The sequence below is a fragment of the Lycorma delicatula genome, chromosome 1, assembly GCF_047948215.1.
Source record: "Lycorma delicatula isolate Av1 chromosome 1, ASM4794821v1, whole genome shotgun sequence".
NCBI classification, from domain to species: domain Eukaryota; kingdom Metazoa; phylum Arthropoda; class Insecta; order Hemiptera; family Fulgoridae; genus Lycorma; species Lycorma delicatula.
The window spans coordinates 252,016,468-252,160,646 of record NC_134455.1 but is presented as its reverse complement, the minus strand read 5'-3'; the positions used below and the strand labels follow the sequence as shown (position 1 = coordinate 252,160,646).

The 144,179-nt window shown below is 31.1% G+C and overlaps 4 protein-coding genes across 7 annotated transcripts; all 4 read right to left on the bottom strand.

Annotated features, from left to right (window-relative positions):
- Positions 1-24,839: 24,839 nt before the first annotated feature.
- On the bottom strand, positions 24,840-89,084 carry LOC142330396 (facilitated trehalose transporter Tret1-like). 4 transcript variants are annotated; one of them, XM_075375623.1, is made up of 8 exons: positions 88,952-89,084; positions 40,576-40,709; positions 38,118-38,256; positions 33,986-34,371; positions 31,423-31,630; positions 27,049-27,242; positions 26,329-26,582; positions 24,840-25,537 (listed from the first exon to the last, which is right to left on the bottom strand). In XM_075375623.1, the coding sequence occupies exons 2-8, from the start codon at positions 40,687-40,689 to the stop codon at positions 25,294-25,296; spliced, it is 1,539 nt and encodes a 512-aa protein (XP_075231738.1). In that variant the 5' UTR covers positions 40,690-40,709; positions 88,952-89,084; the 3' UTR covers positions 24,840-25,293. The 4 variants fall into 4 exon arrangements, with proteins under 4 accessions (XP_075231738.1, XP_075231760.1, XP_075231752.1 ...); XM_075375645.1 differs by having other exon boundaries at positions 31,429-31,630; XM_075375637.1 differs by lacking the exon at positions 88,952-89,084 and adding an exon at positions 81,664-81,784.
- On the bottom strand, positions 58,038-61,603 carry LOC142317802 (uncharacterized). Its single transcript, XM_075354351.1, has 2 exons — positions 61,559-61,603; positions 58,038-58,955 (listed from the first exon to the last, which is right to left on the bottom strand). The coding sequence occupies exons 1-2, from the start codon at positions 61,601-61,603 to the stop codon at positions 58,203-58,205; spliced, it is 798 nt and encodes a 265-aa protein (XP_075210466.1). The 3' UTR covers positions 58,038-58,202.
- A 21,425-nt stretch (positions 89,085-110,509) lies between the features above and the next one.
- Positions 110,510-116,959, bottom strand: LOC142330418 (uncharacterized). The gene is made up of 2 exons (XM_075375657.1): positions 116,215-116,959; positions 110,510-112,633 (listed from the first exon to the last, which is right to left on the bottom strand). The coding sequence occupies exons 1-2, from the start codon at positions 116,641-116,643 to the stop codon at positions 111,860-111,862; spliced, it is 1,203 nt and encodes a 400-aa protein (XP_075231772.1). The 5' UTR covers positions 116,644-116,959; the 3' UTR covers positions 110,510-111,859.
- Positions 116,960-131,179: 14,220 nt separating this feature from the next.
- Positions 131,180-142,845, bottom strand: LOC142330386 (uncharacterized). Its single transcript, XM_075375614.1, has 2 exons — positions 142,338-142,845; positions 131,180-132,546 (listed from the first exon to the last, which is right to left on the bottom strand). Exons 1-2 carry the CDS (start codon positions 142,764-142,766, stop codon positions 131,773-131,775), a joined length of 1,203 nt encoding a protein of 400 aa, XP_075231729.1. The 5' UTR covers positions 142,767-142,845; the 3' UTR covers positions 131,180-131,772.
- Between the last annotated feature and the right edge of the window lie 1,334 nt (positions 142,846-144,179).

Below are 144,179 nucleotides of genomic sequence, written 5' to 3'. Positions count from 1 at the left end.
GTGTATACAAAGAAGCATGTGTCTTCAATAAATTTTAGACTTTGTTGGGAGAGTAACAAAATGGTTTACATAGAGGTAAATCGTGCATTGTTAATGTAACTACACTTATTCAAATGATTGATAAAAAGAGAGTGTTTGATTTGGAATCACAAATTGCATTTGTTGACTACGGAAAAGATTTTGATGGCAGAAGCTTCAGGAAATTACGATAGAAAGAGGTTATCCGCTGCATCTAATAAAAGTTATTAAAGGTCTATTGTTTTTCTAAAAACAAATGATGGCTTTAATAGTAGTGGACTGGTGGTACTAAGTTCAAAAAACCCATACCAGTAACATTTTTAAGGTTTCGGCGAGAGTTTGCCCACAATTAAAAACATCAAAAATCGAAAATCAAAATTCATCAATTTATTTATTTATACTTCTTCAAAAAGACATTGTCCGAATCAAAATAGTACAGGTATGTATGAAAGACAAGATAATTGTTATATATTTTTTCTCAAACACAAAAATACACACAGTTAAATATTTCCTTCCTGCTCTACTACTGTTGTAAATAAATGATAGAACTTTTTTAATGTAAAAAAATACAAAATCATTGAGAAATAATTGGAGATAAACATTTTTTTTATATTCTTGTATATATACTTAACAAAAATCATATAATAAAAAATTTGTCAAATTTTCTCAAATATTTTGATTGAAAATGCAAAAACTCTTGCCAGCCCAATCTCATACTTTAAACTAGATATATCCTAATATTTCATAATCAATAAGTGAGTGTTCTACTTCTTGACTAGCTTTTGAAAGATAATAAAATTCTCAATGCAAATCATATGAGTGATCATTCTCTAGTTGTAAATTCATGAGTGTAAAATGATTTAATTATTGAAAATAATTAATTAATTAGCTAAAATATATTAACGTTTGTAATTTTCTTTGTTTTAAAAATTAATTTAATTCTAGAAAAAATGTTATACAATTTAAAAATAGCAAAACAAAATGTAAATTTCATTCACAATATTGAAATATGTTTTAATTTGTTTTTTTATTCAATTAGTTAATTTTTCCTAAGCTAATTAAAACACAATTACAGGCAGTACTGGTAGTTATGATAAAGTATCATAAGGTGCATTAGAAATGATTTCGTCATTTTGAATTTTCAAAATATCAAGGAAGCATTTTATTATAGGTAAATTACATATGATTAATATTGTGTGACTTTTTAACCATTAGGAACATATGATAAATATATCAATAAAAAACTATGATTGATAATTAGTTCACATAATAAGTTGTGTATATTCACTTAAAATTGTCACAACGACCCATACTGCCCCTAATGTTGATCTTTAATCAACACTTGATCTGTCCATTAAGTGATCTTTTTACTGAAATCAGAAATTGATTAATGTTATTTACATAATTTTTTCGCCGTAACGGACAAAGTTGAACTTATTGTTGAGATTGTATTGGATTTGCGTAGAACAATAAAAAAATAAGGTTAAGAGTAAAATATAGAAGTTTTGCTCAAATTCGTTCTTAAAAGTATGAAATCAGGCCTACAATTTCAGTAATAATGTGAAAACGGTTCAGCATTATTAAAAAAAAATGTTTAATAGTGTTGAGAAAAAATTATGAAAAAATACAAGTTTCAAAACGGTAGTTGAATATTAATTCTAAATAAATCTAAAGCAATGAATAAATAATATATATGTTTGTATAAACATATATATGTAATGTGTGTGTGTGTGTATTACATATATATATATATATATATATATATTCATTATATGTACAATTTTTCGAAATATCATGATCCGAGCGCCAACAAATAGTTATAATTGTAGATAAAATTTTACCAGTTTATTTCTGTTTTATTTATTACTTTTTTAATAAAAATGTTATAATCTCTTGTAAACTAGTAATTTTATTTTTTTAATGAAGAAATGGGAGACTTAAAAAACGGTTTAATCTCCAGTACTTTCATTTACATAAGAGTATTTACTGTTAAAACAAGCTGTAGTATACTTTCTTTTAAATTTTTTTATTTCAAGTATGTATTACAAGTATTTATGCGCTACCTACCAAATATTGCTATCTAGCGGCGCGATTCGTAAACGAGTTATGAGAAAAAAATTAGGTTTAGAATAAAAATTTCACATTTTAAAATTAAAAAAATTGAAATTACGAAGATTATCACATATTTATAAAAAAAGAAAAATCCTACATTCAATAAGAAAATCTATTTCTGCGATGATGAATAGCTTTATTTCATCAAAATTATTTTTTTTTAAATTTTGAAATGTCGATTTGCGAGTTGGTTAGAGTATATAAGGTCTTTCTTTCGGAGTTGATAACTCTTGCCGGCGTCATTATACCGAACGACTTGCTAAGTAAAGAAAGAATGTAATTTACGACTTCACTTTTTAATTTTTACATTGACAACGTTATGAGGCAATGGAAAAGTAATGTTTGATTATGGTATAATGCTCAACCATTTTAAATGCATTTCACTTTGTAGATGATCAGTTTATTATACAGCCCTCAGAAGAAGCTTAACAGAAATCTTTATATGAATTCAATAACATGTGTAGTCAATATAATTTTAAGATATCATTGAATAAAACATAGGTTATGACCATCTGGGGGCAAGGATCCAGTAAGATCAAATATAGTTTTGGAAAACAAACTGACTGAACAGGTTTCACATTTTAATTATTTAGGATGTAATAGCTTTACATTATATACAGATACAGAAAATAAAATTCAAAGTTTTCAAAATACATATGGGACAATAAGAAGATTCCTTCACAATAAAGTTAGAACAGATATAATGTTGAAATTATACAAAGTAATGGCTGTCCTGATAATGTATGGAAGTGAGGTATGAGTTGGACTAAGTCAAAAATTCAGGCTGTGGAGATTCGATTTAATAAGAAGAGATTTGGATATATTTTATCAAAATGAATGAACTGTGCTTTACAAGGAGAATTGGCTTCAGCATATATCTACATTGAATAATGATAGATGGGTTAAGCACGTCATTAATTATAAAGTAAGAGGAAAGAAAAGTGTAGAGAGAATGCTAAAGAGATGGTTATGATTTCTGCTTAAAGTTGGAACAGGTTTAATGCCTATCCAGGATTGCAAGAAGGGGAAGAAGATAATTCATTTTTATAGGTATTATCTTAATGAAAAAAGGATATTGATAAAAAATAAATTTATTACTTTTACTTTTAAAATTACAGTTCCTTTTTCATGTAAAATTTCATTTTATTTTGCGTATTTACAGTATCAAAATATTGTTTAGATCAGTATAACGTGTAATATTTTTTTATAAAATTGTTTATATTGTGTATAAAAATAACAACTTTTTGGTTAAATTTTTTTATTATCAATATTACACAGTTCAGTAAATAATTATACTTATGTATTATGAAATATCAATAAATTGGATAATAAAATCAATGACAACATATACAAATGCATTTGCTTGATGAGTACTGTTCAACATTTAACAAATTTTAAAGTACAGTGGTTTAGAGTTATAAGCATTAAGTAAATGTTAAAAAATAAAATTAAAACACTAAATTGTAATGGATGAAAACATTAATTAAATGAAAAATAGGCTATAATATGAAGATTTTACTTGAGATTATACTCCAATACATAATTATAATGCAAAATTACAAAAATATTTTTATTTACAGTTTAGACAGTAGCAACTCACATGTTACTTGCATAAATGTTTGCCACATTTAGAACAGATAATTTTCATTTTATTGTCATTTTTTGAAAGAAAAAGCTTGCACCACGCATGTTTTATCTTTTTAATTTTCCTGTCACAAGTTCCTGGGAGAGGCAAATTTTATCTTGTTCTTGCGCTACTTTCACAATGTTTAGTGAATTCAATGTTCTATGCATGTATTTTCTTGATTTTATATATGATATAATTATTCCCAATTCTTGTAAATTAAACTTTCTTTTAGTTAGTGAATCTTTATCCAGTCTGGATTGATTGATGTTCTAAGAACATATGTAATGTATGGATATGTCAAACATGAAAAAAATTGTCAATGACCACCAGTTAGTTTTGTATTTGAAGGGTGTGTGCCTACAAGTTGGCCAAGCATAACTACATCTTTAGTAGTGTTATAAACTAAAATGATTTGTGGTTTTTTGCCAGATCTCACATTTATCTCTACTCCAGTATGTAAAGTACTCATCAGTACAAAATTTTTGTTCTCTTTTTTGGAATATAGTTCACTACTGCTGTGTTATTAGCATATATGAAAAATAGCTGTGAATATCCTTAATTATCATCTGCACCAGCAATTCTTTCCTGTTTTTTCTTAGAAACATAACTATTTTATGTGTTAGAAGAAGCTGCCTAGATTGTAAGATGTAAAAAAGTTATTTATTATAACATTGTGCCTTCTGCGAACACTTATTCACACAACTCTAATTAGCTGATCCTTCTCTGGCTGGCCACCTGGTTCTTTTCCCGTATAAACCTGCAATTTCAGTGCATAAGGCCCCATATCTTTATACCATACTTTGCAAGTTTGCAGGGAAAATATTGTTTGAAAGGGCAATGGCCAAGAAAACCAACTAATTGTTCATCAATTTTTACATTTTCATCAGGATAATATAATTTTGCTAGAACTTCTACCCACTTTTCCCAGGCTCATGCACAGAAGCTAATTTAACTGTATGCCTTTGTTCTTGATGTGTCGATTTATTATCAAAACCCAAAACTCAAGATATTAAAATATTTGAAGTAACATAGTTGCTCAGAATATGGGATGATCAGTGTCTGGATCCCATAAGTTTTTTGTTGATTCTCTATGAGAACCCTCGCCAGTAACAACAATAGACAATATGTCTGAAATGAGATGTGTAAATTTTCCATTTTTGTCCATAAACATCAAACTCCTCAATGTTAGTCATTTTGATCACTTCCTTTTTGACAGAATTAAAAATAATATGAAACAAACTCACCAAGTATGTTTTCCTGGAAGATGCATATTTTATGACACCAGGTGCATTTTTGATAATGTTTTAGGAAGCTTGTTTGAAATGAGATGTGTAAATTTTCCATTTTTGTCCATAAACATCAAACTCCTCAATGTTTGTCATTTTGATCACTTCCTTTTTGACAGAATTAAAAATAATATGAAACAAACTCACCAAGTATGTTTTCCTGGAAGATGCATATTTTATGACACCAGGTGCATTTTTGATAATGTTTTAGGAAGCTTGTTTCCAAGTTGTTGTGAAGACGCTACCTTCCACTGAATCTCTCCATTCTTAGAAAGTATACTTGTGCTTGCAACAGAATTTCTTTGCCTTGCTCCACTATTCTCTCAGAGTCATCACTTTTACTATCACTCATGACACTTGTATGATTTTCAATCTCTGACACCTCTTCTTCACTGACAGAAACTGCTGTGTTTTCTTGAACTTTGCTCTGTCCTATTTAATTTTCCCACATTCATTTGTATTATATAAAACAATGAAATCACACTAAATAGACTGAATTGTTTGCAGCTATATTTATAATGGAGTGTCTTGTGTGCAAGAGACATGTCCAGACATGACAGAAGTTCATTTGAGACTTGCATAATTACAAAAGTCATAAAAGTTTTAAACATGTTCACTTAAATAATGCTTGTTTTCTTTTTTACGAATCATTTGTTTTATTTGAATAGTGTTTCATAATTAATAATAATGATTTAATACAAGCAAGTAATTCCAAGCAAACAGGGGTATTATACTATAAACACAACCACATATCCCCAACCAACCTCATCCTCACTGGGTAAAACTATGTAATATAATGTAAAATATGGATCAGGTCATATTGACCTGAACAGTTCAGTAGTACAAAACTAGAAGATAGGATATTAATAAAATTAATAATAAAAACAATCATGTGGCTGAATCTTTAAAAAAAAGTAATAAGTCCTAAAAACAAAGTAAATTCTTCAGCAGAAAAAAAATGATAGAAGGATAAAAATTCTTTTGGGTCCTTTCACCCAAACAAACAGCAGTATTAAATATTGTATATGTTTTATAAAAATTTATGAATATCAAATCTTATTAACTGATTCTCTGCCCTAAAGGTTGGGAGCTTAGCTACAGGCATCAGGGCATGTCCACAGGTCGCAGATAGGAAAGAGGCTATTAGTAAAATGTTCAGCTGAGAAGAAGGGGGTAACTTTACATGCAGTTGTGGACAGATAGTGGCATTGTCTGAGGCTTGGTGAGGTACTGTTCAAGGGAGATCGGCAGTGCACCTATATAGTAACAGACAATAGAAAGAGCAGACATGGTGTATATCAGGCCCCAGTAAAAAAATTGACAAATCCCTGATGTGCAGCAGTGAAAACTGAGTCTACAGAAGACATTAGAAACAGCAATGAGCAATAATACAAAACTTTCTAGGAGTTACACTCCAGGTAATAATAGATCATGGTCCCAACTGGATCCCATTAAACCACAATTTCAACAGTTGCATGATGGGAAAAATACAGTGGATGACTACTCTAGGGGGTAACCAGAAATGGGAATCCACTGTCACTAGAAACAGTAGTGCTTAGGCAAAGTTCCAAACACCATGTTCAAAGATATTGGAGCCTTTTAGTTACCCTATATACAAAATAAAATCCAAATAAAAAAAATAACATTAACAAACTTACTTCTGAAAATTGGTAAACTCAAGCAACTCATCACTACATTAAACTCCCATTAGTAGCATTTTATGAGACCAAATACCAAAATGAAAAAGACTTTGGATTGGAAACGTTTAGAATATACAAAGTAAACAAAGCTTTGGTTTGTATTTAATTAACTGCTTTCACAGTAAGTCAAAACATAATAAAATCAAAGGCAGAATTAAGATCAACATCAAACAGACTGTCACTCTTATCACTTAAATGTGCAAACACAATATACATCCTAATGAATGCTCATAAGTGAAACTCATAAAAAGTAGTTCTGGGGACTTTCTAAAACTAAAATTTAACAAATCTCCCAAACTTTAAAGTTCTACTAGGAGAGTTCTAGGCCAAAACTGGCAGAGAAAAAATTGGAGATACATAAGTTGGAAAAGATACAGCACAAACAAACCAACAGGAATGGAGAAAGATTGATCTCTCTCTGAAAAACAAAAATCTCAAAAAAAATAACGATGACATTTTAAATTACTCCTCAAGATGAAGATATGGAGATGTTTTTGTGAGAATCTTGTCAAGTTTGAAATTGATCATGTTGTTATTAACTAACAAAGATCGGAATAATAATGAACATTAAAATCAAGAAAGGTCTTACTTTTAACTCAGACCATTACCTGATCAGTCAAGAAGATCAAATTCCTCCCACAAATAAAACACAGAGATACCTAACTCATAATTCTAAAAATAGTCAGCCAAAAACTCCTTGGTAATAAAAAAAGTTTCAAACAAGGCTCATAGATCTTAAAACTGTCAAGAGTTAAATAAAGAAATGAGAGGCCAGGAGATTCCCAACACACACTAAAAAATCTAAGCACAGGTGGTAGAATAATCAATGCATTGAAGTACTTTGCTAAAGAATACAAGCATTGAAAAACTAGTATGTAAACAAGCCAGCAGAATATAAACAAAAATTCTGTGTATAAAGACAGTACACAGAAATTGAATGTGAGAAAACACAATCTGCATTAAAGAAATGCTAAAATGTGTAAACAGCCTTCTAGATCAAATAAATTTAGAATTTCAGAGCTGCTCCAGAGAATACTATAAACTGTTCAAACAGAAATTAACCAAACACATCCCTCTGACAAGAAATTGGGGATATGGATACCAAAACCACAGAAAACTGTGGGATTTTAGCCAGGTGCAGTGAAAACCTACTCAACTGTGAATAACACAAAGAAAGAGGTCATTGAAGTACACTGAAGTCAATAAAAACTATCACAAACCTAACTCAGGTATACCAATCCTAGAAGAGACTGAAAGTGCAATCAAAGAAGTCAAAAACAACATAACACATGCAGAAAACTCAATAGTGACAAATATGGAAAGCTGCAGACAATACTGAAATAAAAGAACTGTACAGAGAAATCACGAGGATGTGGGGAACATAACTCATGTAATTGATAGCTAGTCCTAACTCAGTAATTTCATAACAAATATGATAAAAAGATGTCAATAACTACAGAGAAATTTCTCTATTACCAATAATATATAAGATCCTGTTGAAATTGATTCTAAAGTGATTAGAGAAACAACTAGACCCAAGAAGAGGTGAATGTCAAGGCAGCTTTAGGAAGGGTAAACAAGAATTAATCTGTTATAAATTTTATGTACACCATTTCAAAATGTATTTCCTGTCTATATATAGTAGGGAATATAATTCCTGGGATACATAAAATAATTTTAAAATATCTTTTGGAAAAAAACGTTTTAATTCCAAAAATGAAAATATTTAACTATTGTAACATGAATAAAGATAAATGAATTCGTAATATTATTCTGCTTTGAATTATAATTTACAAAAATTGTATTTTTTTAACTATTTGACAAAGTATGAAATACATTTTGATTTGCTGGTGTCTCAGAATAATTTCAAAAGCGGAACTATTTATTTGATTTCACTTTATGTTTTATTTCAGTTAGATTTATACTTTCTTTTTCCTGTTTAGCCTCCGGTAACTACCATTTAGATAATTCTTCAGAGGATGAATGAGGATGATATGTATGAGTGTAAATGAAGTGTAGTCTTGTACATTCTCAGTTCGACCATTCCTGAGATGTGTGGTTAATTGAAACCCAACCACCAAAGAACACTGGTATTCAAATCGTATTCACAATCTAGTATTCAAATCCGTGTAAAAATAACTGGCTTTACTAGGACTTGAACGCTGTAACTCTCGACTTCCAAATCAGCTGATTTGGGAAGACGCGTTAACCACTAGACTAACCCGGTGGGTTGAGTTAGATTTATTAAGTGCACAATTGAAACTTATCAAACTTTGTATTCTTTTCTGTTATTTAGACTGAGTAAATTCTTATCTACATTCAACAAATATATAATCTAATATAATCATTAATAATCTAAATATATAATCATTTTTAATTTGATCATTAAAAAAATTGCTCTATTAAAAAAAATGTTATAAAAAAGTTTGTATTCCAAGAAAGATGGTGGTGATTTGCGATTTGTGAACCGTATTCAAATGTATTTTCAATGTGATGTTTTGCAACCCTTAAAACACCTCAGAGTAGAATCCTAATCAACTATGTTTACTCCTTTTTTACTTCCTTGTATGAAGTAAAGGAAGTATTGTGATCGCAAAAAATTTCGGTTTCCAGATTTCAACAGAAATATCCATTTTGTCCATCCATGAATCCATTTTAACTAGTTTTGGCATGACGTTTGTATAAACGTATGTATCTCGCATAACTCAAAAACAATTAGCCGTAGAATGTTGAAATTTTGGATTTAGGACTGTTATAACATCAAGTTATGCACCTCCCCTTTTGATAACAAACAACTGCACCAAGAGTGTCCAAAAAAGCCCAAAATCCAAAAAAATTTGAATTTTGGACTTTTTCTTATCTGAAGTAATAAATCCTCATTGAGAGCTTTTCAACGATATATCATAAGTGATACTTATTTTCTTGGTTCCAGAGTTAGAGCCAAATAAAATTTTAATTAATGAAATAAGTGGATCTTACAAGGAAAAGGCACATTGATTCAAACCAGACTTTATCTCCTTTTTTTAATTTTCGATTTTTTTTTTTTAATTTAAATTTATTGATTTAATAATAATTATTTACCTCAAGAGGGTTTTACATTAAATAATTCAATAATAACAAAAAAAATATCAGATGTTATTACCGAAATAAAATTTTATGTACTTTCCATTTTTTAAAAATGTGTATATGTAATTTAATAGATTTGATAGGCGTGCAAGGAAGACATGTGGGTCCCCATCAGATTGTTCTGAAAAGATATTGGTTCTACTTACATATGTCACAGTTTGTCTTTTGTCTATCCTGTCTTATCTTTTTGGATTAACAAGTCTAACAACTCCAATGCTATTAGAGAACTCAAGGTTTAAAAATGTTCCTTTCTTGCCTACTAAGTATTACAATTTCATTGGAATCTATCCTGATTAATCCTCTCACTGTAGTATTTGTAATGGCATGATCTATTGTAGTACAAAGAATCTATGACCTATCGTTTTATTTTCTTTGTCATTATTAATCTGACTTCTTCATTCACATTGTCTGACTACGACTAAATTAATTGTTCTGTAATCATTTGATAAAATTCCTGCATTTGCTTCCTCCCTGTATCACTAATTCCTTCTAAATCTAACTTTACCGAACAATAATATTAATAGCTACTACTCCATTATTATGGGCATATTCCGATTTCTTGCATAAAATACTAAACATCTGTAGTATAACTGTCTCTTGTATGTATTTGATTAAAAAAATGAATCATATGTCAGTAAAAGAATTATGCTAACAGAACTGACTTTGTTCACAAATAAAACACAGTCATTTTCTACGTATGTTTATATTAATCAGTAAGTCTACGGGTACAACATTAAAATAAAAAAGATGACTACTATTCAAATTTATCTCCCCTATTGGCAGCAAACAAGTGGAAGCAATTGTACAAAAAAAAAAATGGTAGCTGTTCTATTAAAATACAATATGTTAACACCTCTGATAAAGAAATCTTTCTTCTAAGCCAGCATTTAATTAACGTTTTAATGTAAAAAGCAAAATACGTACCTGAAAAGTTTTTGAAATTTTTTAAGCCAAATTTGGGACTTGTTTCTTTTTCATTCTGAAAAGAAATTAAGACAAATATATAATGAAATCATTAATATTGAGCTTTAACACTTTACTATGTAAAAATCATCAGAAGTAAACATATACAATTCAAGATTACGTTCTACAAGTAAAACTAAAATTAAAAAAGTAGTTAAATCTGGTCCAGAAAATAATTTGTTCTCGGTTCTTATCAAAATATTTTCCTAAAAATTATAATTTACAGACCAGACAAACGGTAAAGCAGAATTATCACCAAATCTATACGACTACAATTTTAAAATAAATATTTTTTCTTGAAAGTAAGACAAATTTTTAATACTTTCTAAAGAAAAAGTTTTATTATTAATTATGTTTATCATTAAGTAAAATAGAATTAAAAGAATGTGTTTATAAAATAAATTTTAATAATAATTTTATTTTAGTTTTGGAGCAAAAAATTAAAAACCCAACTTATTTGTAATTACTGAATTCAGTTTGTTTATGGAAACAAAATTTTCAATATCCAGTATTATTTAACCAATATGGAATCACATTGGTTACCAAACCGATTAAACATCCCTTTCATATAATATACAGTATAACGGTCTACAATAAATTAGTGTAGTATAGTGTATTTAAAGCAATGGTTCCAAACTTTTCCGAGTCGCGGCGCCATTTTTCAATAGGTAAAAGTATAACTACTTGTAAGTAAGAGAAAAAAATAAATGAAACTCGTGTATGTTCATTATTTAACTTTTTTTTTTTACTTTAACATTAAATTAATAATTAATGTGATAAATAAACCAGCAAATCATTGCACATTTTCTCAAATTGTGGAATTAAACTGGACACGACCAGTTCATTTCCTTTTCCACGTTGATTTTTGCTCTATACTTGCTTTATAATACAGCGACCGTCAAAAACCTAGCTTCGCACAAATACGACGTCGAAAATGGAATTAAAATCCGCTGAGCCTTATCACTTAGAAGGAGATATTCATCTGTTATTGAAATCCAAAAATTTGTCAATTGCTTGCTGCCAAATTTTGCTTTCAAACTGTTATCGCAAGATAATTCGATAAGATTGTCTTCTTCCGCAGAAGTAAATTCAGACGAAACACTACTGTTAAATGGATCTTGAATCCATGCAAACCTATCAAAATTTTCATTCTGAAAGTATTTCTCAAACCAGATAATTAGCTGTGATAAATGCCCTTCAGATATGGTTTTTATATCTTGAGAAAGATCAAGTTAATTTGACGTTAAAAATTACTAAAATATTAAAAAAACACTCTTTGCCTGCACCTTCATTCAATTTTCTTCTCTATAGTTTGACATTTTTATAAAAGCTTATATTTTTTCCTTTGACTTCAATAGGTGCATATTTTTTCCCTGCAGAGAGGTTAAGGGAATTCAGCTTTTCAAAACTGTTGCATAAATATGCCAGTTTTGTTAAAATTTGACTCAGCAAAATTTTCTGCATCTTTGCATTCTTTCTCTTTAAGGAAAATAAAATTTTTTGCCGCAATTCAAAGGTACGTGTTAAAACATTATCACGTGTACTGCTGTACTACAAAAAAACGAGTTTTCAGCTCCCATATCCTTACGTAGTTTTTTAAAAACCTTGCATTCAATGGACGAGATTTTATAAAAATTTACCACATTCTAACACCTGATTCAATACAGGACTCAGATGTTTTGACGCAAGCGCTTCTCTAAAAATAATGCAATGGGTGATTTGATTCGAATAAGTGCCTAAATGCCCGTAATCCTCCACAGCAGCCAGTCGTGGAGCAAGCTCCATCAGTACAGACAACAACACACTTAGGCCACTTCAAATTATTTTCAGGTATGAATGTATCAAGAATCTCGAACAGGTTCCGAGCCTTCGCTCCTGCAATGATATTGTTACAAAACAGAAGGTCTTCTTTAACATTATTACCATCTATAAACCGTACATAGCATATAAAATGAGCATCCTTATTATTATCCGTAACCTCAACTAGCTGCAATCCAAATTCCACTTCTTTAATTTTTTCAATTAATTGTCATTGATATCCTCCCCCATATGTTGTATTCTCCGATTGTGTTATTGGACAAAGGCACTTTTAAAAGAAACTTTCCAGCAGACTCCAACCATGATGTTCACCATATCAGCAGTTGGTAGAATAAGTTCTTTTGCGATGGTATGAAACTTCTTCCACTCTGCTGCCAAAACTTTCATACACACTAGACACTGTGGTCTCTTTTCAACATTAAGTTCTGTTGACGTAAAACCAAACTCTAAATGACCATCATATTTACGATATTTTCGTTTCTTCACAGTCATGCCACTGGTTGAAACTTTTTCTATCTTCACTATTGTGTTTATTACTATTCAAAAATCGGTCCATCATTAAAGATACAAGAACAAAAAATCGCAAAACTATTTATCAAAGAAAAGAAGAAGTAACATTAACTATACTACATGAACTAATTTATATCACTGTTTATTTATATGAAGCGCTGATTTTAATTTCACTAGACAGATTATAAACCGACTGAGTGAATCGCGCCGGCAACGCTTGCTTATATGCTTTCCGCAAGATCTTTAAGAACAGCCCAAATCTGTCGCGAAGGGTCTACGCACCTCGACGCGACGGGTCTAGCGCCATCATATGGCGCGATTGAGAAGGCGCAGCGTTGTCGGTTCGCGTTAGGCTGAAGTAAAGTAGTTAGGCCAAAATATAAACCCACCGGGTTGGTCTAGTGGCTAACGCGTCTTCCCAAATCAGCTGATTTGGAAGTCGAGAGTTACAGCGTTCAATTCCTAGTAAAGCGAGTTATTTTTACACGGATTTGAATACTAGATCGTGGATACCGGTGTTCTTTGGTGGTTGGGTTTCAATTAGCCACACATCTCAGGAATGGTCGAACTGGGAATGTACAACAAGACTTACACTTCATTTGCACTCATACATATCATCCTCATTCATCCTCTGAAGAATTATCTAAACGGTAGTTACCGGAGGCTAAACAGGAAAAGAAAGTTAGGCTAAAATATAAATGTCCATTGTTCAATTACTTATGAAGCTTTTATAATATTTCGCGGCGTCCCTGAGAAGAAGCCGCGGCTTCCCGGGGCAGCCGCGGCGCACAGTTTGGGAATCACTGATTTAAAGTATTAAAACTATAAATGTGAATTAATATTTTATTTATTCTGTCTGTGATTTTACAACATAACTATTAATGTTTGTATAAATTTCAAAAATATATCATGAAAATTGTTGTTTCCTAGATAACAGAGTTTTGAATGCTTCACAAAATTAAAACAATTTATCTCCATAAATACATTTTAGTTTACTTAACTCTCTAGACCATAAGCAACTGTTCCAAAATAAATTAATAAGCCAAAATTGTTGTGTTCAAAGATTTTACATTGATAATGTATTTTAATTAACGTTTTACTAGCAAAAGTTACTTATTAATAAAGGTAATAAAACAAAATAAAAATGTATGTTCCATTTTTCAAATTATGTCTGAAACGAAAAGATGTTTAGGAAAAGTATTTTTAAAAAACCTGCCGTTTTCTTGACGGAATAAATAAAAAATGTTAACTTCTAGAAATATTTTATGATAAAGTATATTACGAAGTTCAAAATTAAAAAAAAACTGGTACAGATTGTAAAAGAAATTTACATCTACTTCTTGTAAAAAGCTTACAACCAGTGTGATTAATAGATGCTAATGTGTCTGAAAATATTATTGAGTTGTAATAACTATGTATGAAATAACGATAGTAAATTAAATTTAGTTTGGTTTGTCATTTCATAAAGTTTAGTTAAAAATAATTTTCATTACTGCTATAATAAATAAAAACATTGTAAAAATAACTGGATGGCATTTAATAAATATCACGTTTATTAATCGATTATCAAAACCAAAAACAAAGGTATTGAAACAGAGAAAAAATATAAAGTAATGTTAGTGCCATCAGTAAATAAAAAGTTAGTTACAGCAATAAGCTAATTATGCATTTCATGCATAATATTAATAGTAAAATACCTAACTATTATTACATTTATCTAACTTACTAATAGTGGAAAAAGTGTTAATTCTGAGTCATAAGATTCAGTTGAAAAATACAAGAAATTAAGAAACTGGAGCAAAGTGAAGATGAAAACTATCATTGTTAACTGAGATTCCAACATAGATTTATTTATTTAAAGCTGACATTTGTAATAAAATAGTTAAATCACTAATACCATAGTAACCTAAATTAGTAAATTGTAAACCTGGTACATAATTTTTTTCTGAGTTTGTTAAATTTAATTAGTTTGGCTAGTACTGGATGAAAATTTACTGATTTATTAATTTTTTCACTGTAGGCTCAGTTATAGTTACGATAATTTTATAGCTTAATAATATTAAACACCTTTCTCATGAGTTTTGGTAATGAAGAATGGTTACAAAAACAACTTTAAAAACAGATAAACATTAATTAATCAGAAATCACTGAAGTATATAAAAACTTTATTTTTAACAGTTTGTAGGACCTGCTTGTGCATTTCTACACAAATCACCTCTCCAATATCAAATATTTTACTTTTCATAAAACACCTCTCCTGTTTTGCTTGTCTCATAAAGATCTTTAAACAAGATATCACATAACTATAAATCCCATTTAAAATTTTTAAATCGCCCCAATCCCTCCACCCTTCACTGAAGACAGGATACTCTAAATTGAGGTTTACTGAGTTATCCTTCCTTATCAGAAAATATTTCCAAAGAGAGATTCAGGATATTTCAAATAACAAAAACATTAAAAGGAAGCATAAAATCATAGTTCTAGCTATCTGAAATAAACTCATTGTTGGCTGCCATTTTGGATTAGTGGATCAGAATTTAGTTTTTTCTTGTCTCATCGAACTCTTTAAAATGATATCAAATGACCACTGGTCTCATTTAAAATTTTTGAATTGCCTATTGCCACTCGCCACCCAAACATCAAAAAGAGTGAAATATACATTCATCAAAGTAGCCTCTCAGTAAAAGGAAGAATGCTGCAAACTACATCCAGTTGTTTCAATTATTAAAAAAATTAGAAGGGGTGCAAGTTACTTTTCAGCCACCTGGTATATATTTATATGTATATGTATGTATAGGGAATGTACAGGATACATATTTATCTCCTGTGTGCGCAGTTATTCTTATAGTAAAAAAAAAACGTGTACTTTTAATTTTTAGGTAGTTTTTTTTAGAATGTTTAATTTTAATTTAATTTTAAAAAATGGGTAGGGCTGCAAAAGTGATTCTTTAAAATAATAAAGGCCATTACCAAAGGGAAACAGAAAATGTACAGTCATAAAATTTTACAGCAGGTCAATATTTCCAAAAATAAGCATCCCATAAAAAGGGTTAATTCTTATGTTGCTCTTTCCTGAATAACTTTGTTTTGTTACTCTTACATATTTACCGCTCTTACCTTACTAATGTACTACATAGGATTGTCTATATCTGTGAATAGTTACCAATTCAGATATTAAGATATCTGAAGCACTGACTAGAATGTTTTCTCCAGATTTTTATTCTCTGATTGATGACCAAGGGATGCCTCCACATAGCTCCTCAAGGTAACTTAAACCTTTAGACTCCACCTGTTTATTGCAGTGCTGGTTGAGGAGTAATATCTGTTGTTGCAGAGCAAGCCTTTAGCCTTCTGCAGTGAGTTTTCCAATAACTACCAAGCCAAACTGGTAGTGCATCCTAACCTTCATTCCTCTTGCCTGTTCAATTCCTGTTGGAAGACTACATCCTATTTAATGACCGTCTAGCAGTTTTTACAAAGAATAAAATCATTCTTGGTGTAGTAAATTTGAAATGACTTCATACAACATTATTGACACATTCTTTTCTAACACAACTTTAATCGAGACTGGTTGTTGTTATAGGTCAAGATACTATCTATAAATTTTTTATCACTTTTAATCAGCAGACATCTAAGTCTTGTTCAATGCACTTTCTTATACCAACAATAAAAATTTTTTATTGGTTCATTACAGTAAAATTCACCCTAAGACTGCTGCCGATGATTCTGCATCAAGTACGGCACAACTCAGTATTCGATTTATGTAGCAGAATAGAGTAATTTAGTTTTTTCATTCTGTAATGAACAGATATGGGCGGGTCTTAATTAAAAAATTGCATTCAGCCAGTAGGCGGATTATGCTACAATCACAATCTAACAAAAAACAAAATAAGCTGTGAAACACTTATTCTATGATAAAAACAGAGTACTGAGACTTCCTGCTCAAGAGTAACACTTATTCTGTGATAAAAACAGAGTACTGAGACTTCCTGCTCAAGAGTCTACATATAAGGAGGGTGACCAATGGTCACTGATGAAGAAACTCACCAGGCTTTTGATTGTCACAGTTGATGATTGCCTGTGCCGAAGGTAAGTAATGCAGGTTCATTAGCATCCAGGTTAGTTAAAAACCTTCACTGAGCAAGTAACATTGAACACTCAACAGAAAATTCTCATTCTGATAGCTACAGAGGCCAGCCTAAATGAATTAATGATAGACTATTGCAGTATGTCAATAAAACCAATGAAATTCTTAATAATGTTACTAATGGATACTATAAAGATTGTGCTGGAACTGATGAATTGATCAAAGAACTTGCTGATGCACTTAAAATGATGCAAAAGTAAAATTTCTAATTTAATAATAGTAAAATCAAGGGATACACGATCTTAAAATGAAGCAATCGACAAGGGCGTCGGTTAGGTGAAAATTTAATTATCCTCTTCTACTAAAATAATTACTGATTTAGTCATGCTAGCATTATAAATTAATGAAACAAGGCAAAGGGTGAAACAGCTGAAGGCAAAATATCCCTCTGTCCCAATGACAGTAAACGTAAGCGCAATGATGTGCTTATTGTGAGCTTTCAACAATATATGCTATGATATTTCACAATAACATGTAGTTAATAAGTAGGACGACATTTAATCCAAAACCTAATAAGAATCCGACCACTACAAAGCTTAGCAGCCTGTCACCATAGGCTATGTCAGTAAACAACAAAAATTAATTCGTATTTTATTGCAGCACTTTTCAATAATGTTTACTTTGCTTTTATTTGGTGATTTAAAAAAAAACATTCTTTAATTTCAAATTTAAAGAAAAATGTCTGTGCTACATATAACATAAAATTATACACAATTTTATCATTAAAATAATGTGTAATTTGATACAAAAAAATGAAAAACAAACAATAATATTGCATCTTAAGTATGACATTACATGAGACATCATTTGATGTCTCAGAACAGTATTGGATTGTGAAACTGAGACATCAAATGATGTCTCGTAGTAATAATGAATTACTAGCTAAGACATCATTTGATGTCTCATGGCAGTCAACCTGTTAATTAGACAAATGATAAAATATGTGTGTATGAAATCATACATATGGCAAGATGGTGCACCATTTTCAAGCAAGTCAAGTACAATATGCCAGTTACAGTTAAGCTGGCAAAAAAGAAAGCACCATAAATTTTGTGACAGATTACAGCACAAAATACATTTACCTTAGACAAGTACCACACATATTTGATTGTGTAATGTGAATTCCACTCAACCCATACCTGAACATCATGTTGACTCACTTACTGCTGATATGTAAGATTGCTTAGTCACTGCACACAATTTTATTAAGATAATTATCTTCAGTCTCAATTTTGTTTAACATGTTTAGACAAAACTCAGTTTGTTTTTTTTTTATCACCTTCATTCGAAGCTTGTATAAGTTGTAATATGTATAGTTTAATCAGTCGATTACACAATACTCTCCATACTGTAACCCTAGGAATAAAATTCTAACCTGGCAGGTCTTATTGATTTACCTAGACTATGAATGAATATCTACTGCACTTATTCGACTGCCACTTCAGAAACTGATGGTCACCCTGACCTGGCATCCTATGTGATACACCAACCCGTTTCAATGAACCAATTGTACTGCACAATAACAGACTGTCTTTGAGGTGGTTGCTTGCGATATTTAGTCATGAACTGTCTCCGACTGACAGTAGCTGATTTGGATTCATGAAACCATAAACAACATCGAGTACGCTCTGCACCGGTACACAAGTCCATGATGACTGATGAAATTACTCATTCCCATGTGCAACCCAGTGAGAAACTTTGGAGCTAACAGTGTTGGGCAGGAATGAAACGTGAAGATATACTGCATTCAGTAATGTACTAAACAATTCTGTAAGTTATTTACCTTTTTCATTATTAAAGGTTATTTTTATGCAACTAATTTAAAAGTGCTCTTTATATTGAATTAATACAATTTTTTAACTTACTGAAATTTTATTCATGTTCCAAATATTTTATTGTTGTTACTTTTTTTTTTTAATTTGGCATTTTTTTAATTATATTACTAAGAAACTTACTAAGAAAAATCTTAAGGCATAATGTGTCCCAAACCCTGGGCTTGAACTTTTGATAAATTGTACTTTATCTATTAATGATTATTATAAACATAATGATTAAACCATAATTTTAATTTTCAACTAAAAAATGTATGTTTTTCCAATTTTTCATGACCATAATTAAATTAGAAAACTTATTTTGGTTCTTATTTAATCAATACTTCACAACCTTTTTTCATCCATTGGTTATGTTAAAATATATTTATTCATGAATATTATTTCATTTTATGTATACTGTGGTTGCACCAAGGATCACATGAGTGGAAGTATGAAGGAAAATATTATTAGAAAGGAATGGATAATATTTTTCAGGAATGGCTTAGTATTTTAAAATAAAATAGTTATTTAAGAAAATTTTAAAGTAGATTTAGGTCCTGAGAAATTTTCAATCAGTCTATTGCAGTTTATTCTATACTTCATAAACTTTTATTTTTGAAAACATCATTGAGATTGAGATATTAAGTAGATTAGATTAACTCAAGTATAGACACAATACACAAAAAAAAAAAATGTAATTTGTTACTGAAAACTCAAACATTTAACAAATCTGTTTTAAGGGGATTGAAGAATCTGATTGAATAAAAACTGGTTTTAACAAGTTTTATAACTTGTGTACATATGTACCTGTGTACTTTTTCCTTCTCACAAATTCTCTTGGCAGCAAACCTTCATCGAGACAGCTTGTTCTGTTAAACATACAAAATCACCAGAACCCCCACACATTCCTGAAGCTGCTGTGAAACTACTTAGAGAAAACTTGGCATATAGTTTGAGCAAATTAACATGAGTGCATCACGTGATACTTGCATGCCAGAAATGATTGCTTGGCGCGTGTTACATAAACAATTGTACTTGACACCATAATAAACTAACCATGTTTCAGCACATTACAGAAGACAACAAGGTTGCTTGGCTGCAGTTTTGTGTGGAAATGATGGATAGAATTGTAGACAACTATACATTTTTTGAAAATGTAATTTTTAGTGATGAATCCACATTTCATATCAGCAGGAAGATGAACATCCTTAACTGTTGAATATGGAGTAACGAAAACCCTCATGGAACTTTGCAATACATCCATGATAATCCAAAAGTCAATATACTTTATCCTAAGCAAACAAAGAATGTACGACCTGTACTTCTTTCTGGAGGCAACTATAAATGGTATTGTTTATCTGGACATGCTTCAAAATTTTCTAAATCCTCAGTTAGATGTTGATGACCACGATGGACCTCATTACTATTACCAAGACGGGGCACCATCTCACTACTACCTAGAATTCCAACATTTTCTTGATACTTTTTATCCAGGTCATTGGTCATGAAGGTCCAATTGCATGGCCACCTTGCTCCCCAGATTTGACCTTGCTAGACTTTTGCTTGTAGGGTTTCATATAAATCAGGTTTATGTACCACCTTTGCATGCTACTTTATTGAGCAAAGGCATTGAATTAATACTACAGCTACAGAGGTAATGCCCAACTTGCTGACTACGATCCAGAATGAAATTGACTTCAGGTGGGATGTATGTTGCATTGCAAATGGAAGCCATATTGAACCAAAGTGAATGTTGGATAACAAACTTGATATGCACAAATTTGAACCATGGTAGTGATTCAAAAAGCATTGCAAATGCTTGCATTAAAACCTATTAACTTGCATTAAAAACCTCCAACAGATACTCTTCTTTTATAGGAAGCCTCAGGTATATCTCAAATTAAACTCCAACTATCACTTAACTTCAACTATCACTTAATATATTAAAAAATTTATTTGCCTTTGAAACTGTTTTCCAACACTGAAATATCTTTGTGAAAATGTTCACAATTTACTGCCACAAGGTTTAGCAGAAGAAATCCAGATGTGAATACAGGAAATGGACATTTAGTGACATATTACAACCCAGAGCTTTGTATGAATCTATCAGTTTATCTACAATGTCTTGGTAATTTTGCAATTTATGGATTCCCAAAAAAATGTTCAAAATATTTTTAAAAACTGTTCAAACAGTGAGTTCTACATTAATCAACACAGATTTAGGTATTTCATTTCTAATCATTTCTTTTATTGGTGGGCCTTCTTTAAATTTTGCTTCACTTACTTTTAAAAATCTCTGCTGTATGTTCAAAAATCCTCAACTCTCCTTCATAGCTTTTACAAAAATTTGTATTAATCCCAGTTTGACATGAAGGGGAAGTAAAAATATTTTTTCTCCTTTAACTAGAAATTCATGAATAATGTTTTCTACCAGGAATTAAGTTTTTTTCATTTCTTCCACTGTTTCACTACATATTGCTGATCCCTAGCTTGGCCATTAGCAAATAAAACAACAGTATTTTATATATCCTAACTACATGCCTAATAAAAGAGCTAATACTTTTAACTCCACACATGTACTAACTACGTTTTCTATAATTTACAATTTAATAACAGTTTTCATAACATAAGTTTCTTTCATATTAATTCCTTACCAGATAGGTACAGAAGGATATTTATTGAAGCAGGACTCTTTTTAAGCTACACTTGGAGGAATCAATGAAAAGGTGCCACACTTTCTGGTTCATGAACTTGCCCTAATTATAATATACTCTCATCAATATTTATACTGTAAACTAAGTAAATTCATTCAGCAAAGTTCTGAGAAAAATCTTTCTTTATGCTTTGATAGCCTGAGATTTTTGTATCTTTTTTAAAGTAAATTTCGACTTTGTATTTGATTTTTTGATAAGTTTAAAACTCTTACCAAGTCATTTAGTTCACCTTGTAATATACAATGTGACTCACTGGAATGTAATTTAAAATCTGAATCATAATTTTATTCTTCCCTTAATGTTACTTTTTCATCACTGTATTTTTTCATGAAACAAGTTTTCAGGAATTTGGAAACTGGAATGGATTCACTGTGAGGTTCAAGTCTAAGCATAGATGGCAATGAAGGCTAGAGTGCAGTGTGTTTAGACTTAATAGAAATTGCGGACACATATTATATGAGGAACCCATGTCTTATTTTGATCCCTGATTTTACAAAGTACAATTTGTAAGCCTTTGCTGTAATGTTTTTCTTATGTAATCTTATACTGAACACATTACACGTGAAAAAAAATCTGTCTGAATCATTTACATTCTTATGAGGCACTATAAGATCTTCATTGCTCACTCACTTAAAAACAGTTATCACACTGAAGGGATTATACTATTAAAACTAGTAGGCTAACAGAGCTAACAAGCTTTATGTTGTTTTGAATTGTAGAGACATGATGAATCTTGTTCATGTATGCTTTAATAGAAACGTATGATGATGTGATATGAGATGTTTGTTCTGACTTAAGTTATAGTTTCATGGTTAACAACTGATTAATAGAATTAACAATATATACAGAGCACATAAGCATTCTATTTGAGAATACTCAAATAGAAAATGTACGGTTATAATCATGTACCATATAATATCAACAATTTTCAAAAGCCAAATTTTGGAATTTTTCAAAAACATAGCTGATGGAAAAATTCTGATATCAGTTTCATTTTCACCATTAAAGAACAGATTGGTTTAATGTATCAGATATTAAGAAACAAAAATTGTGTTTATTAGAGTTATTGGTCAACAAAAGAAATATTCTACTATTTCTTACTTTGTTTTTATATTGATTTGAATGCTATGCTGTGGATACCAGTGTTCTTTGGAGGTTGGGTTTCAATTAACCACACATCGACCTGAGTCTGTTCTAGACTACATGTTTACTGATACATTTACTTGCAGCTACATCAGGCATTGCAAGCTAGTAGTAATAACTGCATTTGCCTATACACACACCCAGACCCGGCAGTAGCTGGAAAACTGGTTGGAAAAATATGTATTATAAACACAGAAATGAAATAATACAAAAATCTTAAAACATTTTCATTTAAGCTGTGAGTAATTCATGTGATTGAAAATACACAATCATAATTCTGATGGTAACTAATGAATTATAATTATATGGTAAATAATATCCATTTTCTTTCAATATTCGTACAGAATGTACTGGGAGATGTAGGCAAATTAAAGGACTTGTCAGAATATCATAATAGACAAAAAAGTCATGTAGAAAAATACTCTACCTCACTTCATTTTCTTTCTGTCCACCATTTTGTGTTTTTCAATAAAGTTATATATTAAAAATACATTGAGAAATTTTAATTAAATTTGACATAAATGTTCCAACAATATCTTCTAAAATCAAATAGTGAAAATTCCAAAATGGTAGCCATTGAAATTTTTAATCATTAATAGCAATGAAACATAATTTCAGACTTTCTCATTAAAAACAAACATAATGTTATAAGATGATTAAAAATTTTATTTAACTAATTAAACTTTAAATCAGCTGAAAAACAGCTGAGATTCGACTGAAATTGTTAAAGTGGATCACAAAAACACAATCTTGAATTTGATTCTTCATATTATAAAACACAAATCCTGATCATTGTTATTTAGGTTTCTTATTTGCTCTATGAAGCTCTGATTTGCTAAGTTTTTAAATTATTCAATTCATCTTTGTTTCTTTTCATAACTTGCTTTTTTTAGTAACATCACAAAAAGAAATGTCTCATTCACTGGTGTGAAAATCTAGATTACTTATTACTTTTTCTATTCAAGAAATCAATCTACATGAAAAAAGAGAAAATAACTGTGAATATAAAGGATGTACAAACTGTGTGGTTTGACCAAGGAAGAGGATAATGTGATGGCTGACCTCTTCAACTTATTTAATGTGGATGTTGATGTTGAAAATATGATCAAAAACGCTATAAAAGAAGATGAAGGAATCAATGTATGAAGAAGGAAAATTAACAGTGTAAGATTCCCTGATTCCACGATATTTTAAAAGATAAAGCATGGTACATTCAACTGATGAGTTCAAAGTTAAAATATATCAAATTGATTTCATTAGAAATAAGAACAACGGAAGTTTTGCTTCGAAACGTCCCAGGGAATTACATAATTGAGGCACAAACATCAGTTGCTAGTTTAACATTTAAGGAAGTTCTGCTCAAGAAAGAATATTGGTATATTTCTGTCCATTGACGCATGGAGAAGTAGAAATCATCAGATTCTGAGTTTTCAAATCAGCTATCGTCACTGTTTTAAGAGAATAAAGAATAATTAAAGGTTTCATCCTCATAGAGCAGACCCGTACTACCGCAGAAGTGCCATGATGATAAAAAATTATATAAATCATCAACAGTCCTGTAATGTAAAGGACCGAATATAAGAGAAGTTTTTCTGAATAATACCTGATAATCACTCTAATTTAAATATCATGTGTGAATTACTCTTTAAAAGACCTGTGGGACCTTCAGTAAATAAATTTCAACCTATTTATTATGTAAAATTATGACTGACAAACAAACAAATCTCCATCCTGGACACTAAATCAAAATAAAGCCTATAAATAAGCCTATATATATTTTATTAATGAAAAAAGGATGAAAAACAACAATCATTTCCATTTATTTTTTTAAACATATTTCATGAACTTTATTTCATATTTCCTCATGTACTAGTAACAGTATGTTAAAATTTGCTAGTGTAAAACATAATTCCTTAAATCTGTAAAAATGTTGATTATAATATTTAATTCACTAAGTGATGACTGTTTTGGCCAATAGAAATTACTATTTTAATACTTCTTCACTGACACTGTAATTCTAATTTCACATGTATCTATGCAGAGCTATAAAAACTGCAGGAATGTATGTAAGTTTCTGTCATATATGTTGCCTCCTCTCAAAATCAATTCAGAGAACATTTTATAAGACATAATATTGCAGCAAAAAATCAAAAGTTTGATTACTTGAAAAACTTTTAATAGCAATAGTAGTCAAAACCTAAACCCAAAACCTTTCCAATTGTGATTTCCTTTTGCCTTAGCAAGAAGAATTACTTAATTATTTAGAACTAAAAATGAAAATGTTTTCACATTTAACAATCCCCTTTTACACTATATTATTACTTTTTCTCTGATTTTTTTTTTTTATCTTTAAAAAATTCTTCAATTTCTTGTAATGTTTTGCCTTCAGTTTCTGGAAAATAAAAGTATGTGTATAATAACCCGAAGAGACCAATTGTTCCATAAATTAATAAAGTACCATGTAGATGAAACCAAGATGAAAGATATATATACGTTTTAGTAGCTATAAAAATCAATACGTAGCTTAGTGCTCCTGCTAGTCCACTTCCAACACCTCGGCCCCTGTAAACATAAATATATTCTACAATGAAAAGTATGCATGGTATATTAAAACAACATATTTAGGACTAAAACTTTTGAACATTTATTTACAAAGTATTAGAAAAAATCTAGATTTTAAAGCTCTCAATATCACATAACCTTGACTTACAGTAATTTATCACAAATAAAATGAAAGAGTGAGTAACTCTTACAGATTTTCCTTTCAAGTAATCAATGAGAGAATTTTTCATCATGTGTCATACACATGACAAAATCAATGTACTGATCTACCGGTAGCGGATATACACAATCAAAAGCCTTTATAAAACCTAGAAAGAACAAGTCAAATGGGTGAGATCGAGTAACTTTGGAGGCCACTGAAAACAAGCTTTGTCATTGGGTGCATACAGACTCATCCAGCGGTTGGGGAAAACATCATTCAACTGATCCTGTGCAGAGTTATGTCATCATATTGTTACCAATAACCATTTTGTTACCAAATAAAATTCTCTGGTCTATCTTGCTGTTGAGGAAAGAGCCACATATGCACCACATCCAGATAAGCTAGTCCTTTTTGGAAATTAAAATAAAAAATTATAAAATGATATTTTATCATTTTAAAATTTGATAACTTAATAAAAGTAGAAACAATCTGACAGGAATAACATTGCAGTTTCATGAATTACTACAATTATATTTTTGTTCTTGATAAATAGATAAAAAATTTCTTTAAAATTTTAATTACATTCAAATTCTTCTGACAAATATTTTCATACATAAAACACAAAAGTATCTTATAAAAAAGTACTTACTCTACAGGAAATAATTCAGAAATTAAGGTCCATGGTAGTGGTATCACCCCAAATCCAGCAGCAAAGAATAAAATGCTGAAGAAACTAAATAATACCCATGGAGTAATATTTCCTACCAATAAACTGATTCCTAACATGTAGCAACATATTACACATGTGATGAGTGATAAAAAATTAACTACTCTCTTTCCAAATAATTTTACACAGATCATTCCAGTAAGACAACCTACTATTTGCAATCCTCCTGATATTACCTGGAAACAGAATTAAGTTTAATTATACGTATTTTATGTATGAACTAACTGTAATAATTTAATAATTTCCTGGTATGTACATTTCAATTCCTATTAAAATTATTAAAAATCACTATACATGAAAATTGTTCTTTCTTCAAATGTTTTAGGGCTAATTCAGTAGCACCTTCATCATTAGCTTACTGGTTCGCCAGTAATAATAGGATTACATGTTCCAACAGGATATTTAACTAGAATAACTTGAACCTGGACCTGCTGTTCATGATCATGAAAATGAATTGAAATATTGTTTACTTAACCAAGTAATAAAATACTGCACTGTTCCAATGGAATACTAATATATTACTCAATAAGTAATAATAAAATTCACTGTGTTATTTATCATTCAGTCATTCATTTTACAATAATTTTTTATTAATTAAAAATTTAAAAGGTTTAATTTATAATACAGTAAATGAATACATACCATTACCCAGTAGGGATCCAATGGCATTCCAATTAATTTAAATATATGAACAAGAAATGGTCTAACTCCCCACAATGATACACTGTGAGATATCAAAAAATATATTATTATCATCCTTAGTGGTCTGTATACGTTTGGTTGTGTTAAGATTTTTAACTTATTTATTATTCCACCTTTTTTATTCACTTGTCTTTCTGAAAAAATAGAAAGTGATTGATTTAACTTTATGAAAAAAATTAATTAATTAACTTTAAGACAAAAATGATATTTAAGAAAAATTTGCTAAAAGTGAATCTGATTTCTTAAATATTGTACTGTGTTCTTCCATGATCTTCCAATGTCCTCCATCATGACACCACATTTTTCTGCTCTGGTTTAAAACTATTGTAGTGTAGCAAAACTTCTTCACAAGTAAAGATTTTTGTTTATCTTCCTTCATCTTACTATTACTAACAAAATCAAACTCACAAATATAAATGTATACAGAAAGTTGGGTGTATTAATAATACAGTATTAGCACACTATTGTACGGTATAAAGTGAAATTGTACAGTGATGGAACAGTAAATTCAAATAGTGATCATATAACACAAATACTGACTATGAAATTTTAGATTTGTAGTGGACTGTGTCAAAACGAGGTAAAAATTTCAGCTGCAATTTCTAAGGTTCAAATCCTAATAAAGGCAATTACTTTTATTAGGATTTGAATACTAGGTTGTGGATACCGGTGTTCTTTGGTTGTTGGGTTTCAATTAACCACACATTTCAGAAACGGTCAACCTGAGACTACAAGACTACCCTTCATTTGCATTCATACATATCATCCTCTGAAGTAATAATAACTTATGGTGGTTCCAGAGACCAAACAGAAGAAGAAAGCTAGTGAAATACTATCTACTGATAACTTGAAACTTTTAGCATTTTCTCAAAATAATTGTGAAAACGTGGGTGAATTAAAGTGTACGATGATTGTAAAATTAATTTTGAAAAGTGATTTTCAATCATGAAATATATATCATGAAAAAAAGTATATTGATCTACCTATTAATGAGAATTTCACATCTTGTTTTTCCCATTCCTAGTAAGTGATGTTCGGTAAGCAAAAATAGTTTTATGCAACAAATTTACATTTTTTCCAACCAAACAAAAATGCTAATTGATTAGGAAAATCGTAGACTCATACTTTAAGAGATTCAGGTTTAGGAGATTCTTCTTATTGGAAATGTTAATGATACAAACTATCAAGATGCAATATTCCCTGAACCTGGGGATTTAACAACCTCTTGTGTTTAGATATCTTCTTACTCTAGCACATGGGGATATCAACTGCAATAAAAACATTGGGTTATCGATTAGGAATTTATTTTCTTTTTGTAGGATTTTTACGAAAGATCTCTGTTCATTACTTTGAAAAATATAAGGAAATTGTTTAGCATCATTCTTGAATTACAATAACTGACTTAAGATATTTCACTTGCATTCTCATTGCAATAATCAGTCACAAATATTGTAGCTATTTACTTTTCTTTGTTAAACATTTCAGCCATTTTGATTGACTAGAAAAATTAAATACAAAACTAAGAACCTCTTTTTTCTTCTAAAAATATAATGAAATGAAATAAATTATGAACAGGTGTAGAACATCTAACATTTAAATTCTAAAAACAGTTAGCCTACTTATTAATTAACATCAGAAGGTGGTTTTTGTGTTTTTTTTTTTTAGAAAGACTTACGATTCTAAAACTGTTTAAAAATCATACTAACGATATAGTTTGTTATTAATGGAGTGGTTAGAAACTAGTTTACAAATATTTCTTACGAATTTGTATTTAAGATTGTTTGAGTTGGTATCAATTGGTACCAGTTGCTTGAATGAGGTGTCAATTAATTCGCAATAAAATGCTTAAATTTTATGCAACATCATATAACTTTACATAATAAAAAAAAATTAATAATTTATAATGTAATATGGCCAAAATTTTGAATGCATTAAAATATAAAATTGTTTTTTTGTTTGTTACAGAATATTAGTTATGTGGAAATGTGGGAATATATAATTTGTTTTTAACCTTATTTTATAAATGACTTTCTTGAATTTTTGAATAAAAACTGTCAGAAAAAAGAGACTACTTGCAGGATATATTGAAAACAATCATCAAAATGGGCTCATTTGGTGATGAGTAAAGTATTTTGAACCAAATTAAAAAACATAATAAATTTGGAATGAATTCTGAAACTACTCTTTGTGAAGTCGGTTAAAAACAGACACGAGTGATAAAAATTTTAACACATCATATAATAAAATTTAAAAAAAATAATAAATAAATGCATATTTTTTGTAGGTATGATACTGGGGTATTCACGATAAATTGGTAATTTGTGGTAATAATATCGCCGTCAAACAATATAAGAATACTAAATGAATTTTTATAAAAAAAAAGGAAAAAATTATAATTCAATATGAAATTGGAGAAAAATGATCTACAAACCTATTATGGTTTGATACACTTCTCCATTCTTTTCTGTAAAATACGTTTTATATGTTTTCTGTTAAATAGTCTCATCCTAAGGTGTATATCACATTTTCTGCATTATTAATTTCATATATTCTAATGGATGTATATATTCTCTAAAACGGAAGTGTAAAAGTTTTTTACCCTTTACATCACTTCCTTCTAGAACTAAATTCACTAACCACCAGGATGCTCTCAAATGTTGTTCACTGGTCTTGTCCTTTTTACAAGACGCTGCCATCAACTTTTCTCTTCTCCATTTCTCTCTAAATATTCTAAACTTTCACTTCATTTCTTAATATCAACTCTTAATTTTAACTATTATGACCCATCCCAAAATCCTGAATTCTTTGTTTTCTGGCATTCATGTTGCTGACTTTGAACTACATTCCATACTGATATTATAAAGTATGTTGTACTAGTTTCTAAACCTAATGTTTCATTAAACAGATTTCATTTCTTCAAAAAATTTCTCCTGGGTTGTGCCAGCCTATTTCAGATAAGTTCTTTACTTGATCCATCCTTAATTTTACCATCTAAACAACAAAATTCTGCAGCTTGGGGTAGGTTGTGTAATTTCTATATAAATATGTGATTTCAAACTGTCCTCATTTCTATCCCATTCCAATGCCTTTGTTTTACTCATGCTTCCTTTTTAGATTGCATTTTCTATCATCACCCTAGAAGATAATGGAAAGATTTAAATTTTAATAATATTTAGTTGTAACAATTCATTGAAATTAACCATTTTATTTCCAAAATCCTATTGGCCTATTTAAAAAGAATTTTCATTTATGAAAATTCTTTTTAAAATTTAGTATACAAAATATATCTTAAATTTCAATTTACTTATTATTATTTACATTTAATTGTTTTTTTTTCTGAATTTATTAATTTTTTTTACATTTTCAAAACTGTTTTCAAATTAATTATAGTGTTTATTCTTTACTTATAGTGTTTATTATAAACTTACAATGTTTATTCTTTACCCAAAGTTTAGATACATTTTAAAATTTATGTTGATATTTTTTGGGAGAACCTAAAAAAATGGTTTACAGTACAATTGTGCTTTGTGTTGAAGATCTTCTTCAGAGTTTATGATGTTTAAATTTTATTCAAATTTAAATAAATCTGCTGTTTATTGTAATTTTTTAGAACATACTGAATCATAATGTTTTTTTATAATGATAAATAATCTTCACATCAGCACTGGCAGGAGAGGTTGGTGTGAAATGGCAAAAATTGTATGTTATTAGCATTTTAATTTGTTTAATTATTTTTAAATAAATAAAAGCCACCTTTTTGTAATGTAAGAAATATTTACTTAAAATTATATTTACTAATGTAATTTTTTAATAAAAAATTACATTAGAGACATAATTATGTGAAAAGTTGGCCATTGTATTTGTACTCACATTTGAGACCATGTACCCTCTGAATGGATTCATTTAGAGAAAAATACTCAAGAATAAAAAAGTCTTAAAATGAGATTTTATTGCAAAAACTAATAAAAAATTAGGGATTTCTAATTAAAAAATAGAATTAATTCCATATTGGAAAAATTGAAATGATTTTAAACATATAAATTGCCATAAACATATTTTTAAAGCATAATAATAAATTAAGTTCCCCTTTTATTGTCTGCAGCTCTTATGGTTTAAGAGATGCTAATGACACTTCAAATCTCACTGCATTTATGACTATTTTTTTATTGAGGTGTGGTTATAAATTTTTTTTTTGATTATCCTGTAAATGCATCTTTTATGTGCTACCCAACTGTTTATTGCTTACATAGCTTATATTTTATTATTTTAATTTACTGCCATTATAACTAGGATCAAATTACTGAACAACATAACTATAACCATTATCAGAAGTGCCATTTTCCTTATTTGATCTGGTAATGTTTTCCATTTCTTTCACATCAGGTGACTTCATATATTCCAGTAACTTTAAAAGTTCTTCTCTTACTTTTATAGGCTGCACCCAACCTCGTAACCAGCAGAGAGCTTGTTCTGCCTCAGAAGTACGATTTTTTGTTACTAACCATGTTGGTGACTCTGGAATCTGAAAATAATTAATCTTTTATGTATTAAAAATAAAAATAATTAATTTTTTGTTTTAAAATTGAAATCTATGAAAGACATACAAATTCTGTCAGATAACTTATAATCCATCAATTCAATGACAACGAGTAGAAAGAAATAGATTTACCAGTTATTTATTCTTTTTTTAAGAAGTAAATGCTCCATCTGTTCCTCTAATAAGAACAAAAATAATAGGTATTTGTAAATACTCTTATACAAATTTGTATCAAAATTAGTCTCAGCTACAAGCTAAACATCAGGTTGTAATACTTTTGGTTGTGATTTAACTGGGTATATTACTTTAATATAATATTTTTTAGTAATAAAAGAATGCATTTTATGCTAACAGATTTACACTGAAGTTTGAAATATTGTCATTCTTTATTTGCTAACTTGTATGAGTCATTAGGATATATATTTTTTAAATAGGTAAAATAAAATAGAAAGAAGCTGTAAATTTTGAGTGAATTTTAGGTAAAATGCAGAGAAGGTACCAAAGATTCACCTAGTGTTTGACGAGCAATCTCTCTTCCTTACAAGGTTTAGTAACAGTTGCAGTACAAGGATGATAAACGTCAATTTATAGTAACCATCACAAAATGAGGCACATAACATTCACAAATTTTTAAAATGAATAAAAAAAATCAGTTGTTCATTCATGAAAGTCAAGATTTGATCTTTAAGGACAGATGAGAAATACCACTGGAATAGTGATCAAATAAATGGGTACCCGCTGTTTACTATTTGCTTCTAACAGCTGAAAAATAACACAATCCAGCATTCTGTTATACAAAGCTCACTGAAATATTTAGAAAATAAAACTTTCATTCTAAATATAGAAAGAAAGTTCTGATCATAACTGCAGACAACCATGCTGTAAGGCAGTTGAAGATTATTATGTAACTTAGGAATTCTCAGCATGACCATGAACCAATCAATTTCTACATTTTCTGAAAAAAAATATACCTGTTGTTAAAATATACCCACTATCTTTTGTTGTTGAACATGGTTCTTTCAAATATAGGTCTTTCTTATTGTACTTTATCTGAAAAATCTAACAATGTGAACCTAATATCATCAGTTATATTCCACATTGATCAACAATTGATTCAAATAATGAAGTACAAATGTAGACGGAATCATCCTTCTTAGATTAGGACTACAATCTTTACCAATGAAACCAAAGGTATTATGATGATAGGTTAAAGAATCCAGTAGGCACATAACTTTCAGGCAGTATTTTGCAGGCTTGCTTTTCAAGTACATCCTGAACTTGCATCTCCATTTGGATGGAGATGGCCAATGAATGTCAACTGAACAGGATACAATCAATGGTGGGTGACAGGCATTTGGGAGACTTAATATCATTTTCAAGAACAAACTTCCCTTTTTGCCTTAAAAAAAATGTTGATCAATGCATCCTGCTAATAGAAGCAAAACTTGGACTTTAACTGTTCAATCATAACAGAAGCAGGTGTGTAGCACAAAGAATTAAGGAATGATATATTCTTGGAGTTACCAGATGAGATAAGAAAACCTGTAAATAGATCAGAGAACAGATGAAAGTACATGATATCATCATGAAAGTTTTAAAATATTAGAATGGCAGTGGGCAGGTCATGTAGCAAGAACTAATGGCAGATGGGCTAAATTTCTTGAATGGATACCACTAGATGTTAAACACCCACGAAAAAGATCAAATGCTCATTGGGTTGATGATATTATCAAATACACTGGACCAAGTTGACAGAAGATCTCACAAGACCATTTTAGTTGGAAACATGCTGAAGAGAGGCCTTCATCCTGCAGTGGGTCAATAATGGTTAAAATGGTGATGATGACTTGATTATATATATATATATATATAATCTTTGTTGTGAGTGAAATACTCTTGTTTGCTTCTCATGTACTGACTTTCAAAAGACATTGCCTGATAAAATACACGCCATTATACACCTATCCTATAAACATGCCTTCATTCCACAATCAATGTGATGTTTCAAATATCAATGGTCTGGTCACAACCACAGCTAGATGCGACAGACTGCTAAAATGCAAATCTGCTGAAGAACAACATAAATATGAATTGTGCAAAATTACACAGTTTATATTGATGTATATAAATTATACATGTTAACACATCATTCTAGAAATTGCCTAGTTTACAAACTGAAAACTGCAAAACTCCAGAAAATCATGAAAAAATCATCATAAAACAGGCTAATGACCCTAGTAGGCAATGCTTTTTATGAAAAAATAAAAATAATATTAATAATAGTTTATAGTGTATGAACTGTTTATATTATTAATAGTGCAATAAATTGTAATAACATACCAATGAGAGAGAAATGAAGGCTATCACTGGAAACACAGCACTGATAGCACAAGTGCTGCGCCAGTTGGTTAATGCACCAATAAAACATTCAACTAATGTTCCAATACTTTCAAATGCTGTTGCAAATAAAGACATTATTCCTCGTAATCGAGGTTCTGACATTTCACCTATGTATGATAGTGCAGGTGCTTCTATGAAGCCAAGGCTTAGTCCCAATAAAGATGCTGCACAGTTAAGTTGCATTACACTAGATGAATAGTATAAGAGAATCCACCCTATAAGAAAAGGTATGTTCACTAACAGCATTGTTCGTTTCCTTCCAAACAAATCTTGACAGAAACCAGATGAGAAAGCTCCAAAAGGCTGGCTAAAAAATATTATACTTCCTAAAAAAAAAAAAAAAAATAAATATTGAAATATTTAACTACATACTTATAGTTGATTAGATTGTTAAAAGTGCCAAAGTAATGTTGTAAATGTCAAGTTGGATGCCAATTTTCTGGATATCCAACAATCTGGACTGCTTACATTTGCATTATGCTTATAAAAATTAATACTCTATTTAAAAAATCTAAAATACTATCCAAAGTTTGTTTCAACAGAAAACATATATTCATTAATTTTTGTTTTTACTGGGTTTTTTAATTGACTTTTGATTTTTTCAGATTGTACAGCACAAAACGTACATAAATTTAGGCCGGTGTTCAAATAATTATAAAAATTGACTTCTGAAAAGATTGATGGAAACACATTAATTTGTCAAGCGCGAACTATGATGTAATGATGTTGGTTTTTATTCTGCTGTGCATATACAATAAATCAAAATAAGTGACATCATTTCTGTACTCTTTCCTAACTTAAGTTTCATAACTTTACGCATGGTAGGCTGTGTAATTTTCAGCTTAACTCAATTTTTCTTCAGTATTTCTTTTGTAAGTTTTTAAAAGTTTTTTAAATGCCATTTTTTACTTCCTTATATGAAGTAAAGGAAGAATTGTGATCACAAAAAATTTCGGTTTTCAGATTTCAACAGAAATATCCATTTTGCCCATCACTAAATCCATTTTGACTAGTTTCAGCATGACATCTGTAGGTATGTTGTGCATATGTATCTCGCATAACTGAAAAACGATTAGCCTCAGGATGTTGAAATTTTGGATTTAGGACTGCTGTAACATGCAGTTGTGTATTTCCCCTTTTAATTCCAATTGACTGGGCCAAAAGTGTCCAAAAAGGTCCAAAATCAAAAAAATTAGATTTTGGATTTTTTCTTAACTGCAGTAATAAGCCCTCATTGAGAGCTTTTCAACAATATTCATAAGTGGTACTTATTTTCATTGGTTCCAGAGTTGTAGTCAAATAAAATTTTAATTAATGAAATATTTGGATTTTACAAGGGAAAGGCACATCGATTCAAATCCAACTTCATTTCGTTTTTTTTAACTTTTTTTTTAAATTTAAATATATTGATTTATTAATAATTATTAACCACTGACTGTAAAAAAAAATACAATAAATAATAATTCAATAGCAACAAAAAAAAAAAAAATAGAAAAAATATCAGAAGTTATTAATGAAATAAAATTTTATGTACTTATTATTTTAAAAAAATGTGTTTATGTAATTTAATAGGCGTACAAGGAAGTCATGCGGTGTCCACATCAGATTTTTATAAAGTACTAGTAAGATAGAAAATTTTAATTTCTTTTGGATAATTTTTGTAAATTCTGTTTCTTTTGTTAGCAAAGTTCAAGTTACTGGATTCTTTGTAAAGTATTGTTGTATTTATTTTTTATTACATTCCACGTTTGTTCTGTTTATCTTTAATTTTACTGAAATATATATTTTTGTTTTATATTTTCATCTTTTTATTAAGTATGATATCTAATTAACATTAGAATTATATGCCCAGCACTTATGGTAAGCCTTTTTTTTAATTTTCCAATTATCTGATTATCCACATTTGACTTTGCAAAGGTCAAGCCAAATAATTGGCACTCCACTACAGAAAAACTTTAAACCCTGTTAAATATAATGTGGAACTTTACAGGTTCACTGGTTACAACATAGCAGGCATCTGCCATCAGCAGCAGTATAACACGTAATGAATGCAGCATTATCTGTCACCTTGGAAGACTGTAGACTATTCTTCTGGCTATGTATCTATTGCCATGAGTTAGATTTAATGATGTAAACCTACTGGTATTTTCAGTTCTATCAAGGTCCATTACCATATTCACTCAATTTTTCCATGAACCAACACTCTCCATTTAAAAGATTTGCACTCAATTCAATATTGAGAGTGATGCTCAACTAAGCAGAGAAAAAATACTGCAAAATCACTGGAAAATGGCTCACCCAAAAAAAAGCAAACAAAAATGGACAGAGACTTGTCGATCTCTGCAGAAAACCACACCCTAATCTTGAAATTCATATATTTCAAGAGAAAACCTTAAAAACTCAAAACCTTGAAACACCCTAACTACACTAGAGGAGAATGGCAACTAGACCATGTCTTCATGGACAAAAAACACCACAAGGAAATCTACAATGTAAAAATCTTCTGAGGAGTACACAGAGGTTCAAATCACTATATAGTAAAAACTAAAATTAAATTTACTCCCCAAAGGAAGCAGCAAAACCAAGCTCCTAAAAGTAAAAGAAAATAATTATTTTTAATACTACCCAACTAACCAAGAATGAAAATTACCTAAAAAATAAAAACTACAGATAAACTGGAAGATCTAGAAAACAACCTTAAACAAATCGCAGAAGAGTTAGCCCCAGTAAAATCCTGTAAAAAACATTAATGGTGGAACAGCAAATGTGATAAAACAGTGGACAAAAGACATCAAGTACGGCTATTTCACCATTCCCAAAAATCAGAAACATCCTTCCAAAATCTAGTAAAACAAAGAAAAGAAAGTACCCAAACCCTAAGGAGAATAAAAAGACCTCACCATAAAGACACACTGAACTCAATAGAAGAAGAAATCAATAAAATACAGTCAAGAAACTACTACAAAACCTTAAAAAATCAGCTCCAAAAATATGAACCCCCAACCCTACTAATAAAGAATGAAAACAGTATACTGGCCCATAACAATAAAGATAATGCAGAAATCCTAGCTAAATATTTCAACATACTCCTAAATTGCGAAGAACTGATGGAACTCCTAAACTTCAAAACCAACACTCTAATATCAACACCACCAGAAAACATCAACTCTCCTGCAATAAAAAAAGTCTACCAAGCACTGGATGTGATAAAAAATTACAAAGCAGTGGGTGGGAGAAGATCAGACATTTTTAGAGATCTGGAAACACCTAGATCAGAAAAAATTGTCCTTCATCAACAGCTTGTCAACATCTGCATTAAAGAAGAACTACCAGAATATTGACTGATAGCCCTCATCCATCCGCTACACAAAAAAGGGGACAAAACAGACCCTAGGAATTTCACTCCTAGAAAACACACCATACAAAATTCTTTTAAGAATCATCCTCAACAGAATTGGTTCACAACTCAAGAAAGAATTATGAACATATCTGGGAGGTTTCAGATCCTGGAGGAGCTGTGCAGACCAGATCATGAGTCTCAAGCTAATAATGGATTACAACAGGAAAAGCAACAACAATATGGTGATAAAAATTGTAGATTTCAAGAAAGCTTATGACCGCATCTACAGAATCCCTTCTAAAAATTCTAAAAGACCTAGGACTACATAGTAGTAGTCTACCGCATAGGACTACAAAATAAATGGCTTTGTAAAAACTGATTATCAGTAATTATATGTTTTTTACATTAAATATATTATACGTATTTATTTAAAAATTCTTAAGTTGTGTTTGTAATGTGAATGTATATTTCTTTATATTTTTTTTTTTTTACACTCAACTGATATTTTTTTTTATTTATTTAGAATAAGAATAAGGCACATAATTTTTATGAACTGAAATTAATACTTTTTCAAAGTTACTAGATACATTGAATTCCACATAATCAAAACAGCCTAATGATTCACAAAACTATCCTGTTGGAGAGTAATAAATTAAGGAATCAGAAGTATTAATAGAAGTAGTAGTATAATAATAGTAGAATATATAATAAATATTAATAATTAGAACTAACCAAACCAAGAAGCATCATGTTCATTGAGTGAAAGTTCTTCTTTATTATTGTTCAATAAAGATCCAATAATTATGGTAGGTGCAGAAATTACTAGTCCAACTGAAAGTAAAAATACTCCAAAACCGGTCATTGCAGCTACCTGCAATAAGGGTTCTTTGACAATTAAAAATAAAACACAAGAAAGTTTTAATAATAAATGAGAGCCTAATAGAATCAAACGAGCAATTTTTAAAATGCATATTTATTTCTTATTAGAAATGTCAGCATGAGAAGTCAGGATATCTCAGCAGCTGAGCTAAGGCTTTGTAATTTAAGAATTAATGGCTCAAATCTAACTTTGATCGGTAAATTTTGTAACTTAATGCATGACTCTCTACCCAACTCATTATTAATGAGAATTTCATCTTCCCTTGCGGATAAAATTTAACCCATTTGAGCTTAGTGTTAGTAACATAAGCTGCCCTTATATGACATTAGCTGTGAGCTAAGAGATTAGTAAGCTATATAAAACAGGTAGGACTTTACTGGCAGAGAACAAATCTTATAAATATTAATTAAAAATTGCAAATACTTTGTTGCTTATGCCGACCCAGAAACATGTTCACATAATTAGCAAACAGATACTGACTCTAACATTACTAACAAAGAAGGATTTTTCTCATCTTAATTGATAGATATGTAGGTAAATATGTGATTTAATTAAAGTTTATTAGTAATGACTCAGTGACTGATGGCGTTAATGAAGACAGCCAGTCAATTTTACCCTCCGTCAGGTATTTATGAAAAAACACCATAATTCACCAAATATTATGTTAATGCCCAACTGAGGCTCAGTCGAGCCATGCACAGAGTCGGTGCCTGGCTGGACGACCATGGATTGTCTCTAGCCTTAGCAAAACGGAGATTGTAGTTCTCGCGAAGAAGCGTATCGATACCCTTCTCTCCCTGCGGGTCGGGGTAGAGGTTGTCGAGACCAAGCCGGCCGCAAAGTACCTCGGTATGATGATTGACCGGAAACTCAGCTTTGCTGAGCAGCTTCGTAGAGCCGCCGACAAAGCTGCGAGAGCGGTAACTACTCTCAGCAGGCTTATGGCGAATGTTGGCGGACCAACATTCTGTTGAAGGCCAGCAGACGGCGATTGCTGATGTCCACAGTGCATTCCATCCTGTTATACGGGTCGGAAGTGCGGGCCCAGGCATTAAGAGTTACAAGAAACTGGAAGCGGCTCGCGCAGGTGCAATGCACCGCAGCCTTTCGAGTCGCTTCCGCGTATCAGACGGTCTCCGAGCCTGCAGTACTTGTGGTCGCCGGCGTCATACCCATTGCTACTTTAGCAAGGGAGCGCCAGGTGATCTGCAGGAGACGACGGGCAGGCGAACACCGGGTGATCATTGCCAACGAGGAACGCACCCGCACGTTCTTCGCATGCCAAGAGACCTGGGACCACGAGACCAGAGGACGATGGACCGCAAGGCTTATCCCTCTGGTCAGACCGTGGGCGGAGCGACGGCATGGAGAGGCGGAGTACTACATGACCCAATTTTTAACGGGTCACGGGTACTTCCGCGCTTACCTCCATGTCACAGGGAAAGCGCCGTCCCACGACTGCCTGTATTGCCCCGGTGTACGGGACGACGCTGAGCACACCATTTTCAAATGTGCTCGGTGGGCGGCAGATCGAGGGACACTAGAGGCGGATCTCGGAGCACTGTGTCCCCACAACGTGGTTGCGATGATGCTCCGTGACCTGAGCAGCTGGGAAAGTGTAGCCCGATTCGTCGGGAACATTCTCAGGGTCAAAAAGGTTGACCTGGAGAGTCCTGAAAATCAGGTAGCACCTAATCAGGCTAGTATAGGAGGACTCGACCGGAAGTAATGTGTTAAACGGTTCCCGGTCGAGTCCTGGTAGAAAGGGGGGTGGTTTTAGTCGGTAGTCTGCTGATAGTGATTGGATAATACCATCAGCGGGAGCCCGACACTCCGTGCGTAAATGCATTTCCACCTCCCTCGCAAAAAAAAATTATTATTATTATTACTGTTTTAATACACATCGTTTTATAATTTTTAATTTATTTTCAATCACTTCTAATTCAGGAGAAAAATATAAAAGATTCAATGATAAAATTTGGTTTGGTAAAGGCAAGATGTTTTTTTCTTCCCCACGAACCTACTACTTAATTTCCGTCTGTCGTCTTGCAAACGATCCGGGAAATTTTCGTCATCACTAAATAGATTGCTAAAATGAAATAAAATCGTATTCACTTTATTAATTTCAACAAAAAATGTTAACAAAACATTATGAGGAATTGATAATGGATATATATTGATGATGGATATTTAAATATACCCTTTCAATTTTGTTACTATAATACTTAATATAAATAAACTAAATACTTTTATAATATTAAACTGAATATTAAACTATAATACTTTTATAAATAATAAACATTCGCTCACCTGTGCTAATGTTGATCTCAACGAATCGTTACTTCTAGTGCTATTTAGAAGAATGCGATTATGGAAGTTACTTTTTGGTTTTACCTGATTACTATCGTCTAATTGAATATCCATATTGATAAGTCAAAGGAAATCTGCAGAAAAAGAAATAATTCAAAAATTATTTTATTATATATGTGTACGAGTATACATAACAATTTAATTAAAAATACATAAGAATTTAATTAAATAATAAAATTTAATAATAATAATTTTTTTTTTATCAATATATTTTCTTAATTTACTGCTTATTTTTTAAATTGCCACATGAAAATAATTCTAATTAGTATGCAAATGAAAATTGATAAATATACAAATAAATAAGCTATAAATTTTGCAAAATTGAAATCTATTTATGAATCCTCCAGAATGATTGCTGAGTTTTCTTCTTTTTTTTTGTTGTTGCACTTCCTTTCAGATTGCTGACTGCGCTTTTTAAGTATACTGGTGACTATATCACGATTTATAAATACAGCAGTGGGTTTCATATAACGTATAAAAAAGAATACTCTATCGGTTTTTAGATTCAACGTTTCCAGTTTGCTTTCATTTTTTATTACCTGTAAAACTCATATATACCAGTATTTCCAAAAAGGTTATTTTAGACTGCACCCTGTTTGAAGGCTTGGTTCAAATATTTGAATTTTTCTATTCGTTTCTTTCCATACCTGAAAAATAAGTCATAATTTTCTTGTTCCGAAACCTTATTTTTTTATTTACATGACAATTACGGGAAATGATCTGCGCCCACATCTAAATCACCTAGATCAATTAAAATCTGTAAAAAAGGCACTTTATAATTTGTTTGCTCGATACTCGAGCAAAGGTATAACATTTTCAAAAGTCTTGTCACAATATTTTTTTTAAATAAAAAAAATATATATATACGTTAAGCGCAGAACCTTACGCGTTACGAACGCCCTTACGTTACGCGATTCGTACCACAATCTTTTCTAAATATATACATATATACACCAGCGTCATATCTAGATGACTACTAAATTGAATGGTAAAGTTATGAAAAAACAAAAAAGCGCTAAATAAAATAATTATTAAAAAAAAAAAAAAAAACCCAGCTACTAATTGCACACATTTTTTCAAAATACATTAAGTTAGTCTGCGATGTGAAATTAAATATTACTTGTCATTTACATTTTATATTGTAGTCGGGTGTGTGTGTAGGCTATATGAAATGGTGATTTTAATTGCCTCTTCTTTAAGACTGACAGGCACCCGAATATAACATAAAATAGAGAAGTATATTCAATTTCACATCACAGACTAACTTAATGTATTTTGAAAAAATTCCTGTAAGAAAAAAAAGAATTTTATTTTCGTTTTACATAAAATTATTCTAATTAGATGTGACTATTAGTCACATCTTAGTGACTAATTAGAATTAGACAACGCGACTATTAGTAGTCGAGTTTTTTAAATTTTTTAATAGTTATTTTATTTTATGTTTATCCAGTTGTTCTTATTAATAAGTAGTAACTCTAATACCTCACCGTAAATGAAAAAAAGTTTTAATAATTATTAAAACTGTTTTGATTTTACTGCGTATTTAAGTATTCATAATTTGAAATTATTACGTAAATTATTATACGTATTTATATAAGTAAAAAAAAATTATATAATTATTTACGTAATTATATACGTATTTTGCAAATTTGTTTAAGTATTCATAAGTGTATGCCTGTTTGTTTTGGGACCGTAAAAAAATAGGTAATAATACGAACCAGCAAAATTTATCCTAGTTTAATATTTTTTGAGTCGTAAATTTATAATAAATACCCGTCTCATGAATTGTAGGCTTTGGCTTTCCGCCTCCTGCCTCATGCAAATGCCTTTGTATTTACATCCACCTACTTATAATTCGCTAAGAAAACTTTTAATTACTTTTGTCTTATAGCTATTGCAGAGAATTATGAAAACGTTATCCACTCTAAAATTGAAGTATATGAATAGTTAGGATAATGTTACCCGTTACAAAGTGGACGTCAAAACGATTTACTATTTAGTTAAAATGTTTGCCAAGAATGGCTGAATACTTTTATCCCAGACTTTATTTACGATTTTACAGCCGCAGGCCAATTCCCATAACGGGTATTATACAACGATACAGAAATCGTTTTTCATTTCATATTTCATCTTGAAAGAGCAAGAATATACATAATTAAAACTGAGATTTTATAATATGTATATTTTTGCTGAGTATCGGGCCACAGAAGAATTTCAGGCAGTAAATGTGTCGAGCTTCCACTCGACTGACTCGCAAGGTATGTGAACAGTTTTGATTAAACATCCTTTCTGAAATTTCGATTGAGATTAATTTAAAAAGTGAGTCTCTAGCTGTAATAAACATCGACATATTTGATAGTACATTCTGTAAAAATCGTTAATATGAGATAGTTCTCATGAACCCATCATTATTTGCCTCTATGTCCGGGACACACCTAATAAAAACACTACTTTCTCATGATTTAAAAAAAAACTACTTATTTAGTACTTATTAATAGACGAAATAAGTACTAAATAAATACTAATGCTTCACTTAATAGTACTTATGCTTCACTTCCATACGACAAGACAATTCATACATAGCATTTGCCCAATATTTTACGACACAGTAATTTCCTCTTCTTACTGACAGCTTCCTTTGCCATCTCTATCTTTCCTTTAACTTCCGTTGAGCTCTTCCCGTGCTCTGTCCTAAATTAAATAAGTACTAAATAACTGTATTGTGTTGCATTGATAAACCATGACTGACAGACCGATCAGTACTTAGGTAAAAAGAAAATCTTAAAGTTAACGTCGTTAAAAAGAATTAAAAACACTGATTAAACGAAGAGTTATAATCGGCCTGCTTTTGAAAAATTAAATCCGCAATTTTTAAAGGTAAATTATAAAAAACAAATTTAACTATTTTTTATTAAAAATCGTACAAACCATGTTTAAAATCATACTGAAATTATATTATGAGTACAAGAAAACAATATGAAATTAAATATTTACACTTACTACTTTTGTTTTTTTTCTCTTGATAAATGTTATACCTTTACTTCATCAGTACATATTTTTACGAATTTTAATTATAAACTCAATTTAAAATTTAAAAATGATAGAGATAAAATCCTAACCAACAAAGAGTCATTGAGTTGAAACTAAGCAACAATGAATGGATATTCTATCGACACAGGTAACTGAGAAATTTTTTACATAACAATGAAATAAAGAATCAATTTGTGTTAAAATATAAATTATTATAAATATATATTATTTTCATTTGGACATTTTTGTGTAAATAGAATATGTATTAAAATTCTAGATAATTGTGTATGTATGTAAAATAATAATTACTCGCGTATCACAATAAAAATTATACATAATAATTATAATAATTTTTCTATATCTAGTTTTTTCTATCTTATCAACAGACAAAATGTCGTTACTTTACTTATCTGTGACAAGAGAATGTATGAAAATGACACATAACTACAGCTGTCACGTAAAACGACTAATTATATCATGTTGTTTTGACTCGCTACGTTACCAAAATAAATTAAAGTTAGGTAATAAAATATAACGGAAACTAAAACTCGCTTTTCAGTTGAATAACATTCCAATACTTGAAAATACCTTGAAAGTGGAGTTATATAATATTATTAAGGAAAACAAAAGCGGTGCGAGAAATAGGCCATTGACGAAAATGTAAAATAAAAACATCACGATGTTTTAAGACTGCCTCCCTACCAGCCCGAACTAAATCCCGTTGAACTGATGTGGGCAGATGTGAAAAACTGGGTTGGAAAGGACAACGTAACCTTCATACATGAAGACATTGTTAATCTTTGCATGGGTAAATTTAGTTTTACTGAGCCTGAACAATGGAAACTAAAAATTCATAATTACTTATGATGTAAAGATAAATATAAAGCCAAAATTAGGTATTTTAGAAAGCGCAGTGGAATGTTTTATACGTTTAGACCAAATAACGAAAGTGATGCGGATGACAGCAGTATCTATGAAAGCGATGCGGATAGTAGTGATGAAGCTGTGAGTGGAGTAGAGGAGTTGTGATATTTGTTTGGTATTAAGTTATTTTTTTAAACGTTTTTATTAGATGTTAAATCAGAAATATTTCAGAATTGCATTGGACTAAATACTTACAGTATAAGGCACAAACCTACAACATTTTTCAACAAAATAAGATAAATAGGTCTGTTATAAAATAAGATAAATATTATTAATAACATAAAATATTAACTGTGTTTTTCAGTTTAAAACATTATAATTATTAACATGACAATCACCTCACCAATGGTGGAAAAGGTCTACTAACTATTCAACCGACCTGTACGCACTCTATCTCTCCACACGCCAAATGAAACGCCTTTTCTTTTTTCCTGTTTAGCCTCAGAGGATGAATGAGGATGATACATATGAATGTAAATAAAGTGTAGTGAAATACCTAAAGTAGTAATTACGGATGTGAATCCCTAACCGCAGAAAGGGGACAACTGCACTTCTTTTACGTTTTTCACGAGAAGCAAAAAAGGACTATAATTTTAATTGGCTTACATATTATTTCATACACACAAAATTTAGGACAGAGTACGAGAAGAGCTCAACGGAAATTAAAGGAAAGATAGAGATAGCAAAGGAAGCCGTCAGTAAGAAGAGGAAATTACTGTGTCGTAAAATATTGACCAAGTGCTATGTATGAATTGTCTTGTCGTATACAAGTGAAGCGTAAACGATAAAGAAGAGAAAGAGGGGCTGAATTGAGGATTTTGAGGTGTGGATCTGTAGAAGGATGGAGAAAGTTACTCGGACGGATAAAGTAAGACATGAGAAAGTGATGAACAGGATTAAAGAAGAAAGAGCCCTAATGCCGGAAAGACATAAAAGAAAAAAACTGATTAGGACGTGTGATTACTGGAAGTGAATTCTTGCAAAATGCATTGAAAAGATCAGTAGAAGGAGAAAGGAACCGACGAAAAAAGAAGATAAAGTTAATAGATGGGATGACGATTGGAAATAGATGAGATAAAGGGGACGAAGCGAAAAGCTTGAGACAGAAATGAAGGGAAACAGCGGTGGCGTAAGGGACTTAACCAGGAAAAACACAAGATAATGAAGATGATAAGCGTAGAATATGATCTCGGTTTTCCCCTAGTGTTTGAATCGTTGGATAGTCACATGCTTACATTGTAACGATAACATGATAAGTTACTAAAATTTGAACTAATAAAATTTTAAGAAGAGTTTTTAAATGTTTAAAAATTTCTCAAATTTGATTTCAATAAAGTTTGTTAATTCCGATTATAATTGTTCTTAATTAATTGATCAAACCACCAATAATTTCCTGAAAATAAAACATAAACCAAGTATCACACACAAACAAAAATATAATAAATTAATAAAAAATAGGACGGAAATTTTATATTATTTTGTTATTCCTGTTTGTAAATATTCATTGAAAACATATTTTTGACCGACGTAATCCGATTATTATACATATTTATTTACCTGCATTTATTTATGCTTTTATTAGGAAAGTCTAAATATTTTGTTTCTATCGGCACCAGAGAAGTTAAAATAACATCAATACTGATGATTTCAATACGTTTTTAATATCCTTTATCAATCTCGTATTTTGAGATTTTATGTTTACAGTTTCATTCAGAATGCAAGACCTGTTGCTGTAACAAGACTTTCCTCTTTTATTTTTCTATCATAATGTACATATCAAATTCAATATCATTAACTGAAACCCATCGGTGTAAGTATAACCAATCCAAATTAAGAATACATAAAACTTAGAATAGATTTATCCTGGGTTTTGTGACATGAAATTTTGGAAATCTACAAATGTAGGTCAAATGCGTGTACGTGTGCACTAAATTTGCGTCTATAACATCTTGATAATAACTCGGATCAATGATTTTCATTAAAATTAACATCAGATTTTGTACGCACCACACGTTAATATCACTATGAAAATATAAATGATATAAAATTAACATGTTTTCTACCAAAATATCATTTAAAAACTATTTATTTTAAGTTAACTTAACTAGATAATTTAAGCTAGTATGCATGAAGCAAATGGATTATGGAAGAGAGGTGGAATCAATATTGCTTAGGAATAATTTTATTATATTTACAGAATGATAAATGAAGATTATTTCCCCCTCTTATACTTAACATTAGGCACAATGAACATATTTTTGTATAAAATATTTAAAACCTATTTATTTATTTATTTGATATAATCAATTAAAATCAATTATCAATCAAAATTTAATGTATACAAATTAATCTTGTATTTATAAAATTAAGTAAATAAATAAAAATTTGTTAAATGCACAATATTTTGCTGCTTAATTGAATAAGAAAATATAAAAATCTACACAAATATTTGATTTGTTTCTTTCTATTTTAAATCATATAGTAAGTAATATATATCTTTTTTTATGTGTCTTGTATCCTGAATTCTCAGAAAATTAAATGTTCAGATCGAAACAAAGCCTAATGATACGTTTAACGAGAAATTTACATTATTGTTATTCTTTACTTACGATAATATTAATCATAATTTGAACTTCACCCATTATTCACAGAATGTAGGTAACAAAATAAAACGAATTCTGTCACTTAACTCATTCAACATAAGCAAAAATAATTGTAATAACACAATTAACTTTAAAAACCTTCCCTAGGTTTCCTAAAAAAAAAAAATTATAAGTACGATGATTCCTTACATATAAAAAAAAAATAATAGCTCAAATTTTTCCGAAAGCAACTTCCTCAACGATCATGCTAGAGAAATCTTTCATCCGAGTACATACCATTGAATAAGTAACCTACATCAAAATCATTCAAACAATTTGGGCTAGGTGGTAAATCTTGTTGACGTTGCATCCTTAAAAATTTATTTCAGATTTTTCTCTTTTGTACCAAAAGATGAGGAACATTGCTTCCTATTGTGGTAATTCAGTGCGAAAAATTACTGCCATAGGAGATTCAAGGTGTTTTCTACTTTCCTTTTAAACTGATTTTTTACTATTACAACTTCTGCTTCTCTAATATTACCCGTACTGAGATGTTGTACGATCGGTTGCAACAATAATAATAATAATTCCAATTCCATTTCTATATGCGGTAAAAGCTGTTATCGCTTATTCTATTCTCAGTTTGTTACAGTACCAGTGCGTTTGATCATTACTTTCTTAAAAAATAAATAAAAAATTCTGCTTTAAATTAATTTTTATCAACGATTTGTAAATCAGGATCCGTTATAACTAAACATTTTAACTACAAAAATGCTATTTACTTTACAAGAGAACCAAAAAAATACGGAAAAATTAAGACATTTGACAGTTTGTCAAAAATTATGCATTTGGGAAAAAGATCGATAATGCTCAAATTATTATATAAAACAAAAATAACCAAGAGTGATTTTGAAATATCATTGTTCTTGGCGATTGAATTTTGTTTTTGCATTTCTGAACTTTTTATTTAACTTTTTAGAACAGTCAATAGAAAAGCTTAGTTTTTCATAAATTTATTCGAAAAATGGTGGTTTTTATTCAACACCACTCAAAGAACAACCTTTTGGGAAAATAATGTATCTAGTTTCTCTTACGTCCTCAAACTCAGGGCAATATCACTCCTAAGTCAAAAAAGAATAATTGTAAGATAATAAATAAAAATACTTATTGTAAAAAAAACTACTGCGCACGGAAAATATGCCGCCCCAGTCGGAAGGCCGTAATATAGATCTGGAAAAATTATATTCCGGAAGGCTAAATATAATCTCTTCTAATATCTGTCCAATGCCGAACGATTTGTGCACTATCATTAATTTCATACTCAAACGTGACTGAATTACAAATTAATTAAAATTTTAAAGCAATTTTACGTAATATTTATAAGATACATTTTCTATAAATTAGAAGAAAATATTTTAATTAATTTATTATTTTTTTAAATACTTTTTATTTGGTGTTAGATAAATGATGCACTAAAATACAGGTACTGGAAAACTGCGGTTAAATTTTAAACATATATAGCTTCTTAAGCTAGTTTTTATTCGACTTAATGTTTGATAATTTGTACATTCTTTCATTTACATTTAAAATAATTACTAAGATTTTCATTTCAAGATTATACACTTTTTTAATGACTAGATGACAATTTTTTTTACATTTTTGTTTTAGATATCTGAACCTATGTTTGAAAAAAAGCAATGTGTATTTTTTTTTATGATATACGGACAATCCGTATATCATAAAAATGTGCTTTTTATGATCAAAAGCACATCCGACAACTGAAATGTACTCTTGTTCCAGTTATTATTTCACACCTCTGCTTCATGACTGCCAAAACTCAAAAAAATAAATTTTTGAAATTTTGGTCTTATTAATAATCTACTAAACATCTTTGATATCAAGAAAACCGTAACTGTAATTCGTATATAGCAGCTGGTTTTGAAAGATAAGGCAATTCGTAATTGTTTATAAAAAAAATAAGGTTAAAACTGTCGTAACAAGAGATGTGACCCTTTGAAAACAAGGTGATAAACAAATAGTTCAAATGATTAATATGTATACTTATTTTCTTAGTTTTCATTACTTTAGTTTGCTTACTGAAACTACTGCTCATGGAAGATATGTCGCCCCTGTGATTTATAAGAAGATATAATTATATACGGTATATTAAGAAGATAATTCTTAATTATTAATTAAGAAAAATGAAACAAACACAAACCGAAATGAGGCAGTTTTATTTTATGAATAATCCATTAGTGCTTTCTGCAGACAGCCACTAGTAGTTTTGTGGCGCTTCTTTCGCTGGTGATTATATTATATAAAAGCATCAACATGGCGATAACCTACAACCAGCGTGAAGTCAAAGTGTTTGATTGTTCGTAATTCGGATCTGTCGTTTAACTTGTTTTTGTTGTAATTTATTATAGATAAAAGAAAACGAATTCACATTCCGCGTAATGTTTACTTACATTTCAAATATTAAAGAATTATAATTCCGAAAAACGGTTGCAATCAAGCACTTCTAAGAAAAACTTAGTAAACAACAAGTTATTATAACTCATTATGGGCCATAGAAGCTAAAAGTAACCAGAATGCGTTAAGTGTTAAAAATACTCTCGTTATCAAACCCAAATATCAGTATAATAAATAATGGCTCCATCATCATTATATATTATATAAAAATGCATTTTATTTTAATGTTGATGGAGAAAATGTTCGTGTATGTAAAAGAATGTTCTGGCTAGACGTAATATTGGAGATAAATTAATCAGAAATTCATTTCGAAAATTAAAAGATGGCATTGCCGAACCTGAAGGTAGAGGTAAACATTGCAAACACAAAACTTTACATTCTGATATTAAAAGTAATATCAGAAAACACATTGTCTTTTTTCCATGGATATTGATGTCAACAACATGCAGGGTGAAGTCAAGCTTAAACACCTTTTTTCTTGGTTTGTTTTACCTCCGAGTCCGCAATCAAGCAATTCATTCCGAAAAGGATGAGATGAATGTTTTGTAGCATGTGTGCAAAATGCCATGCCTGACCGGGGGATTCAAACCCAGGACCTCCGGGTAGACGGCCAAGCTTAAACACCCTATGCTTAACTAATATCCAATGAAACAAACTAATATGTTTCATATGACAATATTCATATGAATTTTAAACTTTTAACACAGAATATAACACTGGCCTGATATAAGTTTCCAAGATAGGAATATTTTGTTTAAAGTAACTAAACTTAGCGTAAGAAATAATCATTTTTTGATCATTAACGACTATGAATACTGTGTTACTAAACACTGAAAAGATATCCAAAAAATGTACAATGAAATTGTAAACAGTACGGTAAGAGTCTTGCAGATAATATTTCTTCCGCTCAAAAAACAAAAGTTTTTGTGATATGAATAAAATTGTTTTTAACAAAACGATACGGATATAAAAAAAGGTAAGACACTACAATTCTATTATCAAAATCTGTTATTAATTTAAAATTTTAAATATACTTGAGTCTGTACAAGACTACAAATTTACCCGTACATATACAATTACATACCAGACTGTACACAGATACCTTGGCATTTCTGCAGAGTAATGGTGACACAATGTCACTGTGGTGTAACTCTGTAGGCTGGTGTACGTAAATAAATAAAATAAATTACACTTACTTACAAAGAAATTGTTTTAATAGATGAAAGTAAAGAATAAGTTTTTCAAATGACTATGGTATAAATGTTTTAAATTATCTGAACTCTTTTCTTAAATATACATTGTTTACTGTCCGCTCTTCTAGACAAATAACTAAATCTAAGATTCTTCTGGAAAGGTATTGCCAGGATCGATGATAAATTATTCAGCGCATTTTAGATGATAATAAAAAGATAACAAAGCAACGTACTTACATGCTTGTTTCATTGATGAACAGAGCATTTCAAACGGTTTTGTTTACATCACTCATTAAATTCAAACAAGTTCCGTACGAGCACCTTTTGTGCTGCGTTATGTGTCTAGACAATATTCAATTTCATGCTATTCATTGCGAAAAATATCTGGAGTTATATTTTTAATTACACCTTTGAATCTTCTTTTTAAACCATTCATGTGGACAACCTTCATTGCGTACACTCTGCCTTTGACAAATCCCTAAAGAAAAAAAAATCGAGTAGAGTAGGTCGGGGGTGGAGGTGGCCAGGGAACAGGTGCCAATCTAAAGTTCAGGAAATCGTTCACATTTAGGTAATCTCTAACACGTAAACTCCAGTGTGGTGGTGTGCCATCTTTTTGAAAGCAAACGTTGGGTTGCTGATGTTCAATTTGTGGTGCTGCATACTCCTGTAACACTTATAGATAACTAGCACTAGTAACCGCTGACTAAGCGAAGAATTGTCTAATCATTTCATAAGCAGACAACGCACACTAGATTAATTTTGGCTAACACGTTTTGTATGTCAAAGCATGAAGGTACTCGCTACCACAAATCCGACAATTATGAATGTTAGCGTGATCAAAAAGATGGAAGGTAGCTTCGTCAGAGAACATTACGTATTCTTAAAACGCATTACCTACCTTCCTTTATCAAGAATGTATACGATAAAAGTAGTACGAAAATGGGGATACGGACGCCAAATCCAGGATGGCGAACAGCCCTCGTCTGGGAATTCAAGATGGCGGCGTCCGCATCTTACAATGACGTCACGAATTCAAGATGGCGGTGGTCGGCCATCTTGGATTCTGACGTCAGTGACGCCATAGCCCGTCAGTGATGTCAACTTGATTTTTTTGGAATTTCCCTATTCCCTGAGGGAATTTCCCTTCTTCTTTTCCCTGTAGTAATTTTACTTTTCCATTTATCCCTGTGAGAATTTTCTTTTTCCCTTTATTTGTATTTAATGAAAAATGTTGTATATGTAGTAGCGGGAAAATGGGGGTACAGCCAATAGAACTCCTGGCAGCTGATAGGAGCGCTAGTGTCGCAGCGCCATCATGGAATTTCCCTTATTCCCTGTAGGAATTTCCCTTTTCCCTTTTTTGTATTGAGTGAAAAATGTTGTATATAAGTTGCGCGCGTGAGAAAAATGAAATATATTATATGTGTGTGTGTGAGTGTATGTGTGTGTGTAAATAAGAATTTAGACGTACCTCGAGTATGATCATGGTTGTCGTGGCCGTTGCACAGGGAGGTGTCACCAGCCACTCCAAGACCCCGACGTGACTCGTGCACAAGGAGGCGACTGCTGCGTGTGCCTTCGCGTGCATGCATGACGTAATGGTGCGGAATTGTTGACAACAGGATGTGTGGCGCGCAACTAATGAACCGCTGACGAACATGGCCTAAGGTTGAACGTTCTATTTTGAACGGCCGTTACATTAGTACACGCGAAAGGGCCACACCCTACCGACCAATCGCAGCGCCGGATTCAAAGTCTCATCGTTGTCTAGACCATCGGCGAACCGCTTTGGTAGAAAACCTCAACGATGTTCATCATCACCCTCACGCTGAAAGGTGCATATAATACAAGCACAGTATTTAAGAGTCCATCGATTCATTGATACTATGTCGTATTTCTTCTTGATAATTAATTCACCAACACTTGTGACCTGAGTGAGTTGGCTTGGTGAGGTCTTTCCACTAATCTTCTGAATAAATGTTTGCGACATATTGGCGTATATGGTGATGAGAACAATAACGACGACGACAATGATATGTGCAGTATGCGTTCAAGTCAAGCGACAGTGATGGAATGAAGAAAGAAAGTAACTAAGACCCTTACCCCCTTAATTCATACGAGACCTTCGTATCCCTTCCCACAATGCCTACGCATCCAGTCACCCTCTAACATGTTTGAACAGGAAAACTACCATGTACAAACAAATACTATCTATATTTTGATCTGGACGTCACACACACACACACAGACATACGTCACGACCAATAGGAACACAGCCGCCTAAAGTGCCACACCCAAACCGCCGTTGAAGCCACGTGCCTGGTGTGTACAATAAAGTGGTATCAGTTACGAGCAACCTTGAACATTTCTGAACAGAAATTCAGAGAAATCAAAATATTCTCTATTTTTATAGATTTTGTATTTCCCGGAAAAAAACCAATTTATTAAACACTCTCCTCACCATTTGTCACCTAACCTTACAGTAGATAAATCTTTTACCACATCATGTAACTGGCTATGGAACCACTACATATAGCAATTTTAAAAACTATCATTTTAAATATATAATAGCCCGAACACATTTGCGAAACTAAGCGTGAAAAATCCGATACAAAACAGTAGTGCCTAGTATTATTCTGCTTCAACAAAAGCAAATCGAAATGATCCGCCAACTCGCTGTCACACGTTTTGATAGGAAAGACTTGTTTTTCATCGTCTAAGCCGTATACGTATACAAAAACATTGTTTTTCTTTTCAAAACGTATTATTTCGCGTAATAATGTAGGGAAACTAAACATGCTAAAGTCGTACCGGTCCGCGATTCTCCTATATCTTTCACCTACACGTTCTCGGTGCGGTCCTTCCACGTATTTAAAGAGGATAGCCCATTTGAAACAGTAGTTATCGTTATTTTTAATATTTATAACCGCTTTTCGCCTATATATTTCTTTCGGTAACGGAAGATAAGAAGTACTACGCAACAGATGATATTTATTAATTGTTATCAGAATACCATCAATAAATGACCATCCGCTCCCTTTTCCTTCAAAAGCGGCTTCCTCATAAAGGATACGCCAAACAGCATCGTCGGCAAGTTTGGGAACGTTATTTATGTCGAGCGCCTTTACATTTTTTGTTTTAACAGATATCATTGGTCTCATTGAGTAACTCCTTACTGTATGTACACTCTAATAAAACATTAAATGTAATCGAACCACTATTATCGCTTCCAATAGTAATTCGATCATCTCGCTTTTTAAATTTTCTAAAAAATTCCAAATATCTTTTGCATTATTGTTACGGTTTTCGTAATAGTAAGTTTGTATATTACATGCAAACGCATTTGCAATTAATTGAAATTGATCCGTTCTTCTTGTACGACCCAATCGGATGCGCTTGCATCTATTCGAATTTGCCATGCCTAAAAATTGAAAAGAATTAATGATAATAATTATTACAATAATTATACACTACTCATTTGAAAACAACCAGAAAGGGAGCAGTTCGAAAACTGCTACTTTTCTTACGACTCTTTTGAAGCCTTTATCACTATTTACTTTTTCGATGGCCTTTAACATTAGGTCATCGAATGTAACAAGAGGCTCACTTCCTCTATTAACAACAAAGACGGCGCGATTGAGGACCTTTTCATACTGCTCATTCCAATCTTTGCCCTCAATATCACCAGTTTTATATAATTAAATTTTCATCAAATAATCTCCGGCGGTATGGGGTTAGATCAACAAATAGGTGTGTTGTTTCTAACAACACACTTATATACTGCTCATATGACAGAGGAACCCTTTTATCTTCGCCGTCCTCAAGTAAGACTTCTTTCAAGGTCCGTTTGATTCCTCTCTGCGGCTTCATCGTTGACCACAGTTTTTCCACGTCATCTTAGTTAAACCTTTTATGGTTCGCTAACGGAACATGTTTAACGTTGTGAATAAGGAAGGATATCGGTAATAACCGGCAGCTTTCATTCATAATCCCAATGTGGTTGTCTTCTAACGTAGCCGAAATGAGCCATTTAGACTTTATCGTCTTAAGTGTGTTTGTAATCACATTCAGAAGCGAAATGGTATTGTAGGTAAGATTTCTTTTATCTACTCTCAAAATCGCTTCTTCCCACTCCTTTATGGAAAGCAGGCCCAGGTTGTAAAACTTAATCAGTATATCTAATAAATTAAATTTACTATTTTCGTCAACAACCGCTTGGCTAATCGTTAACGAAGACTCCTCGTTCATTCTATGACGTTGTGCTGTCACTTCCGGCTGACGACCACGACCGCCTCTCGAAGTCGATAGCATCTGTTCGTCTTCGACAAACACAGAACAAGGTGGTGCTTGTTCTGATGAACCGAGAGGGACAACATCTTCAAAGATTATATCAGCCTCGTCAGCCTGTAAACTAAAATGTTATTGCTGGGCAATCTGCAACAGACAGTGTTTCATTATTTCAATAAAATAATCTCTGAATTCTTTTTTAGAAACAGCAATAATAAATCCTATCTCTGTAAAAATTTGTCTTGTGGTCGTTTCAAAATTTTGAGACCTTATTGCTGACGCAATACATACCGCAGCAATGGTACTAACAGCAAAACGGTTAATAGTTGTGACGATATAACTGGCATTTATCAATTTGTGATCCCTGTACACGATTTCACAAATCTCAATATTATTTTTAAATTTGTAATTACTATATGCATATATTAATATTTAATATATTTTTTTGGAAACTTTACAATTACATATATATGATTAACGCTAGAATTACACAAAGACAAAATATTATTTTATATTAAGTTAATAAAATGACGTTTCACTTATCTTAAATAATAAAGATGGCGAAGAGAAAATTTAAATAACAGAGTAACACAGTATACAATAGAACAGTAAGAACCCAATAAAAAGTGGTGAAAATTTAGCGGGCTTTTATATAAAATCGTTAGCCTTGGCATTAAGATAACTTTCAAATATACAAACAAACAAGTATAACACAAATGAATTATCTCCAAATAACTTTCAAATTTTGTAAACAAGGTTAAAGGAAAGTCGGCAAGCACGTGACTATACAACACGTGGAATATGTTTTTATGACAACAGATTTTTTTTGATGACGTCCGCAGATTTTATTTTAGGCGTCACCCGCCGCCACTCCACAGGACCCGGACGCGACTTGCGCACCATGAGGCAGAGGCGGCGCGACGGCCGCGGCTGCGTGTGTGTTCATGTGCGGCCGTTGACGTTTTTTGGCGAATTTTTTTTTTACCTTGACCTTGTTCCAGAACCGGCATACATTTTTTTGTCCCAGAACCGACATAAATATACTACTCACATCAACATTATTTAAAGTTTGTTAAATTTATAATTATACCAGAAACGCAAGAAGAGTTTATGCATCAACTATAATAAAGGAAAACAATACGGTAAATAACATTTAACAGAAGATTTAATTGAAAATAATTGAATAAACATTACATTCACAAAATAAAATAAAAAAACAGGAATTCAAACACATAATTTACTTACAGCAGGAAAAACATAGCACGACCAGTCTTACCAAGCAGAACATTTTACTTAAAAAATAATATAATTTTAATTTTTATATATTATATCCGACAATACAAAAACAGCCGCGAGGAGTAAGTAAAGTCTTTAGATAACTTAAATCTTGTAAACAGCTTGACCCGACGATTTATTGATAACAAAAAAACCAATGTACACAGCACCGACGCTAACACAGCTAACGCACGAAGAGAACTGACCGACATCGTCATTCGCACACAGGTCAGGATTGTAATAATAAACTACCTTGGGTTATGTTGTTTATAACACCATTCACTGATTTATTGACAAACCCTAGCCCGTTATTGCGAAATCGGCAAAACTGTGGTTTCTCGAACAACGTTGTGTCTGCGACCTTGACCAAAAACTGAACAGGTGTTATAATTTATGATTGCGTTTGTATGCGAAGTATGAAATTGAAATAAGTAACGGCGTGAATGGTCCATTATTATAGAAGGGACAGCTTGACAGTTTGCCAAACAGTAAACGTTTTTGGGATAATGTGGGGAACAGTTTTATTCAATATGTAGCCGTTTAAAGTGGGGTCTGGGCAAGTAAAAATTATTTTAAGTGCAATTTTAAATTTACTAGAAACGACATGTTACGAAACGACATCTCGGTTGTTTTTAAATCCCGATGTGCGTTGTAATATTTCAATTTTATCCGGACAGGGATGGTTTGCAACATTTAAGTACGTTATGTAATAAAATAAAAGAAGAAAATATGGATCATTTTATTGGAAAATGTCCAGTATTTAATCAGATTACATTGGTTAAACTAGGCACCATCACATTAGGAACTCAGCAAGTTGAAATATTAGATTGTTGTGACTGGAGGCCATTGATAGGATTTGTTAGATTATCATGGATGAATAGAAAATCTTTAATTAGGGAATATAATACATAGGGGAATATGTGCGCAATGTGCTTTGTGTGTGTGTGTTGAGAACATTTTTTTTTTGTTTTTGAATAGTTGAGGTCCGTTGCAAGGTAAAGGTATGTTTTAATCTGTTTGTTTATTTTGTATAATTTGTTTTCATTAAATACGTCGTTTTACTTTTACTTTATATATTCTATACAGATTATGTCTTAAGTTAAGTATTAATATATAATTAAATAACGGGCAATGCTGGCCTGTGTTATGAGTATTATTTATATGTGCTAATAGGACTACTTTCGTAATTATAATCTGTTCCGATACACTTTAGTCCGTAGCTTCGGTTTCTTATTCTTTCATCATTATTATTATTATTTTATGATTTTTATCGTCTCTTTTATTAATTATCATGAAGAGAGAGTCAATGGTTTATTTATTTATTTTTATCTCAACTTGGCAGGAGGCCGATGACGTTCATATCTATAAAATTTTGTTTCTTCCTTTTGTTAGTTTTATTCTACGCATTATTACTAAAAAAAAATTTATTTATATCTTAACATACTACAACTAATAATTAGTTGTAATTTTACAGTAAATAATACAAATTCGTAAGTAGTAATTATAATGGTCATTATTATGGTCATTATAGTAAATGGCCATTTCAGGCTTTCTGTATTTTATAAAAGTACAAAAGTTAATCCACAGATCTTTAATTAATTTGGGTTTTAAAAGACTTAGATATTTTCTTTAATTCAATTTTTTATTATTTACATAAATCATTAACGATAATCATATCAAAAATGTTGTAGACAAATTAAAAAGTTAATCTAAAAGACAAAGTAAAATATTCTAGTCTTTTAATATGATGTGTTGTATATATAATGAGACTAAAGATTAAAAAACCGAAATCACACGTTACTTAATAGTAGGTTGCTCGTATGTAGTTTTTCTTTAAAAGAAACTTAACTATATCGACAAGATATTGTGTCTCTTTTGGACCTCCCGTCTTTGACATAATAACTCCTCGTTCATAGGGCGTAAGTTTTAAGAGTTCTTCAATAGGTGGGGTATTACGATTTTCTGCTGACATGATCGGCAAAAAAAAACTGCAGTGTAGGTATCCATACACACCTACCCTACCGAAATCTACTTCTGGAACTTCAGTATCTGGCAAAACTGATTTTACTGATTCCCTGTAGGCGTTGAGGAAGTCATCCCAACAATTTTCTCGCATTTCCTTAGAAGTGTTCATTAGAAGAAAAAATGATAAATCGATCGCAGGAGATGAATAACGTGGAGTTTGCAAATCAAAAAATTTCACTGACACTGGTTTTCCATCACTATCGTAACTGAATAACATGTTGTTCCTGCAAAAGTCTCCGTGACATAAAACAGCTTCAGGTTCAACTGGTTTTACTAGACTGTAATAAAAATTTACCGGGTCGTCATAATTCATAAGAAATTCTTTCAAAATTTCAACTGACTGATTCTCATTAATTATAGGCATAACACCACGCTCTCCACAAAGACGTAGTATATATTTCCACAAATGTAATCGCTCGATATCCCATTTTTCTTCAATTTTTGAAACTGCAGCCAAAAATTTTGAGAAATTTTCTTTCTTCGCAGCGTAAGAAAGAGCATGGAATTTGCCAATCTGTTTCAAAGTCAGAATACAGTGTTCGTAGTCCAAGAAAATCTAAAACAGAAGAAAATGGAATAAAAAGTTTTTAAATTATTATGATAAATATAATATAAACGATTAAATATTCTATACAGATCAGTATAAGATTATATGATACATAGGTAGCATCAGGAATGGGAAAAAGTATGTTGTCTCACACGTATAAAATGATTAGTATCCACATTTTTCTGAAAGCGTAAAATGAATTCAAAGGAAAACTTTGATCAGAGCAAGGTAAAAAAATAAACCATAATAATAAAATAGATGTGGTTTCGTTTCATTAGATTATTAATTTAAAAGTTTTTTTTTGTAATTTTAAACAAAATTGTGAATTTAATAAATAAATAGCATCAGTACAAAATAAAAGATCAATTTTTATAATACTAATAAAAAATTAAACTATTCTAAACAAAAAAATAAGGATGCAGAAAACACAAATTATTTTTTAAATTAATATTATTTAAAAGCGCATTAACTTAAAAATTTGTTTAGAAAAAGGTATAAAGAAGTCTTTATTACTATTACAAAAGGGGTAGTTTAAGACAAGGAAGCCTATTTCCCAATAAATTCACAGATTTATAATAACTTCTATTAGTTTCAATAGCATAAAACTAATTTATGTAATTGAATAAAATTATTATTATTATTTCACCACTACCATGCACAATAATAAAGAAAAATGAAAACATGTACAACAAAAAAATTTTAATGCGGAGATAATGATTGATACAAATAATTTAATAGGTCTACTCAGACATTCCACTGAACAACTGGGGATTATTTTTAAATTCTAAGAAGGAAGATTATTTTACTCCAGTTACCAGTCAAAATCATTAATGAAACATCAAATTTAAGAAATAGCTGCAACAGAATACCTGTTACAATACTTACACTAGATTGACACTTACTTCATTAACACTAGGTTTTCCAAGAAGCTGTAATGTGAGAAAATTATTTATTTGTTTGTAAATCAGTTCACTCAGATGATACAAACAAGGCGAATGTTATACACTAATAAAATTATATAAATAGAAAAAACTGTTGTGCGCTTTTACTTGCTACAATGTAAGCACATTCATGATGGCAAAAGACATGGTTCATATTCACGCTCAAGTAAGTCCAAAAACATATATATTATTGCGTTTTTCGCGGTTCGAAAAGAATATTGAAAGAAAGCACACGCAAAAATTCTTACAAATAAATTTATTTACTCTAAATAATTTGTAATGTTCAAAATAAACCAATTATAATAAAATACAATTCCGGATCCGATAAACCTTAAAATAACTTACATAAATTAATATAAAATTAATGAGTGATTATAACAGCGAAATAACAATAGAAAATCGATATTTCACTTTATATAAGAACTATTTACTTTCCATTTTTACAAAAAGAAACTAGTCTATATTTTAAAAGTAAATAATATCACTTTGACACCTGTCGACAACGAACTAACCGAACAGCTTCTCGTACTGTCCAAAAGTAGAATACTCGTGACGCACTATTTGCTCGTTTGTTACCGCACATTCACTCCAAATGCACACACGTTCTCGCATTTATCAAGCGCTGAACTGAAAATTATAACTGAAGTTCGGAACAGAACGCAAGGATGTCGGAGGGTGTAATACCCTCCTACTTTTCGCAGTATACGGACTCACGTCCTTTGCTGCTGGGCGATTCTAATGTACTGGCGGTTATTAATAGTGGCTGACGTTTATTCGTTTTGTGAAGTTTGGATTGCGTTCCGATCCAATGGAGGGTTTGTCGGTAGGGGCCCGACGGAACGATGTGCTAATAAGCTTATCTTCCGTGACGCGCTCCATTTCAACCTAGAGTGGGCTGAAATCCTTTATTTAAGGGGGCGTCCTCTCTTAAGGAAAGGACGTCGGAGGCGGTTTTTTGGGCCTACGCTTTATCATTTAATTTAATTCAGTTCAATTCAATTTGGTTTTGAATTAAAGGAAATGGGTTTGGATGGATTGCTTTGGGACGTTGCGCCTCAGAGCTATCTCAGGCAGTAGGATCAGCGGTTTTGGCGCGGTTGTTAGTATTGTTAGGATTGACTAGTCTAAGCGCGATATACCTTTATTAAGGATTAGATGTCTGCCCGCCGTAAGGGCAGGCAGTATATAACGCAGGTTGTTTTCGAACGCCCGTGCGCCGGGGTGGTGACAATTTTGAATAAGACACTCCCCTATTATATGTATAATTTGATTTGATGCGGATGCTGGTCTAGCCCTAGAAAATATAATGGTCCGCGGTGGGTTTGGGGGGTCTGGTGGTGTTTGGCCAAACACGCTTTCTTCTAGCTGTTCGAGATTGACCTGAAAAAGAAAAAGCCCAAGCGCACGGCGGATTGAACTTCTGAAGGGGGTGAGAAAGATTGCTCTTTCATCACCATGGTATGTGGGGGATGGGTTAAGGCAGTTGTGCTGTCGGAAGGGTATGGAAGAGGAAGTGGAATTTGATAATGTGTCCGCCTATCTTCCTATGGTGGGGCTTCACTGCGAAGCTGTAGACCTTGCCTATCTCTTCTCTTGAGTAACCTTTAAGTAACCGCTTTGCTTGTAGTTCTAAACTGAAGTTCACTGGACCTCGGCTGTATTTATATCTGCAGGCCTAGGGCTTGACATGTACTGGCCCGACACTACGACCCACCCTTTTCTTCGTTCAAGCGTAATGATTGTTATTGTCCGCACCTCTACGCTTTTTCCTTAAATCCTTTCTAGAAATTATTTCTTTGTTGTTTCATCAGGTTTTTCATTCTTCATTCTCTCTCTCTTCTCCTGGAAGATTCACAACCGGTTACAATATTCAGTTCCTAACATATTTGATTTTCTTTGTCAGTCTGATTTTAATTATGTTCACGATACATCTTGTTTGTTTTTGTCGGGTAAAAGAATTTTGACAAAAAACATTTAAGGAATCATATATTTATAAAATTTAAAAGTTGAAAGTAATGTCTTAACCCACCGGGTTGATCAGTGGTAAAACTCACCATCGTAAATCAGTTGATTTTAAAGTCGAAAGTTCTACGGTTCAAATCTTAGTAAAGATAGTTATTTTTATTTCGATTTGAATACTAGATCGTGGATAACGGTGTTTTTTAGTGGTTGAGTTCAATTAATCACACGTTTCAGGAATGGGTGGCCTGAGTTTGTTCAAGATTACAATTTTAATGGTACATTTACAGTTACACTCCAGCTGCTAATGACTTAAATTGTTAATGCGACTATAAATAAAAATTTAAAAAAATGTCTATTATAATATTTGTTCCGCTTTTCATCTAAACTTTCTGTTAATCTGACATTTGATCTCTGGATCTGAAAAAATATTTTTCTTCAGTTACTATTTAACCGGGGTTGTCATATACTCAGATGATAAACTGCCATCTGAGTGTACCTCTTTTTACAAGATTTTTTAAATGTGCTGCTGCTTTCCTACTTGGTTTTGTTACCATCAGCGGTTACTATGAAATTTCTTTTAAAGGCTTTTCTTTAACCTTTAACAGTATGGTAAAGAACAATGTGGTCTTGGATGTGAGATAATAGTATAGTATACTACAAAATCAAATGATTATGTAGATGACCATACATAAATTTCATGCCAGATTTAATAATGAAAGTAAGAAGTATAAGGCTTTCTCATTCCCTTCTTCACTGAGCCTACTGAAATTCAGCTGATTGTCAACCCAAAAGAAGATAGTTTTACTGTCAATAATAAAAGTTATATTCAATTTTACTGTCATCTATTCTACAGATGACAGTTTTGCTGTTATCTGTTACATAGTGAATACAAATGACTGTATTCACTACAGGTACTGCTGCTTAGTGAACATTGTTACTCTCAGTGAAAGTAACTCTAACTGGGCTTCTTGTACCTCTGGTGCTTTAGATACTCACAGCCATAAGAATGATTGGTACAGTTAATTTAAAGCTAATCTAAGGTTAATAAATGTACTTCTTTTTGAACTAAATAATGTGTTTTACACTATTTCAACTTACCACAAGAATGGTAGTAATATGGACATGTTATTTACTGACATTAAGAAAGCCTATAACTCAGTAAAAAACGTCAAGCAGCCTCAAAAAATTAGGGATTGGAACCGTATAAATTGACTTAATTAAGGAACTATATAGAAAGTGCAGGGGTCAGTTTAAAACAAGGGTGGAAGTAAAGAAATCACTCGATGTAAATTTTGAAGAGGTTGAAACAAGTAAATGTATTGCCACCTATCTTATTTAATGGAATAATAGAAATTATGATAAGGGATATTAAAGCAAATGTTTAAGGGAATGAATTCAATGAGTTTTGCTAATAGTGGAATGATTTGGGTTGAGAATATTGAAATTATCAAATCTGTTATGTGCATGGAAAAAAAGAAGAGAATTCCACTGTTTAAAATCTAGTGAAGAAAACGTTAAGCAAGATTGATTAAGTAGAAAAAGAGATTTATTAAATGGCATAAGAGTGGATAGTAAGGCTTTGAAGTAAAAGAAAAATTAACTTATCTTGTTGCAGACACTGAAATTCAATGAAAGGAAAGATCATAAAACCATTTATATGTGTGAGATAGGAAGAAGATTTTTCAAAGGGCATAAACATTGCTATACAATAAATCAAATCAACAGAAGGAAAAAATACTAATATTTCACCATATTAATTTGCCAACAATAATTAGTTATTTATGTAATAAAGATGTGGGTAATGTTTGAGGAGGTGTGAAGTATAATTTAAGTAGGAGAGATGAAGTTTTTGATTAGTGGATGAAATAAGAAAGAATGGGATTGGAATTATAACATAAGAAATGCATTCAATCTAAGTAGTCCAAGAGAAAAATCTGAGGAAAATAGATTAAGATGGTTTACATACATGTATGTATGTTTACATACATACTTGATACATACATGCAAGACTTTGTAAGAATGGAAGGTAACCAAGATGCAAACCATCATGAAAAATCTAATTAAGCAGGGTAGGAGGAAAGGACAGGACGTGGTATGAAAGAGGACAAACACTGAAATAACAGCTAAAGATGATGAGACTGAATGTACAATCTTTATAATTGAAATAATGTGAAGTAAATTTTAAGCACAAAGGATAATGTTTGCAAATAATGGTATTAAACAACAAAGTCACCAGTAATAAAACAATACTGTGTGATTCTGACTAGAGAAGTTTCATAAATTGATTGATTATAAGATACTCCTACATATTATTTTGCATTATAGTCTGTGAGAAACTTCGTATATCAGTATTTTTATAAGGATTAGGAAATATTATGGAACTGTTGTAATGAAATTGTAGGTTGCTGTGCCCCTTGATCTTGTTACATTATTACATCTGTGATCATTCAGATCATATATTTTTAATTAGAACTCAACAGAATGGTAGCTAGGAGAAAGTATAGATAAATAGATATATACTGGTCAACAAAATTTAATTCTTTCTATGCTAAATAAGAGTGAATGGCTGATTCTTATAGTATTTTTTATGCTGATTTCATATATTTTAATATATGTTTTCTATCCGACTCAGTCTTTTTGTAATTGAATTTTTTTTGAAACAAAACATGTATGGTGAACCTAATTTGATAATACATTACATGCATTTTGTACTCGCCTAAAATCTATTTCTTTTGGATTTTCTGCTGTATGGATTTTGAATGACATATTACACCCAAATTCTCTGTAGTTACTGACCTTATGGTTTCCAAGGAAATTGTTTACTACATTTTGAAATGATTTCCATGCAGCAACCTCCAAGTCATTCTAACATTCATCAAACGCTGGATCACTCATTAGTTTTCTTATTTGTCGTCCAACAAATACACCTTCTCCCTCTATTTTAGCATGCTTATATTAGGGAATTTGTTTTTTAGAAACTGAAATCCTGCACCATTACAATCCACTGCTTTATCAAAATTTTTTATTAAACCTAGCTTAATGTGTAATGGAGGAAAATAAACTTTTTCTGGTTTTATTAATGCCTGAATAACAACATTCATCTTTCCTACAATCAGTATCTCTTTCTTTGGCCACTGCTCTTTTATGCAACAGTTTTTCATATCCCACTGTCCCACTCACACAAAAAGCAACAGAACTTAGTGTATCCAAGTTGCAGTCCAAGTAAAAATGCTATTATTTTCAGATCTCCACAAATATTTATCATACTGAATCCTGCTCAATACAAGTCTCATATTTTCATAAGAATCCATTATCTGAACAGCATATGCTAATGGTATTGATGGGTATATATGTTCAATTTGAAGTAGTACAGTTTTCAAACTAAGCTTTGATGAGTCAATAAAATGTCGTCATTTATCAGGATGGTGCATTTGTCCCAAAGCTTCCAGTAAAGAGTCCACATCATAACAGTGTATTAAGTTTTTCTACAGTGTATTAAGTGTACTAAGAGAATAAATGTTCAAATTCTGACTGTCTGTCACAGGAAGCACTTATTTTAGTCTTTGGTTGTAAAAGATGCCATCCTTTCAGTCTTCATGCCAATATTTCTGCTTGATTCTTTGATAAATTTAGATCACAAACCAGATCATTTAATTCTGTCTGATTAATTAAATGGGGTTCAGTATATCTTTTTTTAAATGTTTGGATCTCTTTCTTCATCACCTGATAAGTCAGCACAAGATTCTACATTTTCTTTTTTATTTAAGTTCCATGTTTCTTGTGCTGCTGGAATTGGAAGCTCTTGGCTATGTGGCACTGGCCGCATGACAGAGGAAATATCAGGGTATTTATGTCTAGTTTTAGCTGTTATCCAAGATATCTTTATTACACAAAAATCACAGTCTGTGGTGTGATCCTTCAGTTCTCTCCAAACCATTGGAATTGCAAATGGCATATGTCAAGATCCATTTAGCCAACCAATCAACAATGTTACAGAAGAAGCGCAGCAAATATGAGGAGCCCAAGATTTACCGTGATCACGTAATTTACAACCAAAATACAGTTCATATGACTTTTTTATTAGTGGAGTTATATTTCTTTTCTGAGACTTCAAAATTATCTCACCACAGATGTAGCAGAAATTGTTTGGATGATTAATGTAACTGCAAGGAATTGTTAATACATTACAATAACTAATATTGTTTACAAAGAAACACTTTATAAACACACTAATTTAATAAACATACACTCACTTTACTGAACAAAAAATACCTGTAAATAAAAAAACCAGCTACAGAACTGAATGTTACACACACAAGAACTCACACTCGAATGAGAATTATAAATAATTCTCTAGTCTGCATGACAGTTTATATGTAAATATACTAATGACAGAAATAACTAACAAGTGGATGGTGTGTTTATACTCATAGTGAAAATAGGAAGAATGAGTCACATTCTTGTTCATTTTAATTAGTATCTAAATAATTAACATGATGACTAATGTCTAATGAATCAATGTGATAACAATTAAGAAGCTGTAAAAAAATAAACAAAAGCTATTTGGTTGATAAAAAATATAATAAAATACACTCACAAAATGCTACGCTTATGGAGTTCATGCATGATACTACCTGAAAATAAGAATGGTAGTTACAGAAAAACTAAGCCTGATAAAGAATTCTGATTTCATATTTGAAATCTGCATGAAAAATGCTATAAGAATCAGGTATTCACTTCATTAAAAAAAATCATTGTTGATCAATGTTATTCTTCTTTCTTTTTTTTCTTGTTTAGCCTCCGGTAACTACCGTTTAGATAATACTTCAGAGGATGAATGAGGATGATATGTATGAATGTAAATGAAATGTAGTCTTGTACATTCTCAGTTCGACCATTACTGAGATGTGTGGTTAATTGAAAACCCACCACCAAAGAACACCGGTATCCATGATCTAGTATTCAAATCCGTGTAAAAATAACTGACTTTACTAGGACTTGAACGCTGGAACTCTCGACTTCCAACATGATTTAAATGACTTTTAGGAATGAATCACATGATTTAGGAAGACGTGTTAACCACTAGACCAACCCGATGGGTTTGATCAATGTTATTAATCCAACTCTACACTGAATTGTCAAAAAAAGACAAGCAGAAACTTCTGCACAGCAAAATTCACTAATTTCATTCTTCTCTTTTATTTAAATTAGCTTTAAATACAATTTTACTTGTTTAATACAAATCTGATGTTAATGATGCCACCTGATGTTAATTATAAGGAATGCAAGAGTTTAATTTATTATTAAACAGTCAGTCTTTATGTTAACAATCTTGGTCAACAACAATAAACAGCAAACCTTGAAAAATGATAACTCCAGTATTTTATAAGAATAAACTTGATGCTATTACCAAGAAATAAAAAAAACACTGAGTATACATTTATATAGACAGATTAATTTGAAATAAAATACTCTAAAGTAGTAAAGCTTCTTTTTAATGTCAGTAGTGAAACATCCTGACCGCCTTAGAGGAAGACACCTTGTCTTCCTCTAGTGAGTCTTGTGATGATCCCAGTCGCCACACCACCCCTCCATTCCTAGTCAGGATGGGCTATTTCACCCCCTAAACCTGATAACACAACATAGTTATCAGTTTCACTTTTGTCATGGTGCTACCGATGCAAATGCCTTGGCAGACATTTCCATCGGCATATTTATACAACTTATATCGCCTTTGTATGACCTCTTCCAACCACGACTTCTTACCATAGGTTACAACCCTCATCTACCAAATTAACTGATTTGCAGAAGCATGATCCTCTAACACCAAAGGTTTCACACAAAAACTTTCCTTATATCTAACTTCAATTAGACTATGCATTCACATCATTACTTGATTTACTCTTTGAACACCAAAATATATTATCCTCATGCCAACAAAAAAACTGTTGATCGCAACAACAATATTGTTCTACAGTTCATTTTATTTAAAGTCCCCTTAAGTGAAGTCAACAAGGTCCTTTGTTGTTAGTATTAATAAAATAAAAGTTAAAAATTCTCACTACTACCATGTCATATTATTTGAAATAAATTATAACACTACTAGGTCAATTTCTTCATTAATCGGCTGGTGTAATTTGCTTGTATTAGAATACTTCCTCTCAGGAGCTCTCATTTTCCAGTATTTACAAAAAAGACAAAATGTTTTTCATTAGTGTTCATATTTTTCATTCGGAAAATAACCAAAATTTCTTCTAAAGAAAATATCTCCCCAAGGACTTTTATCTTGAGAGTAAAGCAAGTAAATAACAAAACTTCCCTATTTTTATCTTGTTTTCTACTAGGTAAAGTGATTGTTGTCTTCTTTACCACAAAAAGTGGTGTAGTGCTAAACTGATACTCCTGCATAACAAAATAATACAGAGTATTTCTAAATTAGTCATACAAAAGTAGCTTTTAATAAAGAAAAAAGTAAATAGCTTACATAAATGTTTGATACAACAATAAATACATTATATCTTCAAGTTCCATTTAAAAATGTTCAATATTATATCCTCAAGTTTCTTTTACAAATGTTCAATACGGCACCTTTTTTAACACAGCAAATGTCCCATCTGTAATCAATTTCCTACAAAATCCTATGAAGCATGTCTTGATCTATGGTGACAACTGTTTGCATAATCCGATACCAAAGCATATCAATATTTCCTGGACGAGGAGAAACAAACACTCTACATAACCCCATACATAGACGTATATTGGAGTTAATTAGGCGATCATGGTGGCTAGGAAATTGTTTTACCATGCCCAATCCAAGTCAACAATTTGCTTTAAGATATGCAATAACTGTATGATGATAATGTGGTGGTGCACGGTCTTGCTGTAAAATGAATTCTATACCCACACCCTGTAGTAATTATGGCATTATAGTAATTGTGGTAACTGTGGCATGTTCAAGAATGTCCAAGCACGATATGTCAGTTACAGTTGACTCTGCAAAAAAGTAAGGACCATAAATTTTGTGATGCTTACAGCAACAAAATTGTTAGGCGAGTTCCATACATGTTTTATTATGAGATGTGGATTTCACTCACCCCATATCCGAACATTACGTCAGTTAACTTTATTGCTGGTATGGAAGGCTGTTTCGTTACTGAACACAATTTTATTAAGGTAATTTACCTTCAGCCTCGGTTTTGTTTAACATGTTTACACAAAATTTAGTTCATTTTTCTTTATCACCTTCACTCAAAGCTTGTATCAGTTGTAATTTGTAGGGTTTATTTAGTTAATGACAGGCAATTAAACAATACCCTCCATACTGTAAGGAATATTTAATACTAAGCTGGTTTGTCCCATTGATTTACCTAGACTACGAATGAATGTCTGCCACACTTGTTCGATTCAGAAAAACTGAAGATCTACCCTGATGTGGCATCCTATGTAATACACAACTTGTTTCAATGAAACAATTGAACCATCCAATAACAGGCTGTCTTTTAGGTGGTTGCTTGTGGTATTTAGTCATGAACTGTCTCCAAATGGTAGTAGCTGATTTGGTTTCATTAGACCACAAACATCCCTTAGTACACTCTGCACCAACATACGACTCCATGGTGGCTGAAAGAATTACTCATTTGCACATGCCACCTAGTGAGAACATTCGGAAGTAATGGAATTATATGCAAATGAAACTTAAAGATATACTGTATTCAGTGATGTATCAAACAATTCTACAAGTTATTTACTTTTTTCATTATTAAAGGTTAATTTTATATAACTAATTTAGATATACTCTGTACAGTAGAATCTTTGTTCAATGGAAGGTACTACACTTAGTTACAAGTACATGAAGTTGGAAGGTATGAACCCTTCCATTAAAATTCATGGCCTTGTCATTAAATCTAAAATGTAAAAGTGTTTTTTGTTGTTGTAATAATGAGGCTTATTTAAGCAAATCCATTACTACTTTTATAAGTCTTTATTGTGCTTTTTTCATTTTTTTTTTTTTTTTCAACTGATTATCCCAAACATTGTACAGTAACAATTACCTCTCATCTTTTAATAAAGTGAGGTGTTTCTACCGATAACGCATTTTAAATATCTTTATTTAAGCATCTATGGAAAGTAATCAGTAGCTAAATTCCTCCATTTACAAATTTAAATTTCAACATTAAAGATTATGTAAAATCTCCAGCTTGAAATTTGTATAGAACTTTGAACTCTAACAAAAGAGAGGACCATTACAACCCTTATGATAAGGAAACAAGAAGCTGGTACAGCCATTGCAGATGTACCACATAAGAAGGGTATAGCACCACCTCAGGAGATATTCCTTAGGAAAGATAGCATACAACGGAAGGTACTCTCAAAATACAGTTAAATCATTCTTTCTTTGAGGATTTGGTTACACCAACATATAAACATTACTCATTTAATTTTTGAAAATACAGTTAACATCCAGGATAGGGACTGAACCAGCAACTTGCTTCTTGTCACCTACAATATCATGTCATGATGCACTCTCCCCTCCACCACTGTAGTATTAGCAATACCATTGCTACTTCAGACACCTCAGATAGAACTATTGCATGTCATAGTATTTTTTGGTTTCTAAACTTTGACAAATAATAATTTTAGCCATGAGAAGAGACCACTAGTGAAATTCATATGATGATAGGAATAAATAGCATGTAAGTTAATTTTTTTTTTTAAATAATGTATTTTACATCTATACATTTTGAAAAAATATACTTTGACTACAATAATGCTGTAATACACAAGAATAAGTCTATACAGAACATTTTCCACTGATTTGGTGATCAAGCCTAACTGCTGTCAAAACTCAACAACAGACTGTACCAAATAACTGATGAGATAACACTGAATAAAAATAAAACTGAAATAATCTCCAGTTGGTGATGAGCAAAATTTCCAAATGTAAGAATGATATAAAAATTTCTGCTAACATTCACCACATCCAACAATTAAAAAATTTTAAGGTCCGATACAAGTCGGACCTTCACAAGTATAATGTGTCCATATGTCCCTTTTTTAGATGACATGTGAATGTTTTGGACAAGCATGTGAAAAATTTTAGCATGTTTTAATTGAGATCATGAAGATCATGACCTCAATTAAAAGGTGATAAATCAATGCAACCAAACTATTGACTATTAAGCTCATATAATAATGAGAAAAACTTTGTTGAACTCTCAAATGGAGCAAAAAAATTTTAATCCGGATATTTAGCAAGAGTATAAGAAGTTGCTTTATTCATGGAGCTTATCTAGCCCTAATTTTGTAATTTTCCACAGCATATTGAATAAGGCAATATTAATCCTAAAAAGTAAAAGGAAAATAAAACAGTCAATTAATCAAGATAAGGAATGCTCATCTTTTGACAAATTAAAGACGTATTTGTATATTATAAAGTTGATTGTGACAATTACAAAGCACTAACGTTTAGTCTCTCTGACAGACACATTAACCTCTCAAAGTTATCAATTATCAACTATTGGCTGAAAATTCTGAAAGAAAATGGGAACTATTTCCAAATTCAACACCAATTCTTGAAGTTCTTTTGCGCTCAGGTTGTATTTGATTAACTTCTTACTATGTACTTCATGATGTACTTTATTTAACTTCTAACCAAAACACAATTTTTAAAGGAAAATCTATTTAATGCAATATGAATGTTACAACTAACAAAACTCCAAATGATAAATCCACAAAGAATCCAATCATTAGTATTTACTAGATTATTTCAGTTAAATAAAAATTTGTTCCACAATTATTTTGTGATAATAATGTTTCTGAATGATCAAATTATTTACTACTATATACATAAATAAAATTTTCTTTTCATGATCATTTTTTGGTATCTCACATGATGTTCTGAACATTTTTTTTTTTTTTTAGAAAATGACTTCAACGACCATCTGCAATTTTGAAATTGACAAATAGTAATGTCAGCGTCACAATTTATTGATTTATCAATTTTTTAAAACAAATCTGAGATTGCTGAAACTAAAGATAAAAATCCATATTTTAACATATCGTGTAATAGATGCTATTAAGCGTATAAATTACAAAAATTACAGAGAATAAAAAACAACTAATATTTTCTCTAAAAATATGAAATTTAGTAGTACATATTAAGAAATATATGAGTTCATAATAATAAATTCACTATTGCACATAAGAATAATGATAACTTAGAATATATGCAGTCAAAACTTAAACATTTATTATTTATTAAAAAAAATAATAAACAGATTCAATATTATACGTAGCATAGTGTAGACTTAGTATACATGGTGGCGTTAATCCACTGGGTTGGTCTAGTGGTGAACATGTCTTTGCAAATCAGCTGATTTTGAAGTCAAGAGTCCCAACGTTCAAATCCTAGTAAAGGCACTTTTATACGGATTTGAATACTAGATTGTGATACCGGTGTTCTTTGGTGGTTGGGTTTAAGTTAACTACACATGATAAATGGTCAACCTGAGACTGTACGTGACTACACTTCACTTACACTTATCATCCTCATTCATCCTCTGAAGTAATACCTGACGGTGATTCCTGGAGGCTAAACAAGAAAGAAAAAAAAAAGGATACGTGGCGCTGTGAAAAAATATTGGGCCAACAACATATTTTAAAGAAGAGGTTAAAAGTTCACAATTAGGTTAAAATATTATACTAAAAAAGATTTAAAATATAAAATAGATTTCAAAAAGTAAAATTTTTGAAAAAAAGAATCCCACTTCTACAAATGATACGATATATAAATCATAAATATCTTTTGATGTATATTTTATGCATGTAAGTTATATACGTATATATATATATATATATATATATATACAAGTTACATTACGAAGAATAGGTTATCATTACATTCCGTAAGCCACATGTGTAGCCTATCTCTAGTTTCCAGGATCAGCCACCGTGAGAAAGAATGTAATGCAGTTTCAACCTATGTTTCTTTATTCTTAATATAATAGCAATTAGTTAATCTCAGTCCTGGACTTGTTCGATGAACAAGTCTATTATAGTCCTCTAGCAGCTCTCATGGGGTAAAGTCCTGCATTAGTAGACTCGTTCGATATTGCATCATCCTATTCAATTCATTATGAGCATGTACGCATAATGATGTTAACAGTTAGTTATTTACAAATACATGTATACTAATTGTAACAACATTAATTGTATAAATAAAATTCGTTTTTTAACGTAACTCGTTGAGCATCACACTTATATATAATTTATATGTGTACATAACAGAGTGTAATATTTACTAAACACAGAGTGTTTCACGAGGAATCTGCAATACTTTACAGCCGAATTCCTTTTATCAAAACAATAAAAAAAGTTCATATAAATTTAGGTCTGGAAACGCTTCGTTAGCGAGTTACGGCTAGCGAAATATTTCGCCTGGATCTCAGCACCCCCAGTCAAATGAGGTCGTACTGAAAATTTTGACGTTAATTGAGAGGCGAAATTAGTGGTTTTCTATGGTTTTGATCTGCAAAACTCACAAACTGTATACAATTGTATCTCATTTACTTACTAAGATATCTGACTTAAAACCCAAAATTAGGAGTTCAAAAAATCTTTTTAATGTTTACCTTAAAACAGCTTTCTTAATAAGTAATAAATGCATAAACGCTTTCTTAAAAACTTGTAGAGAATTTAATTCTTAAAAAAGTGATGAAATCAACGTCAATGAAAACCAAACACAACTAAACAGTTATGAAAACTGAACACTGCAAACGAAAATTTAAATTATAGGCCTACTTCTCTCAGAATAATCTTAACCAAATATTAATTTAAATATTCCACAGTATTTTTCATTTAAATTATTTAATTTGATATTTGATAAATGTACGGTTTGTATTATACCAGCTGCTCAAAATATCCACCTCCATTGGCAATACACATTTCAGCGCGACAATTTAAGGACGCCGCTGCCTCCTCCAACATTCTTGGACTGTTTCTTATTTCTTGGGAGGTAACCATGATTCTTTGTAAAAATTCACGTTTATTGTTGGATTTTTGAGCATACACTAATGATTTCATGTGTCCCCACCCAAAGACATCTAACGAGTTCAAATCAGGGGATCTGGCTGGCCATGTTATAGGTCCTCCTTGGCCAATCCACCTATTTGGGATTGCTTCATAAAGATGCCAAGTTAACACGGCGATCAAAATGTCCAGGGGCTCCGTCATGGTGGAAATACATTACTCTTCGCGTTACCAGTGGAACATCCTCTAAAAGCATAGGAAGTTCATTTTGAAGAAAATTTAAACAAGCCTCCCCACACAGTCAACGAATTAGGTCGTAAGGTCCAATCAGAATATTTCCTACTACACCCCACCAGACATTTATTAAAAACCGATATTGGTAGTTTGATTTTGAGGTAGCATGCGGATTACTGTCATTCCAAATGTGATTGTTTCTTGCATTGTTTATACCATTACGTGTAAATGTTTGCATCATCAAAACAGTATTCGAGATTCTAATACACTGTTATGCAGTAACCGTTGCAGTAAAGTACTGCAGATTCCTTGTAAAACACGTTGTACACATATACTAGCATCCCCGTCACGGCTTCACCCGCGCTGTATGGTTATTTGTGTTTCCCCTCGCCGTCAGTTTTCTTTATTTTATGTTTTTTAGTCAAGTACAGTGCATACAAAATAGCACTACAAAACGGTAGCGTTAGTTAAATAATAAATAAGGTCAAGCAGTTTTTATATTCTCAATAAGCAATACTCACTGAACGGAAGATTTAGTAAAAAAAACTTATGGGGGGAGTTAGGGGCCCTTATCTCTTCGTCTGTTATCAATATGTCAGCGTGCCGTTTAACTTCCGAAAGTATTTCTTCAATACTGAATAATCTGGTAGGTTCATAATGAGATTTTCTTCGACTCATCTTAAAAAATTTGAGAAATTCATAACATCATGGTAATCCGCGGATTTACGGCCCGATTTAAAAATAAGTAATAAATAAGTAGAGAGTTTGAAACAAATCCATCTTCGGCACTAGCATTAACAATAATCAGTCAGTTTCCTGTCGAAATTGGTACATGATATTCGTCATTACTCCTATCTAACCAGACTTTACTTTTAGTATAGTTAGTATACGTAAGTTTCGTCAATGTAAACTACATTCCAACCATCACATGGGTACAGCATTACACATCGTAAATAATTAATTCTACTAATTTGAATATCATCTCTTTCAGACAAATAACATTGATTATTTGTACTCTTCCTCCATTTGAAGTCAAAGTTCTTGTGATAAATTGACTTCCTTCTTTTGAAATTTATTTCTGCAACTACTACTCAATAAATATTTGACAAAGATGGTCTTTTCTGTAATACGCATACCATTTATCATTCGTCGAATTATATCTTGATCAAATTTATCGACCATCGATTTAGTTTTACTTTTTTTTCTATTAATGTTTGGAGTTTGGGATTTTGAATCGTTTGAGAAACACTTAGAATCCTCCAACAGAGGGTTTACTAATACCGGTTGCAGCCGTGTTTTTTTTAACGGTAACTGATGCTGCCGCTTCCTTATTTAACTTAACGAAATTGTAAACATTAGACTATACCTTTTGTTTGTTCACAAATTACGTTACGTCCACTTAATCTGCTTCTCAACTGCTACATTTTTGTATTAAATCACTTTTGAATTAAACTTTAAGAATACAAAAGACAAGGTATGCGACTGTCAAGTGAATACAGCCGTTTCAATTGTATTACAACTGTTTTAAGAAATTGAGTAAGAAAAAATAAAACGGGAAATTCTACGTACAAAACGGGAAATTTGTAAAACATAAATTTACCCGCGCTGGAAAAAGCTCTATCGTGCTATTTTGTACTTGGAGGTAGGTGCAACCAGTCACATACAGTACTGTATAGTCAAGAGTTCTAAAGTTCAAATGATGGTAAAGGAAGTTACTCTTATTCGGATTTGAATACTAGATCGTGGATACCGGTGTTCTTTGGTGGTCGGGTTTCAATTAACCACACATCTCAGGAACCTCACATCTCAGGAACAACCCCACACATCTCAGTTGACCTGAGACTGTACAAGATTACACTTCATTTACATTCATACATATCATCCTCATTCATCCTCTGAAGTAATACCTTACGGTGGTTCCAGACGCTAAACAGAAAAACAAAAGTACTGTACAGTGGTTGTATTGGTTGAGATGCGGCCACGCCGTACACCGCTGCACATATAAAAAAATCGAAATGCTACAATTTCTTAAATAAGAATTCTACAACATACTAATATTAGTCATTAAAAGGATAGTGTGAGTAAGAGGGACTTCATTAAACCATTAAAAAATAAATTGCCAGTGATTAAAAAACCAAGTAACTTATGATAAAAAAGAAATACATATTTATATCTAAGAATTATTAAAAAAAATTACTTATGAATATATTAGTGGTTTATGATAGTAAAACATGTAAATTATGTTATTTTATATCCATAATTTACGTTACGAAAGCAGAGAGGAAAATAATAAAGACATTTGAAATGCAGTATTACAGGAGGATGTTTAAGATCAGGTGAACTTTGGAAAGAAAGGGTTTTAAGGCAGATAAAACCTTTTCTGGCTCAGGATAAAGGACTTTGGAGACTTGCTGCCAACCAATCATAGGATTGAATACTAAGAGAGAGAGAGAGTGAGAGGGTGAGAGAGGGAGAGAGGGGGGGGGAGAGAGAGAGAGAGAGAGCAGCATAAAGAGATTGTGGGAAATTTTGCAAAAAGACTAAATAACTTTGTAAGCCATTTACTTAGAAAAACAGGTTTATTTAATTTATTTACAGTAGAGGGTGGAAATTGTAGAGGGACATACAAAACGGCAATAAAAAATTTGAAACACCGAAAGTATTTGAAACACCTTTAATATTTTATATAGATCTTATGCGGTCTACATATCTTGCTACTAATTTTTACTATAACCAGACCTGTTTAAAAAGCATTAATTCTTTTGTAATCTAAGATGTCAAAGAAATATTTTCATTACTTCACAAAAATTTTATTTATATAATAAATTTACAGAAACTGTTCTCTAAAAATGCTTTTTTATAAAGCGAAACATGTTTGGAAAACTTATTAAACAGGTAACAAAATAAGACTTTTTCATACAGCAATTATTAAAAATACATTTCATTCTTTTACTTTCCCGTCTAGATAATGCTATAGTTCTAGATGGGAAATTATTGTAATCGGTCCAATTTGGGCATATGCAATTTTCACCAAATCTTTACGTTTTGACACATAAGGAACCTAAGAAACACAAAAATCCGACAGGAATGTTCGCATGTGCGTGCGTGTTCAGTATATCTCCAGAACTACTCGACCGATTTTGACCAAACTTGGTCAGATTACTTCTATATATGGGCCATTAATACCATTTAATTTTCAACTTAAAAGGTCGAGGTGAGGCTGTAGAGAAAGGTCACCCACAGCATCTCTAGATTTTGCCTAATTAAGGTCATATTTTACTTAGGCACATTTGTTAACAATTAAAAAATAACAATATTTGCAAAAAATTTGAAGAATCGCATCCCCATCACAAGAAAATTATATTGTTGTCGTTTGCTATGTTGGGATGTCACAGGTGAGCGATCGAATTAAATAAATTAATAATATTTAAAGAGTAAAAATTAACTCAAACTGGTTGGTCTCGAACTCAATTGCCCAGTTGACTCGGTACCAGGTGCGCTAAGCCTCGTGGCTACACCACTCTACCGATCATACAAGCAAAATTTGTTCTGTCAGTAGTGAAATAACATTAGTTTAATTAGTGGCGACGGTCACCGACCACACCCGCGCGAATTAAATACGCGGTATGTACGCGCGCTTTACTTGTAATCATTGAATTAAATAAACTAAAAAATATTATACTTACATAAAACGATAAATATTTTTAATTAAGCTGTGTGTATATGTGTGTAAGCCGTGTATCAGAAACAACCCAAAGGCTTTAGCCGCATGACGGGAAAGTCCTACAACTGTTGCCAGATTTTTTAATAAACCTTGTTGATTTTAGATAATTGCACCGTAACTCCACATCAGTTTATTTTAATGTTAATTCATTCCACTGAAGACTACATAAGAAAAATATTTCAAGCAATAGTATTTAAATTAAATCACTAAATTTTGTAAATGCCTACGTGAGACTGCTAAAGACTAACAACATTGTACTTATAATATACCTGGCAAAAACAATTTTAAAGATACAATTTCTTAAGAATATTTTGTGAACCAATTTATAATTTCATTGTGTTATAAGACACAGCTTGATGTTTTACTTTGGGGTTTTGGTTATTTGACTAAATCAACAAGCTTTTTTCATGTATTTAAAAAAAAATAATACAAGTAAAATAAACGGTGATTTAGAGAAACGGGAAATTTTTAAAGTTGTGTTGGTAGTCGTGGGCGATTGGTACCACTTGATAAGTGGCGCCAGCCTATCTAACCTAACCTGCCATTTAGTTGTCATGGATCCTTGGAGTGGTGCGCAACGTGCATTTGCTATCAAAGCGTTTTACAAAAACAATGACAGTGTGGAGGGAGCGCGTAGAGAATATCGCCGTCATTTTAATCTGGGACGGCACGACCGTGTTCCATCAGCACATGCAATTAAAACATGGATATCTAATTTTGAGGAAACTGGTTCGGCAATGAAAAAGAAACCTCCAGGCCGTGAGCGAACCGTCCGTACACCACAGAATATTCAAGCTTTACAAGATGCTGTCACACGAAGTCCACATCGGTGAATCCGTCGTCTCTCAGCATTTTTACAATTGCATAGTTCAAGTATTCGAAGAATATTAGTGAAGGACTTACAATTCCATCCATACAAGTTGCAGATCGTCCAGGAACTGAAACCGAACGATGCAATTGTGCGAGCACAATTCTGTAATGTAATGCTTCAGAAGATAAATGATAAGAAGAGTTTGTTCACGAACTGTGGATGTCAGACGAAGCGCATTTCCACCTCAGTGGATTTGTTAACAAGCAAAATTTCAGATACTGGGCACAAGAAAATCCTACGCAGCTACACCATCGTACGTTGCACAGCCAGAAAGTGACCGTGTGGTGTGCTATGTCATCTTACGGTGTTATAAGCCCTTATTTTTTTGAGGATTACAACGGTCTTGCGATTACAGTGACGTCGGCTCGTTACGTAGCCGTGCTTGAAACCTTTGTTGTGGAACAACAAAAGAGATTTCCACCAATTCTTAACACAGCCTGGTTTCAACAAGACGGAGCAACGTCACATACTGCACGAATATCGATGGCAGCTGTACGCCGATTGTTTGGACAACGTGTCATTTCATGAAATGGTGACATTAGATGGCCTCACAGATCGCCTGATCTCTCAGCTTGCGATTACTTTTTGTGGGGTCACCTTAAAAGCAAAGTGTTCTACAGGAGACCTGCTACAACGGAAGAACAAGGCAAAGATCCGAAAAACAATAGCGGAAATTCCAGTCGAGATGATACGTCAAACCATGATCAATTTAACGAAGAAACTTCGTGAGCGTTTACGTAGAAGAGGAGGTCACCTGCAAGATGTCATCTTTAAAAAATAAACTAAAATGTATGTATCCTAAAATGGCATCATTTATACAATTACATGAAATAAAATTCATTTTCTAAAAAAATTTTCCATTAACGTTATTTAATTTTTTAAATTTCCCGTTTCTTTGAATTACCTGTATATATAAACAAAATATCATATAAAAATATTAGAGAAAATTGAGAATTTTTTGTAGATAATTAAATACACCTCTAGCATAGGATTTCTGCCTTCATATTCTACATTCTAATTTCAGTGAAGTTGACAAAGTTTTTGATTCTACAAATCGCATCTTCATCATGCTGTGACACATTGTCGATCTCTGTGGAGTGGCAGAACATTGTCCATGAGCATAACACATTGTCCATGGTGAAGTGGTAGCATCTCAGCCTTTAATCTAGAGGTCCCTGGTTTGAATCCTGATCAGGAACGGCATTTTTCATACTTTATAAAATTTCCACTACATATTCCCATGCACACGCTTTGACATATATGGTGAATTAATCATTAAAAAAAATTATTAAAAAATTGGCCAAAAGTGCAGTTGGCATGCTACTAAATAAATAAAGAAAAACTTAGCATATATTTCTGTCTTTTGATAATGATTATATCAATATTACTCTAAACAGCCATAGAAATCTGTTAAAGATCATTTATATTTCTCAAGAAGACAAAAAGTCAGTATGGGCAAAAATAACAATTTACAGTATTACAATCACTTGTGTGTCTATTACTATCACAGTACCAGGTGGCAGATGGAAGTTAAAAGATGCCCTCAGACAAGGTGGATGCCAAATAATCATTAATACAAAATAAAAATATAAATATACAAAATAAAAATTTGTTGATGTTTTTCTACGTGTGATACCTTTCACTAGATTGCTTTTTTGTGTAGAGAGAGATCTGTAAATATATTTAACATCATCAGTTTAGTAAAAATGACATATTAAAGGTCTACAAAAGTTAATATAAATAATCTTAATGGAATTTCATATACTTACACTTCTTATCAGATGCTTTCCTTAAGTAGAAAGCCTGAGGTGCATGTCGAATTAAAGTCAAACGGTAATCAGCTAGCACATTAACACTCAGTTGTTTTAGTAATACTTTTCTAACCCTTAGATATCTTGTTGGAAACATTCACCATGTTCATCACGTACTGCCTCAAATTTCTTTGTACATCATTTACATCTGGATTTCTTCGTACTCCAAAGAAATCCAGATGTAAATGAAGAAAATGGACTTTTAGTGACATATTACATCTTACAGCTATGTATAAATTTATCAGTTTATCTATAATATTCTGGTAATTTTGTGATTTATTGACACCAAGAAAATTTTTGTAAGTGACTGAAAGCTGTTCAAGCAATGAGTTTTACATCGGTCAACACAGTTAACACTTCATCTCTGACCAACTCCCACATTTGTGGGCCAACAAAAATTCCTTCTTTAACTTTTCTTTCACTTACTTTTGAGAATTTTTTTCATGCGTAGAAGAATCCTTGATTGTTTTCTTCATGGCTTTTACAAATTTTTTTATTAATCCCAGCTTGATATGAAGGAACAGTAAAAATTGTTTTTCTGGTTTAACTAGAGGCTCATGAATAATGTTTTTCACCTGAGTTAAGTTCTCATGTTTCTTCTACTGTTTTACTACATAATGCTGATCCCTAGCTCAGCTGTCCCATTCATAAATAAAACAACAATATTTTGCATAACCCAATTGCATGGGTAACAAAAGGACTATTACTTTTAAATATCTATACATGTTCCAAATGTGCATTTATAGTTTACTTTTTCGAAACAGTTTTGTTAGCATCATAAGTTTCTTTCATATTAATTCTATAACAATTGGTACAAAAGTATATTTTCTAATATTGTGAAGGATTTTTCAATATTTATTAGTATACTTGAAGGAATCTATAAAAAGGCACTACTCCTCAGGTTCATGAACTCAATCTAATTGTTACATAATCTCATCAATACTTGTACAGTAAATTAAGTAATTCTCTTCAGCAAAAGTATTGAGAAAAATTCCCCTGTTGGTTTCAATAGCCGAGATTTTTGTACTTTTTTTAAGTAAATTCTAATTTTACAATCTTAAGCCTAAACGTTTGGCTTGATTTTTTGATAAATTTAAATCTCTTAAGTCATTTAGCTTACCCTGTGACATAAGATGTGGCTTCCTGGACTGTATTCAAATTCTGAATCATGAATGTCTTCTTCCATAACACTTTCTTCTTCATCACTGTTTTCAGAAACCTTCAGAACTGGAATGGATTAACTGTGAGAAACAGATCTGTATGCAGATGGCAATGAAGGATAAAGCACAATTAGATGAAGAAGAATAGAGAACAGTTTAGACTTTTAGAAATTTCAGATACATTGTTAAAGAGTAATAACAATTAGTTAAGTGATCTTTTGGTTCACAACAAACTACAGGGTCACCAAGTGGCAAAGCCTTTTTTTGTGTATCTTTTAGCCATCCTATTAAGTTAACCGCACAGGTACCACATATTATATCAGGAAACTGTGTCTTACTCTGATCACCAATTTTACAGTCAAAAAACAATCCGATGTTTTTTTTAAATTAAAACTGTTATGTTTTATCTTATATGATTTTATACTGAACTCACCACAAACCTAACAAAAATTATCTGAATTTTACACACTAAATATGAGACTTTATTGTTCCCTTACTTAATATAGTTATCACACTGACTGCAGAGTTTGTACTATTAAAAGTAGTAGGCAAACAAAGCCAAATAAGCTTTATGTTGTTTTGAGTTGTACAGTCATGAAGAATCTTGCTCATTACACTTTAATACAGGGATATGATGTCATGATATGTGACATTTGAATTATGATTTAAATTAATTTTTCAAGATTAACAACTGATTAACAGAGTTAAAATTGTATACTGAGCACATAAATAAAAAGAAATCATATAAAATAAAAACCATATGTGTGAATCAAAAATTTTATAATTTTATTTTGTAATTTTTCAAAAACTTGCGAGTGAAAGAAAAATTCTAACTTCAGATTCATTTTTAGCATTAAAAACCAATTGATTTCATGTATCACATGTTAACGCTGCTGTTCTATTCATATTTACTGCATTAACATACTGTTCAGGTTAATAAGTGACCTGACTAATTGACCATGTAATATATTTTTAATCAAATTATTTCTATAGTGTAATAAAAAAAAAACTTTCTAGTAAAAATTATTTAATATTATACAGTTCAGTATAAAAACATAAGTAAATTAATATTATACTTATATATTTATGAAACATATTATAATAAATTGGATAATAAAATCAATGACAACAAATATAAATATATTTACTTGAATAGCCTACTGCTCTACATTTTACAAATCTCACAGCACATTGTTTTACAGAATTATAGATATTACATAGATGATAAAAAAATTACATTAAAAAACTAAATGTAATGGATGAAACCATTAATTAAATGAAAAATCGGTTACAATATGAAAATTTCACTTGAAATAACTCCAGTACATAAATATAATGCAAATTTATAAAAATATTTCTAGGTAAGACAATAGTAAGTCATTACATGTTGCTTGCATAATTGTTTGCTATATTTAAAACAAATAATGTTTGTTTTATTTTCATCCTTTGAAGGATAAAACCTGTATTGTGCTTGTTTTGTCCCTGTAACTTCCCTGTCAATAATTGCTGAGTGAGGCAAAATTTTATCTTGTACTTGCATTACTTTCACAATGTTTGATGAAGTCAATGTTCTAATCACGTATTTTCTTGATTTTATAAATGGTAATTTTCCAGTAAGTGATTTTCCTAATTCTTGTAAATAGACTCTTCTTTTAGTTGGTGAATTTTTATTCCAGTTTGGATTGACTAATAGCCAAAAGAAAAATAAATTGTATAAATATATGTCAAAGCATGTTGTAAACAATTATCACTGGCCACCGATTAGTTTTGTATTTGCATGTGTATGTGGCTACAAGTTGGTCAAGCGTACCTACAGAAGCATTAGTAGCATTATAAGTTTAAATTATTTGTGAATTTTTGTCAGTTCTCAGGCTTATTTCTACTCCAGCATGTAAAATACTCAGTACACCATTTTTATTTTTTTTTTGGTATATAGTTCATTACTGTTATTATTAGCAAAAAAGAGAGATGAGCTGTGAATGTCGTTAATTGTCATTTGCACCAGCAATTCTTTCCTATTTTATATTATGGTACTAAGCATAATTATTTTATGTCTTTGAAGAAGCTGCCTAAGTTGTAAGATGTAAAAAAGTTATTTCTTATAACATTGTGACCTCTGAGGTCACTAGTCAAATCCCACACAACTCTAATTCTCTGATTCTTCTCTGGCTGGCCACCTGGTTCTTTTCCAGTATAAATCTGCAATTTCAGAGTATAATGTTCATATCCTGCAGGTTTGCTGGGAATATAGTGTTTGAAAGGGTAACGGCCAATAAAATCAACTAATTGTTTATCAATTGATACATTTTCATCACGATAATATAATTTTGGTAGAACTTCTACCCACTTTCCCCAGTTTCATGCGCAGAAGCTAATTTATCTGTATGCCTTTATTCTTGATGTGTCGATCTATTACCAAAACGTATAAGTCGTGATGTTAAACAAAACATTTCAAGGGTGCTAAGAATATGTTGAATATAACAGAATGAATGCTCAGAATATGGAACAACCAGTATCTGGATGCCATAACCTTTTCATTGATTCTCTGTGAATTTATAAACCCTTGCCAGTAACAATAATCCACATTATGCCTGAAATGATAAATCTAAATTTTTCCATTTTTCTCCATAAACTCAAGAGTATGTACCTCATCTATTTTTTATTCAAGAACCAAAAATATTAATAAAAAAGAACTTTAAACTTGAACAATTTTATATAAATTTAGTAATATTAAAGTTACAGTTACACAGATTATACACATATTTAGATTAAATTGCAGAGAATCACTGTCCACAATGTTCTTTTAGTTTTTTACTGTCCATTCAGTATCCTGCATTCTGATGTTAATTTTATTTATTAATTTAGAAATTTACACCTCCTAATAACATAAAAATTGAAGTAGTATTATTTCTTTATCTATGTAGTGAGAAAACATTAGAATCACATTGCTAAAAATGAGAAGAAATTGAGAAGATTAATTTAATATTACTTTCAAATATCTTTGCAAATTGTAAGTACATTTCAGTGAAGAAATTTAAGAAGCAACCATCAAATTCAAAGTAATATTTTAGTTCTTCTTGCACAGTAAAAGATTATAAATATATAATGAGATAATAATTAATGAAAATTTATGTTGATGAATCTAAAAATTTTGATTCTGCTATTTTCATATGGTGAAATTTTATAATAATGCTAACAAAAAATAAAAAACCAGGCGCACGATGTTTTGCAACTTTTTTTATTAATATAAAAAATTTAATCTGTTTTCTTTAGGCAATTTAATAAACTAACTTCTTATTCAATATTTATAGGTAGGGATGGTGATTAATAATTCTTGTTCAAATGTTGGTTGGTTTTTAATTTTGAAACTTACTAAAATTATCCAGCAGATTGTAACTTCAGCAATTAGTTCACTGAAGTTGCAAAGTTATGAAAAACATATTTTTTTAAATCATTTTGCTTATATTCTCTAATTCTAAAAAAATATTACAGCCTTTATAATTAGAATTAATTACACTATTTTTTTTTTTTTTTTTGTCTTTAGCCATTTGACTGGTTTGATTCAGCTCTCTAAACTTTCCTATATAATGCTAGTCATTTCATTTCAGTATACCTCCATATCCTACATCTCTAACAATTTGTTTTCCATATTCTAAACATTGCCTGCCTGCACAATTTTGCCCATCTCCCTGTTCCTCTAATATCAAAGTGACTATTCCAGGATGCCAAAAGATGCGGCCTATAAGTCCCTCTACTTTGGCTAGATTTTTCCAAATGCTTCTTTCTTCACAATTTGCCGCAATACCTCTTCATTTGTCACTTTATCCACCCTTATGATTTTGAACATTCTTCTACAGCGCCTCATTTCAAAAGCTTCTAATCTGTTCTACCCAGGTACTTCGATTGTCCAAGTTTCACTTTCATATAAAGCAACAAACATATACTTTCAAAAATGTTTTCCTGATGTTTAAATTAATTTTTTATGTAAGCAAATTATATTTCTGATTGTAAGCTTGTTTCGTCTGTGCTATTCAGCATTGTATACTATTCCTGCTTTGTCCATCTTTAGTAAATCTACTTCCCAAATAACAAAATTCTTCAACCTCCATAATCTTTTCACATCTTATTTTTATATTCAATGGTCTATTTACTTTTTTTCTACTACATTTCATTACTTTCGTTTTGTTCTTCTTTATTTTCATGTGTTAGTTCTTGCGTAGGACTTTAACCATGTTTCTTCTAATTCTTTTTTTACTCTCAGCTAGAATTACTATATCATATACAAACTGTAGCATCTTTATCTATTCACCTAGCATTGTTACTCCAGATCTAAATTGTTCTTTAACCTCATTAACTGTTAGTTCTATGTAAAAATTACAAAGTAATGGGGATAGGGAAAATCCTAGTCGGACTCATTTTTTATTATGGTTTCTTTCTTATACTCTTCAATTATTACTGTTGCAGTTCAGTTCCTGTAAATGTTAGCAATTGTTCTTCTACCTCTATACTTGAACCCTAAATATTTAAAAAGCTGAACATTTTATTCGAGTCTATGTTATCAAATGCCTTTTCTAACTCTATAAATGCCATACATATTGGTTTGTTTTTCTTTAATCTTCCTTCTATTATTAATCTGAACACTAAAATTGCTTCCCTAGTCCCTATACTTTTCCTGAAACCAAATTGGTCTTCTCCTAACACTTCTTGCACTCTCCTCTCAATTCTTCTGTATAGAATTCTAGTTAAGATTTTTGGTGCATGACTAGTTAAACTAATTGTTCTGTATTCTTCACATTTATCTGCTCCTGCTTTCTTTGATATCATGACAATAACACTTTTTGAAGTCTGACGGAACTTCCCCTCTTTCAAAAAACATTACACCCCAGTTTATATAATCTACCTATCGCTTCTTCACCTGCACTGCACAGTACTTCTGCAGATATCCTGTTCATCACAGGAGCCTTTCTGCTATTCAAATCCTTTAATACTCAATTAAATTCAGGTCTCAGTATTGTATCTCCCTTTTTATTCTCTTCAACTTCCTCTTCTTCCTCCATAACACCATTCTGTAATTCATTTCCTCCAAATAACTCTTCGATATATTCTAGTCGCCTATCAACCTTTCCTTTCGAGTTATAAATTGATGTACCATCTTTATCTAACACACTAATAGATTTTAACTTATGTACCACAAAGTTCTCCTTAATTTTCCTGTATGCTCTGTCTATTTTACCAATCATCATTTCTCTTTCCACTTCTGAATACTTTTCTTTAATCCACACTTCTTTTGCTAATTTGCACTTCCTGTTTATACTATTTCTTAATTGTCAATATTTGCCTTCTTCATCACTAGCATTCTTATACTTTCTATGCTCACCCACCAGCTGCAATATATCTTCTCATATCCAAGATTTTCTACCAGTTCTCATAGATCCGCCTAAGTTTGTTCTGCTGATTTAAGAATTTCCTTTTTAACATGCTTCCATTCTTCTATATTTTCTGCATCATCTTTTTTATTCAGCCTTCTTGTAATGATCTCCTCAAAAATCTTCTTTACCTCCTCTTCCTTAAGCTTCTCTAAATTCTATCAATTCATTTGACACCTTTTCTTCAGATTTTTAAACTCCAATCTACATTTCATTATCAATAAATTATGGTTTATCACTAATCATAATATTAACAGAAAAGATCATTAATTTTTACACAAAAATTTTTTTCCATAAAAAAAATATCATATTGCATTTAAAATTACCACCTTATTAAAACTTTATCTGTAGATCTAATCTATAAAAATACTTTTCTAGTCTCTCTAGAACAAAAATTACTTCCGAAAAACTAAAATGAAAAGAGCAACTCCAAATCACATATTCTATTTTTAACTAAAAATAAAAATTGCAAAATTTTGGATTTTTTTGCAAAATATAAGAATTTTTTAATTCAGTTATTTAAGAATGTTCTTTAGATAGTTAAAGCAAAATGATGTACATTAAAATAACATTAGCAACAATGACTGAATGATTCTTCAGAGAATGGCATGATCTAAAGTGTAACATTAAATGCATAGTACCATGATTAAAAACAACTTATGTTTGTCATTTGGAGATTAAATTGCAAAATTAAAAATCTTTTCCAGTTATATGACTGAAAACTAGAAGAAAGTGTAATTGAAAAAAGATGGTTCTTCTAAAAAATATACAGCTGCACATTAAAGTGAAAATATTGATTTCATGAAAAATGTAATAAACTTTATCAGCTAAGACTCTGCACAAATAAAAAGTTTCCTTCCAGAAAATATTTTGAAAGATATAAGTAAAATTACATACAGCTAATTATCATATTTTTCTACACAAAAATAAATCTGTTCTAATCGTATTCAAATATAAAACAAAAATATTCTGACCACCTCTTTTGCTCAAATATATATATATCTTCTTTTTTTTTTGGAGCACCTATATTTTCAACAACAAATAATGAATAGATTTTCAGGATAAAATGGTAAAATATGTCGTCTTATAACCTAATGGTTTCATAAAACTCGTTACCCATAATGTTTAACGATTGACATCCTTGAAATTAAAAAAATGTAAAATAATAAAATACCAATTGCCAAAACCAAGGTTAATAAAGTAGTTTTAGTAATCCTCCAAATTAAAATTCATCCCGTCCACCCATCACATTTTTCTTCAAATTGTTTAAACGGTTGTTAGTTGTTAACAGCTAGCAACTCGCCATTACATCATTAAGCCATTAGCATCATACTAGATGACACTCCTAAAAATTAAATACATGGGGTCATGGGAAAATTTTTATAACAAATTTTAGGAAAATAATTTCTGTCAGTACTGTCTGTTTTCATATTTTTATAATTTTTAAGTCGCATTAAAAAATTTAATTTGGTGATGAAAAAGAATTTTGTAGCGTATGAAAATGCCAATCATGATCAGGATTTTAATCCACAACTTTCCTTGTGAAAATCAGACTACTATCAATATAATTCCAAAATCAAATACGTTTTCTAGCTTACTCAATCAACAAAATTTATAACAATGCTACTACAAAAGCTCATCTTGTAAAGATCACAACTAGAGATAGATATTTTGCTCACTCATGGGTACAATTACGAGCGTTTATAATTATGAACAAAGAAAGTTTCAATATCATAGTTAATATTTAGCTGTGTTAAACTTGAGTTTTCAAAAGTCATAAGTAATAACATCACAAAACAAATAAAAGAAAATAAATACTTACTTTTTCCGAAGTCAATCTGTAGTTCCGCTTGGTTAAATCCTCAAGCATTAAGAAATCCTTCTCCGGTTCTAGGTTTGAATCGGCCTTTCCGTAATAATATTTGCAAAATAATTCTTCCACGATTCCATCTTTGTCAATCATCGGTAAAAGTTCTGAATACATTAGAACTTCATTTTTAAACATAGATTTCCCCCGCAATGATTCTCTTAACGTTTCATTTTCTACCTGAAACTTAATAACGACATCGATGGTACTCAAAATATTGTTGGTTTTAACTTTAAGTTCATGGAACTGAACGGAACAAGCAAATTGATCTTCGCCTTTACGAGTGTTATCTTTACTGTAACCGATAATTTCGCATCCTGAACCGAAGCAACCGGAAGCGATTAGCTGAGGTAAAACCCACTGTGAAAGACGAGAGGAAGACATTTTAAATGCTGTTCGCTGAACGACGCAATAGATGTAGTACAGCTATTGCGTTGTATAGCAATAGGCGACCTTGAATCTAGAGCGCTGGCATTGAACTACGATTTAAAAATATGTACTTTAGAACAGCTTGTGAACAGCTTGAACAGTTGTTTTCTCATTCGAATTCATTTTCTTACAACCGGCATTTTCTTACTCCAGTACAAACTATAATCAAAAGATAAAAATAAGCAATTATTTGAATGTAATAATCAACAATATAAGTCAAACACAACCTTTACCATCATAAGAAATAAAGAAAAATTAAATGAAAAGTTAAAAGAAATAAAAGTAGTTAAATGAAATTACAGAATCCGATTAATGAATCCGTTCTTCTACTTCCAACGATTATCAGTAACTCAATACAAGAAATTAATAACAATAAAGTATTACTTTTAATTATTATTTATTCAGACATTTAAAACAAGCAATTAAGAGGATTAAATTCAAATCAAAGAAAGAGTATATTATTTTTTCTAAGAAAATTGTTTTAAATTTAAAAAAAAAATGTTAAAACAAAATTCGTAAACGGGTAAATCGTACTCGCTTTACTTTAAATATGTACATTTTACACGTAATATGAATGACGAAGATTTTATCTTACTAATATATTTGTCTGTGTTTTCATTTAAATTTATATTCTCAAACATTTTCTCCAACTGTTAAAAATATTTTTTTAACAAGAATTGCACTTAATAGTATTTCTTTCCTTTCTGTAAAATACAACTATCGAGCACGTGTACAATTTATTTTCGTTATTCAATCTTGTACGTGTATTTTGTATGTATTAATTTTTTTTAACCTACGGGACCACATTAGGTATTGCTTCAGAGAATGAGATGAATGATTTGTGGCGTGTGAAAACGCCATGCCTGAACGGGATTCGAACGCGGGACTTTATTAATTTACCGGATCTTAACTGTCACCTTGCGCTGCATTTAATCTGGTCACGGGAAACCAGTTTTCGGACTAAAGATCATACATAGACATTTTAAAGAATTACCTTTTTCATTTACGTGTATTGTCGCTTTTACATAGAATTTCAAAATTTCCTAATCTATTTTATAATTTTATTATTTTACGTTTACCCCTTATCATTTTTAAGTTCTAACCTTTTTTTTTATTAATCCTAGACTCCCAGTACACACAATATATCGTTAAATTATCCTACTCAAAGCCTTTATAAATGTTCAATACCAATAGAATACGCCCTGTCCCTCGGGTTAATTAATCGGAAAAAATAACAAAAAACGCCACAACTTAAATTTTATCAAACGATTCCTCTTTATTCACGATAATAATACCAAAAGCTCTCACTATAACGTGGATTATTTTTCTTAATCATTACACCTGAGTTATCTGTGTATTCTAAATGTATCCTACGTATGTGTACAGGTTTTTTATTCAGATAGAAAAAGTATATATAAATGTGACAAATACATCAAGAAATCTATACAAATAAATGAAATTTTGTATAACGATATATAAATGAAGGACAATTAACATGTTATTAATCACACTTATTCTTTAATAAATTTTAATTTACTGAATTATTTTTCTAATATTTCCTTTAATTTTTATCGTAAAAGCCAATTCGGGATCACCCTTAATAATCAACAGTTAACTTACGACACCTATATGGGAAGTCCTATAATGAAATTTGGTAAATTTGTTTTCTCAGTAACCATATTTAGTCAAATTTGACCGATTTAGAGAATTATGGGATCAGGGGAGAATCCTGAAGTTCATTTTAGGGGATTAATGCAATCAGGAAACAGAAGACCTCCCCTCGTCTTTAAGGATTTTTTTTAAAAATATTTAACATTAAAAATGCTTTCATGAATTATTTTAACAAAAATTTTTCCACAAAATTTTATTATTCTTCTTTGGTTTTCTGAATGCACGTGCTGTTCTTTCTACAGGTTCCGAACAGAGAAACAAGCTCGCGTTTCTCACTTCACAGCGAATAACAGATTTCTTATACATGCATAATGAATATGGATTTAGCTAATAATTCAAACTGAATATAGTGGGGACCTATTAGTAGTTGGAAAAGAATAGCAGTCGGAATTAATAAGTGCATAAAGAGCTGACAGCTTAGAAGAACAAACAAAAAATTACAGATTCTAATCCTGCGAAAGAATAGAATAGATTGGCAGTGCACAATTGTCTACAGTTAAAAAAAAACTATGAATGTAACTATGAACGTAACAGCATTGTTTATAATTTCTTTATGCTAAGAAAGTTATTTTTATTGTAGCGAATACAAATTTAGTATGGCATATGTATTACATAGAACTATGAAATCTATTTGTTGTAATGAACCGAATATTTCACTGTGATAATGTATTTTTGAAGGTTAATTATAAAATTTTAATACATAACTTTACTGTATAATAAAAAAATAAAAAATACTGCGGGCAAAATAAAGTGGAATAACAGTCGAATGGACAAAATATATCTCACATTTAATTGTTTAATTGTTCAGTTACAGATCTCGTACAATAAACTGTAAAGAAGCTCCGAAAAATTTCAATATTGCTAAAATATTTCCGTTTATCCACGTATTTAAATTGGCCAAGCTCCTTAAATTACCCCAAAATTTAAGTCTAAGTAAAACGATGAGGGCTAACGATATTGCTTTACTGCGTATAATCCTTACGAAATGAAATAATTGTATATGAAGATCGACTAATCAATCACAAATGAATGTTTAAAGAAAAACACAATCAACGTAAGATTGAGAATCGCTTGCTTACGCTATATTTGGTCAAGTTCTTGTCTGTTTATGAATCAATACCATTTGAAATTACAAATCTAATTTAATGACCTTGGAGTCATAATAATGTTAGCCTCATGATTGAAGTGGTGTAGAAATGTGTCCAAATAAGAAATAGATGAATCTATATTCTGTGTTTATTAAATTATTTTATCAGTATTAAATAACAACAAAATTAAAATAAACTGTTCACGATTATATTTAAAACGTTACTTAATTCTATAATGTCTTGATATTTTTATTTTGTTATCGTCTACAACAGGTTCCTAACGGAAACTGTTCCTCATGCATGAGGTTAGAAGGCCAAAGATCACTGGACGGCAAGATGATGAATGGTGTATTGCAGTAGGACTCTGCATGATTATTTTTTATGATTCATATTCTATGATTATTTTTTTATTTATATAATAATTTGATAATTATAATAAACAAATAAATTACTGAATCAATAACAATTCCCAATCAACAAAATCAAACAAACAGTTAATTATTCAGACAACAAAAATTTCAATACAAAACTGTCAGCTATTTTAAAAACAAAAATCATACATCTTAGTTCTTGAGGAAAGTAAAATACTAAGATAATTTTTTTGCGCAGTACTAATGATCTCAACATGTCCTTATCATAGACACGATAATTCAATGTAATTTCATATTTGCTTTAAAATGAAAACTTAGTCGATTGTTTTTTCTGTCTTCATGGTAAAGTGGTGCTGATGATACATATGATCATAAAGGAGGTATCTGTTAAAAAAAAATGAGAATCATTATTAGTCTATGTGTTTTATGTGCCTCTGCTACTGACATAGAGCTCAGCATTATTAAAGTGATTTGCATATTTAACATAAATTTTCAAATGTAACTTTTTCAAATTATGTAAGCTGCATTACATTAGATGAAGAATCTTCCTCTGCTGATTTCAGATACTGAATATATTGTGTTTTTTCATAACAGAAAGGAATATGTTGATTTGCTGCTTTATACTTATATACCCACTATTTTGTTTGTACCTATGAGATACGTAAAGCATCTAAGGTACAAAAGGAAAAAGTTAGAATTAATTTATCCGAGTAATGATATTCAGTATACAGGCAAACCATTTGGTTAAAAAAAATGAAGATGTGACTTTTAGGGGTGAATCGCACCACTTTGGTGGGATTGGCTTGCTGATGTGCAACTGAATATTTAGCTACTGAAGAGACATGGAAATCACTTTGCTTTTCTCTTTCCTTGTCTTGAATGGGATACTTATTATCTCTGAAAATATATTTTATATTGTAATAAGACCGGATAGTAGACCTGAGTAACATATTCCTACCAATTGCGATAAAATGTAGAAAATATAATAATGGGAGGAATCCAGAAATGGTCCAAAAGAAACCCTTTTAGTAAAGGTAACAGGTCCGTTTAACAATCGTCTCTTGTAATACTGCCCACTGACACACAATAAACACATACCGTTCTGTGAGAAGAGTTACCGGACCAAGATTTAGAATGCATGGGAACGAAAGGGCTCGGTCGATCGTTCTCTTGTGAATTGGGTCCAGTCCGGCACGTAAAGAGATTAGGAGTATAAATACTCTGGAGAAGACCAGCTGAAATCAGTTCCACAAGGAGAGTCTGGAGATGCGAGTCTACTAGATGAAGTCTGCAATGTGAGTTCTGCGAATCAGTCCACGAGAGCATTCTGCAAGGAGGTCAATGAAGAAGCGATTTCAAGTGCAGGTTCGATGCAACTAAGGTGAAACCACAAGTAACCCCAATACATGAAAATAAGAAATGGGTTGGTGAATTATGTAACACTGTACGGGAGACACAATGTGCTAAATTTCATTAATAAACTGTCAAGGTGGTTTTATTTGTCGACAGCAGTGGTATTTGCAGTGAAATAATTTTATACTTGTCTTATCTATTGTACTATTGTTGTTAATACAAGACTAGTGGTTTAAAGTGGTAAGATTATTGGTCATGCTCTATGTCTTTCGTCAATGGGACTGAATTCTGGTTTTCATTATTTATCTACATGTAAATAAATCTTGACAATCAATTTAAATTCTGTTTTGTATGTAATCTCTGTTTATTATTGTTATTGACATTTAATATTATTATTGTTTACTGTTGCCATGATTGTCATAATTCTAGATATTGTGAGATTTTTTTATTTTTTAAATTGTTTATTATTATTACTATTACTCTGATAATTATTGTGGTTGTGATTACTATTTTTATTGTTTATTTATTTTATGATTGTTATTTACTATTATTATTACTGTCATTATTGATTTGTCTTGTTTTACTTATATTTTTAAACCAAATTGTAATTATACAAACAATTTCAATTGTCAATCTCTCAATATCCTGATTAAATCACGAAACACACGACAATATTTTTGGGTGTAAATTGCGTGACTGATTTTAGCTTTCATACATCAATTATTATAATTTTTTTAAATAGATATGTACATATACAGTAGTCTGCAAATGAATCCGAAGACAGGGACCTTTTTTTTATGTTATGACTACAATACCTAACCTCACCCATTCTTTAGTTGTCTATGCAACGTGAGGTTATTGTTTTTTGCTTATTAAGCAATTTTCATGTCATGAATAATGCTTTGTGAAAGTTTATTTCATTTTTTATTACAAAATACTATTTTCATATTTTTTGTTCTGCGCCTTGAATAAATAATAACAAACATAATTCCACGAAAGTGTTTGAAAATTGTTTCTCTTTCTGAGCATAACAGTATAACATAAAGACAAATAACCTCTGAGTGTGGTGTCAGACTACGGACCCCAAATGCTAATTTAAAACAATTTAAAGAAACTGGTTCCTATTCACCTCAGAAGAAAGGCAAATGTGGCCGTAAGTAAAATTGATGCAAAATTATCTGCTGTAGATTTAAATCAACAATTAGCAGCCAGTGGAACAGATTTACACATGACAACCGTTAGACATAACCTGTAAATGTTAGACACTGACTTCTTGCAGCTGGATGGAAAGCTCTTTGGCCAGCTAAAATGCAACTTTTAACACCAGGAATGTGCAAAAAAGAACAGTTCTTTTTTGGGCCAAAGCACGTGCTAACTGGACTAAAGAAGACCAGTTAAATGTTATGTTATGTTTTCTGACTAGTCACATTTTTATGTTCAGGGGCAAACGGTTCCTTGCATTAAAAAAGCATCAGATGAAAGTGCATCAATGGCTCATATCCAACAGAGTAAAACAACCCCAGAAAAAATATTTTGGTGTTGTTTCACATTTGTAGGTCCTCATTCATTACTTACAGTAGATGGTATGATGAAAAATGTTAGATATATCAAAATTCTAAAGGAAAGGGTTGTGAAACAACTTCCAAATGAATTCTCAAAGGAAATGAAGTGCTCCAATAAGATTTGGTGCCATGTCATACTGCCACAAAATTAGAAAAAGTTTTAGAGAACAAGACATTGAAGTGCTCCCTTGCCCAGGCTTAAACTCAATTGAAAATCTTTGGGCAATAGTCAAAAAACGACACTCAAAGATGAATTGTATCACAAAAATTGATTTCATTAAAGTAACAATGTTGGTATGGTTTCATAATGCAGAAATCAGAAAAATGTAAAGAACACTTTTTGAATCGATGCAAATCATGAAGTGATTAAGAATAAAAAAAGGACATATTAATTACTGAATATTCATAAATAGCACAAGTATGATTTTTTCCAAATAAAGGTGCTTTTTATTAAATAATATCTGTGTTCTGAATAATCCACATTCTGCTGTATTTATGTAAATAAGAAGTCAGTCATAATCATTCCGAATACAACAGGTTACATATCAACCAATTGCAGATAAAAAAAGGAGTGTACATTCCATGCAAGAAAAACATCAATTGTTTGAATATTCAACAATAAATATTTTCCGCAGAAGTGATCCTACACTTTCATTGGGCAGCATCTACAACCATTATTGTTTGAAATTATAAAATATATAACACTAATAATGGGTATCCTATTTTACAAATTTTATATACTGACTTACATTGTCAGCAAAAAAGTCTTGTGGTTGAATAACTGAAAACCAAATTAAACATAAAATAGATGTAATGCTTCTGAAAGGGATTGAGATATAGATATTTGTACAAAACAATGATTTCAGGTTGAAAATTAAAAATATTCAAAGTCTCTTTTTCCCAGATATGCTTTTAATTGTATTAGTTTGTGTACAATTTCATTAATGAATTCTTCATCAATTTTGAATTTTTATTACCTGATTTATAAATAAACCACAAACTGTTTTATTATTCTCTTACTATTAAATATAATTTAATGCTCCTCTTGATTTAAAAATCCTTTTTTATAATAATACTGTTATCAATGTAGTTATTTTCAGACTAATTTCATATTTTATAGTATTAAAAAAAAGTGATTTGTTCATGTGATTCTAAGATTATTTCCAAATTTCTCCTTCAATTAAAATGTTCATTATAGCTCATAGCTCAGTTTTAACAAACATAATGACAACTGGTTTAAGCTATTCAAAAATAGCAGATGGGCAAAAGCAACATATGAAATCATGTCATAAATGTTTTTATGTGTTACACCAATAGCACTTATATATACTGTAAACAAGTAAAATATTATATATATAATCATATAACATTATATACTTTTTATCGAGTATACTCAAATACTCTCCTGACAAACTTTTTACAAAAAATAAAAATGTCTAAATAATTGCCAGTTTTGAATATTAAATAACCACTTTCAACAAAACAGGAGGAAATGGTAAAAACAATTCCAAAAATAAAAACTAAAAATGAAGATACATAAAAATTAAAATCAGATACATAAAAAAGCCGGGTAAGTTAAGACTGTTATTAGTCTGAACTCCTTATATGAAATACAACAAAATATGAAAAAATTGTTAATAAACAGAGGATTTAAGCTAATATTCTAGTTTATTTACTAACTGTGCACAAATTTTTGCTAATTAGAAATTAAAAAGTATGTAATTTTGAAAACAGTTTTTTTCCATCACCCCACTTGTAGGTGGTTTGAATAAAATCAAACACCACTCAAAAGTATTTTAATTACCTAAGGGGCACAAAATTGCAAGAAAACATTTCCTATCAAACGAGTAAAATTTTGAGATATGGGATCAATGAAGTCTGTACTTCCCAACCTCCTTATCCAGAATTAAATACCATCAATGTAATATATATATATTTCCATATATAGAAATTTTCAAGCTAAATTTCATCTAAATTGGCCTGTCTAGTCTGGAAATATTAATAAAAAAAAGACACCATATATAACTACAGATTTCCAAAGTTTCCAATACTAAAATTGTGTTTTTTTGTAAAAAGGAATAATGAAATAATGTTTCATGATCTGCAAAAACCCTGACATGCAAAATTTTATCTACTTAGCAAACTGTCCTTTATGGAGTACCGTCCTTATTTAGTGCAACTATATGTAACACTATGTAACAATGAAGTAAAGAACAAATGCCTTTATGGAATTTATTTTAAGTGGGTACAAACAAAAAAGAATGTAATAACCTGAACACTAAAATAATAAAAATTCATTCGAATTTAGTTGGTATGAAATTTTTTTTTTAATTTAATAGAGCAACCAAAAAAATTATTTTCATTCAAACAAGCTGAATTAGTTATCAGTTACAGTGAATAGGTTAGCGGCAAACATTAAAATTTCCTGAAAATTTTACAAGCAATAACAGTACATAGAGTCAAAAATACTGTGTTTCAATTATTTCCCAAATCTAAACAATTATCAGACTTATAAATATCAAACCTATCATGATGGTGGATCATAAAAAAAATCTATAAATGATCTATACTATAACACAATTTTGAAAATTTTCAACAATGAACTGACCTATAGTAGTATGCATGCATACTTGCATATTGTGTATTTCAATGTTCTTTAATAGTTGAATTGAGAAGCATAAAAAATGAATGTACTAGGAAAATATTTTCCAGAACAGTTAATTATCAACAGCTGGCTAATTCTTAATCTGGCTGCTTGTAAAGTAAGTCATTAAAACATGTTCTACCAATCAAAAGGTAAATTAATCAATTTTTAAAATATAGTACCTCTATAGGGAATTACACATTTTCTCTTCATTTCTCATTGCTAATGAAAGAAACCAAAATGGATTGCAGCACTTCTCAGGCACAGAAATTATTTGTTTTAGCCCTATTTAAATCCAGATAAAGATAGTTTAATAAGAATGGAATTATTATTCGTTCAAAAAAAATGCAAAAGGAATGTTTATTTATAAATAATATTAATATCTGCATGTTCTTTACCAAATTACACAAAAAAAAATTTTTAGAAAAAATTAGCTTCCCATCATTTTAATTCAAGTGAAAAAAAATTGTAGTGTTAATTAATGCTAAAATAGATATTAAACTGGTTATTATCATGCAGACTACAATGTGTTAATAAGATCAGTTAATTGTCAGTTAATCAGTTGTTTTCATGTCATACAATTATTAGAAACTGTGTTTTTACTGATTAAAATACAATGTTATAATTACCATACAATGTTATATAACACTATCACATATCTCCTACCTGACAAAAATATTTTATAAGAAAATATAATTTATATAAGAACTAATTTTTTCTCAAATTCACGACCTCCTATGAACGTTTTAGTTAATACAGAAAAGAAAACTGTTATCAGTGAATGTTAAGGCAAAAGAGAATGATTAAACATGTTACCAGTGTTAGTCATGTTAGGTACACCTAAGTCAATCAATACTCAACAATAGCAAAGTGAAATAAAGTTACATTTTTAAGTAATCTTGTCACACTACCAATTCCCATTTGTCACTTATAACAAGCAACTGCATTCAATATAATATCTACTCTTACTATCTCAACATTGAATATTTTTCACTGTAAGGAAAAGTGTTCATTCTCTGTTTTCAAATTTTATTTTAATTACATTTATCTTAAATACACGGCCTCAGAAAAGTGAATACTAAGTATAATATGAGGGTCGTTCAATAATTAGTCTGACAGTCAAGCTGGCAACCCTGATATAGAAATTATTAGCATTAAAAAATATTTTTCTTAATGTTTCATTAAACCTCTTTCGATTATTTCACAACAACGGCTCTGTTTGAAATGTGTACCAATGAAGAGTGCAGTGTGCTGAGATAAAATTATGTTTTGAAAGTGTAGCAATGGCTGAATTTCACTCATGGATGTTAAAACAGTATTAACTATGCACATTTTTATATGTGGATTGAACAGTTTAAGTTAGGCAGAACAAGTGTCTGAATTTTTAATGCGAGTATGGGCACTGTTCATTCTATTATCCATGGTAAGCTGAACTACCACAAAGCATGTACAAAATGAGTTATGAGACAGCTGACTCATATTCACAGATACCCAAATTGACATTTGTACAGAAGAAACAACAGTTCTTTTTGCTTTTTTCCCCCCCATAATATGTAATGAGATCTGGATTCATCATTTTGTGCCAGTATCCAAACACCAGAGTATGGAATGGAAACATCCAAGTTTGTCCCCCAGGAAAAAGTTAAAAAAATATGAGATTCCTGATAAAGAAATGTTGACAATGTTTTGGGGCTACTAAGATCCAACTTATAAGAATTATCTAAAAGAAAGTCATAAAATCAATAGCGAGTACAACTGTGACATGCCAAAAAATTAAGGAAAACCTACAGTAAGTGCAAAATGTTATTGTTCTTTCTTAAAAGGTGAAATTCTTCTACTATGACACCTGCCCCCATTCCACTATAAAGAAATACAATTCAAACATTGGGTCTGGAGGTATTGCTATATTCATCTTTTAGTCACACTCTTGCACCATCACATTTTTTTTGGTTTGGGCTTCTCAATGAGTTTTTATGTAGCACCATGTTCAGCAATAATGAGCAGGCAACAACGCAGTAAAATAATGGTTCATACACCAAAGTGAACAATCCTTTATTAATAAAATAAGAAAGCTCATGCTTTCTTGATCCATTAACATTGAAACTAGCATTAGTTTCCGTCATAGAATAAACAATGATTTTTCTACAATCAAATGTCTCATTAATTATTAAACAACCATCATGGGTAATTTTAATTCAACTTCAACTGAATATCAAAGTAAATCACAGACTATTCAAGAAAGTATTAGTATGGCTAACTCAGTAATTATATAAATTATCTTATAAAAAAGACTTCTTATACAAATAATCTTATGCATCATATTTGTAACATATTGTCAAAATATTTCAACATACTCTCCATTAAAATTAAAACTAGAATTATGAAACAGACTTCTGCTTAATTTAAGCAAGGATGTAAATAAAAAAGTAATGTTTCATGTTATAATTAACTACACCAATAGATTATAAATATAAATTGGGTACTACTTACCCAATGGGAGTAGAAAGACCCAATTAAATTGTCATGCGAGTTTCAGCAGTTTTTAATAGTATTTCTATTAAAAAAACTCATAAACCATGCACAAAATGTCGCTCTATGTGAACGATGGTATGCATAAGTCGCATTATTGCGTGGTTTTATGAGTTGTTCATTTTGTTCAGAGGGATTTATGTGTTGTTATGGTTTTAATATGATGCAATGACGTTAATTTAAAATAGCTAATTTTTTAATAAATCTATTAAAAAATTTAATTACTTTGTTTCATTTTAGACTCTCAGCTGCTAAATCATATATTTCATATCTTTCCCTAACCCTCATAAATATATCATCATGTCATATTGTGTATTACGTTGTGGTGTACCTCTATTTTTCTTTTTCTGTTTAGCCTCTGGAACCACCATAAGGTATTACTTCAGAGGATGAATGAGTATGATATGTGTGAATGTAATTGAAGTGTAGTCTTATACAGCCTCAGGTCGACCATTCCTGAAATGTGTGGTTAATTGAAACCCAACCATCAAAGAACACCAGTATCCACGACCTGGTATTCAAATTCATATAAAAGTACCTAATTTGCAACAACCATACTACTGAGGATTAGTTTTATGTTTTATTTTACTACAGTAATCTAAAACACATGAAATTAAAAATATAAGAAAATTAACTAAAGAGGAAAAAATTGTATTTACATTTTATATTATTTTTTAACTTTTTACTATTATTTTGAATAAAGCATACACCATACACATTCAGATAGGTATTGAATTAAGAGATGTTTTACTGTACTGACATAAATCTCTTATGAGAACTCTTACTTTCTCATCTATATAGCAGCTATAGCTATAGAAGGGAAGTATGGTAATCAGTCAAAATTTTCACTGAAGCTTTGATGAACTGACCCTTAAGGACATCAAAAAATGGCATCAGTCAAAATTGGGCATATCTAGTTTTCACTGAATCTTGATGAATTGACCCCTAAAATCCCCAAAAAACAGGAAAATGGCATCAAACTTTCTGCTACAAAATATTCATATGTATGTATGTATGTATGTTGGCATATAAATCACCTTATATCTTCAGAACTATTTAAGCAATTTTCACCAAACTTTGCTATAACATTTCTAGAGTAGGGGGCATGTATGCAGCCTGTTGCTGCATCTAGGTTCCCAATCCACACATTATGGAAAAAAGCTGACAACACAGTTGTAGGACTTACCAACAGTCAAAGGAAGATACATTGCAATTGTTATTGACAGATTTCAAAACAAAATTACTGAATGCAAAGTGTATTGGCAGCAGCAAACTAATTCAAACTATAACTTAGTAATCAAAGTAAAAATAACAACACTCATATGGGATAGAGACCGGCGAAAGGAGAATACATCATAGATACAAAAGGATACAAAGAGAAATACAACATACAATTTAATTCAAAAGGTCAGAGGGTGGGGGATACAATGAGGAAAAACGAAATCATCTCCAGATTTTGCATAATTAAGATTATATATTTTTTTTAAATTTTTGTGATTAATAAAGTAAACAACTTTTGTAAAAAAACGTTTTCACTAAATTTCACCCACACCCCTAAAAATGGTTTTAATTTTGAAGAGTTATAGAAGGAAAAATTATAAATAATCATACTTAAGGCAGTACAGTGGATCTCTGAGTACATAATCATAAGGCAGTACAGTGGATCTTTTTCATTGCAGTTTTTTCTATTAGCATCTTGTTGGATCCACAAATTTGTTCCTCATCAAAGTGGGGTCTTAATCCAGCCATCCCCCTTACGCACCCTACATCCCACTTAGCAGCTGGACTACTGCTGCAATCATCTGCTATGTTGTGACATCTCACAGGCGAGAGGTAGGGGTAGAATTAAATAAATGAATAATATTTAAAGTGTAAAAATTTATTTAAAGTGGCCGCTAGTAACACCACACCCTCATGAATGAAATATGGTATGCACACATGCTTAGTTAGAATCATTGAATTATATAAACAAAAAATATTATGTTAAAATAAAATGATAAATACTTAAAATTAAAGTGTGTGTATGTATGTGTAAGTTGTGCATCAGAAAAAAGCCGTGTGATGGGAAAGTCCTACAGCTGTGTTGTCAGCTTTAATAGTAGGAGAGGTAGAAATGGAAACTTTGGTTATAGGAAAATAAAGAACTAACAAATGGAGCGAATAGAATGGAATACATAGAAGGGTAGTATACTGGAAAAACGTTATCAGATGTGGTACCAGATCAGGATAAAAGAAGTGATGATGGTTTCAGAAGAGATTGTATAGTATAATCCAAATGTGATAAGAATTATGAAAGGCAACATTAAATACTAGGAATTGATGATAAACCATCAAAGTTAGTATACTCTTTTCCTGTTTACGCTTCAAGAATCACAGTCAAGTTTTACTTCAGAGGATGATATGTACGAGTGTAAGTGAAGTGTAGTCTTGTACAGTCTCAGGTCAACCATTTCTGAGAAGTGTGGTTAATTGAAACCCAACCATCAAAGGACACCATTATCCACAATCTAGTATTCAAATCCGTATAAAAGTAACTGCCTTTATTAGGACTTGAACGTTTGAACTCTTAACTTCAAAATCAGCTGATTTGCGAAGATGTGTTTATCACTACACCAATCTGGTGGTTCTAAATTATTATACTGTCTGTGAGAAATATTACTGAATATGCTTTATATGTTGGTATATAAAATTTATGAAACTGGAGAAACAACTGATAATTGGAAATTAATAAAATGTTAAGCAAATTCAGGCAAATATAGGAAAAACATTTTCCTAAATCTGTACAAAAATCAGGTGGCAACTGTAATAAGGTGAAAACAGGTAGCTTATTAGGAAAAGACTGTGACAAGTTTGTTGGAAAGTAAGCAATACAGGAACTTGAGGGACATTTTAAGAATGGGATAACTAAAGAGAAAATGTAAACATAAAATTCACTGATGATATTGTTCTTTTGACAGAAATCAAAGATGAGTTATGCAATGGCATGGACTTATTAAAAGGAAAATTTAATATAATGTTAGTTTTTCTGTTATATTATAACAAAAATTTATCACACAGAAAGTCCAGTTAAATAAGATGATGAAGTAAGTAGACATTAAAAGATTACTCGCACCAGGAAGATGTTTTATGAAAAAAAGAGCTAGTATCAAATGTGGATCTAAGGAGGGAATAAACTCCTTGAAAATATTTGTGATGATTGTGTTTTATTGTAAATAAAAATGGACAACAGTTAAAATAAAATAGAGAGATATTTGAAATGTGTTTTACAAAAGGATGTTGAAAATTAAGTGGGTTGATATAATTCAAAATGATTTAAGATAGTTAGGAGAGAAGATAAATTTTCAGCAGAATTTTGTAAAGAAATGAACTAGATTCTAAGATCATGTATTAAGATGCCCAGTTTTAGTTAAATTGGTAATAGAGGAACAAACTGTAAGGACAACAAAGATTGAAATATATAAAACAGATAACCGAGAATGTAAGATGCATGTTGAACTTAAGTTATGTTGAAGGTGAGCATAGCAAAGAAAGTTATGGAAAACGTCAGAAAACCAGTCCACTGATTGATGACATCAAAATAGAGTCCTTTTTAGATCATGAAAACGTTTTTTGTTTGTTTAAGCTAATTAACTGATTTTTTTTTTTAAGTATTTAACTTAAAGATTTGCATTTTATCTAATACTTTGAAAAAATTAAGAGCAAGAAGCAAATACTTATTTGTATTTCTATTTTTTTTTTAAATATAGAAAATAACCACTAGATGATGTCCATTGAAGACAATAATAATGAGATCAATTAAAGACAATGATAATCACCATCTTTACCAAACATTCAGTGGCAAAACTGCTCCAAGACCAATGCCATGTTGCCTTCCCATTCCTGTTGTTCATGAGTTCAACATAGACAAAAAAAAAATGTTAATGAGGCACAATGTCAACTCCTGCCGCCTAGAGTTGACATTGATAGTGGTCACATACATCTGACAGCAGAAATAAAAGTAATATGTTGTAACAGAACCAGTATAATGGGCCAGGATAACAGATTTCTTCTAATTAAGAAGAAAGAAAGAGAAAATAATAATGATGGAAAGAATCCAGAAGCAATTACAGGGGATTCTTTTCTCAGAGTAACAAGTCCGTTTAACAATCAGTTCTTTGTAATATAGACAATGGAACCTTGAGAAGCTGTTGTTCAACCAAAATGATTACCGGACCTGAATAAGAATTTATAAAAAAACATAAGGGCACAGACTATGAAAATAATTACACTTCAACAATTAATCGGATGAGGCGGGCAATGATTCTGCAGGCCGGGGGATATAAATACTGTCAGGGACTAATAGAGATAGTCTGTAGTTCTCTGAGGACGCATTCTGCATAGTCATGATAACAAGCGATAACAGAATTGTTTTGCAAGCCCAAGTTCAACATGGTTGCGGTGTGACAGCAACATCAGTAAGCGTGTGGTACAATGAGTGAAGAGTAGGTCACAAGTATTCCAGCATGAAGAATGGGTGAATGGAGGAAGATTTTCAATGAGTAATTGGTAAACAGTAGTTAAAGTGACAGTATTTTATTCATTCATAAAGTGTAAGGTAGTTCTGTTGTAAACAATAAAAGAAGTGTGATATTTGCAGAGAATTGAATTGTATGAACTTTAAACGTTTTTAGTATTATCTTGTTGTTAATAAAATATTAGTTTCTATCAATCATTATAATGTTTTTAATAAATTGGAATGAATTCTATTTTTTATAATTTAACTGTCATCAAACAAACCTTGTCCTTTTTTGTATGTTTAATACATATGTATTACCTTTATTATTATCATTGTTATTATTATTATTTATTTTGTTTATGTCTTTACAGTAACAAATTGTATTTATTAGAAATGTTTAATTTATTAATCTCTCAACATCCTGGTCGAACCGCGAACATGTAACAATATTAGAGAGCCAAAAGAGCAACAAAAATATTACTTTTCAAAGTTTAATAGCACGCTTGATGCGTAGGATAAAACCTCCAACTGAGCTGTGATGAATAGGTAGATCATCAAGGAGGAACAAGGAATATCAAAGCATAACCATGCACAACTACACACGCTCGCACGCACTATTCTGTGAAATTTCTAAATTATGAACAATGATTGACAATGTATGTTTTCAATCAATTTCAATCTGATTGAAATTGAAATATCACAGAAAATCTTGAGTAGGTGGAATGATAATGATAATCCTAGTAAACGCAGTTACTTTTTTACAGATTTGAATACTAGATCACGAATATCACTGTAATTTGGTGGTTGGGTTTCAGTTAACCAGACATCTCAGGAATGGTTGCCTAAGACTGTACAAGGCTACAGGTTGCCTAAGACTGTACAAGGCTACACTCCATTTACATATAAGCCATTCATACATATAATCCTCTAAAGTAAAACCTTACAGTGGTTCCAGAGGCTAAACAGAAAAAGAGAGGTGGAATGATAAAAGCTGTTTTTTAAAAATTTCATAAAAGGTAATGAAACATTAGTAAACAATTACAATGTAGAAACTAGAGCACAATCATTGGAGAGATAAGAAAATAGTCACCTATAAAAAAACATAATGCAACAAAATTGTTCCAAAACCAATATCATTTTGCCTTCATATTTCTGTAATTCAACAGTTAAGCAGATACACAGAAACTTTTATAATAGGCAACATTTTTTATAAGTAATGAGAAAGAAAGCAAAGGCTTGCGATAGCAATTGATATCTAATCCCAATCCTCATACACTGTTCCTAATTAACAAGTATTTTTTTATAAAGTACACTAAAACTGTTATTTTTCAACCATTAAGAAAAATAATTAAATTCTTATATGTATGAGAATTAATTAAATTGATATGCTGTTTATTGTGTTTGGATTAAATTTAAATCAATTAACAAACAAACAAAATATATTTTTTAACAACGATTAATCAGAAATATAGCAACTGTCTAATATTTTAAAATCGCTACTACTGTGACTTTTGTGAAGAATACAGCTTTTAAAATTTGCTCTAGACGTTAACTTTAAGGTTCACTCTAACAAAGCTTACAAGAGGATAAGAATATTGCAACAGTAGAATCCTATGAAGAAAACCAGGAAAGCTTTAAGTGTACGAAAATAACCTAAAACGAATCTCCACAAGAAAGAAAATTTTGTAATAAAACCAGTGAATGAAATTACTTAAATAAATCAAGAAAAACAAAGAAAAGGAAAAAATTAGTAATCTTAGTAAGTCATTGAATTGAGCAATTTTAAAAATATAAAATGCAGCAAGATATAATGTATTCATATAACTTATGAAAAAGCAAACATTAGATAACCATTTCGCTATATGTACCATTAAAACTATTCATGATATTGTCAAGATCATTTTAAAAACGAAATTTCAAATGAACTTTAAAAAGAGCATGTTACAGACACCAACATTAGAACATCACATTTGTAAAATAATTCAGTATAAAAAAATAAATGTATACAGTATTCAAATAATTGTAATATACAACTGTGCTGAAGTGCCATTAAATCTTATTTTTTTAATTCTAATCTCAACAAAAATGTGTTTACAGGGATTCATTGTAACAAAGTAATTTTCTATAATTCTTACAGTATTCCCTTACAAAAAAAATATGCATACATGCACCCAGTGTTAAACAACATCTGACTGCAGTTTCATATCATAGAGGCAAAATGCTTTTTACGGCATACAGTGGCTATTGGCCATTATACGGAGTGATTCAGTAGTAAAGGAGAATAATTCTACAGCCTGGAATAAGATCTCCCAGTGAAATGAAGTCATACAGAATTTTTAAAGTTAGGAAAATTAGTAAACATGATGTGATCTTATATTTTTTCACTCAAATAAACTGAGTGTTTTCAATCAAATAATACTAGTCACATAACTGTATCTGTTGTAGTTTTCATGATATCCAATGTAAAACAGAAAAATGAATGACATATTTTTTAGATTTTAAATACAATAACTTTGTTAAAGGACTAATAAATGTGTAAATTTCATTATTAAAACATGTAGATAATTTAATTAAGAGAAAGTTGTTATAATGAAATCTACAAAAAAAAAATCAACTTCTATTATTAAAAAAAAGCAGAACAAAAGAGAAAAATTTGAACACGTAAAAATAAAAAAACAGCTGTTTTTATACAAAATTTAGACTTTTTTTATTTTAGATTGGCAATACTAACACCAAAAGTTAAGTTTTGTTCTGTTTTATTTTTAATAATAAAAATTGATTTTTTTTTATTCTTTATAGACTTTATCGCATTAATTTTTTTTGTTAAAAATAATAAATAAATGATTATAAAATTTACACACTTATTAGTCATTTAACAAAGTTACTAACTTCAAACTTAAAAATCGTGCTCTTCATCATCAAATCTTTTATATGGAAATTATTGCTAACTTACTGAGAAAATTTCAGTTTTGATACAAGGAATTCACATCGGTGGTCTGAAGAAAACCCACATGCTATAGTTAAATCAAATTTCCACCAACGATTTTCAGTGGACATTTATGTGGCATGTTTAACAACCAGTTATTAAGCCCTTTCATACTAGAACATATCACGGTTGAAATTATGTGGAATTTTTAAACAATAATTTCTTACAGTGCTTGAAAATTTCTCATTGACAAAAAAAGAATTGAAATATATAATCACTTTGATGGAGTATAAACACATTTCACAAATGAAGTAAAACAATTCATAGGTGAAAAGTGGCAGAAAGGCTCCTGGAATAGACGGAATACCTGTAGAATTAATGCACAGTGCAGGTGAGGAAGCGATTGATAGATTATACAAACTGGTGTGTAATATTTATGAAAAAGGGGAATTTCCGTCAGACTTCAAAAAAAGTATTACAGTCATGATACCAAAGAAAGCAGGGGCAGATAAATGTGAAGAATACAGAACAATTAGTTTAACTAGTTATGCATCAAAAATCTTAACTAGAATTCTATACAGAAGAATTGAGAGGAGAGTGGAAGAAGTGTTAGGAGAAGACCAATTTGGTTTCAGGAAAAGTATAGGGACAAGGGAAGCAATTTTAGGCCTCAGATTAATAGTGGAAGGAAGATTAAAGAAAAACAACCCAACATACTTGGCGTTTATAGACCTAGAAATGGCATTCGATAACGTAGACTGGAATAAAATGTTCACCATTTAAAAAAAAATTAGGGTTCAAATACAGAGATAGAAGAACAATTGCTAACATGTACAGGAACCAAACAGCAACAGTAATAATTGCAGAACATAAGAAAGAAGCCGTAATAAGAAAGGGAGTCTGACAAGGATGTTCCCTATCTCCGTTACTTTTTAATCTTTACATCGAACTAGCAGTTAATGATGTTAAAGAACAATTTAGATTCAGAGTAACAGTACAAGGAGAAAAGATAAAGATGCTACGATTTGCTGATGATATAGTAATTCTAGCCAAGAGTAAAAAGGATTTAGAAGAAACAATGAACAGCATAGATGAAGTCCTACGCAAGAACTACCACAAGAAAATAAACAAGAACAAAACAAAAGTAATGAAATGTAGTAGAAATAACAAAGATGGACCACTGAATGTGAAAATAGAAGAAGAAAAGATTATGGAGGTAGAAGAATTTTGTTATTTGGGAAGTAGAATTACTAAAGATGGACGAAGCAGGAGCAATATAAAATGCCGAATAGCACAAGCTAAACGAGCCTTCAGTAAGAAATATAATTTGTTTACATCAAAAATTAATTTAAATGTCAGGAAAAGATTTTTGAAAGTATATGTTTGGAGTGTCGCTTTATATGGAAGTGAAACTTGGACAATCGGAGAATCTGAGAAGAAAAGATTAGAAGCTTTTGAAAAGTGGTGCTATAGGAGAATGTTAAAAATCAGATGGGTGGATAAAGTGACAAATGAAGAGGTATTGCGGAAATAGATGAAGAAAGAAGCATTTGGAAAAATATAGTTAAAAGAAGAGACAGACTTATAGGCCACATACTAAGGCATCCTGGAATAGTCGCTTTAATATTGGAAGGACAGGTAGAAGGAAAAAATTGTGTAGGCAGGCCACGTTTGGAATATGTAAAACAAACTGTTAGGGATGTAGGATGTAGAGGGTATCCTGAAATGAAACGACTAGCACTAGATAAGGAATCTTGGAGAGCTGCATCAAACCAGTCAAATGACTGAAGACAAAAAAAAAAAGGTGAAAAGTTTACAAGTAAATGAATTGAACATAAGGGCCGGAAAATTGGCCATCACGATCACTGGACCTTACTGCCATAGATTACTGCTTATGGGGATGAATGAAAAGCGAGGTATATGAGCAAAAAATAGACAAGTGTGATAAAATGATCTTTTGCATTATCATTGCTGCTGCCCTCAAGGAACAGGAAGATATAATTAGGTTGTGACCAAAAATGTATAAAAATGAGTTGAAAAGTACATTGATATCAATGGTGGAATTTAACTTTAAAAATTTTGCGATTTTTTTTTGCAAAAAATATACTACGTACCAGAACAAAAAAAATTAATAAAACAAAAGAAAATCATTTAAAATAAAACAAGATGCCTGATCGCAGGATTACTTGATGTAGTAAAATAATTGATTTTATCACTCATGCTATTTCAACTAATACAATTTAAATTATGTTAAAATCGGATTTAAACTGAAACTAAAAAATTAATATTCTTTAGCATCTTACATTTTTTCAGAAAAAACAACATAAGCTAAATTTAAGCTTATGGATTCAGATCCCATAAATGAATAAATTTTCTTAATTAAAATAAATTTATCAAAAATAACACATACCAATAATTTTAACCAGACTAATTATAACAATATCATCAAATAATATTTTATTTACAATTGTTACATCACATGCATTCATTATAATTTTGTTTTTATAACTAAAATTACAATTAGTGGATTTGGAAAGTGATTAGTTCCAATATTAATTGGAACACCAGACATAGCTTCCCACAAATAAATAATATAAGCTTTTGACTACTTCCCACATTTCTAATTCTATAAATTTCAAGCTCAATAGTAGGATCAGGTTCAGGAAAGAATGAACACAGTTTACCCACTATTCTCAGCATAACTTGCATATTCAGATCCATCAACTGATTTAACAATTAAATTTTTTCGCTACATAATGCAGGAATTAGATCAATTATAGGAGCAATTAACTTTATTTCAATAACAATTATTATATGACCAAAAGGGAATGACAACAGAAAAATACCATTATTTTGTTGATTAGTATTAATCACTGCAATTTTATTATTAATTTCATTACCAGTACTCACAGGAGAAATCACTATACTACTAAAGACCAATATTTTAATACATCATTTTTTGACCCAACAGGAAAAGCTGATACTATTTTATACCAAACCTATTCTGATTCTTTGAATATCGACAAGTACAAATTCTAATTTTATGGGGGTTTGGTCTAATCTCACATATAATTACAAATGAAAGCAGAAAAATTATAACATTTGGATATCTAGAAATAATTTACACAATAACTACCTACTGCAATTTTAGAATTTATTGTATGAGCCCATCACATATTCACAGTAGAAGTAGATATTAATACACATGCATATTTTACCTCGGCAACCATAATTTACACAGTACCAACAGTATTAAAATCTTCAGAAAAATAACTACAATGAATAAAAAAAACACCTTAAATAATCCGTATAAGATTTGTATTTTTATTCACAGTAGATGGATTAACAGGAATAATTTTGGCAAATTCAACACTTCAGCAAATGTAAATTAAGCTGAAAATCTAGGATTTCAAAAGAAAAACCCCCAATTAGCTAAGACAGACCTTTGTGCTTTAATGTATTTCAGAACACATGTAGTTCTAGAAACACAAAACTTTACACCTTCAAGAAAAGCACAAGATAAGTTTTGAAAGATAAAATAAATCTTTTAATAGTATATAAAATTTCAATTAAAAAAAAACTTAAAGAACGCCTGACTATATCCAAATCTATTTACTTGTAAACAATTTAATTAAAACCCTGAGAAGTAACTTACTACCTCTACAGACACTGAGGCAACTGTTCTATGTTCTGTGATAGAAGATAAACTTTTATCAGTTAGGAAAAAAGTCAAATATTAAAAGAAAATATGAAAGTAAAAACAATTTCTGACTAATGATTAAAAATTCTTTAAGTTTATTCATATGATGCCTGGATATAATCTCGTTCCAAAAAATGTTTAACGATATCAACAAGAACCTGTGTGCCCTTTTCTCCTCCAATACTTGAAAATATACGAGCCTGCTCCTGGGGGTTAAGAGCAATTAATTCTTCTAAGACAACACCTTCATTATCCATCATAAAAGGAAGGAAATAACTGCAAATTATGTAACCATAAGCAGCAAATTTTTTGAAATTTGGTTCAGGTACATTCATATTAGGAACCACAGATTTTACGCCATCTTTGTAAGCATTAAGAAGATCATCCCAATGCTTATTCCTCAATTCTTGAGAAGTGTTCATGTATAGAAAGAATGCAAGTTCTGTGGCAGGAGATGCATACATCGCGATCTGAAAATCGAATAACTTAACACCATCGGGACGTCCATCTTTGCCATAACGGAAGAAAACATTATTTCTACAAAAATCACCATGACAAACAACAGCTTCTGGTTCTTCTGGAGCAGCAAGAGCATTAAGAAATTTTACTGGATCTTCATAATTTCTAAGGAATTCTTTTAAAAGATTTTCAGAGTGATTTGCTTCAATTAAAGGTAACACTCCTCGGCTTCCACATAATTTAAACATATCTTTCCAAGTTCTAATGAAATTGTCATCCCACTTGCTCTGTAATTTACTGACAGTGCTCATGAATAAATTTAAATCACGCTGTTTAGCTGCATAAGAAAGGCCATGAAATTTTCCAATAGCTCTCATCGCCAAAGCACAGTGATCATAGTCAAGGAAAATCTGTTTAACAGAAATATAAATTGTTTAAAATAAATATGACACAAAAGTATTACTATTTGAACTATAATATAATTAAAATTAATACAGAAATATTTATTTATGAAAAATTTTGAGTAGTTGAAATGACAACAGAAATATTTTTAAAATATCATAAAAAGACATGAGACATAAGTGAACAAACGGTTACAATGTGGAAACTACAGCCAATCATTGCAGAGGCAAGAAAATTACCACCTTTAAAAAAATTTGAACAAAATCGTTCCAAAACCAATGTCATATTGCCAATATTACATATTCCTATTGTTCAATAATTTAACAGATACAATGAGTCTTACTCAACAGTTGTGTAGAAGTTTTGGTAAGTAATACGAAAGAAAATAGAAGAATGAGGTAGCAACTGACATCTTATCCTGTTTTGCTATTTCATAGGACGTTCCTTATTGGTGGATTTTTACAAAATACATTACAATTGTTTTTCCTCACTCCAATAACTACCAAATTAGTTTTTTTTATTTAAATAAAGTTTGGTTTCTTATGGATAGCACCGATTCAGACCAAAAAAATAGATAAAGATAAATAACTGATGAATATATGAACAGATACTGAAATCTCTTTATGTAGCACATGCATTCAGATTTAAAGATTAGTGCAGAACAGAGAGAGAGAGTGCGAGAGGGGAGAGAGAGAGAGAGGAAAATATCATTAAACCAGGTTCCATTATAGAAGTCATAAATAATGAACATATATTCACTATGTATAATAACTAAAAATAAAATATCTAACAAACTACAGTGTTAATGAATAAGAGAATAAATTGCGTGGCAAGATAAATGCCCAGATGGCGTATAAAGTATTCATTTGACTGTTTATTGTATTTTGATTACATTTAAATCATGAGAGAAACAAAAAAAAATTTTTATTTTTTTATAACAATTCTTTTTTTATTTTTCCTGTTTAGCCTCTGGTAATTACAGTTCAGATAGTACTTCAGAGGATGAATGAGGATGATATGTATGAGTGTAAATGAAGTGTAGTCTTTTACAGTCTCAGTTTGACCATTCCTGGGATGTTTGGCTAATTGAAACCCAATCACCAAAGTACACCAGCATCCACGATCTAGTACTCAAATCTGTGTAAAAATAACTGACTTTACTAGGACTTGAATGCTGGAACTCTCGACTTCTAAATCAGCTGATTTAGGAAGATGCGTTCATCACTAGACCAACAAGATGGGTTTTTTTAACAATTCTTAATCAGTAACATAGTAACAACTATCTGATATTTTAAAATCAGTTCTATTGTAATTTTTGGTAGTATTCAGTATTTTAAATTTTAGTCCAAACCTAAACTTATCAAGGTTCAATTTGAGAAAGCTTATAAGTACAGAAAATTGATCTACTTTACCAGTTAAAATAGACTAATAAGAAAAAATCTATGAAAGGCTTTAATCATGCAGAAAGATACTTAAACTAAAGAGAATTTCAATTTGATGACAGACTTCTCGAATAAAACCAGTAAAAGTAAAATAGTTATCATTAAACAATATCAAGAAAAATATAGTGAAAGAAAAAAGAATATTATAGACACGGTTTTTTACTTGAATAGTTTTTTTTTATAGTTAATGCATTTCTAAAATGTAAACAATTAAGTACTAGGACATAAAAAGTAATAATTAAAAATCCCAGTACAATTACAATACCAACCATCACAAATAGGTTATGAACTTAGTTTGTAATCATTAACATAAAAAAATATATATGCTAATGCATTCTAAGAGAGCAAATCACAGAAACAAACAATTGGTAAACATAAAATTGCTAATAATTCAGTGTAAAAAAATGTATCTAGTACTTACATAACTGTAATATATAACTACACTGAAATGCCATAAAAATTATATTTTTTAATTATAATTCAACAAAAATGTGTTTACAGGGCTGAATTCATTTTAATAAACTAATTTTCTACAATTCTTAGAGTTTCCCTTAAAAAAAATACCTGCACATGCACAAACCTTATCAGTAAAACAACAGTTCACTTCAGTTTCCTCGCACCTCATGATCAGACATACCTTCACAATCTAACACAACTGACTTATTTACAAACAACTCTTTTAAAAATCAACCCATATAAAATAAAATTTCAAATTTCAGAACTATTCTACACAAAATTCAAAACTTACCAAATTTAAAAAGACTACCAGGATTAAATAGACACAAGAAAATACACAGCTTATAAAAATAGGTACAATAAAACAAACTCCTACAAAAAATCTCATTTCAAAAAAAATAAATAAATAACTATAATTAAATATAATTAATAAATAGTTCAGCTCAGTTAGTACAGCTAGTACAAATTTCTGCTCCCGCCCCCACTGCTATTGCTGCTATAGTATCAGATCTTCCAGTTATACTACAACTGATTCTTAAATACAAATCTCTCTTTTCTCACTTTACTAGCAACCACTTCTGTCTATTTGTGGTCAGTATGCTCATTTGTGTCACCACAAAACATCCACCAATGAAACACTACAAGAGAGAAGATGTAGCACAAATATGCTAGCCAACTAATATTAGAAGTATAAGTACGTAATACTTAGTTGCTTATGAAGTACATACTTGTACTTTATAAATGTTACTTAATCAGGATTGCAACAGAAACTATTGCAAATGGACTACACAGCTAACCAAAGAAAAGCAATTATGAATAAAAATTACATTATCATAAAGATTAAATGTAAACAACCCTGAAAAAATGTTTATACATTTATCCTAAGATTAATGAAACATTAATGATATAGTTCTGATACACACAAAGAGCAAAATTCTAACACTGGAAAGGAAATAAAAATATTAAATGGTCTATTTTTTTAGGGTTTTTTTATAATCAGTATGTTTGCAAGTGCATAAATGGTCAGTAAAAAAAACTCTTTTTTAAATTTAACGATGCAATTATTTCAAAGACTGCAATTAAAGGGTTATTATACCGTCTAATGATTTTTTTCTACTTCAAACTTTTAAATCAATTACAAAAAAAAACCTTGAACATCCTCACACTTAATGGTGAACATTCTATTACTATATTGAGTAATTTTATGTTAACATACAATTCATGCTTTTAAAAGAACATTTTTCTCTCCATATCCAAATCTACATATTAAGTTATTTGTTTTGCTGTTGCTTAAGCTATGAGTAGTGGGCAATTTGTATTCTAAAAAATTATTACTATTACATGTAGGCTCTTAATTGCATTATTATAATTACTTTTTAAACACTATGGTTATGGTTAAATAAAAAATATATATATATATTCTTTTTTTATTTACACTCACACATATATAACGGTGTATTAGTAAGTGCGTGAAATTTGCGTATATAAAGCAATTATCAGCAAATAATTTACAGTACAAAATTAAATACTAACTTTCAAACCTGACCTTATGTTAACATTGTATATATAAAAAAATTTATTAACACACTTTTTAATTTTTAAAATAAATAAATAGAATTCATAAATGATATTTAAATTCTAAGTACTAATGATATTTAATAAGGTATATGTTTATAAATAATATACATAACCTTTTCAGAACTAAGTTTATAATCCTGATCACTTAGATCCTCCAGAACAATAAAATCCTTGTCCAAACCAGCAGTTGGTTCGGCAATTCCAAAATAATACTTGCAGCATAATTCTTTTATAATCTCATTTTTATCCAGAATAGGAAAAATCTTTGAATATATGAGTATTTCATTTTGAAATACCTCTTTCGGTTTATGTATATCCCAAACCAACGGATTGTTTGTTTGCAATTTAATCACCACTTTAAAATTTCGAATACCACTTTCAGATTTCGCTATTAGTTCCAAAAATTCAACAGATGAAGCAAACTGATCCTCCCCCGAACGATTCACATCCCTTTGATAATCTATTTCACACCCTATACCAAAACAACCCGACTCAACTAGTTTAGGGAGTATCCAATCAGTCAGCTGTGAAATTCGTGACATTTTCGAAAATAATGAACAAAGTTTAAAATGCAGTTTGGCACAACTACTTAGAAATCTTTTTAATACACCAATAGGTGTGGCTCTTTAGCGATAACCATTACCTTTTAATTAGGTAACTTATCTTACATCACTTTTTTCGGTACCTTTCGTAATAGTAGATTGCTACAATTTTCACAGAAATTAAAGATTAGTTTCTTCGGTTAGCTTTTTTAGAAGGGTATTAAAAACTATATAAGGGTATAAAAATAGGTTAAAACTTTAAGGGTATTAAAACATTAAAAGGGGTATTCTTGTAATCTGCCGGGTTGGCCTAGTGGTGAGCTCATCGCGAATCAGCTGATTTCGAAGTCGAAATTTTTATAGTTCTAATTCTAGTAAAGGCAGTTAATATTTATATAGATTTGAATACTAGATAGTGTATACCGGTGTTCTTTGGTGTTTGTTCAATTAACCACAAATTTCAGTAATGGTTGACCTGAGACTATACAAGACTACACTTCATTTACATTCATAAATATCTTCCTCATTCATCCTCTTTAGTAATACCTGACGGTGGTTTCGCAGGCTAAAACAGAAAAAGGGGTATTCTAATAAGGGGAAACATTAATAAATGTACATGAGTTTATCCATACCTACCTAAGGTCTGTCTCTTTACATAGGGCATTTCACCTTAAGAGTATACAATGCATTGAGATACCCCTAATTAATAGTGTTAACACTTTGGGGTTCATCTGATATAGGAGTACCCTTACTAACATAATGCTAGATGGATTGTTATTCATGAGTGTAATTACTAGTTCACAGAATTAAGCTTTGAAAAAAATTAAATTAGGGTTAAAAGAAATATACATTTTTCTGCTTTCTTTAGTTTTTTGTTGCTTATGTTTTAATTTTTCACTGCAATCACAATATAACTTGGAGAATTAATTATACATTTATTTTTATTAAAATGAGGTCTTCATATTATTCTTTTATGCTAAAATGCAAAATCAAGTGAGTGTTTCTCTAGGTTATATTTTTAGTTACTTCTATTAAAATATTTCTGGAATATTTGAAATTAATGTTTTCTATGCTTACACTATAATCTACATTATCTCTTTTTAAGTATTTCTTTATAACTATCATTTTAGATGTGACAAAAATAAATGAAATATATTTTGTAGCAGTTTTTCAGAAATTGGTGTCTATTAACAGAGATTATTATTTTTTGCTTTACTGAGAAGACTTCTTGGAAAAACCAGTACTAAATTTATTTATCATAGATTCAACCCATCTGCCTTGATAATACTGTTCTATTTGTAAAATAACATAATGGAATATTTATCCTTGCTTGTTACACTAAAGCCTACATTTTTGTAGTTCATTAGAGTTTCTCTATTAAAAGATCACTATTTTTGGCATTTTTTGTTTCAAAGAGAATCTTGAATCACCTGCATGCTGCTTATTCCTCAAGATTAAATTTGCTATCAATATGAATGGTCACATGAATATTTTTTTGATTTTAAGTCTACTGGATATTTTCTCTTTGAGGTTAGCATCACATAATTGTGCAAAAACATGAGTTAGTATTTAACCCCTAGCCTTCTTTATCAAATACTTTCACAAAATTCTTCATTAGTCCTAGTTTTATATATGAAGGTGGAAAAGTAACTCAGTGAGGTATTCTTAAAATTTTATTGTTTGAAGTAGAATTATGTATTTATGGCTTGTCTTTACCTAAGTAATGTTGCACGACTATCCCTTAAACTCAACAAACAATAGTACTTTGTAAAGCTTCCTGTAGACCAAGCAGATCAATCACCATAGATTCACCTAAGCATTTATTACATTAATAGCTGTCAATATAAGTGACTTGTATATATGTTAACTTCATTCCAGCAGTATGAGCTACCATACAGGGGAGAGCTCAAATTATGTAATAACAGTTAGTTTTTAAATACCAATCAACAGCATATTTACATTTGATGTCAAATATCAGCTCATTAACATCATAGCAGGAACAAATTAATTCATCCCAAGTAAAGTATTTCATTAAATTTTATTTTCTATTTGTGAACAATAAAACTTTGGTATGTTTGTCTAATAAATTCCTCTCCATGAAAAAGTGGAATTGTAAATTTCACTCCTAGTCAGATGGAAAAACAACCTGGAAGTTCAGTTTCTTGTTCAGATAAATATAAATTGTGAACTAATTCACTGAATTCTACTTTGTGATGAGGTGCAGTCGAGTAATCAACTAGAGCTTGAAGCCATAATACTCTCGATCCCTAATACCATATGACTTGAATAGTGTACAAATAAGAAATAGCTATTATAAAGTACATTCTGTATTCATTTAGTTAATCTTTTCAACATTAAATTTGATAAAACTTACAATAAACTGTTCATCACACCTCAATTTGAAACAAACATCTTAATTCAGTGAATCTTTGAAAATTTTATTATACAATTGTGCAAATCAGGAATTCCCTAAATGGAAACTGTTGCTCCGTGGGAGGCTAAAAAGTTTAAGGGTCACTGGACGAAAAGATGTTGGATGGTGTATTAGAAGAGAACAGTTTAAAACTTGATTATTTTTTACTTACTCAATACTTAATTATAATAAAAATCAAATAATAATTATTATTAAATCAACAACAATTTATAAACAAACTGGTCTAACAAAAGAACAGTTTTTCAAACAACAAATTTCCATAATTCAGTCATGTGTGAAAGACATTAAACGAATAAATAATTATCTATACATTTCTAGTTATTAAGAAAAATAAAATGCAAACAATTATTTTTTTCATATGTAATTTTATATTTCTTCTAAAATGAAAACTTTTTAAATTATCTTTCTTAGCTTCAATTTAAAATTGGGTACTTAAATTAACAAAAAGGATCATCCACTTAAAAAACTTTACAATTATTGTTCAGTAACTGTGTTATGTGCCTCTGCTACTGATTTATAATTCTATATAGTCAATGTAATTTGTCTATTTCTTTATGCAAGTCATATAAATCATGTACTATTAAGATATAAATTTTCAAATATTAGTGGCTTGGAAGAGATTTTAAGCATTTATCCATCTCATAAAACAATAATAAATATAAAGCAGATGACTAAACCCAGTATAACTGCAGCATATGCCTTACGATTCAACATAAAAACTTAAATTCCAGAATCATCAAAGAAATGCATAAGTTTTTCAAATTTTATGAAGTATACTTTACTCCGCTCAGTAAACATTAAACATGTTCTTTCATAACAGAAAGGAATATATTAATTTCCTGCTGTATACTATCTTACCTGCTGAATAGATTGGTAAAAAATTATGTTTATTCGACCCCTGCGCTCCGCACTCATATCCTGGAATAAAAAACTACACAAATTTTTCAAATTATAAATCTAAGCTGTCTTACATTATACAAAGGATACATTTCCTCTTCCAAGTTATCTGATTAATGATGTTAATTATACAATCAGCCCCGGTGATAAACACGAGTGAATAAACATACAACTACTAAGTACATCTTCATTTTGGCGGGATTGGCTTGTTGATGTGCAGTTGAATTTTTCGTTCAATGAGGACAAATTTAAATCGCTTTACTTCTTATCTTTCATCTTAATTGTGGATACTTGTATTGCTGAAAATGACTATGACATTTTTGGGAATAACTTGTGACTAATTTTGTCTCCTAGAGCAGTTACAATGATATTACAGGTGACATCACAAAATATAAAGCTTACTGGTGAGTCAAAGGAATATTCCAGCTGACTTTCTACTATCTGTTTAGTGGAATATATGGTTCCATCATATTTTACTTAGTTATTGAAGATGAGAAAAATGAAACGGTAGTAAATAAATGTATGTAGAATAATTTTATTAGTAAAGTTTAATTAAATTTCAAAATGAACAGTTTAATAAAACATATTGCACTCCATAATTTAATTAGAATTACACATACTTGTTACTTTATAATAGATAAATCTTAGAATAATATGATATATTTACAGTTGTTTCATCAAGAAGCCTTTTTCCAATTGTTTTAATTCTATATCATGCCAATTCATAGATGGATCATAATAAGTTTAATTAACTCAAATTATCATTGGGCTTTAGAAAAATAAAACTTAATACATGTTACAAAAATAGAAATTAATAGAGTTATGATATCTACAACAGTCGAATTTTATCATCCAAATTGCTAAGTTCTGAATTTTCTTCTCTGAAGTGTGTTCCAATAATTTTACTCTTGCTGTCATCTCCCAAAGAAATGAAACAAACTCTGTTTTATTATTAATTTTGTATTTTAGTCTAATGTATGCATCTCCATTACTTTTTCGTAATAATGTTGTCAATGCGATTCATCTATTTCAGCATATCTGTTTTATATTGTTAATATCAAAAGTGATATTCCAATTGTCAAGATAATCTTACTTAGACTACTCAGTTCCAATGAGGTTGAAGTCTGGATGATATTGTGGTAGTCGTAACACTTCACTTCCACTTTTCTTTGTAAGTTCATCAAATTAATGAAATTAATATTTTCCTTTCTTTTCCTTAACAGGTTGACAACACAGCATTTTATCATCATTTCGTTTACTGTGCTGAGATTGTTTTCATGAATTAATTTACTTTTTTCTGTCATCAACTAATAACAACTTATTTTTGTACTAACCATCCATGTGCTTTTTTTTAAGGCACGAGATTGATCAGTCCTGCTAGAGTTCAAATATTAAAATCATACACTAAATTTGTTCTACACCCTGGTAAGCCGATATTCCAGTATTACTTTTTTCTAAGCAATTAAATTTAGGCATGTTACTATTATTAGTTTTTTTAATATCAAAAAATGAATTTAAGCTAAAATATTAATGACGTAAAGTGAGAAAGCATTGAAACAGTTAAAGAATAGGATCATCAGGTTAAGCTAAAATTTGTATAAAAAATTACTGCACTAATAAATTTTCTTTATTTGAAACAAACATGCATGCAATATTTTAAAATAGAGACAAAATAATAAAATATAAAAAAACAGAATTCATAGAAATTCAAAGAGTTAAACAAAAAAATTATTATTTATTAAAACCTCGTAATTTTTATAAGTTTTATTTTTCAATAATTTATTGATGCATTGTAGTTAATTACCACATCTGGTTTTACCACTCACTTGGACTCTTCACTGTTGAACTTCTGATGTTCTACCACCATGCCAAGTAACATTACCAAATCTTGCTGGTTTTTCCACTTCAAGACTAAAACTTTGATAATATTCATCTGAGCGTAAATTTTCCCCTTTTATAATTTTTTTGTAACTACCTCTTTTGGGTTTGCCTCCCTATTATAGCAAAGGGTGTCAACAATATAGCATAAATCTATAGAAGAAGTTTTCTTCTGTAGATAATAGACAATATCTATTATCAATGTAAAGGCATCGCCCAAAATACAAGTATGGTTGAATAAGCTTTAAGACCGCGTTTGTTGAAACATTACCTTCAGATTGCTTTTCTTTGCCTGCATAAATTTTATAAAAGTCCTTTGAGTACAATTTAAAAACATTAATGTCATATTTATGTTTCCTGTTTTTATTATATTGTTGAAAAACTAATCTGCTAAGAAATGGAATGACAAATTCATCGCTGCATATATCTTTCTCAGGAACTACCAACTTTGAAAGCTTTTGTCCATTACATCTACAAAATCCTGTATTTTATTTAATCTAAAACCTTAAGCAGTTTCATTATTGCAGTAGCAGAACATAAACAGTTTTTAAAACCTGTCTCAGGTCACTGATGATGCTTTTGGACTTTTGTCCTGAAATGCTCATATTTCCTACAGCAATGCCTAACTGATGGCATTTGAACAATTCCCATGTAAATAAATACTCCAAAGAATATTCTCATTTTGCAGTAACAGTATTGACCCAGTTATGTAAAAGAATTCTTTGAAAAAGTTAAGCACACGTTTGAGGCTCGTAGAAATTACATTTGCTCAACCAAAAATAATAATACATTATCAGCAGCAAATAAACTGTAAAAATCATATGACTGCCATCTTTTAAACAGTCAAATAAGTCAGGGTTAACAACCACTATTTCATTGTCAGGATTAAAATTAATATTTTTAATTTATCAATATTTACATTATCCCATATTTACTACTACAGTATTATAACGCTAACTACTACAGTATTATTTACATTTGCATCAATATTGTTCTGCACAACTTGTGGAATATGATGAACAGAAACTCATTATTCAAGTAGACCACTCTCTGAATTGTCACTATTCATGAGGATTAAACTCTGAGTGTCTGTCAGATTCATAAATAAATTCTACATCATATTTTGATTTTTTGGATAAATTACTGTGAAGTCTATCATCAGATAACTCATTTAAAAATTGAATTACTGATTCATCACTACATTTAATCATTTTAAACTATAAAAATCACAAATTAAACAGTACTATAACCTAACACGTTAAACTGAAATGGTTTGATAAGAGCTCCTTGAAGCAAGCATCTTTCATAACCTAGTCAAAAGATGTAAGGCTTCGCGACCTGCTGAAAAGATTGACCAGTCACAAAACAATGCCCCCAAGTATACAGCAATGTACTACTGACTTTTCTCTATCAATCCCCTGCTTATTCATGTATGAATGAATGGTACCCATCTTTCACACTTTACACATGAGTTTTAAACTCAGTATTATATGGTGGATGATTGGTCTCACGTTTTATACTATAACATACTATTTGGGTTACTGATTATTACTACGTAGTCACCCTGTTACATAAATTGCATGGTTGAAGTTTCAGCATGGAGGATGAAAATGAAATAATGTTTATGTAAGCAGTCCTGCATTTCTTGAATTGGATGTAGTAAATTTTTTTCTGCAGTACGATTGGTTTTCTGTAATTATTAGCAAATTTCTGGTTGAACTTTTTATTAATTTTTCTTCAATCCATTTTAAGTAATTTTCTGAACACGTAGAAACGTGATGGTCATCACTTTCTTCTAGGGATACATCCCATTTTTCCTTCTGCATGTATTATAATTATTGTAATTAACTTATTGCCTTAAAAATGTACAAAAGTGTGCCTTCTGGTGTAGTTAACAAAACCTTGGATGGGATTTGGTGTAATTTCTTTGATAACTTTTTTATTTTTAATTACTTTCTGAACACTCAATTGGGATAATTTACACACAATTGCTGCTATTCATTCTTCACACTTTTGAATGAATATAACCCTTTCCACATTTTCAAAAAGTATTTGCTTCCTTTTTTATAAAATCATATACTACATTTTTTATATCTTGAACTTGCCAATTTAATTTTTTATATTTTATAATGTATTTAAGTTCATTCATTTTGCATGAAACTAAAATAAGAAAATAAACACTTACATAACTTATCCTATACAGTGTAGACAGGACAAATCAAGAAAAAAAAGCAGCATCATTGGAAATTCACAAGCAACACCTGAAAATCATTATTTTGTAGCTGCAACTTATATTAGTTTTAAGGTAATTGTTATTAATTTTGTAAAAGATACTTGTTATCATTATTATTTAAGAAATGGTGATTCATTTATTATGAATAATTGTTTCACTCTATGGGAAACCTTCACAGATTGCGCATCATTACACATCTATAATAGTTTATCTTTCTTAAAATAACAGATTTTGTCTAGAACTGCAAAGTTTGTTAATTTAAATGGCGCATAATAAAACTTTATAATAAAAATTAATTTTACTAATCTATTAAATTTCAGGAAATTAAAATAACTGGTTCAAAGGTAATAGTTTATTACAATTAATTGTATTGGTAATAATTTTTGTGAAGGACTATAAAGTGTAAAAGTTTAAAATGAATTCCATTTTATAATAACTGGTAGAAGAAAATATTTTCAGAATGATTGATATACACTATAACAGGTATCAGGCAACAAGCATCAAATTTTGTGGCAACGCTTACAATTAATTTAATGATACAAATATGTTAAAGTGAGTAAGAATTCAGTTATTCACACATCAAATGCAACTGGGAACAGGTAATGCTAATCATTGGAGATAAAAAAAAGTGTGCATCTGTTTCAACAGAAACATCAATTGTTTGAGTTTTCAACTATAAATATTTTCCCTGCGAGTCAACCTACACTTCCATTGTGTGGCATATTGTATAACTGTATTTGTTCAACCGTTTTAATAAAATATAATAAAAATTACAAAACTTATTTCTCCAACTGGAAATTCACTAGAAATGAAGACGTACGTAGTACCCAAAAGTGCTCTGAAATTGAAAAAGTAAAACCAAATTATACATAAAAATAAATAAATAATCTGCCATAATAGTTTGAACAACTGGCTCTTTATAATTTAAACCTTGGAAGATAAAAAAAATTGAAAAACAAATACAACTGATTAGCAGTCAGTTGTGTTAGAAAAAGAGTGCAGAAAAGTAAAATTAAGAAGGTGAATTTTTTTCAAAAAAAAAGAAGGGTGATCAGGGCTGGTCTAGTGGTGAACGCGTCTTCGAAAATCAGCCGATTTTGAAGTCGAGAGTTCCAACATTCAAATCCTAGTAAAGGAGTATCTGAATACTAGATTGTGGATGCTAGTGTTGTTTGGTGGTTGGGTTTCAATTAACCACACATCTCAGAAATGGTCGACCTGAGACTGTACAAGCTATACTGATGGTGATTCCCAGAGACTAAACAGGAAAAAAAGAGGGTGATCAATGAAAGACATGCAACTGCCTAATAAAATTTTACATTGTGGAAAGTTGTACTTGAAGAATGTCAGTACGTATGTAAAATATCATTCTTAATAACAATTCAAATACTTTTATCACTTCAAATCTAAAAGAAATTATATTAATTAAACAATACGTCTGATGGATGTATTGAGGTGTTAAGTGAAAACGCATATTTGTTTTCTCATGGGCCAAAATATTAAATGTGTTAGATGTTTCCTTATAAATATTTATTGTAATTAAATAAGATATTCTATAAAAAAAATAGAACTTTCTGAAATGGGTTCAGTGAAAAATGAATAAATAATTATTAAAAACACAGGTTCAGGGTATGTATGTACAAGGTGCAGCTGAAAAGTAATGCACAATGCAACATAACGGGTGAAGAAAATGTCAAAAATCTCCAGGTACTTCCAACTAGTTGTATTCCCCCACTACTAACATTCCAAAACTTGTTTACCCATGTCCTCTAATTTTCACTCGGTCACTATTGACAATATAGACAATATTAACAATATAGACAGAACACATCAAAAACATTATTGTAACGAAAGAGATGACCTCCTTTTCAATAATGAGATCGGAGATGAAATTTAGGTATATAATTTTGCATATAGTGTTTCTGGGATTCTAAATCCGTTACATGACTGATTATATGGAAGCTATGCCAACTTTAAGTTCTGTGCGATATATATCAGGAGACATATTTGGCAGTCCACGTAGCCAATAATTCTACTATACAATAATGCTCAACCACATACATCGTACACAACCTTCACGGTTTTTATGAAGGAGCAATATGAACCAATTCCACACCTTCCATACTCACCAGATTTGGCGCCCTGCAATTTTTACTTCTTTCCACAATTAAAAATCTGATGTGGACACCACATGACTTCCTTGTATGCCTATTAAATTACATACACAAATTTTTTTTAAAGTGAAAAGTAAATAAAATTTTATTCCAGTAATCAGAGGTTAATAATTATTAATAGAAATATATATTTAAATTTAAAAAAAAAGTTAAAAAAAGAAAAGGAGATGCAAATCAGATCTGAACTGATGTGCCTTCCCCTCATAAGAACCAAAATTTATTTGGCTATAAATATGGAACCAATAAAAATAGGTAGCACTTATATCATTGAAAATCTCTCAATCAGTGCTTATTACTGCAGTTACGAAAAAGTCCAAAATCCAAAAAAATTTGGATTTGGGCATTTTGAACACTTTTTGTCCAGTCGATTGCAATCAAATGGGGAGGTGTACAACTAGATGTTACAACAGTCCTACATTCAATATTTCAGCATCCTACGAATACAAGTTTTTGAGTTATGCGAGATATATAGTACGTCAAGCTAAAACTACTCAAAATTGATTAGGGATGGTCAAAATAGATATTTCTGATGAAAATGGAAATTTTTTGTGATCACAATACTTCCTTTACTTGTACAAGGAAGTAAAAATTAAATGAATTTGAGCCAAAAACAAAAAAAAAGAGAGGAAAAACAGAATATTACATTTGTTAAAAGTGAGGAATAAATTTTAAAAAATTCTAAAAATATTCATTCATTGGTTAATGTTTAATTCGATTTTCTATAAATCTAACACCCCTTCTAATAAAAGTTAAACAATAACGTAAAAATTTTCAAAAAGCTTTTCTTTGTTTAAGATACAGGGTTTATAATTTTGGAAAATTATAGACTCTTTTTGAAAGGCCTGTATAATGTGATACAAAATACCAAAAAAATAAAATAAAAATTTATCCCATTTATTTATTATAATATTAATATCTAAAAATTTTATATTAACTCTTCAACCCAGTATTCAAACCTTTAAAGCCCTACCCTACAGATGGTTTTGCTTTCTTCTCAGTGGGTGGAATCCTTTCTATGAAATGCCCTGCAGTAAGGCTCTCTGGTGGGGCTGTTTTAGAAGGTCTATTAGGTCCATGAGAAACCTCAACTTTTCTATGCGTTTCAAATGAATTCCTGTGCTAATTGAAGTCTGTAATTTAGTCAGCTGAATTTTTTTTACATTTTGTGATCCATTGTATGCGATACATATTGCATACTTTCATCGTCACTACTGCCATCACTGTATTCAGTTATCTTTATTTTCATTGCTATTTTCCAGCATAAAATTTTCATCACTTTTGTCACTATCAAATATTCTAATGTTACTGTTATATGTCTCATCTAAACATTCGATAATTTGTTCTGATGTAAGATTACGTGACATACTTTGCCCGGCCATGATCATTCATTCACTGCCAGACACAACTGATTGAAAGAAGGGCATTCAACTTCATAAAACAAAAAAGTATTTCATCAGCAATATACTATCCTATGCAGTTATAAAAATACGGAGGGGGAAGAATGAAGCCTTGTGATAACACGTACCAAGTTGTACAAACAAGCATCAACAAATGGCAGAGTTATGAAGTTTTAAAACAAGCACTGTGTGCTGCGAGACTGTCATGTCCATCCGACAACAATACATACAACTTAACATGCGCCTGACAGTCTTGCGCTCCCAGCTTGTAGAATTAAATTTAAAAAATTCCTCTTGTTAAATAATCAGCTTCCCATTATTTTATTAACTCAAGTGACAAAAAACAGTTCAAAATGATTTTAAGCACTAAAAGAGGTATTTAAAATGGTTATATCTTGCAGACTCCAATGCGATAATAAAATCAGCAAAAAAATTTCACGTCATACTATTAATATAAACTGTGTTGTTATGATATAATTAAAATATTATAATTGTGTATAATTTTTTTTTTTTTTTTTTTGGTTGTTTGTGGGCGAAAAACGCTTGGGTGTTATCATCATGGGTAGTTATTATTAAAAAGGTAATATAACTCCAAAATAATAAGGTAAACAAGGTGTAAACGTAATATTAATCATATAATAAAAATTTACTAAAACAAGCCAAGAAGGCAAAATAAAACCCAAAACTAATATCACAAAGTTGATAAAATATTAAAGATAAAATAATAAAATAAAGAAAGTATAAAAACTTACCTAACTCTGATGGGTTGTGCAAAAATCCCCACCCCGGATAGTAAAATTTAACACATAGAACTAAAAAATCAGAATGAAAATAAAGGTTAAAATTATTAAAAAAATCTCCTTAATTATGTATAATACTACTACACTTCTTCCACCTGACAAAATTGATTTAAAAGAAAACATTATTTATAGAAGAACTAATTATTTCTAAATTCATGGCTTCCCATGATTTTTTGTTTTAGTTAACAGAATAAAAGACTGTTATCAGTGAATGTTAAAGGAAAAGAGAATTATTTAATCATATCAGCATAATCATGCATGCTGTCAAACCAAGTTAACACTCAAAAGTAAAAATATAATACTGTTAATCAAATTACTTACCAACCCATATTAAGTTATTTCATTTTGGGGAGTCCCTTTCACTAGTAAGAATACATTGTGATTTTCTGACGTCCAGATACAGACATATGTCTGTTGTTTTCTCCAAAAAGATGAAATATTTACTCATTACTAAATCAATACAATCAAAAAGTCTCCTTTATTCTACAATGTTTCGATGGCATGGTTGGCACACATGGGGTAGAGTTGGCTTCAAATCTTGTAACTATAAACTGTTAGATGCATATGTAAGTGTTTCCTTAAAACATTCCACACTGTCATCATTAGCATGACTAGTTGCGGTTGCCCTTCCAACCAAATTATTTACAACTACAAGGAAAGACTTCCTAACACATTCAACATTTCTTCTGACACCCTTGGCTGTCCCATACTCTTCCCTTTATAAAGACATACAGTCATCTAAAACAGATTGTATCATTAACGAATGTCATTGTCACTTGCAGGTTCACAAATAAACTTACAGAAAGGGAGCAACAGCACTTGATATGGTGGAGGTATTGTCCATTTGGCAGATACTAAAATATGCCACAAAGCCAACAAAGACAATGTATCACAGAAGAGTTTCAGCCAGTGGTAAATAAAGCAATAGATAAAAATTAACAGATAGATGCTTCAACTCTGAGAAGCAATTAGTTATATAATACTCTAAGCCTATCACAACAAGTATGAGCAGACAAAGAAATTATAAGATTATTAGAAGTTTAAACAAAAAGCACATAAACTAGATGATCAAAACATAGAATGTATACCTTAAAGCTAGATATTGTAAGAATTAATAAAGTGAAATTGTGAGATACAAAAGGTTTTGGTTAAAGAATTATACAGAATGACAAAATCAGAATTTGGAATTACATATGTTACAGTTGTAGTAACAATAAAAAAGAATACACAGCAAAGAGATGTTAAAAGCAACACAACAAAAAATCTATTTTAGTCCAGACAGATTAACCATACTCTCATCTATTACAATATCAGAGATTTATGCTGGAAGCTTGCAATACCACATCTGGAGAAGGATAAATATAAACAATGTTCCGCTTTAAAAAAGGGCTCTTTCAAAGAAATGAAAATAACTAGACTTTTAGATTTCTAGACCAAGTATAAAATAGCAGTAATGAACACTATTTTAATAATCATAAAAGAAAACAGTATGCAGAGATGTAGCCAGCAATTAAGGAAGATAAAAGATGCATTATTATACTGGTTAAGCACAGATTTCCAAACAAAATAACGACCGCAAAATGTACCAGGAAAAAACTGATTTCAATTACAACTACAACTACTTTCAATTACAACTGTTACATTCCACTTTGCCGTTGGGTGCTGCTACCTAGTAAGGGCTAGAGTCTCCCTGGCAAGCTTGGTCAGGCGATCTGATCATGCCATGTCCTACGTCATAATGCCACAGGGAGTGATCATTATGAGGTAGCAACTTATTCATTTGGTGCTTGAATCTGATCCAAGGCAGTCACGTCATACTCTTAGTCTAGATGGACTTCATTCTTTGTTCGGATGAACATTAGCTTTAATTTTGTATTTAATTTTATATTTTTTATTTTTATATGTCAAGTTATATGTTATGTTACAATTCATTTCATTAACTGTCAAGGTGACAATTCATTAAACCATTATTCAACAAGCAACAAGGCTTTCTTTTCATTCATCACCTATGAACATACAGTCCAACTTTCCTCTAAAATCTACCACAACGTGTTAATGGTCTTCAGGTGAGATCGTTCATAACAACTAAGTAATAAAAGTGCAAATCAAAGAGAAGAAACAATAATATGGGATAGAGACTGAAAAAAGGAGCATAAATGTTAGATATACGTCTGGAACAGGACATTTTGTAGAAATTGGATGGATGTAGTTAAAAAAGGAAATTATTAAGGTAGTAAAAAAGTTAGGCAGAAAATGATAGAAAATGACAACTGATAAATAAATGCAAAATGTACAAAACCTGTTGTTGAGTGGAAAGTGATGCATAAAAAAATAGTATCAATACTAAAAAAATATTTCTCTTCAGCAAATGTAAATTAAACTGAAGTTCAAGGACAACATATTTCAAAAGGAAAAACCAATTAGCTAAGACAGACCTTTGTGCATTAATGTATTTCAGTATTCTGTAATCAATTTTTGTAACTTGCAAACTGTACTACCATATTTTACAGAATTGTAACAAAATGAAATTTGTCATCAAATCAGGTTTATCCACCCAAATAGTACATATATTCATGCTATGAAGATCATTTTAACAAGTTTTATTTTTCTAAAACCTCCAAGTTACAAAGCATGAAATTAATTAGAAACTACTATGTGTAAATATATACAAGTATATATTTGCTTTGTTTAAAGTTATAAATAAAAATATATACTGATTCCATTAAAAAAAAAGTTGCTTTATTTAATTGTAATACAATATAGAGAAAAATGGAATATTTCCAATCTTACAAGTGTTTACAGTATGCTATCAACATGTACTTGATATATAAGTAACTTATATTGCAAAAAAAATAATAATGCAAGTCTACATCTGAGAGTCTATGTTTTCTTCAGTTGGAAAGAAGTAAATCTAACGTGTCAAGGAGCAAATGTGACTGCTAATGTATCAACAGTAGTAACACTACACAGAAGGTTAGATGATTTTTAACTATACCCAGGTGTTATTCTAGAAACACAAAACTTTACACCTTCAAGAAAAAACAGGAGAATTTTTGAAAGATAAAATAAATCTTTAATAGTATATAATATTTCAATTGAAAAAATAATCTTACAAAACGCCCTACTATATCCAAACCTATTTACTTGTAAACAGTTTAATTTAAAACTCTGATAAGTAACTAACCATTTCTACAGACACAGAGGCAACTGTTCTAAAGATAGAACATACATTTTATTAGTTACAAAAAAGTCACTAACTGAAAGCAAATATGTAAGTAAAAACAATTCCTGACTAATGATTAAAAATTCTTTAAATTTATTCATATGATGCCTGGATATAATCTCGTTCCAAAAAATGTTTAATGATATCAACAAGAGCCTGTGTACCTTTTTCTCCTCCAATACTTGAAAATATACGAGTCTGCTCCTGGGGGTTAAGAGCAATTAATTCTTCTAAGACAACACCTTCATTATCCATCATAAAAGGAAGGAAATAACTGCAAATTATATAACCATAAGCAGCAAATTTTTTGAAATTTGGTTCAGGTACATTCATATTAGGAACCACAGATTTTACGCCATCTTTGTAAGCATTAAGAAGATCATCCCAATGCTTATTCCTCAATTCTTGAGAAGTGTTCATATACAGAAAGAATGCAAGTTCTGTGGCAGGAGATGCATACATTGGTGTCTGAAAATCAAATAACTTAATACCATCAGGACCCCCATCTTTGCCATAATGGAAGAAAACATTATTTCTACAAAAGTCACCATGACAAACAACAGCTTCTGGTTCTTCTGAAGCAGCAAGAGCATTAAGAAATTTTACTGGATCTTCATAATTTCTAAGGAATTCTTTCAAAAGATTTTCAGAATAATTTGCTTCAATTAAAGGTAATACTCCTCGGCTTCCACATAATTTAAACATATCTTTCCAAGTTCTAATGAAATTGTCATCCCACTTGCTCTGCAATTTACTGACAGTGCTCATGAATAAATTTAAATCACGCTGTTTAGCTGCATAAGAAAGGCCATGAAATTTTCCAATAGCTCTCATCGCCAAAGCACAGTGATCATAGTCAAGGAAAACCTGTTTAACAGAAATATAAACTTTAGATACAAATATACAGTTTAAAATAAATATTACCCAAAAGTATTACTATTTGAACTAAAATACAATTAAAATAAAAATATTTATTCAATGGTAAGTTTTACAACATACATGTTTGAGCACGTGATAATTTAGTGTATCTAAAAATCTATAGGTCAGAATAAAATAGATAAAACAAATCCCAACAGTAGTCTGAAATCAAATCTTCAAAGAGATGCATTATACAGTAACTTAACAAATTGTAAAAAGTGTGCAACCAGCACACTACAGTATCAATCGTAGTATAAAACGTAATCTACAGTACGTACCTACAGTATAAAACATAATGGTTGTATTCATCTGTTTCATTTACAACAAAAAAAAAAAACAAAAAAATGATTCTTATAATAAAATAATTATTACTCTGTTTAATTACAAAATTTAAACTGACCATATTACAGAAGAGACTCAAAAATGAGATAAAAATGGTACACGGGTGACTGGAGTTGACATGTAAAGCGATCATAGGCCAAGTGGTTCACCGAAAATCATCAGGAAATTGAGGGACGGGCAATACTGATCGAGACATTTAGTGATGAAATAGAGTCGATTACTCTTGCACCTCACAAACATGGGTGGTATCAACATAAAAAACAGTATGCCACAAATCCTTGAATACCATCTGAGGAGTAATCTTTTGTCTGGGCTTTTGGAGGTAGATGATAGTGAGATTACTGATGAACTTCGTCCCCAAGATGTTGTAGAGATGAGCCGAATTATGAAACGTCAGAGCGGAATGGAGGAACCTACTCCCTCTCTTATACTAATGTTTAACCTTCCAGTATTGCTGGAGAAAATAATAGTAGGCAACATGTCTATTCGAGTACGACCATTCATTTCCAACCCTCTGCTTTGTTTCAGTGCCAAAGGTATGGCCACACTACAGCTTCTTGCTCGAACACTGCAATATGTGCTGGATGCGTAAAACAATGCCACAACGACTCTGAATGCCAGAAGGAAGAAAAATGTGTTATCTGTGGGGGATCACATTCAGCTCGCTCACGAGACGGCTCAACTTTTAAAGAAGAGAAAGCAATTCTCAACATTAGTATCAAGCAAAAGCTATCATTTCCAGTCACACGAAAAGAGTATAAAAAGGCGCTAACCCTAGAACTTGGTAAAAATAGGCAGTCTGTTTTGCAGCAGATACATCAAAGCCAATCCCTACAAATGCAAGTAATCAACAATGTGGATCCTGCTTGTAAATTGCTGTAAATTGAAACTGCTTGTCAGGTGTTATCTGATCAGGTCACCTCGCTCACAACCATTATTTCAGAGTAAACAAAGAATACAAGCAAGAGGAAACATTTTTGTGGAAAGACTGACAGTGGTTTACCAAAAACCACTTTAATTGATACATGACCAAATAAAATTCCCGCTGCTCCAACACACAGTTAACTACCAAGTTCCCTATGAAGGGATCAATCAAAAAATCGTCGCTTGGTACGGTGTCTTTGGCCTCCCAGGCTTTCAAGTCCTCACCACCATCTCGAGGACACTTCAAGAATATGGAAGCCTATGAAGTGCCCGGAGAAGGGAAGCACTTTTTTAAAAATTTCAATAGAAAAAGAAAAAACTGGATAGTATTTGATAAGTAATCATATCATGCATGAGATTTATCATGCATGCAGAGATTTTATATAATAAAACAAGAAAAATTATCTTTTTTATGACTACAAAAATTATTCAATGGAATGTTTGCGGTCTCTGTTCTCACCGAGAGGATATTAAAATCCTAATAAAGAAAGAAAATCCTCCAATACTGTGTCTGCAGGAGACTCACCTACGTCTCCAGAATGATGTGTCCTTTTGCAGATACGTCTGCGAAAGATACGACTGTCAAACTGGGGGCAAAGGACGTGAGGGTGTGGCCGTTTCCTGAAGGGAATCGTAATAGCCACCTGTGTTCCACAAGTGACAAACATGCCTGCAGTATCAGTTATGATATTGGCACCATCAGAATGAATATCTGCAACTTATATCTTCCTCCAAATTCTGGTATCAGTGAGGATGAACTGTCCAGTCTGTTTTCCCAAATTCCTATGCCCTGCCTAATAACTGGCGATTTCAAAGCCCATCACCATTTTTGGGGCTCATTGTCATGCTCTCCCCAAGGCAATAAAGTCGATCGACTGAAGCAAAACATAGATCTCTGTTTACTGAACTATGAATCGTACACATTTATGTCATCTTCATCAGGTAAATTTTTGTGCATCGATCTGTCCTTATGTTCAGCAGCCTTACTCCCATGTCTTACCTGGTGCATTTCCATAAAAACTTCTTTAGAAGCGATCGTAGACCAGTTATAATCTTAGCTGGTGATAGTCATTTGCCTCAGAGTCAGCCACACAGATGGGTGGTACAGAAAGCGGACTGAAAAGGGTAGTACGGATTCCTTCGGCCAGTATAAGAGCGGTGGCGCAATCCAACATCTTGTCAAGTTTACAAACAAAATTCTCGATAGCGCGAATGAATTCATCTCTTTAAAATCTGGAAAGCCAAAGATGGCCTGCTGTTCCTTGGTGGGATGAAGACTGCAGGCGTGCACTAAATATCGGCGAATGAAGACCAACGAATTTCAATCGAAGACCGATGAATGAATTGCTCTGCGCTTTCCGCAACGCGAGGGCTGTGGCATGGTGGTTTCACCGATGATGATGGTGAATAAATAGAGGGGTTTTAGCACAGCATGTGCTAAAACCGGATGCGGGATTATTTTTAACTGGGCTAATATCCAACAGATAGTGGAAATTGCGGGTAGTTGCGTTAAAACATCCGTCCTGACGGACCTTGGTCATGGGCTTGGGAGCCCGGGTTATGTCAGTAAGTCGGCCTGCGTTTCGGCGTAGTGTGTCATTGTAGGGGCATAACTCGCTGCTACCGTCTTAACTGGGATAAGCGGGGAATCGTTGATCAGTTTGTGCTGCTGTGTGGTCCCGTATTTAAATTGTAACTATAGGGCATTTGGTAGATTTAGAGTAGTTAGGAAATAATTGGTGGCAGTTTGGAAACCGCTGTCACGGTAATAGTCTGGATTTACACCCCTCGACTAGGTTTTGCTACTGGGAATTTGAAAAACACGCTATCTTGGTCGCCTTTTCAGTGACGGACAGGAGATCTGAGTCCGGCGAGTTAGGCGGGCGAACCCGTTAGGTTGTCTGTGTGTACAGAGAACCTATCGGCGTAGAAGTGGGTTCCTAGGGGTGGAGGGTAGGAAAGAGTTCCAACGCTACGACGGATACTGTACACAAGTGTCTCCCTGGCGGTTTATGCTGTATGGGCAGCGGGTCGGGAAGAGAGCCGACCAATGCAAGGAGTGCCGGCATGAATACAACCCTCGTAAAGGTTTCGGCCAGAGGAGTTGGTGGTCGTTAGATCAGCGGTGCTCGGGCGTCCTTCTCTCCCCTTTCACGGTTCGCGCTGTAACCTGGGAAGGATAAGTTGCTGCCGTGTCTGTGGTAATGAGCGGGGTAGCGGTCGAGCATGCGCATCCAGATGGCGGGCTCTGCGTACGTCGGACTTACCCGTCCTATTCCGGTAGGGAGCCCTGTGGTGTTAGGCGCGTGTACGGCGTGTTTTTCAAGTTAATATAGGGCTGGGTCCGACTTCTCTCGCATGCAGTCGTCGGGCTTTTCTTCAGTTTCGTGACCCCTGTGCGTGGGGAGAATGTTCCTCTTTGTGTACAGGGTAGACCGGCGAGTATGCGGCGTCCGGGAGAGGCTGTGGGGGTTCGTGAACCCTGGGACGCCCTCACCGACCTCTCACGCACGCTTTCTAATATCCGCAGTCCATCCGAGAGCCCATTTAAGGGTCAAGTTATTTAAAGAATAAACTAGGGCGATCTTGCTGTTTGCAGCAACATTGTATTGTGATTTATCGGATAATTTATTTTATCTTCGGTGTTTGTATTGATTGTCATTGTTTATATTGATTTAAGATGCCCTTGTTCCTGTTCCTTGTTCCCGGGACATAATTATCTGGGTCCAGGTAACCCAATTGATAAGGGAGAACCGGTGGATCGTGACGACGAAATTGCTCGTCGCCACGATATTGCCTATGAGAACGCTATAACAGCTGGCAAACTGGCATAGTGCAGTTGGAGCGGCTGGACTGTCGGCCAAATACGCGGCTGAGTCGGTGTGCAGTACCCTAGAATCGGGGAAAGTGGAATTGCAACATCGCATATGTAGACCTCGAGAAGGAGGATAGAAGGCGAGCACGTGCTCGAAGAGGCGAGGAGGACCTATAGTAATAGGTCCTCTGAGAAAAAGAAAGGCAGAGGTACGGAAGATATGTTGATGGTCGCGGGCAGGTCAGTTGCTCGCGTGTGGAAATACGAGGGATACGAAAGGTTGTATCAGGACAATGATTATAGGCGGCCTGAAAGTTCCTCTTATAATTATTGGCTGGAAGGCCAATTAGCTCTGAGGATGCATGAGATAGAGCGGGAGGAAGAAGAGGAAGAAAAGAGGAAGAAGGATGATGAGCTGCTCAGGCGGTTGACTAAGCTAAATAGGAGAAAAGCGGCGGCCCGATCGGCAGAGACAGGTACAGACTGCAGTGAGTCGGAGGTTGTCGAGGAAGAGACGATAGAGGCCAACTTCGCGGAGGGCTCCGAACACGAGGTAGAGGCAGGTGCAGTAGGTATTTCGCCTCGAGAGACATCGTCGTCCTCTGAACAGTGAAGCTGGTGAGACCGCATACTATCTGCGAGCGCTGTCACTCAGTTTCGCGGGAGTGCACCGTTCTTGGCGATTACCGAGGCTGAGGTACATCAAGCTATCTGTAGTTTAGGTAGGGGTAAGACCTCAGGCTTTGATGTAATAACGACGGAGCTTCTTGTTTGCTCGGGGTAAGTGTGAGAGCTGTCACACGTGTATTTAATAAATTGTTTGGAAGATATTTCCCTGCATGAAGCCAGTCAAAAAAGCCTGAAGTTATTTTTCTTAATAAGGCGGAGGGCTCGACTATACCCAGTAGTCAATTGAAAAAGAACCTTCAGGCTGCCCTTCACGATAGTTGGAAGGAACTTAAAATTAGAAACATTAGAGAGACCAGCAAAGAATTACTTGTAGTTGCAGACGACAAGGAGACAGTCCGGGTGATCAGGGAATCTTCGGCCGTCGAACAATTGAATGTTAAAGTTGAAACTAAAAGGATGCGCAGGCCCCACATCATTGTTTCTGATACTGATCGCAGCCTTTCTGATGGAGAAGTTCTGTCCCTAATAAGGGAACAAAACACCGATATAGACGAAGCCGCTTTTAGGCTAGTCTTTAAAACTGGTAGGCGTGATGCCCAAAAATATCATGGAGTTTTTGAGGTAAGTGCTGGTCTCTTTCAAAGGTTTACATCCGAGGGTAGATTAATTGTTGAATTTGGATCCTGTCGGGTCAAAGAATACCTTGATGTTCAAAGATGAATTAAGTATTGTAGGTATGGGCAAAGAGCCAAATTTTGTAAATTTACACTGGTCCGTGTGCATTGTGGCGAGGAAGGCCACAAACGCGATGACTGTTTACAGAAGTCAGAGGCTCTGGCCTGCGTGAACTGGAAAAGGTTACGCAAGAATCATAAGCACTCAGTTGCTAGTAGAAAATGCAGTTGTTATTTGCGGGCAGTTGAGATATACTTTAAATCTCTTAATGGATAAGTTTGATCAACTTAATGCCCACAGTGCTTATTTAGTCTAATTTGAATTAGGTGAAATTTTTGAGCGATGGAGCCTCGATGTTATCTTCCTGTAGCACCCTTATGTGATTAGGGGTGATCTGCCAGGTTTTTATGGCTGGAAAAAGTTTTGCATAGGACATAATAGCATATCTGCTATCCTGTGTAGGAGGTGCTTGATAGTGTCTTTGTGCGACAGGCTTCTAACACACATCATGTAATGGTCAGACTTGTCATTAATGGTCAGAACTTGATTGTAGTCAGCTCGTAATTTCAGTATAGAAATCTCACTGAGGAACATTTGGTAAGATGGGATAGGACCCTTAAGACTGATAAGCAATTGTGCAATCCTTATAAGTGCTGATATTAATGCCAAATCGCTTTTTTGGCACAGTGGGATCACTGATTTTAGTGAAGGCGATCCTGATCAGTACATAGCACTACTTGCAAATTATCGCAGGGAGAAGGCCAAGTACTATCATTATATTAGGTCCTCTAAGCGTAATTCCTGGTGCTCATTTGACCAGGAGCAAGGAAATAAAGACCCCTGGGGTGTTGTGTACAGAGTCCATGGACATAAGCATAGGATTATTTATACAGCAATTAGAGATACTGGTACATCAGTGAAGTGGATCATTTTAAACATAAAAATACAGCCAAATACTTATGTACTCATTTAATTTTTGAATTTGTTTGTTTTCTCCAACCAGTTTTCCAGCTACTGCCAGATTTGGGTATGTATGTGTATATGTGTATGCGCGCGCGCGCGTGTGTGTGTACAAGCAAATACTGCTACTGGCTTGCCAGACTTGATGTAGCTGCAGAATTTAAATTATTTGTCGGCAAATTCCAATTTCATAAAAATTACTCTTTGGATGCCCATTCAGGTGTATGTATTGTTATAACTGCAATTATCGTTCTGAAACTTTTTACAGATTTTGATTAATTTGTAGTTGAATTCAATGTTTGAACTCTTAAATACTTGATATATAAACACTTCATATATAAAAAAAAATGCTTAATGAAAATTCAGATAACTGGCCAGCTGTAGTTCTCCCCAAAACATTTGTTTATATAGCTACAATTTTGAAGTCTACATTTTTAACAATTTTTTAATTTTTTAAGATTGTATAAAAAAACTGCCTTTTGGATACTACTTATGATGATGGATACTATAGACGCAGTTATATGGCTTAATAGTGTTTTTATAGTTAATGCATTTCTAAAATGTAAACAATTTTCTGCATGGATATAAAAAGTAATAATTAAAAATACCTATATAACCAATACCACCCAGCAAGCAAACATGTTATGAACTTAATTGATATTCAATAACATTATTTTAAAAACAAACTTTCTAATGCATTCTAAAAGAAAACACATCATAAAAATAAACAGAGTAAACTTCAAATTGGTAATAATTCAGTGTAAAAAAAATGTATTCATTATTCACATAGCTGTGATGTATAATTGTGCTTAAGAGGTAATACATTTTGTTTTTTAATTATAATTCAGTAAAAATGTGTATTAAGGCTGGAACTGGATTCATTTTAGCAAACTAATTTTCTATAATTAATACAATTTCCCTTACAAAAAATATGCAAAAATGCATTTACCACATCAAATTTGAACACCTTACTTCAGTTTCCTCAGACATAATGATATACATTCACAATCTATCACAACTGACTTACTTAAAGGCAACTCTAGAAAACACTATATTATCACAGTCTTAAATCACTCTGTATAACATAAAATTTTAAATCTTTGAATTCTATACAGAATTCACAGCTTTCCACTTTCACAAAAAGATTATCAGGATGAACTACTCATAAGAAAATATTCAGCAGATAATAATAGTACAAACAACTATACAGATTTTAAAGCATTTATATATAAAAAAGTATATTCAATCACACTGCACACACTTATACTATTTGGAAATGCAATGACGTGAAAAAATCATTGGGAATGAAAACAGATTTTCATGAAGATTAAGTGTAAATAACCAGGTACAAATTTTTATACATTTATCCTAATATTAAAGAAACATTAATGACATAGTTCTGATACACAAGAACAACCCAAAATGAAAATGAGTACAAAAATATTAAATGGTTTTTTTGTGGTTTGTTATCATCAGTATCATAGTCATATTTGATAAGTGTATATATTATCAGATTTATAATGTTTGCTAGTGCATAAATAGCCAGCAACAAAATTTATGGTTAACATATTTATGGTTTATATTAACACGTTTAAGAACATAATATTTTTATCTCAATATTCAAATCACCATAGTAAGTTATTTGTTTTTGTTGCTTATGATGACAGTAGTGACCACCTTGTATTCTAAAAAAAGAAAAAAACATTATTTTAAATGCTGGCTACTTAATCTTAATATTATTTCTTGTTAACCAATATAGCTATGGATAAATAAAATACATATATGAATTCAATGGTATAAATGTATGTGTGTGAAATTCAGGTATATATAAACAATAAAGACAGTAAACAATTTACACCACAAAACTATATCCTAACTTTCAAACCTGACCTAATCCTAATATTCTTAAGGCAAAATATTGATTTACACATTTTTTAATTTTTAAAATAAGTAGTTAAAATTCATGAATCTATATTTAAATTATAAGTAATAAGTTAATGATACTTGATAATGTATATGTTTATAAATAACATACATAATCTTTTCAGAACTTAACTGTTGAATAAGGAAGTGCAATTATAAATAAAAATCACATTATCATCAAGATAATGTGATTTTTAAGATAGTGTAAATAACCACGTTCTATTTTTTACATTAATGATATATTTCTGATACACAAGAAGAGCATAACGCTAACAATAAAAAGGAAATTAAAGTATTAAAGAATATATTAGTTTAGGTTCGTTATCATCAGTATGTTTGCAAGTTCATAAATAGTCAGTAAGAAAACTATTTTAAATTTAACAATGTAGTTATTTCAGAGACTGCAATTAATGGGTTCTTATACCTTTTAATAATGAATTTTTTTACTTCAAACTTATAAATCAATATTCATATAATGATGTTCAAGAAACTTGAACATCCTCACACTTAATGGTGAACATTCTGTTACTGCATTGAATAATTTGGGGTTAACTTTCAATTCACACTTTTGAGGACTTAACCATTTTTTCTACAAATTCAAAATATTTTTATCTCTACATATAAATCTGGATAGTAAACATTTATTTTTATGTTGTTGCTTAAACTATGAGTAGTGGCCACTTCTTAATAAAAATATTATTATATGATGACTTCTTAAATGTATTATTTATTAACCACAATATTTATGAACAGATAAAAAGAACACATACACAAAACACGCGCGCGCACACATATATAGGCAATTAACAGTAAATAATTTCAACTATAAAACTAAATATTAACCTTCACACCTGACCTAATAATATTAAAGCAAAAAATGGTACTTACATATTAACGCCACCGCAGCTGCAGCTTTATTTAAAAATAAAGTAGTCAAACGGATTTCGGTGGAAAATGGGCCGATATAGAGTTTAACATAAACAAATAAATATTAATTTATAAATATAATTTAACCAAACTTAACCTACGCTCGCTAACCTTGACTAATTAACTCCCTAATTTTTTGAGTATTTATTTAATAAATTCAGTAATTATTACAATTATTTATTATTTAAATAATCGAATTGCAATAATTAGTGAATTTATTAAATTTTACTCAAAAAAATTACCGTGTTAATTAGTCAAGGTTAGCGAGCGTAGGTTAAGTTTGGTTAAATTGTATTTATAAAATAAATAAATATAAATAACCATTTATATTCTGTTTCAGCCCATTTTCCACCGAAATCCGATTGACTACTTTGTTTTTAAATAAAGCTGTAGCTGCGGTGGCGTTAATACGCAAGTACCCAAAAAATTGGTTTTAGACACTTTTTAATTTATGAAAAAAAAAAAATAGACTTCACTAATCGATATTTGCGTTATAAATAGCAACGATATTTGATAAGATAAAATTATCAATAACATACGTAACCTTTTCAGAGCTAAGTTTATAGCCCTGGTCACTTAGATCCTCTAGGACAATAAAATCCTTTTCCAAACCAGCATCTGTTTCGGCAATACCTAAATAATATTTGCAGCATAATTCTTTTATAATTTCATCTTTATCCAGCACAGGAAAAATCTTTGAATACATGAGTATTTCATTTTGAAATTGTACTTTCGGTTTGATTACGTCCCAAACCAACTGACTGTTTGTTTGTAATTTAATCACTACTTCATAATTTCGAATATCACTTCCCGATTTCACTATCAGTTTCAAAAACTCAACAGATGAAGCAAACTGATCTTCCCCCGAACGATCCACATCCCTTTGATAACCTATTTTACACCCTACACCAAAACATCCAGACTCTTCTAGTTTAGGGAGTATCCAACCAATCAGCTGTGAATTGCGCGACATTTCAGAAAATAACTAACCAAGTTTAGCACGCCAGCGTGGCACAACTATTTAAAAATCTGCTTGTAATACACCAACAGGTGTGGCTCTTTATTGATAAGCTCTACATTTTAATTACATAACGTAAGGCTAAATTAATGTTTACATTTAATAACAGTACACCAATACTGCATCATCATCATCATTACCGAATCTGGTTATCTTATATCTTTAGTTACGGTACCTTTTGTAAAAATAACGATTGCTGCTATTGTTGCAAATACCTAAGATTTAATTCCTTGGCAGTTATTGTTCACAGAAAAATATATATACTGCACATTGCTACATTTTTTATCTACCGCTATTTTTTTATGAGAATTAAAATAATAATCATTTTTTAGTTTTATTACTATTTTTGTACCTATTTTATTTTTACTTCACTAGTGTGAAGGATCGCTAAAACTTAAGATGTATTCTTTACACATTTATTTATTATGGCATTTAATTATTTACAAGTTTTGACAGATTATGACCGAATATTCTATGAAACTGAGAACTTATTTCATCAAAAATTTTTTATAAGAAATATTTTCGCTCCAAAGCAACAAAAGGCTTGATAAACTGTGCAAGGAAACATACCTTACAAACATAGTTCTGTATATCTTTAATAATTTGAATGTCATTTATAAATTTAAAGTTATGTATTCATAAAATTTAAATACTATTGCTGGTTCTCAGTTATTTTTCCAACATGAAAACAGGTTTTTATATAGATTCGTTGAATATGTGTTTTTTGTTGTGGATTGTGACAGTTCTATCCTAACTTGCCATTTTATTAGGTATATTCCAAGACTAAATTATTGTGTTGCTTCACTGGTAAAACTGTAATCCCTTCAGGGGAAATGTACATTTGTGAATCATAAATCTGTCACTCTCATCACTTGATTTCAATAAGGTTGTCCCCATTTAACATGGGGTAGATAGAGGGTATATCAGTACCCTTATTTCTTTTCTATTTTTTTTCCTGTTTAGCCTCCGGTAACTACCGTTTTTAGATAATATTTCAGAGGATGATATGTATGAGTGTAAATGAAGTGTGGTCTTGTACATTCTCTGTTTGACCAATCCTGAGATGTTGTGGTTAATTGAAACCCAACCACCAAAGAACACCGGTATCCACAATCTAGCATTCAAATCCGTGTAAAAATAACTGGCTTTACTAGGACTTGAACGCTGGAACTCTCGGCTTCCAAATCAGCTGACTTGGGAACACGTGTTCACCACTAGACCAACCCAGTGGGTTCAGTACCCTTATTTACACATGAAAATCTTTACTCATACAGGTTACCCCCATTTGATGAATGATAAAAATGATTTTACGTACATAATAGTTACACTACTTTAGTAGAGGTATTTTACTGAAGAGAAATCCTAATT

Bases quoted from the DNA above. Each gene is read 5' to 3' on its own strand.
- LOC142330396 (XM_075375623.1), bottom strand. From the start codon at position 40,689: ATGGATATTCAATTAGACGATAGTAATCAGGTAAAACCAAAAAGTAAC. The intron at 31,631-33,985 runs GTATGTTATTAC...AATTATTTTCAG, and splicing joins CCTTCATTTCTCTCTCATTG to ATTCCAGAGTCACCAACATG. The intron at 25,538-26,328 runs GTAAGTACTTTT...TTATGTTTACAG, and splicing joins TCTGAATTATTTCCTGTAGA to GGGCCGAGGTGTTGGAAGTG.
- LOC142317802 (XM_075354351.1), bottom strand. From the start codon at position 61,603: ATGTCAAGCCCTAGGCCTGCAGATATAAATACAGCCGAGGTCCAG. The intron at 58,956-61,558 runs TGAACTTCAGTT...GAACACTGTATT, and splicing joins TAAATACAGCCGAGGTCCAG to CTGACTTTGAAACAGATTGG.
- LOC142330418 (XM_075375657.1), bottom strand. From the start codon at position 116,643: ATGTCACGAATTTCACAGCTGACTGATTGGATACTCCCTAAACTAGTT. The intron at 112,634-116,214 runs GTTATGTATATT...TCTGTTAAACAG, and splicing joins ATAAACTTAGTTCTGAAAAG to ATTTTCCTTGACTATGATCA.
- LOC142330386 (XM_075375614.1), bottom strand. From the start codon at position 142,766: ATGTCGCGCAATTCACAGCTGATTGGTTGGATACTCCCTAAACTAGAA. The intron at 132,547-142,337 runs GTTACGTATGTT...TCTGTTAAACAG, and splicing joins ATAAACTTAGCTCTGAAAAG to GTTTTCCTTGACTATGATCA.